The sequence below is a fragment of the Schistocerca cancellata genome, chromosome 5, assembly GCF_023864275.1.
Source record: "Schistocerca cancellata isolate TAMUIC-IGC-003103 chromosome 5, iqSchCanc2.1, whole genome shotgun sequence".
Classification (NCBI taxonomy): domain Eukaryota; kingdom Metazoa; phylum Arthropoda; class Insecta; order Orthoptera; family Acrididae; genus Schistocerca; species Schistocerca cancellata.
In genome coordinates this window covers 250,897,379-251,041,557 of record NC_064630.1, presented here as the reverse complement: position 1 = coordinate 251,041,557, position 144,179 = coordinate 250,897,379, and the positions used below count along the sequence as shown (strand labels likewise).

At 43.0% G+C, this 144,179-nt stretch overlaps 1 protein-coding gene across 1 annotated transcript; it reads left to right on the top strand.

Annotated features, from left to right (window-relative positions):
- The first annotated feature begins 76,395 nt into the window (after positions 1-76,395).
- On the top strand, positions 76,396-127,234 carry LOC126188470 (synaptic vesicle membrane protein VAT-1 homolog). Its single transcript, XM_049930074.1, has 8 exons — positions 76,396-76,434; positions 78,895-78,957; positions 91,501-91,575; positions 106,475-106,666; positions 106,746-106,956; positions 118,250-118,507; positions 120,643-120,887; positions 126,709-127,234. Exons 2-8 carry the CDS (start codon positions 78,919-78,921, stop codon positions 127,096-127,098), a joined length of 1,410 nt encoding a protein of 469 aa, XP_049786031.1. The 5' UTR covers positions 76,396-76,434; positions 78,895-78,918; the 3' UTR covers positions 127,099-127,234.
- Positions 127,235-144,179: the final 16,945 nt, after the last annotated feature.

The following is a 144,179-nucleotide window of genomic DNA, read 5'->3' as shown; positions in this document are numbered from 1 at the left end:
CGCGAAATGCAAAGGTCCCGGGTTCGAGTCTCGGTCCGGCACACAGTTTTAATCTGCCAGGAAGTTTCATCTGAGATCCATTTTGCACTTTGGCCTTTTTTTGGTAGGTTCGTATTGATAAGAGCAAGTCTCATTAACTGAGAAGATTTTTCCAAAAACGAATTGTCTGCATTTTTTATATCAGTCAAATGACGCCAAGCGTCAGTAATATATCTAAGGTAACTTTGATACACATTTGAAGCGATTATCACTAATCAGTATTGCAGCTACTCAAATCCGACATGATGGCGGCGAAAAATTAACAAATCCAGGTAGGTGGCGTTGGGAAATTTAGAAATGTAGCATGGGACTGGCGGGAAATTTAAAAAAAGCAAGATAGTAGTGTTGGAAATTGAAAAATGCAAGATGGCGAAACTAGATCAGTTGTACTTTGTAACCACTCTCTCCACTCATAGCATTTCCCCCCTCCCCTTTCACCGCAAGCAATACATAGAATAATATTACAGTCGGTACTAAAGTGAGGCAGCCAATCACTTGAATTGCGTAAAAATGGCTTCATATTCTAAGACATACAGTATTTACGTATTAAAATATATGTGAGTTTGAAGCACACACACATTCATTATGTATATATACGTATCTGCACAAAAAATGCTGCCAAAAACATGTCAACTCTCAGATGAAGTGCCCCAAAGATATTCTCATACCTAAATATTTACAAAATACATATGGGTAAAAAATGATGTGCTAAAGAGGCAGTTGACATGCTTAGGTGCAAATGCGGCAAAGCATAGAAACATACCATATGAAGCTTACAGCTGTCCAAAACACATGTTTGCTTAGGTACTACGCTAAACAGCCAAGGACACGTACCAATAGGCAGTCTGAATTACTTCCAGCTACTGGAAGAAACTAATAAATTTCACTTTGGGGTCTACACTGGGCGTAATGCAAAGGGACCGCAAAAATTAGATACGTTCTGTCTGGCTTGTCAGGTGTGACAATGTTAATTTAATTACTAAAATATCTGCAATGTTTGTGTCAATGTTCTTTCCTGATGACGTAAAAAGGAAAAAAAAAATGTTAGCAATCAACAACTTTCATGTCAAATGTTGCGGTTTTAAAGGTTTTCAGTAATGTTTCAAATTTGGAAGCAACATTTTAGGGGGAAAGAATTTAATACATCATGTTCTGCACTTGAAAAATAAAATCGATGATATTAATACTTTAATATGCTTTTTATTTGCGTTTGTTCTAGATCTACATAATGTTGTGTGCAAAACGAACTTTTGAGGAAGGCTACAATGTTTGCCAACCAAGAACTATTGTTCAAAGGTTATCTAGAACTTCTACAGTCTGTATTTCTCAAAATAAACTATTAAAAAACACTGAAAATTTAATCACCAAAATAAACTATGTTATTCCCACAGTAATCACAAAAATCTGTTTAATCTATTTTACAATTTATTCGTACATATTTACATATTTGGAGTGTATTTACAGCAGCATTGCAATATGATCATGTTGCCTAAAAATTGCCAATGATTTTGTTGATATGCCATGTCAATTATCCACACCTCTGTGAAAGTGGTGAGTTGAAACAAGTTTCCCAGTAACATGATTTTACGCAGTCTTGGTTCAATAGGAAACTTAACAATGATCTGGCTGAATTATTTATGGAAGCACATCAATTTTCTAATTAGCACTTTAGTGATATAGCATAGGTAACGGTAGTAATACACACCCTTTTAGGTAAAAAACGGGGGTTGCTGTAGTTCCAAAGTCAGCCAAGCATTATAGCGACTCCATACTAGAGTATTAACGTTATTTTGAAAAAAAAAGTTTGCCATCTTCTGCTGATAATACCAGACATTACAGGAACCGAAATAAAATAATAGTTGGATCCTTTTACCGACCTCCCAATTCAGATGACACGACAGTTGAAAGTTTCAAAGAAAACTTGAGTTTAATTTCGAACACGTATCCTACTCATACAATTATAGTTGGTGGTGACCTTAATTTACCCTCGATACTTTGTTGAAAATACGTCTTTAAATCCGGATGTATGCATAAATCATCATCCGCAATTGTACTAAACGTATTCTCTGAAAATAATTTCGAGCATTCCGTTCATGAGCCGATGCGAATAGTAAACGATTGTGAAAACACACTTCATCTCTAAGCAACAGATAATCCTCCAAAAATAAACAAAAAATATACCTATTCAAAAAAGCAGATACAATTTTACTTGATGCCTTAAGAGACAATCTCCACTCCTTCGAAACTAACAATGTAGACCAAATTGAGTTGAATTTATAAAAATAAAATCGACAGCAATTGAGAGATTTATACCAAATAAAGCTGATCGCCCTTGGTACTCAAAACGGGTCAGAGTAATTTCGCAGAAACAACGAAAAAAGTATGCCAAATTTAAACGAACGCAAAATCTCCAAAACTGACGATGTTTTGCACAAGCTCGAAATTTAGCGCGGACTTCAATGCGAGATGCTTGTAATAGTTTCTACAGAGAAACTTGTCCTCGAAATCTGGCAGAAAATCGAAAGAGATTCTAGTAGTATGTAAAGTATGCTAGTGGCAAGACACAATAGACAAATTCTCTAGTCGACAGAAGTGGAAATACTATTGACGACAGTGCTGTTAAGCACAGTTACTAAAAACAGACTTCCGAAATTCCTTCACCACATAAGACGAAGTAAATATTCCAGAATTCGAATCAAGAACAGCTGCCACCATGATTGATTTAAAAGTAGATGTCATCGGAGTAGTGAAACAACTTTAAATCACTTACTAAAAGCAAACCTTCCGGTTCAGACTGTATACCAATTAGGTTCCTTTCAGAGTATGCTGACACAATAGATCCATATTTAATCGTAAAATAGTGCTTGTTACACGAAATATTCATACCCAAAGACTGGAAAGTTGTTCAGATCACACTAAGAGTCAAGAAAGGTAGTAAGGGTAATCCGCTAAATTACTGACCCATATCATTAACGTCAATATGCAGCAGGATTTTGGAACGTATATTGTTTTCCAACATTTTGTGTTAATTCGAAGAGAACCGTCTGTTGACACACAGTCGAAATGTATTTACAAAACATCGTTCTTGTGAAACACAGCTAACTCTTTCCTGAGACGAAGTGTTCAGTGCTATTGTCAAGGGATTTCAAATTGATTCTGTATTTCTAGATTTCCAGAAAGCTTATGACACTGTACAACACAAGCGTCCTGTAGGGAAATTGCATGCTTATGAAATATTGTCTCAGTTATTCGATATCAGAAAGGTCATAATTGGCAGAAATTGACGGAAAGTAATTAAGTAAACCACTAGTGACTTCTGGCGTACCCCAAGGTAGTGTTATAGGCTCTATGCTGTTTCTTATCTATATAAACGATTTAGGAGACGAACTGAGCAGCCGTCTTAGATTATTTGCGGATGATGCTGTCGTTTCTCGTCTCGTAAAGTTCAAAAATTGCAAACCGATTTAGAAAAGATACAGTATCTGTATGGTGCGAAACTTCGGTTACACGATAAATCATTCAAATCTAAAGGCCGTAAATTTAACTAACTACCTAGGGAAGAGCAGTAAGCTTTGTATTATCGCGAAGTAGGGGAGTGACTGCCACGGACACAATACAGGTTTTGGTGTGGAAATCATTAAAAGAAAGGCGTTTTTCGTTGCGGCAGAATCTCCTCACGAAATTTTAATCACCGACCTTCTCCTCCGAAAGCGAAAATATTTTTTTGACGCCGACTTACGAAGGGAGAAACGATCATCATAATAAAATAATGTGTTAGTTTTTTCTGCGCGCTGTTCGAGGTTGAGACAGAGAATTATTGTGAAAGTGGTTCAATGAACCCTCTGGCATTGGCTCATTCTTGGCATTCTGGCACGCTTTGACTTTGAATTCCGTCATTGACCTTCTCAAGGACATCACATGATCATAAAGTTAATACCTGACGTCAATTATGAACCTCTATGAGTGATATCATCCTAATCAGTTGAATGCCACCCCCCTTTCTTTGTCTCCACCCAGTTATAGCGCAATACTAAAACTAGAAGAGCCAGTGGAAAACCCAAGATGGCTAAAATGGCCCAATTGTGTTAATAGAAAGTTGAAAGCCTCTCCCTTCCCTATCTCCAGTCAGTTACAGTGCTGCATCCTTCATTTCCAGCAAATCATACTGACAAAAACAACCCAATTGTGTTAGTGAAAAATTTAAAATCCTTTCCCGTTTCCCTTCCCTCCTAATCTCCAACTAGTCACAGTACAGGGTTAGAAGTCCTCGCTGATGGAAAGATATTAAATGTGTGCTTTATACTCCTTGCCCTCTCCCCTCTATCCCCAAATAATCAGACTTTAGTATAAGAAAATAGCCCAATCGCGTAAATTGGAAACTAAAAACCCTTTCCCCCTCCCACTACTTACAGAAAATCATAGTACAGTATAAAATAACCAAGATGGCGGAGATAGCCCAGTTGTCTTACTGTTGAATTTAAAACACCAACCAATCACAACATAGTATTAAAATTATACGTAAAATGGTGAACATTACATAATTTCAAAGCTGCACATCAATTATGCCCTCTCCTCCTCTCCTCTTTTTTTGCCTCCAGCCAATAAAAATTGTGGAAATAGGTCAATTGTGTGCTTTATGTCTCCCTCCTGCCGATCAGAGCATAGTATTAAAATGATATGCTAGATATGCAGTAAGAAGTAACATAACCCTTAATATAAAGTCAAAGTTGTTCACTACTTCTGTGAATGTTACATACCTCTGGCTGAACACTGAAGTGAAGCCAAGATCAAGTTATGCATTATATAGATACACGTATGTATATCTGCATTTCATAAATAAAAAAAATCTGTGCTCCTTAAATACGTCTGTCATAAAATAATAATTTTTCTCTGTTATCTCTGACTAAATACTAAAATTGCCCAGATCAAGGCAATGCATTATCCACGTACACATACATACTTCTGGCATAACACTAAAATAGTTCCAATGCCGAAAGATATGCATTATACACAAAAAATGCTGCACACACACACACACACACACACACACACACACACACACACACACACCTCTGTATTTATTAAGTCAAATTCTGTACTCCTTATAAACATATGATCTCTCCATATTTTATACCTCAGATTATATATTCCTGACAAACATATGATCTGTCTCATGCAAAGGAGGCATTCTCCCTCTTTCACACCCTCCTAAAAAAATGTGACCTCTCACACAAAAGTAAACATTTCTTCTCCCACACAAACATATCTCTGCATTTCATTTACCAAACACTGTAATCTGGAAACCCAAGTGTGATTCCAACTCTCAGCGCATTAAAAAAATACTTCATCAAATGGTTCAAATGGCTTTGAGCACTATGGGACTTAACATCTGAGGTCGTCAGTCCCCTAGAACTTAGAACTACTTAAACCTAACTAACCTAAGGACATCACACACATCCATGCCCGAGGCAGGATTCGAACCTGCGACCGTAGCGATCGCGTGGTTCCAGACTGAAGCAGCTAGAGCCACTCAGCCACAACGGCCGGCAATACTTCATCTTATCTGTGTCATGTTTGAAATGTCAGTGGACGCCTCAGGATAAAGGAACAACTAAGCCGGAATGGGAATTTGAGCGGCCGTAGTGGCCGAGCGGTTCTAGGCGTTTCATTCCGGAACAGCGCTGCTACTACGGTCACCGGTTCGAATCCTGCCTCGGGCATGGATGTGTGTGATGTCCTTAGGTTAGTAAGGTTTAAGTAGTTCTAAGTTCTAGGGGACTGATGACCTCAGATGTTGAGTCCCGTAGTGTTCAGAGCCATTTAAACCATATTAGGCAAAACACGCTTCTTGTTCCATTTTATTACCATAAATATAGATCATTTCTCAAAAATAAATTGAAAAATGCAAACTGCTCAATTCAGATTTACACACAAAAGGTTCAGTATTAATAAATAAGAAGCAAAATTTCTTACAACCCTGGCCAAAGTGAATTTAAGAACATTCAATGAATCAAGGAAGGCTCCTTGGCATATCCAACCTACTGGCGTGGAATAATAATAAAATACTATATAACAACTGAGTATTACATCAATATTATACTTGTTATGTTAAAAACACCAAATTTCACACAGGGGAACCGTGGAAGGGGCAGATGCGGCATGCCTGGTCTGAATGAGATAAAAAAAAAGGCACAACTGTGTAAATTAACACCCGATTGCTGCTAAAGAGAAACTCAACTTATAAAGGATGCAGCAAACAAGGAGGCCCTTACATCTCAGAGGCTACCATGAAACGGGAAGCGACACGCCGGCCGCACGCACGCGCACAGTCAATGCGGACAGCTATGCCCGGTGGAGCGGCAGTAATAAACTAGACCTCGGAGCAGCGCCTCCAAACGCTACGAACAGTTGGGAAGGCAGAGAGAAAACAAGCAAACATATAAATCATGCACAATTATAATGGAACATATGGAAATGCTCGGACCAAGACCAAAGCTCAACGTGAGCGTGGCCCGAAGCCCCGACCAAACCTTCGCTGGCCGAAGTGGTCGAGCGGTTCTAGGCGCTTCAGTCGCAGGTTCGAATCCTGCCTCGGGCATGGATGTGTGTGATGTCCTTAGGTTAGTTAGGTTTAAGTAGTTTTAAGTTCTAGGGGACTGATGACCTCAGATGTTAAGTCCCATAGTGCTCAGAGCCATTTGAACCATTTGAACCGACCAAACCTTACGTGTAACAACCAGAATTTCACGAAAGAATTATTTATGATGAACCGGTTAATCTTACAATAATATATAATTGTTTCATATCATAATCACACACAACCCTCAGTCATATTAACTTAAGTGGCTTAGAAGGTAAAGGCAAATAATGACTGCTAGCACTCAAACAGCTACAATCGTAATCATACTTAAAACAAATTTTAATTTTTGTGAAAGGGTAAATCCGACCAGAATAAAGGAAACCAATTACGCAAAGGGCCAAGACTCACTGGCCACTAGCGTTAATTTACCACAACTGTAGGCAATTTTATAATCACCACATCAGTCAAGGAAGCAACAACTTACATTACAAATCAAACTCAATTTCGACCTCAGCGGTCATTAACACACGTGACGGCCTAGAACATATGACAACGTCAGACACAGATGACAAATAAGCAGACATTGAAAAAATTGTAATTAAAGGAAATTTGAAAACAGAAATGTGGAACTCAAATGATGTTAAACAGAGGTACCAAAAGCTAAATTCAGTTGTTGAAACAGAGTGATGGAGAAACAAAGGCAATCCAGCGTAGTGGGAAAAACTTCAACACGGGAGCGCATGCGGCAATCAAGCAACGAGTACCTTATCTGCAAGGGCAGAATAGACACCATTAGAAAATGAACAGCTCTCCAACACCCATATCAGCAACTATGCCTCCTTAATGCATTAGGCGCTAGTATAGCCGACCAACACGACTTTAGCGACCACCGGCCGCTTAGACACTCGTGCGCCCGTAGCCTGAGGCGACTAGATAGGAGCGGATCGCGCCAGTAGACAAGGATGTAAAAAATACAACGAGCCAACACGGATCAATGTTCAGAAAAAACTATAAATATTCCGACCTCCCAAGGTTTTTCGTCATAGACGCGTACGGAATACATAAGTCAGTACAGTGTACTCTCGCTGTTGTGAGGCTGAGGAAGGCCCAGTTCTTTGAGGCGTCATGTCACGGACTGCGCGGCCCCTCCCGCCAGAGGTTCGAGTCCTCCCTCGGGCATGAGTGTGTGTGTTGTTCCTAGCATAAGTTAGTTTAAATTAGTTTAAGTGGTGTTTAAGTCTAGGGACCGATGACCTAAGCAGTTTGGTCCCTTAGGAATTCACGCGCATTTGAACATTTTTGAAGGCTCAGTTCACGAGTCTCAACTAGCTGGATAAGACACAACTCATCTAAGAGACAGATAGATATTCACTAACGTTTTGTGTCAGCTGCTTGTCACAAACCATAAAGTGAGTAGTAAAGACAACAAACTGAAACACGAAATATGATACACATAAAATGTATTAAAATTTTTTTCGTACAATTTTGTGTGTACAATGTAATGACGAAAGTCATGGGATAGCGATATGCGCTAGTACAGATCGTGGTAGTGTCTCGTACACAAGGTATAAAAGGGCAGTGAATTGATGGAGCTGTTATTTGTATTCAGGTGATTCATGTGAAAAGATTTCCGACGTGATTAGTGGAACACGATGGAAATTAACAGACTTTGAACGTGGAATGGTAGTTGGAGCTAGAACAATGGGACATACTCATTTGGAAATCGTTATGGAATTAAATGTTCCACGATACACAGCGCCAAGAGTGTGGCGAGAATATCCAGTTCCAGGCATTACCATTCACCATAGATAATGCAGTGACCGACGGCATTAAATTGACGACTGAGTGCAGCAGTGGATGCGTTGAGTTATCAGTTCTAACTGACAGGCAGACTACGTGAAATAAACGCAGAAATCAATGTGGGACGTACAACACACCACCCTTCAGGACAACTGGCAAAATTAGGTGCTAATGGGCTTCGGCAGAAGACGAGAGACGGAGTGTCTTTGGTAACAACACGACATCGCCTTCAGCGCATCTTTTGGGCTCGTGACCATATCGGCTGGACCGTAGACGTCTGGGAAACCGTGGCCTGCAGATGAGTCCCGATTTAAGTTGCTAGGAGAGCAGACTCACGAAGCCATGGACACAAGTTGTCAATTACGCACTGTGTAGGCTGGTGGTTCCTCATAATGCAGTGGGCTGTGTTCACATGGAACGGACGGGGTCCTCTGGTCCAACTGAATCATTGACTGGAAGTGGATTAGAAGGGTTATGTTCGGCTACCTGGGGACCATTTTCAATTGTTCATGGACTTTATATTCTCAAACAACAATGGAATTCTTATGGATGACAATACGGTATTTCACAGGACCCCCCACCCCCACCCCAATTGTTCTCGATTGGTTTGAAGAATAGTCTGAACATTTTGAGGGAATGAATTGGTCATTCATCGGAAATACACACATCAAAAAAAGTTTTGCATCAACTTGGTACCGAGAGTTCCCGAACCTGTACCGAAAATTGGAATAGAGATCAACTTAAACATCATTTCCGCCTGTTTTAGTCCTCATGAAAACCACACATTTCATGTTGTTCCACCATACAGCCAGACCTTCAGATGTGGTGGTCTAGATTGCTATACACACCGGTACCTATAATACCCAGAAGCACGTCCTGTTGCATTGTTGTATGCCTGTATTCGTCGTCGCTACTATCCACAAGTTCGTCAAGGCACTGTTGGTCCAGATTGTCCCACTCCTCGATGGCGATTCGGCATAGATCCCTCAGAGTGTTTGGTGGGTCACGTCGTCCATTAACAGCCCTTTTCGATCTATGCCAGGCATATTGGATTGGGTTCATGTCTGAAGAACATGCTGGCCACTGTAGCCGATCGATGTCGTTACCCTTAAGGAAGTCATTCACAAGGCGTGGACGATGGGGCGCGAATTGACGTCCTTGGAGACGAATGTCTCGCCAATATGCTGTCGATATGGTTGCACTATCGGTCATAGGATGGCATTCACGTATCGCACAGCCGTTACGGCGCCTTCCATGACCACCAGTGGCGCACGTTCGACCCACATAATGCCACAGCAGGCAACCTCTACCTTGCTGCACCCACTGGACAGTGTGTCTAAGGCGTTCAGCCTGACCGGGTTGCCTCCAAACACGTCTCTGGTTGAAGACATATGCGACACTCATCGGTGAAGAGAACGTGATGCCAATCCTGAGCGGTCCATTCGGCATGTTGTTGCGCCCATCTGTACCGCACTGCATAGTGTCGTGTTTGCAAAGATGGACCTCGCCATGGACAAGTCTGGTGTGAATTTGCGAATCATGCAGCCTATTGTGCACAGTTTGAGTCGTATCACGAAGTACTATGTCTGCACGAAAAGAAAACATGGTGGCGTTGTTGCCAGGGTTCCACCAAGCCATAATCCGTAGGTAGCGGTCATCCGCTGCAGTAGTAGCCCCTCGGCGGCCTGAGCGAGGCGTGTCATCGACAGTTCCTGTCTCTCTGGATCTCCTCCGTGTGCGAACAACATCGCTTTGGTTCACTCCGAGACGCCTGGACTCTTCCCTTGTTGAGAGCACTTCCAGCCACAAAGTAACAACGTTCAAGTATCGAACCGCGGTATTGACCATCTAGGCATGGTTGAACTACAGACAACAGGAATCGTGTACCTCCTTCCTGGTGGAATGACTGGAACTGATCGGCTGTCGGATCCCCTCCGTCTAATAGACGCTGCTCATGGTGGTTGTTTATATCTTTGGGCTGGTTTAGTGACATCTCTGAACAGTCAAAGGGACAGTGTCTGTGATACAATATCGACAGTCAACGTCTATCTTCAGGAGTTCTGGGAATCGGGGTGACGCAAAACTTTTTTTAATGTGTGTATGTGGGACATAATCGAGAGGTCAGTTCGTCCATAGAATCCTCCACTGGCAAACTTTCGCAATTACGCACGGCTATAAAGACAGCATGCCTCAATATTTTTGCAGAGGACTTCTAACGGCTTGTTGAGTGCATGCCACGTCGCGTTGCTGCACTATGCCTTGCAAAAGGAGGTCCGACATGATATCAGGAGGCATCCCATAACTTTCGTCAACTCAGTGTACAGTGTGTTCACATTCAATGTTTTTATATTAAGTTAGTAGTGACCTCAATTCAGAATCTAAAATATACATTTTTCAGCGAGATTTTTTCTCGACTAATTGTGCATCTAAATTTCTTTGGAAAAAAAGTAACGTAGGCAGTATTGCACATACTGATGAGTAGAAGCAATGACACTCCATGTACATTCGGCAGTTGTATGTGTAACAGAAATGACATGTATTTGTATTATCAGTACCCTCCAAGATTAACACATTCAGGTGACTATGGTGTTTTGTAATATACAATGGAACATTTAATAGCTCTTTGTCTCTCCTCTTATCTTCTACAGTCATACATTCACAATTTGAACACAGGATGCTATAGATGTTTGTGGAAACGTCTTCGTTCTGGTTTTCGAAAACATGAACATATTCGAGCTTTGAGAGAATGGCATGTTGAAAACGTTCAATCTGTCTGCATATAGAATATATTTAGAAACACACTACTTTCAGGATATTATCCCGCTAAAATAGGCCTCTTGAAACGCGCTTTATCCTTTTCCCGGATGTTTACTATCACGCTTTTATTTGCTGTTACCTTAGGCAGTTTGTACTCCAACATAAAATCCGTCCTGTTCAGTAACTTCAACGCAAAGTAGAATTATCCCTTCAGTGTCCACCAAAAACCAGGACTTTGGGAAGTTTCCATTTCCTTCAAACGTAGCTCTGTGCCACTGGTTGAGTACGAGTCACTGATGTCATCGCAGGGTGACAGAAGCGTACTCTTTGTGTTCATTCAGTCTTTGGCAGAAGATATCTATAGAGGAGACATTTATCTTAACTGATCGGTTCATGTCTCGCACTCTGTTGGTGAAAGCTGGGATACATGTAGCAAGAAACGGTTTGGGATCTGTGGACCTATCGTAATTGTCAATTACGCTAGTACATACTCACTTTTTAAAAGCTGAATCCACAGAAACACTTCCTAATCTTGTAATTGATTTTAACATGCTTTGTAGATGGCTCTCACATCGTTTATAGTTCTAGATAAAGTACTACTTTACTTGCTCTAAAGTTGAGGACGACACTGGTAATAATGTGGAGGATGAGATGTCCACAGTGTTCTGGTGGTTTTTTCTTCATCTACAGCTGTTGCTTCTTCTTGCAGATTTTTCCCCAGCTGCTCAATTAGAGCGCTGATTGTTTGCTGCTCGATCAGTAGGACCGCAGATTCTGTAACATTCAAGGGATAAAGAAACATGTATTCACAGGCGTGAGAAACAAATTATTTAAATGACAAAGTGGATAAACCAAAGACGAATATTAATATATTTTCTTTTTTGTCGGGATTCCCACTCTGCTCTCTCAGCTCACAACTGATTCCACAATGTTGACAGTTGGACTGACAAAACATAAATGATTTTAGCGAGTTTGAAGACCTCTCTTTTACACCCTTGCCTCAATGCTGAGTCAGCAGAGGTTTCTTATCTCGTGTGCTGAGTCAGAGATTGCACTCTCACAACCTCATAAATGCCAGTTTCCCACAAAGACCAACCTCGAGGAAACAGACATGTTTTCTCTGACACAAGCGAGTTGATGCTTGCTCCAATACGTTTTATAAGCCTTACTGTACTTACATTCTTCTCCCAACTGCAGTGCTTCAGACAAACATAGGTGACATTCTGCGTCAGAAACAAAAGAAGTGCCATGAACCAGTTCTAAAAGAAGAATATTTATTTTTATCACTGAAAGAGGAATCCCATTAATACACACATAACAATTCAACGCAGCAGCTTGTGTCTGAGCAGCGAAAGTGAACCCTGCAGGCCGCCCTCTACCACACTCTTTTTTGCCTCACCCCTCACTCTTGGAGTATTACTAATACTTTTAATCGTTGTGTGGAAACCAGTAATACAGTGTTTGCTGTTCTGTCAGAATCAGTCGTCAGGTGGACTGCTTCTGAATATACTCTTTCACTCTAGTATTTTCGCCAGCCATCATAAAGTTTTAGGCAATAATCAAAGCTTTATTAAATTCTTTTTCAATAGAGAATATATCATTTCTGTGAATTTTTGCCCATTGCATTCAAAGCTAGCAAGAATACTAATCGCTCAACAAATTTATTCGGATTCAAATGTGCTGTTGATTTGTTGGATGGCAATCATCCCGCAGTAGTCAATTTCGTCATCCTCTTCTTCTTCTTCTTTTCTTCTTCAACGTGATGTTCATCTTCCTTGTAATAACCCTTTTCTTCTTCTTCTTCTTCTCTTCTTCGATGTACTCTTCACCTTCCTTGTCAAAATAATATTCTTCTTCTTCTTATTCGTCTACTTCTTCACCTTCCCACTTCGTAAATCTACATAGATACTCTGCAAACCATATTTAAGTGCCTGGCAGAGGGTTCGTCGAACCACGTTCACAATTCTCTATTATTCCAATCTCATCTTGTGCCCGGAAGGAACGAACACCTATATCTTTCCGTACAAGCTCTGATTTCCTTTATTTTATCGTGGTGATTGTTTCTCCATGTGTAGGTCACAGTCAACAAAATATTTTCGGAGGAATAAAGTTGGTGATTGGAATTCCGTGAGAAGATTCCGTCGCTACGACTAACGCCTTTGTTTTAATGATGTCCAGGCAAAACCCTGTATCATTTCAATGACACTATCTCCCATATTTTGCGATAATACAAAACGTGCTGCCCTTCTTTGAACTTTTTCAGTGTACTCCATCAGTACTATCTGGTAAGGATCCCACAATGCGCAGAAGTATTCTAAAAGAGGACGGACAAGCGTAGTGTAGGCAGTGTCCTTAGTCAATCTGTTACATTTTCTAAGTGTCCTGTCAGTAAAACGCAGTCTTTGGTTAGCCTTCCTCACAACATTTTCTATGTGCTGCTTCCAATTTAAGTTGTTCGTAATTTTATTTCCTAGGTATTTGACTGATTTATCATGTAACCGAAGTTTCACGAATTCCTTTTACCACTCATGTGGTTGACCTCACACTTTTCGTTATATCTACATCTACGTCCATACTCCGCAAGCCACCTGACGGTGTGTGGCGGAGGGTACCTTCAGTACCTCTATCGGTTCTCCCTTCTATTCCAGTCTCGTATTGTTCGTGGAAAGAAGGATTGTCGGTATGCCTCTGTGTGGGCTCTAATCTCTCTGATTTTATCCTCATGGTCTCTTCGCGAGATATACGTAGGAGGGAGCAATATACTGCTTGACTCTTCGGTGAAGGTATGTTCTCGAAACTTCAATAAAAGCCCGTACCGAGCAACTGAGCGTCTCTCCTGCAGAGTCTTCCACTGGAGTTTATCTATCATCTCCGTAACGCTTTCGCGATTACTAAATGATCCTGTAACGAAGCGCGCTGCTCTCCGTTGGATCTTCTCTATCTCTTCTATCAACCCTATCTGGTACGGATCCCACACTGCTGAGCAGTATTCAAGCAGTGGGCGAACAAGCGTACTGTAACCTACTTCCTTTGTTTTCGGATTGCATTTCCTTAGGATTCTTCCAATGAATCTCAGTCTGGCATCTGCTTTACCGACGATCAACATTATATGATCATTCCATTTTAAATCACTCCTAATGCGTACTCCCAGATAATTTATGGTATTAACTGCTTCCAGTTGCTGACCTGCTATTTTGTAGCTAAATGATAAAGGATCTATCTTTCTGTATATTCGCAGCACATTACACTTGTCTACATTGAGATTCAATTGCCATTCCCTGCACCATGCGTCAATTCGCTGCAGATCCTCCTGCATTTCAATACAATTTTCCATTGTGACAACCTCTCGGTACACCACAGCATCATCTGCAAAAAGCCTCAGTGAACTTCCGATGTCATCCACCAGGTCATTTATGTATATTATGAATAGCAACGGTCCTATGACACTCCCCTGCGGCACACCTGAAATCACTCTTACTTCGGAAGACTTCTCTCCATTGAGAATAACATGCTGCGTCCTGTTATCTAGGAACTCCTCAATCCAATCACACAATTGGTCTGATAGTCCATATGCTCTTACTTTGTTCATTAAACGACTGTGGGGAACTGTATCGAACGCCTTGCGGAAGTCAAGAAACACGGCATCTACCTGTGAACCCGTGTCTATGGCCCTCTGAGTCTCGTGGACGAATAGCGCGAGCTGGGTTTCACATGACCGTCTTTTTCGAAACCCATGCTGATTCCTACAGAGTAGATTTCTAGTCTCCAGAAAAGTCATTATACTCGAACACAATACATGTTCCAAAATTCTGCAACTGATCGACGTTAGAGATATAGGTCTATAGTTCTGCACATCTGTTCGACGTCCCTTCTTGAAAACGGGGATGACCTGTGCCCTTTTCCAATCCTTTGGAACGCTACGCTCTTCTAGAGACCTACGGTACACCGCTGCAAGAAGGGGGGCAAGTTCCTTCGCGTACTCTGTGTAAAATTGAACTGGTATCCCATCAGGTCCAGAGGCCTTTCCTCTTTTGACCGATTTTAATTGTTTCTCTATCCCTCTGTCGTCTATTTCGATATCTACCATTTTGTCATCTGTGCGACAATCTAGAGAAGGAACTACAATGCAATCTTCCTCTGTGAAACAACTTTGGAAAAAGACATTTAGTAATTCGGCCTTTAGTCTGTCATCCTCTGTTTCAGTACCATTTTGGTCACAGAGTGTCTGGACATTTTGTTTTGATCCACCTACCGCTTTGACATAAGACCAAAATTTCTTAGGATTTTCTGCCAAGTCAGTACATAGAACTTTACTTTCGAATTCATTGAACGCCTCTCGCATAGCCCTCCTCACACTACATTTCGCTTCGCGTAATTTTTGTTTGTCTGCAAGGCTTTGGCTATGTTTATGTTTGCTGTGAAGTTCCCTTTGCTTCCGCAGCAGTTTTCTAACTCGGTTGTTGTACCACGGTGGCTCTTTTCCATCTAGGGTAAACTACCCATTTAGGGTAAACTGCCAATTTTCGCACCATTCAGATATCTTTTCTAAATCGTTTTGCAATTTGTTTTGATCTTCTTATGACTTTATTACTCGACAAACGGGAACGTCATCTGCAAAAAACCTAAGACGGCTGCTCAGATTGTCTCCCAAATCGATTATATACCTTGCGGAACGCCAGAAATTACTTCTGTTTTACTCTATGGCTATTCGTCAATTACTACGAACTGTGACCTCTCTGACAGGAAATCACAAATCCAGTCACATAACTGCGACGATATTACACAAGCACGCAATTTCACTACAAGTCGCTTGTGTGGTACAGTGTCAAAAGCCTTCTGGAAATCTAGAAATACGGAATCAATCTTAAATCTCTTGTCAATAGCACTCAATATTTCATGCGAATAAAGAGCTAGTGGTGTTTCACAACAACGATGTTTTCTAAATCCTTGTTGACTGTGTGGCAATAGACCGTTTTCTTTGAGGTAACTCATAATGTTCTAACCCAATATATGTTCCAAAATCCTGCTGAATATCGACATTGATGATATGGGCCTACTACCTTTCTTGAATATTGGTGTGATCTGCCTTTGGGCATGGATCTTTTGTCGAGCGAACGGTTGCATATGATTGTTAATTATGGAGCTAATACATCAGCATACTCTGAAAGGAACCTAACTGGTATACAGTCTGGACAAGAAGACTTGTTTTTGCTAAGTGATTAAAGTTGCTTCATTACTCCGAGGATATTTACTTCTACGTTACTCATGTTGGCAGCTGTTCTCGATTCGAATTCTAGCATATTTACTTGTGACTGCTTTCAGCATAAGCGTCCCAATCTCTCAGAAGTGGATCTGATGTGAAGTTGAAGTGTATGCTTGTTGATTTGCGTCTTCTTCTTCTTCATCTTCTCCTCTGACAAAACATGCTGATGTTTTATAGGCACTACCGTATTAGGGTCTGGAATTGCGTTCTCTTCCATGCTGATACGTGTGTCATGACCTCTCGATAATGATCCACCGATAATGTCTAATGTAGCCTCAATGATATGTGCGAATTTATAACATGTGTTGGAATTGACTTGTGTGTAAGTGAGATAGCTTTCCTTATGAGTGTTGGTAGCCTTGTGAATTCTACCAAAATTTAGGAGATCTTGTGCCGTGCAACTTTTTTCAGTACATTTAATTCCTTGATATCTTACAATGTGAAGTATGAAATCATCTACATTGACAGCTAACGGTGAATCGCCAATGATATTCGATTTTCCTGTTGGTTAAAATCTAATGATGTATACAGTATTACATGTTTTGTCTTTTGGTCCAGAAAAAAAATACTGCCAGTTAACCCTTTGTCTCTTCTTCCACCCTATCAGCATCTTCCACATCATGTTCATCTTCTTTCTCTTATTTTATAAAGATATTGTTTTCTTTGCCTTCATCTTGGTCTTTCCTCTTTCGGGAGAAACATTCCCATCTCTGTAGCAGTTAAAAGAGAAACAGGTTTAAATATATTTTCCAGTACAGACTCAGAAGCCTTGGCTTGTCTTACTTGAAGCAATTTCAGTTTTCTGCGGATATTTCCTAGTGATTTCAACACCTGTTTCTTAAGACTAAGCTTCCGTCCAATCAAATTGTGAGACATTTTGAAAATCGCAGTTCTCAATCACAGCTTAAATGATTATAAACAAACATTTCAACTCATACCACCTCTTACCAAGTTAGACGTTAGGTGTTACTAGATCTTGATGTTATTCTAACACCAAATGGATGTCAGCTAATGGAAGGTATACTTGTACCCTTCTATAATGCATTATAATGTTTTTGCCTGGAGGCATTATGTGTTGAGCTGTACTCCCTCTGTAATATAGTAGAATGTTGTCACCTGGAGACATAATGTCTTCTGTATTAAGTGTTAGGTATTAGGTGTTATGTATAAGGTGTTAGTAAATCTTAGTAAGTATTTTAACATAAGATAGATGTCAGTTATGGAAGGAGGAGAAACTGTATTCCTTCTAAAGTATTTTATAATTTTGTTGCCTGCTTATGTGTTAGTCATTAAGCATTAGGTGTTACTGGTTCTTACAAACACTGGATGGATTTCAGTTACTGAAGGGGGGAGAGAATACTGTGTGTTATAATGTTGTGGCCTGGAGAAATTACGCATTATGCATTACCCATTAAGCATCAGGTATTACTGGCTCTTAAATACCATTGTAACATGAGATATATGTCAGTTACTGGTGTGGAAGACTTCAGTCCGTCTATAATATATTAGAATGCTGTTACCTTGAGGCATTATACATTAGTCATTAGGTATAGGCATCAAGCAATAGATATTAGATGCAGGTATCATAATGCTCTTTGTGTGTGTTTGTGTTCATGTTCCATTAAAAAAACTTCTAATTGCATTAGACGTTTTCACACACACACACACACACACACAAATATATACCTATATATATGTGTGTGTGTGTGTGTGTGTGTGTGAAAACGTCTATTGCACTTATGTTTAAAAAGGTATGGTTTTTATGCTACAGACCATTTACTCAATCATACGATGTAACACCCCCTCCCCCCCCCCCCATGAACCATGGACCTTGCCGTTGGTGGGGAGGCTTGCTTTCCTCAGCGATACAGATAGCCGTACCGTAGGTACAACCACAACGGAGGGGTATCTGTTGAGAGGACAGACAAACGTGTGGTTCCTGAACAGGGGCAGCAGCATTTTCAGTAGTTGCAAGGGCAACAGTCTGGATGATTGACTGATCTAGCCTTGTAACAATAACCAAAACGGCCTTGCTGTGCTGGTACTGCGAACGGTCGTAATTTTTCCCGAGGGCATGCAGCTTTACTGTATGATTAAATGATGATGGCGTCTTCTTGGGTAAAATATTCCGGAGGTAAAATAGTCCCCCATTCGGATCTCCGGGCGGGGACTACTCAAGAGGATGTCGTTATCTGGAGAAAGAAAACTGCCGTTCTACGAATCGGAGCGTGGAATGTCAGATCCCTTAATCGGGCAGGTAGGTTAGAAAATTTAAAAAGGGAAATGGATAGGTTAAGTTTAGGCATAGTGAGAATTAGTGAAGTTCGGTGGCAGGAGGAACAAGACTTCTGGTCAGGCGAATACAGGGTTATAAATACAAAGTCAAATAGGGGTAATGCAGGAGTAGGTTTAATAATGAATAGGAAAATAGGATTGCGGGTAAGCTACTACAAACAGCATAGTGAACGCATTATTGTGGCCAAGATAGATACGAAGCCCACACCTACTACAGTAGTACAAGTTTATATGCCAACTAGCTTTGCAGATGACGAAGAAATTGAAGAAATGTATGATGAAATAAAAGAAATTATTCAGATAGTGAAGGGAGACGAAAATTTAATAGTCATGGGTGACTGGAATTCGAGTGTAGGAAAAGGGAGAGAAGGAAACGTAGTAGGTGAATATGGATTGGGGCTAAGAAATGAAAGAGGAAGCCGCCTGGTAGAATTTTGCACAGAGCACAACTTCATAATAGCTAACACTTGGTTTAAGAATCACGATAGAAGGTTGTATACATGGAAGAACCCTGAGATACTAAAAGGTATCAGATAGATTATATAATGGTAAGACGGAGATTTAGGAACCAGGTTTTAAATTGTAAGACATTTCCAGGGGCAGATGTGGACTCTGACCACAATCTATTGGTTATGAGCTGTAGATTAAAACTGAAGAAACTGCAAAAAGGTGGGAATTTAAGGAGATGGGACCTGGATAAACTGAAAGAACCAGAGGTTGTACAGAGTTTCAGGGAGAGCATAAGGGAACAATTGACAGGAATGGGGGAAAGAAATACAGTAGAAGAGGAATGGGTAGCTTTGAGGGATGAAGTAGTGAAGGCAGCAGAGGATCAAGTAGGTAGAAAGACGAGGGCTAGTAGAAATCCTTGGGTAACAGAAGAAATATTGAATTTAATTGATGAAAGGAGAAAATATAAAAATGCAGTAAATGAAGCAGGCGAAAAGGAATACAAACGTCTCAAAAATGAGATCGACAGGAAGTGCAAAATGGCTAAGCAGGGATGGCTAGAGGACAAATGTAAGGATGTAGAGGCTTATCTCACTAGGGGTAAAATAGATACTGCCTACAGGAAAATTTAAGAGACCTTTGGAGATAAGAGAACCACTTGTATGAACATCAAAAGCTCAGATGGAAACCGAGTTCTAAGCAAAGAAGGGAAAGCGGAAAGGTGGAAGGAGTATATAGAGGGTCTATACAAGGGCGATGTACTTGAGGACAATATTATGGAAATGGAAGAGGATGTAGATGAAGATGAAATGGGAGATACGATACTGCGTGAAGAGTTTGACAGAGCACTGAAAGACCTGAGTCGAAACAAGGCCCCCGGAGTAGACAACATTCCATTGGAACTACTGACGGCCTTGGGAGAGCCAGTCCTGACCAAACTCTACCATCTGGTGAGCAAGATGTATGAAACAGGTGAAATACCCTCAGACTTCAAGAAGAATATAATAATTCCAATCCCAAAGAAAGCAGGTGTTGATAGATGTGAATATTACCGAACAATCAGTTTAATAAGCCACAGCTGCAAATTACTAACACGAATTTTTTACAGACGAATGGAAAAACTAGTAGAAGCCGACGTCGGGGAAGATCAGTTTGGATTCCGTAGAAATACTGGAACACGTGAGGCAATACAGACCTTACGACTTATCTTAGAAGAAAGATTAAGGAAAGGCAAACCTACGTTTCTAGCATTTGTAGACTTGGAGAAAGCTTTTGACAATGTTGACTGGAATACTCTCTTTCAAATTCTAAAGGTGGCAGGGGTAAAATACAGGGAGCGAAAGGCTATTTAAAATTTGTACAGAAACCAGATAGCAGTTATAAGGGTCGAAGAGTATGAAAGGGAAGCAGTGGTTGGGAAGGGAGTAAGACAGGGTTGTAGCCTCTCCCCGATGTTATTCAATCTGTATATTGAGCAGGCAGTAAAGGAAACAAAAGAAAAATTCGGAGTAGGTATTAAAATCCATGGAGAAGAAATAAAAACTTTGAGGTTCGCCGATGACATTGTAATTCTGTCAGAGACAGCAAAGGACTTGGAAGAGCAGTTGAACGGAATGGATGGTGTCTTGAAGGGAGGATATAAGATGAACATCAACAAAAGCAAAACGAGGATAATGGAATGTAGTCGAATTAAGTCGGGTGAGGTTGAGGGTATTACATTAGGAAATGAGACACTTAAAGTAGTAAAGGAGTTTTGCTATTTGGGGAGCAAAATAACTGATGATGATCGAAGTAGAGAGGATATAAAATGTAGACTGGCAATGGCAAGGAAAGCGTTTCTGAAGAAGAGAAATTTGTTAACATCGAGTATAGATTTAAGTGTCAGGAAGTCATTTCTGAAAGTATTTGTATGGAGTGTAGCCATGTATGGAAGTGAAACATGGACGGTAAATAGTTTGGACAAGAAGAGAATAGAAGCTTTCGAAATGTGGTGCTACAGAAGAATGCTGAAGATTAGATGGGTAGATCACATAACTAATGAGGAAGTATTGAATAGGATTGGGGAGAAGAGAAGTTTGTGGCACAACTTGACCAGAAGAAGGGATCGGTTGGTAGGACATGTTCTGAGGCATCAAGGGATCACCAATTTAGTATTGGAGGGCCGCGCGGAGGGTAAAAATCGTAGGGGGAGACCAAGAGATGAATACACTAAGCAGATTCAGAAGGATGTAGGTTGCATTAGGTACTGGGAGATGAAGAAGCTAGCACAGGATAGAGTAGCATGGAGAGCTGCATCAAACCAGTCTCAGGACTGAAGACCACAACAACAACATGGAATTCAATGTTCCACGATACACAGCGCCAAGAGTGTGGCGAGAATATCCAGTTCCAGGCATTACCATTCACCATAGATAATGCAGTGACCGACGGCATTAAATTGACGACTGAGTGCAGCAGTGGATGCGTTGAGTTATCAGTTCTAACTGGCAAGCAGACTACGTGAAATAAACGCAGAAATCAATGTGGGACGTACAACACACCACCCTTCAGGACAACTGGCAAAATTAGGTGCTAATGGGCTTCGGCAGAAGACGAGAGACGGAGTGTCTTGTAACAACACGACATCGCCTTCAGCGCATCTTTTGGGCTCGTGACCATATCGGCTGGACCGTAGACGTCTGGGAAACCGTGGCCTGCAGATGAGTCCCGATTTAAGTTGCTAGGAGAGCAGACTCACGAAGCCATGGACACAAGTTGTCAATTACGCACTGTGTAGGCTGGTGGGTCCTCCATAATGCAGTGGGCTGTGTTCACATGGAACGGACGGGGTCCTCTGGTCCAACTGAATCATTGACTGGAAGTGGATTAGAAGGGTTATGTTCGACTACCTGGAGACCATTTCCAACTGTTCATGGACTTTATATTCTCAAACAACAATGGAATTCTTATGGATGACAATACGGTATTTCACAGGACCCCCCCCCCCTCCCAATTGTTCTCGATTGGTTTGAAGAATAGTCTGAACATTTTGAGGGAATGAATTGGCCATTCATCGGAAATTCACACATCAAAAAAAGTTTTGCATCAATTTGGTACCGAGAGTTCCGGAACCTGTACCGAAAATTGGAATAGAGATCAACTTAAACATCATTTCCGCCTGTTTTAGTCCTCATGAAAACCACACATTTCATGTTGTTCCACCATACAGCCAGACCTTCAGATGTGGTGGTCTAGATTGCTATACACACCGGTACCTATAATACCCAGAAGCACGTCCTGTTGCATTGTTGTATGCCTGTATTCGTCGTCGCTACTATCCACAAGTTCGTCAAGGCACTGTTGGTCCAGATTGTCCCACTCCTCGATGGCGATTCGGCATAGATCCCTCAGAGTGTTTGGTGGGTCACGTCGTCCATTAACAGCCCTTTTCGATCTATGCCAGGCATATTGGATTGGGTTCATGTCTGAAGAACATGCTGGCCACTGTAGCCGATCGATGTCGTTACCCTTAAGGAAGACATTCACAAGGCGTGGACGATGGGGCCCGAATTGACGTCCTTGGAGACGAATGCCTCGCCAATATGCTGTCGATATGGTTGCACTATCGGTCATAGGATGGCATTCACGTATCGCACAGCCGTTACGGCGCCTTCCATGACCACCAGTGGCGTACGTTCGACCCACATAATGCCACAGCAGGCAACCTCTACCTTGCTGCACCCACTGGACAGTGTGTCTAAGGCGTTCAGCCTGACCGGGTTGCCTCCAAACACGTCCCCGACGACTGTCTGGTTGAAGACATATGCAACACTCATCGGTGAAGAGAACGTGATAACGTGATGCCAATCCTGAGCGGTCCATTCGGCATGTTGTTGCGCCCATCTGTACCGCACTGCATAGTGTCGTGTTTGCAAAGATGGACCTCGCCATGGACAAGTCTGGTGTGAATTTGCGAATCATGCAGCCTATTGTGCACAGTTTGAGTCGTACCACGAAGTACTATGTCTGCACGAAAAGAAAACATGGTGGCGTTGTTGCCAGGGTTCCACCAAGCCATAATCCGTAGGTAGCGGTCATCCGCTGCAGTAGTAGCCCCTCGGCGGCCTGAGCGAGGCGTGTCATCGACGGTTCCTGTCTCTCTGTATCTCCTCCGTGTGCGAACAACATCGCTTTGGTTCACTCCGAGACCCCTGGACTCTTCCCTTGTTGAGAGCACTTCCAGCCACAAAGTAACAACGTTCAAGTATCGAACCGCGGTGTTGACCATCTAGGCATGGTTGAACTACAGACAACAGGAATCGTGTACCTCCTTCCTGGTGGAGTGACTGGAACTGATCGGCTGTCGGATCCCCTCCGTCTAATAGACGCTGCTTATGGTGGTTGTTTATATCTTTGGGCTGGTTTAGTGACATCTCTGAACAGTCAAAGGAACAGTGTCTGTGTTACAATATCGACAGTCGACGTCTATCTTCAGGAGTTCAGGGAATCGGGGTGACGCAAAACCTTTTTTAATGTGTGTATGTGGGACATAATCGAGAGGTCAGTTCGTCCATAGAATCCTCCACTGGCAAACTTTCGCAATTACGCACGGCTATAAAGACAGCATGCCTCAATATTTTTGCAGAGGACTTCTAACGGCTTGTTGAGTGCATGCCACGTCGCGTTGCTGCACTATGCCTTGCAAATGGAGGTCCGACATGATATTAGGAGGCATCCCATAACTTTCGTCAACTCAGTGTACATTGTGGTCACATTCACTGTTTTTATATTAAGTTAGTAGTGACCTCAATTCAGAATCTAAAATATACATTTTTCAGCGAGATTTTTTCTCGACTAATTGCGCATCTAAATTTCTTTGGAAAAAAAGTAACGTAGGCTGTATTGCACATACTGATGAGTAGAAGCAATGACATTCCATGTACATTCGACAGTTGTATGTGTAATAGAAATGACATGTATTTGTATTATCAGTACCCTACAAGATTAACACATTCAGGTGACTATGGTGTTTTGTAATATACAATGGAACATTTAATAGCTCTTTGTCTCTCCTCTTATCTTCTGCAGTCATACATTCACAATTTGAACACAGGATGCTATAGATGTTTATGGAAACGTCTTCGTTCTGGTTTTCGAAAACATGAACATGTTCGAGCTTTGAGAGAATGGCATGTTGAAAACGTTTAATCTGTCTGCATGTAGAATATATTTAGAAACACACTACTTTCAGGATATTATCCCGCTAAAATAGGCCTCTTGAAACGCGCTTTATCCTTTTCCCGGATGTTTACTATCACGCTTTTATTTGCTGTTACCTTAGGCAGTTTGTACTCCAACATAAAATCCGTCCTGTTCAGTAACTTCAACGCAAAGTAGAATTATCCCTTCAGTGTCCACCAAAAACCAGGACTTTGGGAAGTTTCCATTTCCTTCAAACGTAGCTCTGTGCCACTGGTTGAGTACGAGTCACTGATGTCATCGCAGGGTGACAGAAGCGTACTCTTTGTGTTCATTCAGTCTTTGGCAGAAGATATCTATAGAGGAGACATTTATCTTAACTGATCGATTCATATCTCGCACTCTGTTGGTGAAAGCTGGGATACATGTAGCAAGAAACGGTTTGGGATCTGTGGACCTATCGTAATTGTCAATTACGCTAGTACATACTCACTTTTTAAAAGCTGAATCCACAGAAACACTTCCTAATCTTGTAATTGATTTTAACATGCTTTGTAGATGGCTCTCACATCGTTTATAGTTCTAGATAAAGTACTACTTTACTTGCTCTAAAGTTGAGGACGACACTGGTAATAATGTGGAGGATGAGATGTCCACAGTGTTCTGGTGGTTTTTTCTTCATCTACAGCTGTTGCTTCTTCTTGCAGATTTTTCCCCAGCTGCTCAATTAGAGCGCTGATTGTTTGCTGCTCGATCAGTAGGACCGCAGATTCTGTAACATTCAAGGGAAAAAGAAACATGTATTCACAGATGTGAGAAACAAATTATTTAAATGACAAAGTGGATAAACCAAAGACGAATATTACTATATTTTCTTTTTTGTCGGGCTTCCAACTCTGCTCTCTCAGCTCACAACTGATTCCACAATGTTGACAGTTGGACTGACAAAACATAAATGATTTTAGCGAGTTTGAAGACCTCTCTTTTACACCCTTGCCTCAATGCTGAGTCAGCAGACGTTTCTTATCTCGTGTGCTGAGTCAGAGATTGCACTCTCACAACCTCATAAATGCCAGTTTCCCACAAAGACCAACCTCGAGGAAACAGACATGTTTTCTCTGACACAAGCGAGTTGATGCTTGCTCCAATACGTTTTATAAGCCTTACTGTACTTACATTCTTCTCCCAACTGCAGTGCTTCAGACAAACATAGGTGACATTCTGCGTCAGAAACAAAAAAAGTGCCATGAACCAGTTTTAAAAGAAGAATATTTATTTTTATCACTGAAAGAGGAATCCCATTAATACACACATAATAATTCAACGCAGCAGCTTGTGTCTGAGCAGCGAAAGTGCCCTCTACAACACTCTTTTTTGCCTCACACCTCACTCTTGGAGAATTACTAATACTTTTAATCGTTGTGTGGAAACCAATAATATAGTGTTTGCTGTTCTGTCAGAATCAGTAGTTAGGTGGACTGCTTCTGAATATACTCTTTCACTCTAGTATTTTCGCCAGCCACCATAAAGTTTTAGGCAATAATCAAAGCTTTATTAAATTCTTTTTCAATAGAAAATATATCATTTCTGTGAATTTTTGCCCATTGCTTACAAAGCTAGCAAGAATACTAATCGCTCAACAAATTTATTCGGATTCAAATGTGCTGTTGATTTGTTGGACGGGAATCATCCCGAAGTAGTCAATTTCGTCATCCTCTTCTTCTTCTTCTTTTCTTCTTCAACGTGATGTTCATCTTCCTTGTAATAACCCTTTTCTTCTTCTTCTTCTCTTCTTCGATGTACTCTTCACCTTCCTTGTCAAAATAATATTCTTCTTCTTCTTATTCGTCTCCTTCTTCACCTTCCCACTTCATAAATCTACATAGATACTCTGCAAACCATATTCAAGTGCCTGGCAGAGGGTTCGTCGAACCACGTTCACAATTCTCTATTATTCCAATCTCATCTTGTGCCCGGAAGGAACGAACACCTATATCTTTCCGTACAAGCTCTGATTTCCTTTATTTTATCGTGGTGATTGTTTCTCCATGTGTAGGTCACAGTCAACAAAATATTTTCGGAGGAATAAAGTTGGTGATTGGAATTCCGTGAGAAGATTCCGTCGCTACGACTAACGCCTTTGTTTTAATGATGTCCAGGCAAAACCCTGTATCATTTCAATGACACTATCTCCCATATTTTGCGATAATACAAAACGTGCTGCCCTTCTTTGAACTTTTTCAGTGTACTCCATCAGTACTATCTGGTAAGGATCCCACAATGCGCAGAAGTATTCTAAAAGAGGACGGACAAGCGTAGTGTAGGCAGTGTCCTTAGTCAATCTGTTACATTTTCTAAGTGTCCTGTCAGTAAAACGCAGTCTTTGGTTAGCCTTCCTCACAACATTTTCTATGTGCTGCTTCCAATTTAAGTTGTTCGTAATTTTATTTCCTAGGTATTTGACTGATTTATCATGTAACCGAAGTTTCACGAATTCCTTTTAGCACTCATGTGGATGACCTCACACTTTTCGTTATTTAGGGTAAACTGCCAATTTTCGCACCATTCAGATATCTTTTCTAAATCGTTTTGCAATTTGTTTTGATCTTTTTATGACTTTATTACTCGACAAACGGGAACGTTATCTGCAAAAACCTAAGACGGCTGCTCAGATTGTCTCCCAAATCGATTATATACCTTGCGGAACGCCAGAAATTACTTCTGTTTTACTCTCTGGCTTTTCGTCAATTACTACGAACTGTGACCTCTCTGACAGGAAATCACAAATCCAGTCACATAACTGAGACAATATTACACAAGCACGCAATTTCACTTCAAGCCGCTTGTGTGGTATAGTGTCAAAAGCCTTCTGGAAATCTAGAAATACGGAATCAATCGTAAATCTCTTGTCAATAGCACTCAATATTTCATGCGAATAAAGAGCTAGTGGTGTTTCACAACAACGATGTTTTCTAAATCCTTGTTGACTGTGTGTCAATAGACCGTTTTCTTCGAGGTAACTCATAATGTTCTAACCCAATATATGTTCCAAAATTCTGCTGAATATCGACATTGATGATATGGGCCTACTACCTTTCTTGAATATTGGTGTGATCTGCCTTTGGGCATGGATCTTTTGTCGAGCGAACGGTTGCATATGATTGTTAATTATGGAGCTAATACATCAGCATACTCTGAAAGGAACCTAACTGGTATACAGTCTGGACAAGAAGACTTGTTTTTACTAAGTGATTAAAGTTGCTTCATTACTCCGAGGATATTTACTTCTACGTTACTCATGTTGGCAGCTGTTCTCGATTCGAATTCTAGAATATTTACTTGTGACTGCTTTCAGCATAAGCGTCCCAATCTCTTAGAAGTGGATCTGATGCGAAGTTGAAGTATATGCTTGTTGATTTGCGTCTTCTTCTTCTTCATCTTCTCCTCTGACAAAACATGCTGATGTTTTATAGGCACTACCGTATTAGGGTCTGGAATTGCGTTCTCTTCCATGCTGATACGTGTGTCATGACCTCTCGATAATGATCCACCGATAATGTCTAATGTAGCCTCAATGATATGTGCGAATTTATAACATGTGTTGGAATTGACTTGTGTGTAGGTGAGATAGCTTTCCTTATGAGTGTTGGTAGCCTTGTGAATTCTACCAAAATTTTGGAGATCTTGTGCTGTGCAACATTTTTCAGTACATTTAATTCCTTGATATCTTACAATGTGAAGTATGAAATCATCTACATTGACAGCTAACGGTGAATCGCCAATGATATTCGATTTTCCTGTTGGTTAAAATCTAATGATGTATACAGTATTACATGTTTTGTCTTTTGGTCCAGAAAAAAAAAACTGCCAGTTAACCCTTTGTCTCTTCTTCCACTCTATCAGCATCTTCCACATCATGTTCATCTTCTTTCTCTGATTTTATAAAGATATTGTTTTCTTTGGCTTCATCTTGGTCTTTCCTCTTTTGTGAGAAACATTCCCATCTCTGTAGCAGTTAAAAGAGAAACAGGTTTAAATATATTTTCCAGTACAGACTCAGAAGCCTTGGCTTGTCTTCCTTGAAGCAATTCCAGTTTTCTGCGGATATTTCCTAGTGATTTCAACACCAATTTCTTAAAACTAAGATTCCGTCCAATCAAATTGTGAGACATTTTGAAAACTGCAGTTCTCAATCACAGCTTAAATGATTATAAACAAACATTTCAACTCATACCACCTCTTACCAAGTTAGACGTTAGGTGTTACTAGATCTTGATGTTATTCTAACACCAAATGGATGTCAGCTAATGGAAGGTATACTTGTACCCTTCTATAATGCATTATAATGTTTTTGCCTGGAGGCATTATGTGTTGAGCTGTACTCCCTCTGTAATATAGTAGAATGTTGTCACCTGGAGACATAATGTCTTCTGTATTAAGTGTTAGGTATTAGGTGTTATGTATAAGGTGTTAGTAAATCTTAGTAAGTATTCTAACGTAAGATAGATGTCAGTTATGGAAGGAGGAGAAACTGTATTCCTTCTAAAGTATTTTATAATTTTGTTGCCTGCTTATGTGTTAGTCATTAAGCATTAGGTGTTACTGGTTCTTACAAACACTGGATGGATTTCAGTTACTGAAGGGGGGAGAGAATACTGTGAGTTATAATGTTGTTGCCTGGAGAAATTAAGCATTATGCATTACCCATTAAGCATCAGGTATTACTGGCTCTTAAATACTATTGTAACATGAGATATATGTCTGTTACTGGAGGGAAGACTTCAGTCCGTCTGTAATATATGAGAATGCTATTACCTTGAGGCATTATACACTCCTGGAAATTGAAATAAGAACACCGTGAATTCATTGTCCCAGGAAGGGGAAACTTTATTGACACATTCCTGGGGTCAGATACATCACATCATCACACTGACAGAACCACAGGCACATAGACACAGGCAACAGAGCATGCACAATGTCAGCACTAGTACAGTGTATATCCACCTTTCGCAGCAATGCAGGCTGCTATTCTCCCATGGAGACGATCGTAGAGATGCTGGATGTAGTCCTGTGGAACGGCTTGCCATGCCATTTCCACCCGGCGCCTCAGTTGGACCAGCGTTCGTGCTGGACGTGCAGACCGCGTGAGACGACGCTTCATCCAGTCCCAAACATGCTCAATGGGGGACAGATCCGGAGATCTTGCTGGCCAGGGTAGTTGACTTACACCTTCTAGAGCACGTTGGGTGGCACGGGATACATGCGGACGTGCATTGTCCTGTTGGAACAGCAAGTTCCCTTGCCGGTCTAGGAATGGTAGAACGATGGGTTCGATGACGGTTTGGATGTACCGTGCACTATTCAGTGTCCCCTCGACGATCACCAGTGGTGTACGGCCAGTGTAGGAGATCGCTCCCCACACCATGATGCCGGGTGTTGGCCCTGTGTGCCTCGGTCGTACGCAGTCCTGATTGTGGCGCTCACCTGCACGGCGCCAAACACGCATACGATCATCATTGGCACCAAGGCAGAAGCGACTCTCATCGCTGAAGACGACACGTCTCCATTCGTCCCTCCATTCACGCCTGTCGCGACACCACTGGAGGCGGGCTGCACGATGTTGGGGCGTGAGCGGAAGACGGCCTAACGGTGTGCGGGACCGTAGCCCAGCTTCATGGAGACGGTTGCGAATGGTCCTCGCCGATACCCCAGGAGCAACAGTGTCCCTAATTTGCTGGGAAGTGGCGGTGCGGTCCCCTACGGCACTGCGTAGGATCCTGCAGTCTTGGCGTGCATCCGTGCGTCGCTGCGGTCCGGTCCCAGGTCGACGGGCACGTGCACCTTCCGCCGACCACTGGCGACAACATCGATGTACTGTGGAGACCTCACGCCCCACGTGTTGAGCAATTCGGCGGTACGTCCACCCGGCCTCCCGCATGCCCACTATACGCCCTCGCTCAAAGTCCGTCAACTGCACATACGGTTCACGTCCACGCTGTCGCGGCATGCTACCAGTGTTAAAGACTGCGATGGAGCTCCGTATGCCACGGCAAACTGGCTGACACTGACGGCGGCGGTGCACAAATGCTGCGCAGCTAGCGCCATTCGACGGCCAACACCGCGGTTCCTGGTGTGTCCGCTGTGCCGTGCGTGTGATCATTGCTTGTACAGCCCTCTCGCAGTGTCCGGAGCAAGTATGGTGGGTCTGACACACCGGTGTCAATGTGTTCTTTTTTCCATTTCCAGGAGTGTACATTAGTCATTAGGTATAGGCATTAGACAATAGATATTAGATGCAGGTATCATAATGCTCTTTGTGTGTGTTTGTGTTCATGTTCCATTAAAAAAACTTCTAATTGCATCATACACACCCATCTAAGATAAGCATATATATATATATATATATATATATATATATATATATATATGTGTGTGTGTGTGTGTGTGTGTGTGTGTGTGTGTGTGTGTGTGTGTGTGTGTGAAAACGTCTAATGCATTTATGTTTAAAAAGGTATGGTTTCCATGCTACAGACCATTTATTCAATCATACATTGTAACAGAGATTGCGGTCTAATAAGTGCAGTGTGACGCAGGGATGGTCACAGTATGTTTTGAAAATGGTTTCCATGTGCCTCAATGCATGCATGTACATACCATAGAATGTTCTGTCTCACACATTCACACTGGCTAGGCTGCATACGAACAGTGTCAAAGGCAGCTTGAATATGCTGCACAAGTGTCGCCACATCTGGAATCCATTTTCACACAGCGTGGGTCGTGAAAGTTACCAATCCAGCCCCCAGATCAAATTGAGGCTTAACTCCCATAACTGCACAGCTTTTACCAACACACTAAAAGCAAAACTACGTTAATATCAGTGCCTCCAGTGTGTAAAAGGGAGAGTTTTCACACTGCCTTATTCCCCATGCTCTCTATCTCCGTTTAGAGATTATTTCCGTTTTATTAGAGCTTGTTATATACACCATACAATCATCAGAACAGTACACATGCAGTACATTCAACGTCTGAATCAGATATGTATATATAAATGTGTACTGTAACATAAAATCCATGCGTATCAGAGTTTGGAAATGCTGTCTTATTACGGTTGCACACACGGCTTCCATAAGCTCCGAAATTCTGCGGACCAAGATTTGCTTTGTGTTTCTCAAGTACAATTGACCCTCACCTATATAACTTGACCTCTCTGTCCTGCCGTACAAAATATACATCCAATATGCAGCGTGTGCAGTAACATGAGCAGAAACTCATAAAAACACCCAGGTTGTCACAGGGTTTCCAACCTGGAATAAACAAGGGTAAATCTGGGTAAATATGTTTTTATTAGAACTGTAACATCTCACGACAATATATTTAGATTAACATATCGTAAAAATTATGTATCGTTGATGCTAATTATATGCACTAAAACGGCTAGACCAAGAAATGCTTCTGGATAGAAAAATCCAATGACAACATCATCACTAAACTTGTCTACCAGCTCATGACTGTAGAGGACAAAGTCTTGCTCATCGGCAGCTCTTAAGTGCCCAGGATGTTGTACCTTCTTCGAGGAGTACTGTTTCCAGAGCAATTCGCGCAATGAATGTTTGTACCAGCTAATGAAGCCCTGGTACCTTCTTCCAACCTACTACACATTTTAATCTCGCTTTATATTTTTTGCGGCTTTAAAGGAATAATTAGTATTTCCAGATGATTTGGTTGGAAACATTCCTTTTGCCTATAAGTCTTGAATTCTAAAAGCAGTTTTCATCAATAAAAACTTTTTGGTTTACAAGCTCCACCATTTCGAATAAAACACTCCACCTTTCGATAACTGTCTCCGCCATCGTCTTTAGGAGTTCACTAACTACCTGTGCTGTCACGATGTTCTGCTTATGTAGATGCTATGGCAGCGTCTGGAGCCTTCCAGAGAGGGCTGGAACGGCGCATGCGCGGAAGGCAATTTGGTCATGAACTAGGGACTCCCTCACGGACCCAATGACGTCACATGAAAGGAGCGGGTACCACCAAGCTTGAAACTGTTGCTTCGCGTCCCTAAAAGAGTCAAGCCTACGTATTTACTTTCTTTTCAATGTCCAAGCGTGGCGCCTGCCGATAGTGCTATGTGACTTCACTAGGTACCGCGGCGGGACGGAGCCGCTAGGAACTTCCCAAATTGTCTTCTGTGCGTGCGCCACTCCGGCCCCCTTTGGAAGGTTCCAGACGCTGACATTACGTCTTCATAAGGAGAGCACTGTGACAGCCCCTCGGCTGTCAGGAACTTCAACTCCTGATGACGATGGCGGAGACAGCTATCCCAAGCTCCAGTATCTTTTTCGAAATAACGCGGCTTGTGAACCGAGAAATTTTTATTGAAGATGCTATCGCGGAAGACTCCAAGAAAGCAGATTACATATTAAATAACATGTATTCAATTTAAATACAAGGATGTGATTCGTTGGTTCAGTTTTTGGCCGACACTGGTAATTGGTTTGGGTGCTCTGGCCTGGCTGGACTGGTGATTGCCTTCAAGACCGATCGACGTTTTATTCTGTTCCTGGCCCGACGGTAACATACACTGGGCAACGTTCCACCTCCACTTTCACAAAGAGCTGTTGTGTCCCTTGAAACACCCGGCCAACCTGTCTGCTCGACTCTCCACTTCTGCATCCACCTTCGGACTATATCTAAGCGTAACTATACGCTATAATCTCGTTATTTCCTTAGACATATGCTACGTTCCTTTCGTGTTCAGAGCAAATAACAGCTGATAAAAGATCATAGTAACACACCAATATAACGGGCAACAAATATCGTACTTATACTCAATTAAGGCCAAAAGTAAAGAGCAATACAAGTAACTAATTTGTTCTGGTGTGAAATTGCGACATTATGTTATAGTTGTACTGTGGTTTACGCAAGATGAAGAAACTAGGACTATAGAATATACAGCACTCAGCCACAAGCTTTTTTTAAAAATAATTTCATTGTACAATTACTAGTTTCCAGGCTGAGTCCATCGTCAGATGGTAGCGTTGACTTCTTTGCAGGTTTTACGTTTGTGTCCTAAAATATAACAAAGTTTTTGTGATCCATAGTTTTTAAAAGGATTTACATTTGCGTCCTAACCTTTTGTAAAATATGCACACCAAAAACTTTGTTATATTTTAGGACACAAAGTAAAACTTGTACAAAAGTCAACGCTCAACGCTACCATCTGACGATAGACTCAAGCCCGAAATTAATATTGGTACAATAAAATCATTTTAAAAACGCTTGTGATACGGTACAGTATTTCCTACAGCGAAATTTACGAAAACAACTGCGGTGTTCTTCAACAGAAAAGGATAAAATAATGAAGAAACTTGCTTTAAACGAGAATTTTTATTTAGGCATTGCTGTTAATAGTTACAGTAAACTTGTTGTTTTATTGGAAGGAATTTTCGTTTCTTTCTGTCACCACCAAGTGATCTGTAAATGAATAGATAAAAATAGATCAGAGGGTACTTCTTTGACTAGATGTAAATAACTGAACATTTAGGCAGGAGAAACTACTTACTGGAAGTACTATTGTATTTACGAAAAAATCAGCTGGTATCGAATCAATAACTGTCGCACGGAAAAACTGTATTGTTCCACATTACGTCCGATGAAGAAGCCTTTAATATAAAAAGTGAAATGCGTCAGGAAAATAAATAAATATTAGGTTGCAGCTAGTACAAAGCATTTAGATTCATAAAAAAATTGGCATGGTGCGAGATGACTTACGCTCTGTGGGTTCCATACAAACTTAATTATGTATATAGGTTGTTCATCCATCCTGGGAACCTAGAATCTTGACGATTTTTGCCTGTTATCGACGTTGATACCGGCAAGATACCGGTTTCGGAATACCAAGACTTTCGAAAATGTTTTAATTATAAGTTTGGAGTCGGATAACAAATGACAGAATACATTTATTTTTCTTGCGATACAGTCACAAATTAACAGTTTCGGAGTTTTCTCTTTGCTTGTACTATGAAACATTTCTTCCTGGCAAATATCATGATTCTAGGCCAATGGGAAATACCCTAAAACTTTGGATCAGTCAGATTCCCGAGTACAAAAATATGTGATGTAAATGGCACTATCTTTCTATCGCTCTGACTTAGAAGCTGAAATTTACTACACCGCTGAGGAACTACAGACATAAGTATGTGACATAAATTTCAATCTGACGTGTCCACTCATATCTGAGAAAAGGAGGTCTTGACAGACGGTCGGACACACATACAGTCGGTTCCCAAATGATCAAAAAATTTTGCTTCGTGTGATATAGTTAGAAATTCGCAATTTTCGGATTTTTTTCCTTTCACTGTACTGCGAAACCTCGCTTCTTGCCAAAAATGTCATAATTCTATGTCAACGGGAAGTACCCCATGGGTTCTAATGAGTGAGTTTGCGAGTATCAAAAGATGTGACAGAAACAGTCACAATCTAAATGCAGTAGCCCATTACAAACAGTATTGTAAGGTGCTTAAAAAAGTTGTTAGGAAGGCAAAAAGTATGTGGTATGCAGATAGAATAGCTAAGTCTCAGGATAAAATTAAAACCATGTGGTCAGTCGTAAAGGAAGTGGCTGGTCTGCAGAGACAGGTCGAGGATATAGAATCAGTGCGTAGTGGGAATGTCCGTGTTACTGATAAGTCGCATATATGTACAGTATGTAATAATCACTTTCTGAATATAGCAGGTGAACTAAATAGAAACCTAGTCCACACAGAGAATCATATAGCGCTCGTAGAAAAAAGTGTTCCGAGACTGTTACCTGAAATGCTTCTCCATGATACTGACAAGACAGAGATTGAGTTAATAATTAAATCACTAAAGACCAAGAACTCTCATGGATATGACGGGGTATCTAGCAGAATACTGAAGTATTGTTCCATGTATGTTAGCCCAGTACTTAGCCATATCTGTAACTTTTCCTTTAGGAGTGGTCGGTTTCCTGACCGATTAAAGTACACGGTAGTGAAGCCACTTTATAAAAAGGGAGACAGGGATAATGTTGATAATTATAGACCTATTTCTATGCCATCGGTGTTTGCTAAAGTTATCGAGAGGGTTGTATATACAAGGTTACTGCAGCATTTAAATTCACATAATTTGCTGTCAAATGTACAGTTAGGTTTTAGAAATGGCTTAACAACTGAAAATGCTATAGTCTCTTTTCTCTGTGAGGTTTTGGACGGATTAAATAAAAGGTTGCGAACGTTAGGTGTTTTCTTTGATTTAACGAAGACTTTTGACTGTGTTGACCACAAAACATTACTGCAGAAGTTGGAACATTATGGAGTAAGGGGAGTAGCTTACAATTGGATCGCCTCTTACTTTAAGAACAGAAAGCAGAAGGTAATTCTCCGCAATATTGAGAGTGGTAATGATATTCAGTCCCAATGGGGCACTGTTAAATGGGGCGTTCCCCAAGGATCGGTGCTGGGGCCACTGCTGTTTCTTATTTATATAAATGATATGCCTTCTAGTATTACAGGTGATTCAAAAATATTTCTGTTTGCTGATGACACCAGCTTGGTAGTGAAGGATCTTGTGTGTAATATTGAAACATTATCAAATAATGTAGTTCATGAAATAAGTTCGTGGCTTGTGGAAAATAATTTGATGCTAAATCACAGTAAGACTCAGACTCAGTTTTTACAGTTTCTAACTCACAATTCAACAAGAACTGATATTTTAATCAGGCAGAATGGGCATGTTATAAGCGAGACGGAGCAGTTCAAGTTGCTAGGCGTACGGATAGATAGTAAGCTGTTGTGGAAAGCCCATGTTCAGGATCTTGTTCAGAAACTAAATGCCGCTTTATTTACCATTAGAACAGTATCTGAAATAAGTGACATTTCAACACGAAATGTAGTCTACTTCGTATATTTTCATACGCTTATGTCATACGGTATTATTTTTTGGGGTAATTCTTCTGATTCAAAAAGGGTATTTTTGGCTCAAAAACCGGCTGTTCGAGCTATGTGTGGTGTAAGATCGAGAACCTCTTGTCGACCCTTATTCAATAGTCTGGGAATTCTGACAGTATATACTTTCTTTAATGTCGTTTGCTGTTAGCAATATTAGCTTATCCCCAAGAGTTAGCAGCTTTCACTCAGTTAATACTAGGCAGAAATCAAATCTGCATGTGGAATGCACTTCCTTGACTCTTGTACAGAAAGGAGTGCAGTATTCTGCTGCATCCATTTTCAATAAGCTACCTCAAGAACTCAAAATTCTTAGCAGTAGCCCAAACGCTTTGAAGTCTAAACTGAAGAGTTTCCTCATGGCTCACTCCTTCTATTCTGTCGAGGAGCTCCTGGAAGAGCCAAAAAATTAAGCAAATTCCAGTGTTACATTCTTGATTTTCTTTATTTAATCTAACGACGTGTCGCCTGAATATGTTTCTTATATTTCATTTTATCTGTTTCTACAATCGTGTTATAATTTCATGTATTGACTCGTTCCATGACCATGGAGACTTCTCCTTAATGTGGTCCCACGGAACAATAAATAAATAAATAAATAAATGGCCGTATCTTTTCATTGCCGTTGACCCGTTGCTGAAAGAAAGCGTTTTTGAGAGTCAAACAGAGAGAAGAACAAGAAAGTAATCCTTTCAGGGTTCCTTTCTTACCGAGTGACGTGCAGAACCCTAAGAGCGAATATTTATACTTGCTTTCTAATGTAGTCGCATCAGTCGACCTGCTATATGAAAGAGAATTTCCCGATGCTGAAATATATGGTGGGTGGCGATGTAACCTACTAAAAAAATAAAGTAATGCATTTAAGACGGAGAAACAGTAACTGACATATTTGGTTTGGTCAATGACTTATCCGTCACGTTGTTGTGTTATGAAAGGACTTCTGTATTCGCTGTGTCGTTATCCTCCTGACGCAAACACGTATTTCCGGTGCCCGCAGTGCTACTGCAGTGCGTATATCTCGGGGGATGTCGGGCGAAACCACACCTTTATCCATTCTGCAGACGGTCTGCGTTTGTAGGACCCTGTGCATCGCCACTGAAATATTGCAGCAGCGCGCTGGTGGCAGCGCAAACTAGTTTGGTAACTTGATTAATGAAATGTGCTTTGTTCCATCTGATCCCCGTGGCGTAATTTCTTGCGCCAAACGAACTGATTTCTGTCCCAACAATTCTAGTATATAGAAATACGTAGTTTTCTTCTAGATAAGAACAAATTTTATTCTACTTTCGCAAATGAAGTTTTGGCATCGTTTATACTCAGACATGTTTCAACTTTACTGATAAGCTTCTTCACTGGTCTACAAATAAATAAAAGAGGCAACTGGTTGCTAAAATGTAAAACTTTTGTTTTCATGTTCGTAGTGTTTTGCAATATCACTTATATGTTTACAGCACGATTAAGAATAAGATTATGGTTAAGCACTCACTTGTTGCTTTATGTGTGACCACAATATCTAGCCAATATCTCTGCACCTACTATCCTCTGCAGACCCCATGAATCCACAGCTAATCTAGCAGCAAGGTCAAGTACAGTGTACAGAAAGACCATAGCAGAGACGTTATATGCTGGGAAGTGGTAAATAGTGAGGTATAGGTGAATCTAAAAATTGTACACAGAAATTAACGAACTCACAAATGAAGCAATCGGACATAAAAAGTGCTAATAGTAATCCTGTAGTTGATGATAAAATATATATCAAGATATATGGTATAAATATGATGCCATGTGAACACTATCTGAAAAAAAGTATTTGTAGCTTAGGGATGCGCTTATCTCTTTTACTTCTTTGTAGACCACCTAAGATGTCTAACACATTTAGATAAAGCATGTCACAATAAGAGAAATATTACGAAGGCATGCTGAAAAGTAATACCCCCGAATTTTTTATTCTATTAACAATATCGGTTGAGGTATTAACGTCTCACGCATCTTACTCGGTGGCCTTCCCCGCTCCGCTAACGCCAGTTGAAACCTTTTGCCGCTAGAGGGCTCCAAATTGCAGTGTATAACATAGCTGTGTGTAACGTAACTACGTTGGCTAGTGAGATACGGCTCAGAAAAGTGAAAGCGCTAGTTCTAAGTGTTCGTCTACACTTCAAACAATGCGAGACCACAAACAAGCACTGCGACATCTGTAACAAAAGACGTCTGGTTCACTGTCATCGATCATCCTCCATACAATGCCGACTTGGCCCCATCCCATTTTTATCTGTTTCCAAATCTTCAAGAACACATTCGACGAATTCAATTTAACAATGATGAAGCGATGAAAGTAGAGGTGAGATTGTGGTTTCGTCAAAAAAGTCAAAAATTTTACAGGGACGGTAACAACAAATTGGTCTTTTGTTGGGAGAAATCTGTTCGTCGCCAGAGTGACTACGTAGGGAAATAATTATGTAGAGATGAAGACTGAAGATGCAGAATTTTAATAATTTTTTTTAAAAAAATAGCTTCAAGAATTTTCACATAAACAACTCTGGTTCATTTCTTTCACCAAGTCCTCGAAGTAACTAAGACGCAGAAGACAAGTAAAGATTACTATTTCTTACCATAAAAATAGCATTAAGTAGCAGCTGAGGAAGTCTGTCTGTCAGTATTAACACTATACATAGTTGAACGTAAGCAAATCTGAAAGAAAAAAATTGATCGCTATCGGCTATCCGTTGAAATTAAAAATTCGGTTGCATTATATACTGCCGAAAATTGTAAGTATCCCTTACGGTATGAAGTAACAATCCGACGTCTGACAAACTTTACTGAACTGTTCAGCACACAACGTATATGAAATGATTAAACTTTCACTCCATTATGAACTGATGACCGTCATCAACGTCAGTATGAGATGTGACCCCAATTAGACCCGAATACACTCAGATATTTTTTATGGTGTGTAGAAAACGATTATCTGAAAGCCATTGTGAGGAATTTCGCGCCATTCCTTAAACACGTACGGTGCCCATTCACGCTACTTGTTGATGGAGACTGTTTTGGAAGGGTACGTATTTCAGCGGAATGGCAGACATTTTCTATGGAGGACAGATCAGGTGACCGATCGGGCCAGTGAAGAATCGATGTGTTCGTCTAGCCGCTTTTGCATTATCCTGTTGGAATATGCCATTTAGCCGCCATGTTGTGAAGGGTATGACAACAAGAGTTCCCCTTCTTATCACATACTGACGAATGTACAGACTCCACCCAAACATATTACCAAATCAGTGCTTTGGCCACATCAAATTGCTGCCTGCACCATTATTCCAGGAGTTGCTTATGACCTTTCATTAGGTCGTCTTTGGACACGCTGGCGCCTATCTGAGCTCCAAAAACCATAGCAAGACCCGTCGCTGAACAACGCGGTGTATCATTTCAATTGAAGGAGGAGGAGCTAGAAAAGAGAGGAAACGGAAGGGACTATTGATGTCAGCTGCATCGGGACTTTACACATAATCAGCGGCGAGGGGCGAAAATGTTTGCGAGACTGGCATTCGAAGATGGGATATCCTGCTTACAGTTGTGTTAACCACTGCACCACCCGTACACAGTGTTTATTATACACTCCTGGAAATGGAAAAAAGAACACATTGACACCGGTGTGTCAGACCCACCATACTTGCTCCGGACACTGCGAGAGGGCTGTACAAGCAATGATAACACGCACGGCACAGCGGACACACCAGGAACCGCGGTGTTGGCCGTCGAATGGCGCTAGCTGCGCAGCATTTGTGCACCGCCGCCGTCAGTGTCAGCCAGTTTGCCGTGGCATACGGAGCTCCATCGCAGTCTTTAACACTGGTAGCATGCCGCGACAGCGTGGACGTGAACCGTATGTGCAGTTGACGGTCTTTGAGCGAGGGCGTATAGTGGGCATGCGGGAGGCCGGGTGGACGTACCGCCGAATTGCTCAACACGTGGGGCGTGAGGTCTCCACAGTACATCGATGTTGTCGCCAGTGGTCGGCGGAAGGTGCACGTGCCCGTCGACCTGGCACCGGACCGCAGCGACGCACGGATGCACGCCAAGACCGTAGGATCCTACGCAGTGCCGTAGGGGACCGCACCGCCACTTCCCAGCAAATTAGGGACACTGTTGCTCCTGGGGTATCGGCGAGGACCATTCGCAACCGTCTCCATGAAGCTGGGCTACGGTCCCGCACACCGTTAGGCCGTCTTCCGCTCACGCCCCAACATCGTGCAGCCCGCCTCCAGTGGTGTCGCGAAAGGCGTGAATGGAGGGACGAATGGAGACGTGTCGTCTTCAGCGATGAGAGTCGCTTCTGCCTTGGTGCCAATGATGGTCGTATGCGTGTTTGGCGCCGTGCAGGTGAGCGCCACAATCAGGACTGCATACGACCCAGGCACACAGGGCCAACACCCGGCATCATGGTGTGGGGAGCGATCTCCTACACTGGCCGTACACCACTGGTGATCGTCGAGGGGACACTGAATAGTGCACGGTACATCCAAACCGTCATCGAACTCATCGTTCTACCATTCCTAGACCGGCAAGGGAACTTGCTGTTCCAACAGGACAATGCACGTCCGCATGTATCCCGTGCCACCCAACGTGCTCTAGAAGGTGTAAGTCAACAACCCTGGCCAGCAAGATCTCCGGATCTGTCCCCCATTGAGCATGTTTGGGACTGGATGAAGCGTCGTCTCACGCGGTCTGCACGTCCAGCACGAACGCTGGTCCAACTGAGGCGCCAGGTGGAAATGGCATGGCAAGCCGTTCCACAGGACTACATCCAGCATCTCTACGATCGTCTCCATGGGAGAATAGCAGCCTGCATTGCTGCGAAAGGTGGATATACACTGTACTAGTGCCGACATTGTGCATGCTCTGTTGCCTGTGTCTATGTGCCTGTGGTTCTGTCAGTGTGATCATGTGATGTATCTGACCCCAGGAATGTGTCAATAAAGTTTCCCCTTCCTGGGACAATGAATTCACGGTGTTCTTATTTCAATTTCCAGGAGTGTATGAATGTGGTATCTGTTCGTTTGGAATGCGAGTCGGCCGCGAGGCGCGCTGGGATAGTCCACGCATTTGCTGTAATCATTAGGTCCAGGTGGCGGAGTGGTTAGCACAACTGCTTAGTAGGCGAGAGATCTCTGGTTTGAATCCCGGTCTGGCGTCGTCACTGATTCCGAATGAAGTCCTGATGCATTTGAAATAAATAATCCTTTCCCCTTCCTTTCCTTTCTCCTTCCTCCTCCTCCAATTTACATAATGTGTCTCACATTTACGGATTCCGCGTGGTGTCTGTTTTTTGGACGTGTCCGAAAGAATGGAGCCACGCATTCATCTAACGCAAGATATCACTTAATGTCCCTCTAAACCGTGAAGGACTTTGTCGTTTATGGTGTGGTCTAAACAGTAAACGACGCATAAGAACTCGAAATCGAAACCGAGATTCAGTACTTCATTCCCAACAATCCGTAGTGACTGTCTCTGACCTCCAACCGCATTTCAGCTGTCGTCATCATTACATTCAACAGATCCAGCGCAACAGTCCTACGATATTCTTGTGGTGTGGTCCTTTTGGAAAGACCGGTACCTACTGTTCTTGCCACACACTTGTCCTGAGCCCGCCCCGGCACCAGACGTTCCCCAGTCATCGACTACAGCCAACTGTCCGTGCCATCTGTCGCTATAGTGCTTCCGTATATGTCATGACAAAATTCGACCTTCTCAAGCTCCTATAGATAGCAATAAGCTGAACGTGATGTCATCTGGGCGTGTTGTTTTGCCACCTGCATTTGATAAGTACCAGCAATATTAGACACACCAAATAGCCATCGAATACTCACGCCATTATTCAGCCGTAGGAAAGATTTTTTTCTGTCCTACAGATCCTGAAAATAAGCTCGCATTAGCCATGGAATACTGCAGCGTCAGTTTCGTAACCTTCTTTCATGCTGTTGATAGTGTATCTTCCCTACTTTGTTTTTAATCAGTTACTTTTGTGACCAAATTGCAAAACTCATATATCACTTTTATTGTCACATTTCCTCGGCAAAATCCCTTGGCATTGCCTGATTTATTTCGACAACATGCCATAACCCTTTGGTTGATATTCATCTCATAATATCTTTTCAAGATGCTATTTATTCTTTCAACTGCTCCTCAAAGTCTGTTTGCAATGCCTGACAGAATTACAATGATACTGGCAAACCTCAGAGTTTATAAAGTTTTTATTTCCTTTCTACAGTTTTTATTTCCTCTTCCTTAACTTTAATTCCCTTTCCCAACTTCTCCTTTGTTTCCTTCACAGCTTCCTCGATATACGGACTGAATTTCTTAGAGGACAACAACTCTCTTTCTTTTCATGTACGATTTCTCTTTCATGTCCTTCGATTCTTAGAATTACGGTCTGGGTCTGTGAATAACATTTAGAACCTTGTATTTTATCGCTGCTATCTTCAAAATTTCATAGTCTTCATTGTCAAAAGCTTTCTCTGAATTTGCAAATGCCTTAAACGTAGGGTCGTCTTTCTTCAACTTGTCTTCTAGGATAACTCGTAGGGGTCAGTCTGTACAGCCTTGCGTGTTCCTAACTTTCTCCCGACACCAAACTGATCTTCCCCGAGGTTGGGTTCTACCACTTTTTCCACTCTTCTGTAAATAATTAGCATCAATTTTTGTAATCGTGAGTTATTAAGCTGATAGGTTTATAGTATTCACAATCTTCCTGAAGTCTTGTATCTTTCGCAGCAGTTGGAATAACTTTTCCATGACAGACCCTCACTAGGATCTCAAAAATTCTGAGGGAACGTCGTCTCCTCAGGGCGCCTTGTTCCCACTCAGATCTTTCGACGTCTGTCAAATTCTTCTCGTACTACCATCTTTTCCATATCATGTACACCTACTTCCTCGTTCTCCTCGAGTTGATTTCCCTAGACCCTCAATATATGCTTTCCACATTTCAGCTCTTTCATCTTTAATTATTACTGGCGTTTCATCTAATCTTTTGATAATCATACAGCTGCTTCTCTTTTCTCTTTAATTTTGCTAAGACGACTTCTATCTTTTCCCTCCTTGTGCTTGCTGCATTTGTCCTCTAGCTCTTCGCAATTAGCTGTTTTGCAATTTTGTCAATCGATTTCTTTAGATATCTCTAACTTCTTTCATGTGTTTCATTTGCTGCTCTGTATTTCTGCTTTTGTCTGTTAAACTCAATATCTTCTGCGTCATCCAAAGATTTCTAAACGGCGTTTTCCTTACGTGTGTGATCCTCCGATACCTCCGATATTACATATTTAAAAGCTACCAAATCGTCTTTTATTGTATTCCTTTCCCCTATTTAAGTCCAATGTCATCTAATGCTCCCTTTCAAAAATGTCTGGTTCTTTCAGATTATTTAGTTCCCATTTTCTTATATTCATAGCTTTCTGAAGTTCCTTCAGTTTTCATCTTCAGTTCATAACCAATAAATTATAAGCATAGTCCACTCCTGATCCTGGAAATTTTCTTATGTCTCAACTCCATATATTTCATAAGGTATCTAAAATGTGGAAGCAATGTTTTACAATTCAAGCAATAATACATTTTCCAAGACGATCATGTTGCAATAAAAAGTAAATGTATAATGTTATTTCACTGTTTATTGACACGGGATGCCCCCGTCTTTCCCAAGGAGTGTTCTGTCAGACATACTGCTCAGCTTTCCGCCTCTCTGCTTGTGACCTCCAGAAAAAGGTACTGGCATCATAAACTCTCTTTCAAATCACCAGCTTGTTCCTTCGTTCACTCAGACTGCTCGTCCATATTGAACAATGACATTTGGTCAGTTAATACGTGAATCAACAGCCATCCGTTCGCCTACTATAATGGTTTTCTTAGTGGTATACTAATCAAAATTTCAATAGGCCTAGCACTTCAATAATCTATCTAGAAGTTGAGTGTACTCAGAGTTTCATAAAAATATGGATGTGAAAAATAACTGGAGGACTGTCACAGTATGTTGGAACAAAATACAACAGCGATGAGTGACACCAATTAGTGAAATTTATAACCTTAGCGATATGTTGTCAAATGTATAATTATGGGTTAAAGTCTTACAGCTTCAATTGAAATACTGTACTTATAACTTTTATACAATATGTTCAGAACGTTTGTTAAACTTGTTATTGTTACTGCATACAGGGCGTCCATAAATATTCTATACAACTCGATTCTTTAACAGTAAAATTGTACTACATAATAACAACCGCTTTTGGATATGCAACAAAGTAATTCATACAGTTTGTTTATTTCCTAGGTGCAGTGGATTTGCTTAAAAATGCAAAAAATGAAGGTGCCACCGGAGGAAGCTCACTGGTTCAAGGAAACAGAATTCGGTAAGTGAAACAAAATTTCTGGGCTCAATATGCAAGTGAACCACCGACTCGAACAATTATTCAGGCTTTCATACTCATTTTAAAATTTCAAAGATGTTATCATTCTTCACTGTTTGAGTTGTCTTTTCGACTCTATAAACTGTCCTTTATCGTCATTCGAAAACAAAGTTTACATTTTATTTCTGGTTATTCTGCCAGGAAGATACTGTTCCAACACCAAATTCAGCAGCAAAGCTTTTCAATAATTCTCCTTTGCCCATCATATGCATTGTATCAAAAGTTTTATTCATTCACAATGGGAGTAATGTAGTACGTGTAGTTCAAAACAATGTTAATTTTTCAAAGTACACTTTTGTTGGCTGTATTACAATCGGATGATCGTTATCAGCGATTGCTACAACTACCGTTTCCTGAGTATCAAATGCTGTATTGTTACTGTACTAAAAACAGTAAGTAAATAAATATGGTTGTATCAAAGGTACAGATTAATGAGTGCCGCATAAAAGAAGTTCCACTGTATTAAAATGTAAGGCAATGGAGAAAATTATAGACACCTTATATTTAATGTAAAATCTATCTGAGAAACCTGGCGTTGCCCAGGTATTTACTTACAGCTGTGCTCGAGACTTTGTACGTGTGTAATTTATTTTTGACTTATACACTGATGAGCCAGAACATTATGACCACCTGCTTAGTAGCTTGTCTGTCCGTCTCTGGAACGAAATACATAACTGATTCTGCGTGTCAGGTATCCGACAGTTTATTGGTAGGTTTGTGGAAGTAATTAGATGCCTACACACAGATTATGTAATTCACATAATAACAGGCCCCTAATTTTCGTACGCGTTGATGAAGCCCATAGCAACCAACATGGGTTCCATAGCATTCAGATTAGTGCGAATTTCGCCACCGAGAGATCATCATGCATTTACTATAATTCCTCTCAACCACTGTAGCACGCTTCTGGCTCCGAGATACGGACAATTACACTGCGGAAGATGACATCGCCTTCTGGGAGGACATCAAGCATGAAGGGTTCTCCCGAAGATCTGACACGTTTCCATTGATCGGCTGTCGAATCCCGATGGTCCCGTGCGCACTGCAGTCGTAACTGACAATTTCGTTGGGTCAACGAATAGACACGTAGGGGTGGCCTGCTACGGATCTCCATGTTCAACAATGTTCTATAAACGGTGTGCTCCGAAGTACTTGTGCGTCCACCAGCATTGTGCTCTTTCGGCAGACATTCCAGAGATCACCATCTATCCTACTTTACAGAGCAGACAAACCTCAGAACCCACGTTTTGTGAAGAGTCGTGGATGTCCAACCATTTAGCACCTAGTGCTAGTTGCTCTGTGCTTCTACCTCCCACAACAGCAGCAAATGAACATTCGACCTGCTTTGGCGTTTACAAGATAATCGGTCACAGGGTCTGCGTAATAATAATCTGCCCCTTGTCAAAATCGCTTATCTCAGTAGATTTCCCAATTTGTAGCCCATATCTTTGATTGGGTGATCCCTCGTCTGTGTCTGCTCCCCTTACATACTCGTATTTCTGTTACCGTGTCACCCTGCCCTCAACTCCACCACGTGGCATCCAACGTCACGGTGGACGGTGGTCATAATATGGTGGCATATCAGCGTAAAGCTTCTTTGTATACGTTCGAAGTGTTACATTTAGGGACACAAACGACACAGGACACTGTAAAGCTGGCCGTGGGAAAAGCAACTGATACGAAGATCCATGCCCATTACACGCAGCATCTGCTCTTCTTTCCAAATAGCGAATTAGTGCCTGATGTTCTCGACCAGTAGTAAGACACGCCTCACAAACTCTGTTGGATTCTTCAGATCGCATAGTCCTCAGTCTCTTAGACATTCTGGTGTAGTAGGAGAGACTCGACCGTATCCAACACATTTTTATTTCTAAACAAAACTAAATCAAAGTGTAATGAGTATACACCTAGGTCGCAAATCATACCCAATAAATTCAATTTTCCTGGCCAAGAATACAAATAAGACCTATCGAAAGAAGCAAAGCAATGGAATTAACTTTTTTTTTTAACACACAACCTGAAATCAGTAAATTTTTAACACACAACCTGAAATCAGTAAAGGCGCATTCATAACAAGTAAATTTGCTGTTTGTATTCGTAAAGATAAGACTGCAGTGCTTAATTTTGTTACCGACGTAGACTTCCAGCAATACATCTGTGAATGAGATAAAAAAAACGGCGCCATCTATTGGTTCTTTGATGTATTGCTAAACTAAGTGTAGCTTCTTTGGTGTATTACGAAACTAACAGCTCCATTTATTGGTTCTCTAGTTTACTGCGCTGTGAAGATTAAACAACCGATCTGCTATAGTGAGCGTTGATATTAAATAAAACTTTAAATTACGGTGTGTTTTGTTCGTGTTGCGGTTTTTATAAAATAAAGCCAAAATTTTGGGCCAAGTACGCTCAGGCTAGCTCTGAAAACCCTGTGAAAATTAGTCTAGCAGTTTTGCAGATCATCCAACTTCCCATCTCGGATGATGCTCTATCTCGTTCCATTTATCACTGCTATCAACTCTGATCCTCACCTCCCCCTCTCACCCTCTGTCCTTTTCCGGGCTCTATCTCCTCCCCTCCTTTCTATCCTGTTTTTCTTCGCCTACCCTGTCTTTGACTCCCTTCTCCCCCCCCCTGGTCCTTTTGCTTTCCCCTTCTCTGCCTTCCCCACTTATTTTCTCTCATCTGCCCTGCCTCCCCCCCTTTTATGTGTCCTACCCCTCCATTGGTTCCCCCCTTTTGCTTTCCCTCTCTCCCCCCTTTTTCCCCTCATCAGGACGGATCCTGCCCGCCCCCTCCCATCTGCCTTCCTGTCTACCCTATAGTGCAAAGTGAGCATTCAGTGTTGTGCGCTCCCATTTTTAATCGTTGCAAACAGACACCATACTATCGCTAGGTGTGTGTTTTAACTCTTGCAAACAGACCCCAGACTGTCGCCATGTTTTTTAATTGTGCTTGGCTAATTACGATGTATTTTAATCAGCATCACCAACGCTTTGGTTTTCTATTTCCACTTCCGCAACGTTTCGCCATGCTACAGTTTCAAACAGTCTCTGTTTTATTGCCTGTTTTCGTTGTTTGTTATCTACTCATTTTGTTTTTAACTCTTCTGTAGGCTGCTGGCAGCCTCCCCACTCCCCCCCTCCCTCTGGCAGGTAGGGGGGGGGGGGGAATCGAAGTTCAATAAAGAAAAAAACATTGCAGATTATCATTGTCAAATGGACAAACAGACACTCATTTTCTGCCACACCTTTACCAACAAATCCCACCAAGCCTCCACTTACACACGCTCCACATGCTCTCCCAGAAAAACTTCGACCATCTCCCCCTTCCAGATCATGAACTCTGCCCTGACATTTACCCATCCTACCAGCTATAGGTCTACCCCACCCAATCAACCTTATCAAGGCTTTCTCTCCCTTTCCTCCTCACATTTTCTTAGCACCTTTCTTCTCCATCTTCCTCTCTTTCCCCACTCCTGTTTTCCAAAATTTTTGCTAGCGTCACACCTTCCCCTCTCTATTCCACCCTCTCTTTCGTCGCAACAGCCACTCAATCCATCGCTATTATGCACCAGTCCTTCATACTTATATGACCACATTCCTACTCTCCTCACCAGCCAACCTTTTCCCTTTCTCCAACTAATTCCCTATCCTATGGCTGGTCCCTCCAGTTTCTAGTGACAAAAAAGTGCTTCTTTTAAATATCACTCTTTCAGCAATATGTTCTAAATGTGTACTTATTCTGCTTCATTTTACCTTTTATTATTACTGTTTTTAACTACCATATATCTAAAAATTTCCTTACATTTTTCAGTTTCAAAAACTTTAAATTTCAGTTTAAGGATCTCCAATATATGTTCCTTGTTTTTCTTTTCATTTAGTCCTATATTGTCAGCTGCTCTTACCACTGATAGTCCAGTTTCCTGCCCATATGGGGTGTGAGGGAACGAAATAACAATAAAGAAAAATACATTTCCTTATCCTCAGTTCCTTGTCATCCGTTTACTTTCCCCACAAGGATCCTTTACCAACTCATCAAATTCCCACCTCTCCTCACACACAATGAACACCTCCAAATAACCCTCACCAACTGTAAACCCAACTATCCTACTGTGTTCCCTCTCCCTTAAAATACTAGTGTGCTGCCATACCTGTACATCCCTTCCACGTTCTCTCTCAAAGAAATTTCAATTATCTTACTTTCCTGAACACCTCCCCTGTGTACACCCATCCTAACAAATCTGTATCAACCCTACGCTATCCACCACCCCAATGGCCCCCCTTTTTCTCTCCCCGTATCACACCTTCAAATTTTCCCTTCTCTGTCGACGCCTCACTCCCTTTACCTATCCTATCCATAGATCCCAGTACCAGCTACCCTCCTGCCACCTCATGCTTCCTCCTCCCAATTTTCGACTTTCAGCTGCTTTTTTGGTGGCATTGTCAGAGTGAAAAAATTCGGAGCTCTACAGCTACTGTAGTGTTCGTCACTTTTCTGAAACATTGGGTGAGCTTAGTTTATATTTGCTGCTGGAGTCAGAGATGTTAAGGCATTAATTTTTATTTTCTTCACTTTTCGAAGAACAGTTCTACAATGGAATACCCTTATTGGTTTCTAAGCACAGACAGGAAAATCAGAACAATTACAAACCTAATAGTTCATGACATACTTCCAAACCCACAACAAATCGTGAAAAGAACACAGACACACAGCAGACCAGATGTCTAAAAGATTCTCCTAGAATTACAAACTACGTTCTATACCTGAGAAAAATGGCTAGAATTCTCGGTGAGTTTTCGATGTCCACAATTTTGGTCTGGAGACACTCTAAAGAAACAATGGCGGGTTGGGGAGTGCATGCCACATGTCCAGACCAGATGAGGTTGGTCTGCCTGGACTTGTCTCCGAACATTCGAACGATAAAGACATCACGTCAATCTCTGGCATCACAGAACTTTCAGTAGATACCTTCTTCTACCCCTGTCTTAAAGATTTCTACGCCCCCAACAAAGGATTCTTTATGACACTCTGACGTTGTGGCACTTCCTGTGAATGGAGCATGCTGATTGGTTCTTACCGAATTTACTCGCCAATATGTTGCTTGCAGTGTGGGACAAATGTCTGCCACTTTCTACCCATAGACCAATTACGAGAATGTCAGAGGAAAATTATGTACACCTGAAAAAGCGGTTTACAGATCATGAAATACAGAAACTATTGTCAAAGACACTTAGTCAGTTACACTGCTCTGCTACTGTCGAGGAAATTCTTCGACGTAAAATCGATCTATAATCGTGTTATATCACTACAAATTATTGTACCACCATACCATATCACTACTTTGGTGTAGTAAACATAATCCATATCCTGCACCATACAAAATCATCACCTGTGCGTCCTGATATAGTTGCCAACCGCCAGACACTCCTACATATACCGTGAAGACAAACAGAACCAAAAACAGAAGCATGTGTGCCATATATAATCGCAGAGCTAGATATGCCTGATTGGTCATCCATTGTGGGCAACAGTCACGTGGCAACCCCGCCCCCCTCCCCCTCTCCAAAACGTTCAGGACTGTTGCGTGATTTGGGCACACTACAGAGACAGTGGCCACTCTCCAAACACCTGTACAAAGGCTATGATGGTTTCTCTGGCTCAAAGGCGTCCTCCAATGCTATTGTTTTCTATCTGGGCCTGCTTGCTGCCGTGATTTCAGCAACAAGCCGCATCCGTCTCCAAACTCTCGGATTGCAAGATTATTTACTTTCTGAGCTACATCGATGAGATATGCTTCATAATATCGAATTAATAAAACTATCTGAAACCAAAATCAGCTGTAAAATCCCATTTTACACGCCAAAAAACGACGATATTTGTGACACTTTTATGCTGAAATCTTCGAGTAGAATACGAAAATTTCCAGAATTAGATTTATTTTTACTTGTTTTGCCGAAATATCGTATCATTTACCCAACTATTCTCGATATCAATCACATAGCAGTATATAACGATCGCGTAAACAGTATAATTCTGAAGATAAGGATTGGAAATTATACCTTTAGAGAGCCTAAACTTTAAAGAGGTGATTACGTAGGGACGAGCTGCAAACCACTGAGTAACTACAAACTTATCTCGTCCGCGAAGATTTTTACGTGAAAACTCGAAAATAGAGGAAAGTGGCAATCCAATTCATATATCTTTTACGAGTACAGATGTGAATGGTATAACACTTCCAGATCATCTTTGTACTTTACAAAGTCAATTAAAGTTTTGATACTCATAATCATTTGTGTTTCTCACGTCTAGAGAATTAGAAAATGTTTATTCTGCTGGTGTTTCACCATCTCGATGCAAACAAGACACGACAATCTATGTCCTCTCAACCAAATGAAGATGGGAAATGTGCAGAATGCATTATACCTCACAGTCGAAAAAGAGGCTTCTGGAAATTTCGGAGCAGCCATACCGACGACACACGATGATAGAGGCTTCTAACAATTTGTCCCACTACAGCCCCGACAGAGAAGTGTGACGTCACCCATCACATCTCCTCACAGTCGAACAAGAGGCTTCTGTTTCCAGTCTGCAGAAATCAGTCTCAGGTGAAAAAAAGACTCAAGAACAGGACGCCCCCTACAAGCCATTAAATTTGTCTCTCGGGAAGACCGCACCCGGCCTCTAGGAATAATAGCGAAATACCTGACTATTCGTCACAGATGAAGAACTGGATGGTCAACAGTGGAATACTTTCAAACGTTCTGAATGTTCGGGCACTGTCTGAAAGCGGCCCTCGGCTGAGTAAAATCAGGCTCTTGTAGGAATAACATTAGGCTCGTCAAAGCTATTCTTTGATACATCTCGCTGCTGATACCTTCATACTTAAAGTCGCTGGAAACTTGTAGCACTGAAATGTGGTCTCCTGTGTGTTGACTGTTATTCCATCATAAGTTTTTTCTGAACCTTGACATCCCTTTAGTTAGCGTGTTAGATTGTTCAAAGCTACTCTTTGACGCTTCTCATAGCTGACACCTATATCCAATGGGTGTTCTCCAATGACAGCTATCAAAAACCTCGGCTATGTACTGAAATTGTCACAATAAAATACCTAGAAAACTCCGCTCATCTATTCCACTAAACACTCTATAGTCCTGGTTCCTCAAATGATGTTCTCTTGCGACTTCGTCCTGTTCCACTGACCCGGAGGGCTCGTGGAGAGTTAGTTTACAATACAGTCTTCGAAAACCTCATCCACAAGGAAGAGCTCTAAAATTACGTGCCTTATAACTGAACTGGCAAGCAACTTTAGAGCTAGAAACATACAGATCACGGTGCCAGAACTGACGGAAAACGCACCATGAAGATCTTCTAAAACAATCACCTCTCTAAATTGTAGTGAGAAACCATTCAGATCATTATACACGCGGCTAATACCCGAAGTCGACAAAAAATATGAAAAGCAATGAAAAATCACTGTAATAAAAAACAAACTTCAGCCAGAACAGTCTCGGCGGCTGTGAGTATTTACCTAGGCGTTAGATGACCAACTAAGTAAGTTCACAATTGGACCTGTAGAGAGCGCTGGGAGAAACAACCTCCCATCCTCCTTTGTCCCTCCGCTCCACTAACCCTCGTGCTGGTTTCTCTGGTGACGTGGTCCATTCAGTAGGATCCGAAGACATATATGCTCTTAACCTCCCGTATATAGATGGACGAAAGCAAACAGTAGCTGGCGCTGCTCGGGAACAGTAGCGTATTTCTACCTGAGTGTAAGGTATGTAGCCTATGGTACCAAACAGGTCTTTGTGGAGAAAATTGCTACCTAGAATATCCTAAAAAACCTATAAGCGTTCTGGCTTCAAAGACATTCGTCTGAGTTAAAGGGAAATGCTTTCTGTAAACGGAAACCTGCGTGCCTTGTGAACAATAGCAAAATATCTGTCTCCTGACCACCCATTCCCAAACAAAAGTCTTCACATCGCTATAATATCGTGAAAATCACATCTAAATTTGTATTCCACAAACCACGGCTCGGTGTGGACTACCTCGTAGCAGTATTATCGATTTCTTCGTTTCTTTTCCAGTAACATATGTAATGATCGAGTAGAAATCAATGTCTGTATGCCTCAGCAGAAATATTAAATCTCGTCTCAATCACCATGCCAGATAGAGGGTTTTTAATGACCAATAAAGCCTTACTGTTGCACCTTTGGGGCACGAAGACTCCATAAAGAAAATCTGATACATTTCCAATCATCGATATCGATTGATTACTACTCTAGAAATACAACAGTGTAATGGCGTCAGAGACTTACCAAACGTCTGCAGGGTATTTAAGGTATGTGTTGTACACGTTTTCGGAGAGTAGCCACTGGCTGTGGAGGGTGCGCCAATCATGCATCAGTCCTGAGCGTCGCGGAGGGCGGGGGGCGGGGGGAGCACAATGGATGCCTGACCGGGGATATTTAGCATTGCGACCATATACGGCACATAGCTTCTGGTTTTCGATCTGTGTGTCTTCACGGTATATGCAGGAGTGTCTGGCGGTCGATAGCTACATGCAGGATCTGGAAGTGATGATTTTGTACCGTGCAGGATATAGATTGAGTTTACTACAAAGACGTAGTGATATGGCATGACGGTACAATAGTTTGTGGTGATATAGTCTGTTTGGAGATCGATTTCACGTCGAAAAATTCGAGCTTTCCTCGACAGTAGCAGAGCAGTGTTACTGACTAAGTGTCTTTGACAATAGTTTCCCTATTTCATGGTCTGTAGACTACTTTTTCAGGGTTCAACTGTCAGTGCAACTTCACTGCTATGTGTGTTTTTCTCTCGATCAGTACAAATATATAGTTTTTCGCTGAAATTCTCGTGATTTGCCCATGTGTAGAAAGTGACAGTGTTCCGACCCAGAAGCAGCATTATGGTGAATTAATTCAGTAAGAACCAATCAGGATGCTCCATTCACAGAAACTGCCATGGTGGCAGAGAGTCACAAGACAACCTTTGTGAGGGAAGTCTCTAAGAGAGGCAGAAGAAGGCATCTACTGTGACGTCAGAGAGTCACATGATGTCTTCTTCGTTCGAGGGTTCGGAGACAAGTTCAGGCAGGCCAGCTTCAACTGGTTTGTACAACTGGGATGGACTCCCCCATCCGCCATTGTAGCTTTAGAGCATCTCCAGACCAGCAGCTGTAGGACACAGAAAATTCACCGAAAATTCCAGACATATTTTCTTTTCTGTAGGGAACTCGTTCGAATTCTAGAAGAATCTTTTAGACACCCGACCTGCCGTGTGTCTGTGTTTCTTTCACGATCTGTTGTGGGTCCTGAAATATGTCATTAACTTTGAGATACACATAGTTTCTGCCTAGCCCATCTGTACTTAGACACCTATATGGGTCTTCCATCCCAGAACTGTGCTTCAAAAAGTGAAGAAAATAAAAAAGAAATACCGTATCATCTCTGGATCCAGCAGCAAATGTAAAATAAGCTCACTCAGTGATTCAGAAATGTGATAAGCACCACACTAACTATATAACTGAAGTTTTTCCCCTCTCTCATAGTATCCCAAAACCAGCAGCTGAAACTCGAAACCTGTGTGTCGTGTGTCTGTGTGTGTGTGTGTGGGGGGGGGGAGATTGGTAGCGGAACGAGGGGAGTGTCTGCAGGATTGTTTCTAGCACTCTCTGGTGGCGGTATTGTCGACTAGGGCAGTTCTAGCTTCGAGGCAAACATACAGACGTGCCAATGGGAAAAGTGGAGGTGAAGAGTGGCGGAAAGTTGGGACGAGTTCAGCAGGATAACACCACCCAGAACACGTTTCTCTCGACAAAAAAAATGAATTACTCTCACCTAACCTCCTTGTCCAGCAGCTGGACAGAGACTGAACATTTCCTGCCATTTCCAGAGGCAGGCTGGTGTTGAAGGGTGGGTGACATCATAGGAGTCAGAGGAGGGTTGGGAGGATTAAGTTTAGTTTACATATCTCAATAGCCCTATTTTCTGCCAAAATTTGATTTTCCCACCATGACATCAGTACAGCGTTACCGCATCTACGGCTGCCATATTCGACCCGACATCTGGTATAAATTTGGCAACAGTGCAAGCTGTGCCAGAACCCACCCAGCTCCACTGTTCTCGCCTGTCGCCCTCCACTCTTCTTTCCACCTACATCTTTCCTTGTTTTAGTGAGAGTGCACAGTATTCCATCTTTTCTGTCGTGTTCAGAAATTTTCAGATGTTTTTAACTGTGCTGTCTGTTCAACATTTTTATCATTGTTTTTAAACATTTCATGAGGAAGCCATTATATTATTCATATTTCTCCCAATTTATGTCACCTTTTAACATCATTTTAAATTCATAGTACATATGTCTCTTTCTTTTGTTTTAACATCTGAGGTACAGGAAAGTTCTACTGGCTGAAAAGCGGTTTTTTTTTTACCACTGTTATCCCAAACCTCCACCAATAAGGGTTAAGAGGGCACGAAATATTAAAACCCCATGAAAATTAGTCTTGTAGACACACACAACTGTTTTATAGTGCTGTCTTTAACATAGATATAGATGTGCGCAGAAAGATATTTAAATGTTCAAATGACCTAATAGCAATGAAGAAAGAATCAATCAGTAATGAAACAGTGCTTTAACAAACACAGCAGTAGCTGTGCATAACGTCGGAATTAGCAATTTCAAACAGTACTGAAGTCTCAAGCTATTAGTTAAGCCAGCACAACCTGGAAAACCACTCAGATCTGTTGGGGCCCTGTAGCGTAATGGGTCGGGCAGCTTCCGTCCTCCGGGGACACTTGTGTCGAACCTCCAGTTCCAGCACTCCTGCTATCCTGGCCGGTAAACTTCGCCAGTTAGTCTGTTGCTAGGTTCGCCTAGCTGCCCTTAGGCACCAACAGGGGTCACTGCGAGTGCTTGACTTGAAACGCGACTCGGGAATATCGTCCAGACTGTCCTGAACTTGTGCGTTGTGGCATGTGGCCGAATGACTGTACGGAGGTGTGTGAAAAATTGGTGCTTTATGTACAGTATTTACGGAGGACATACTAGGGCTATAACAAGCTCTGTTCCATCTAACAAGATGTTTTCCACTTTTACTCGTACACTACACCCATTACGACACATATGTCACCATCACTAATCGTCGTCAGCTGTATCGCTTGCGATTGGCAAAGACGTGCGTGCGCTGTACATGCCCAGCAAGTTATTGACCTTACAGTATATACACATAGATAAACACACTTTCAGCTCCACTACGGTCTTTGCGTTTAGTCGGGGACATATTATTCCAGAAATAATTTATAAACAGTTCCTTTGTGCCAGCTATGCTCACGGATTACGAAAGGCTCCCCTTGGTTGTTAAGCAAATAGAGGACTGGAAATCTCTTCCCAAATAATCTCAGTTACGCCTCTTTCTGGCACACTACCAGCCACCATCGTTACTGACTGAAAATATCCTGACTCCACAATGAATGAGAACGTGAATAGAGTATTCTGTCTTTAGAAAAGTATAAAAACATTTCATGAATTTGATGAGTGGTGTTACATTTAGCAGGAAATCCAATGCTTGGGAGATGGCACAGACTAAAAACAGTAACGCTCCAGAAAAATCCTACTTTTCTTCGTGAATAGTGGCATACGCGGTAGTAGTAGTAATTTTTAAAAGTACAATCGACATGCCAGTTATGACAGTTCCAGAACAACAAAAATAATGTAATTCATATGTACAGGCATTTCCATACTTAAAGGTCTAATTTCGCAAGAATGGGCTCTAAAGCAGGAACTATCCCGGTATTTGCACGGAAAACCTTATTGGTGACGAACTGCTGGAAACAGTAACCACGGTAAAAAATCTAGAAGTACCTATCCGGTCACACCTTAAGTGGAATGACCACATACACTATCTGATCAAAAGCATCAGGACACCCCCCAGAAAATTACGTTTTTCATATCAGGTTTATTGTGATGCCACCTACTGACAGATACTCCATATCAGCGACCTCAGTAGTCATTAGACATCGTGAGAGAGCACAATGGGGCGCTCTGCGAAACACACAGATTTCGAATCGAACGTGGTCAGGTGTCTGCGTGTCACTTGTGTCTTAAGCCTGTACGCGAGATTTCCACACTCCTAAACATCCCTAGGTCCACTGTTTCCGATGTGATAGTGAAGTGGAAACGTGAAGGGACGCGTACAGCACAAAAGCGTACAGGCCGACCTCGTCTTTTGACTGACAGAGACCCCCGAGAGTTGAAGAGGGTCGATATGTGTAATAGGCAGACTTCTATCTAGACCGTCACACAGGAATTCCAAATTGCTTCAGTCTCCACTGAAAGTACTATGACAGTTATTCGGGAGGTGAGAAAACTACTCATAAGCCACACATCAGGCCGGTAAATGCTAACGACGCCTCGCTTGGTGTAAAGAGCGTAAACATTGGACGATTGAACAGTGGAAAACGTTGTGTGGAGTGACGAGTCACGGTACACAATGTGGCGATCCGATGGCATGGTGTGGATATGGCGATTGCCCAGTGAGGGTCGTCTGCCAGCGTGCGTAGTGCCAACAGTAAAAATTGGAGGTGGTGGTGTTATGGTGTGGTCATGTTTTTCATGGAGGGGGCTTGCACCCCTTGTTGTTTTGCGTGGCACTATCACAGCACAAGCGTACATTGATGTCTTAACCACCTTCTTGCTTCCCACTGTTGAAGAGCAATTCGGGTATGGCGATTGCATTTTTCAACACGATCGAGCACCTGTTGATAATGCACGGCCTATGGCGGAGTGGTTACACGACGATAACATCCCTGTAATGGACTTGCCTGAACTGAGTCATGACCTGAATCCTATAGAACACCTTTGGGATGTTTTGGAACGCCGAATTCGTGCCAGGCCTCACCGACCGACATCGATACATCTCTTCAGTGCAGCACTGCGTGAAGAATGGACTGCCATTCCCCAAGAAACCTTCCAGCACTGATTGAACGTATGCCTGTGAGAGTGGAAGCTGTCATCAAGGCTATGGGTGGGCCAGTGCCATTTAAATTCCTGCATTACCGATGGAGGGCGCCATGAACTTGTGTCATTTTCAGCCAGGTGGCCGGATACTTTTGATCAGATAGTAAATAACTAATAGTAGTAAAAGCAGACACCAGACTGTGGTCCACACGAAGAATATTAAGGAAATGTAATTTATCCACTAAAAAATGGCTTACAATCCGCTTATTCGACCGATCTTTGAGTACTGTTCGTCCATCTGTGACCCTTACACGTAGACGTGACAGGCGAGATAGAAAAGGTCCAACGAACAGCTGCGCGTTTCGTCACGGTATCCTTTAGTCGGCGCTTGTACTTTTCAGGGATGCTCAACAATCTCTAATGGCAAGCGCTACAAAGGAAGTGTTGGGCATCATAGAGGTATTTACTACTGACGTTTCGAGAGAGTACTTTCAGGGAGGAGTCGGACAACATATTACTTCCTCCGACGTATGCCTCGTGATACGACCACAATAATAAAATTCGAGAAATTAGAACTAATACAGCCTTTTACCGACAATCATACTTCCCACGTGCCATTTGTGTGTGGAAGAGGGAAGAGGAGATAAGTTAGTGGTACCAGAAGAACCCTCCGCCACTCCCCGTCAGGTAGCTTGCAGCATAATGGTGTAGATATAGACGTAAAAAGCGCAAATCAGAATGGGCGGATGAAGACTGGAGCGTCCACCCTCTCAAACTCAAGGGCAGTCTATTTAAAACAGTTCTATCTCATTCGTTTATCCCTGGTATACAATAGTGTTCTACCAAGAAGTTACTTATTAACGTAAATGGCATCTATTTTGGAATTTTGTTTGTAGTTTTTCGTTTCACTTATTTTATTTATTTCTTTATTTAAGACAAGGATGGTCTGACAATGATATAGGAGTTCTCAAGGTAATACAATGAAAATTAGTAACTCAAAATACAGAGACCACTGGTATGGGCCCGATTGGCCGCATATTCTCCAGACCTGAAAACATGCGACTCCTTTTTTTTTTGGGGGGGGGGGCTATTTTAAAGACAATGAGTACAGCAATAGCCCCAAAACCATAGCCGAGCTGAAAAAAGTCATTCAGGAGGTCATCGTCGGCATCGATATTCCGACACTTCAGCAGGGCATGCAGAATTTCGGTATTCGTCTGCGCCACATCATCGCTAATGATGGTAGGCATATCGAACATGTCATAACCTAAATCCGAATATCTGTAGCGACGTTTACGTGTTGAATAAAGTGTGTGCACGCTGTAGTCTGTAACTAATTTATGTGTCTTTTTTTGTTTTTCTTAAGGTTCAATAATTGTCATCTCGTACATACTGCAATGCAGTTGAAAGTCAACCTGTCGCCCCATACTAACAAATGGTTCATCTGTGAAGATGGAATCGGGACCCTTCCACATTCAGAATGTTAACTTTTGTGTTTGAGTGTGTAGATGAATATAGTGGATATGTATGTCTCTCTCTCTCTCTCTCTCTCTCTCTCTCTCTCTCTCTCTCTCTGTGTGTGTGTGTGTGTGTGTGTGTGTTGAGTAAGTATATAAGTATATGTGAAATAGATGGATTTACTGTTTGCCCCAAGTACCTGTGTGTACCTGTGTCTGAGTTCATTGATTACACAATAATTATGCATGCCAGTTGTCTATACTATTATGAGTACAAATCAAAGTTTCTCACTATATAGTGTGCAAGGTTTCTTATGTTGACCTACACAATAGATTTTCGCGGCACCTATTAATATGAAGTATATATATATATATATATATATATATATATATATATATATATATATATATATATATGGTGTTATAGTGAATGTGTTCGCTTGTGTAACTTACAAAGAATAGGTGACGCGAAAATTTATTTTGGTAGGTCAACATAAGAAACCTTATACATACTGCACATCTATGAACATAGTTCACTGTATTATTTTACAAAGAGATACAATTTTTTAAATGGAGAAATAGTTGTTTCAATTAAGCGATGAAATTATTTAAACCTATTGTCTACAAATCATTTTAGATCAAATTCTTATTACGTCTAGTTTCAGGAGAGGAGCGGATAGGTTGGTTGGTTTGGGGAAGGAGACCAGACAGCGTGGTCATCGGTCTCATCGGATTAGGGAAGGATTGGGAAGGAAGTCGGCCGTGCCCTTTCAGAGGAACCATCCCGGCATTTGCCTGCAGTGATTTAGGGAAAGCACGGAAAACCTAAATCAGGATGGCTGGACGCGGGATTGAACCGTCGTCCTCCCGAATGCGAGTCCAGTGTCTAACCACTGCGCCACCCCGCTCGGTGGGGAGCGGATACCACCCGCTGTGCATAAAGCAGTGCTCCCTCTAAAGTGGTGCGAACGAGATGTAACGTTCTCGGTGTCACGAAGCGACAAGCTCCTTGATGCTCTGATGGACTGCGACTGTCACCGTACACGGCCATATATGCGACAGGTTGAACCACACAAACAAACGGTTCAGTATGCCCCAGTTACTGACAGATGACCTGAAAGGAGTGTGGAGACGGAGGTGTTTGTTTTAGCTGCAATACACCACGATATCCATGTCAGTTTACGAGACGTTGCTGCAGTAGCTGGTATCAGCCTTACATCTGTGCGACATATAGTAAAGGATCACACGTTTCACCCAGGAGCTACATGACAACGATTGTAATTGGAGAGTTACTTTCTGCGAATGGGCCATGCGTAATTTCGCACTGGCCTTCTTACAGAGTGTTACGTTCTCTGATGTGTCCACGTTAACAATTTATGGTACAGTGAAACGTCATAACATACACTACTGGTTCGCAGGCAGTCCCAGTGGGTAAGACCTGTCGAACATCTATGTCTGTAAATGTACGATGTGCAGTCCTTGGGGCTGAAATCACCAGTCCACACTACAATCACAGGTGCACTGTCAGGTGAGATGCATCGGGCGTCTATAGCCGACAGCTTGGGCGCTCTCCTTCCACGTGTGTGTCCACATGTGGATGCAGAACGATGGTCACCCAGCGCATTATGCAGATGCTGTTGTGGAATAACTGAACAATAGGTTCCCTGGAAGATGGTTGGGGCGCTGTGGTCCTCACGAATGGTCTGCACAGTCTCTCCATTTAACACCAGTAGATTTATTTTTTTGCAGATATCTATAGAACCGTGTTTATGTCACTGAGCCCCTGATGACCTAAATGGCGCGTCAAAGAAACATGTCGCTATGTGACACTGGCGCAGTTACATCCAGTCAGATGCTTTGGAAGGCGCATTGCATTATGCATTGAGGAACACGGACGCACATTTGAACGCCACATTTAAATCAATATCCCGTCGCCAGGATAACCATCACCACACATAATGTACAGCACGTGGTATCCACCCCTGAAACTTTGAAGTGTTGTAGCTCCCAAACTAAACGTGACAGGAATGTGATTTGAACAGATTTGTACACAGCTGGTTTAAATGATTCCATTGCGCGATAGGGACAACTACTGTTCCTTTTAAAAATTGTAATTCTTTGGAAAATAACACAATGAACTATTTTCATAGCTCCATAGAAAGTATAACGTTTCTTATGTTGACCTACTGCAATATATTTTACCATCACCTACTACTTTGTAAATTAAAAGCAAACGCATTTACAGAAACGCCCTGCTGCTACTGCTAATCCCTCTGTCCTATGCATTGTAAATACAGTATGATAGAGTGAGGCCTGGACATAGAAAGGAAAACTGAACTGCATAATAAACAATCAGAAAGTAATGATTATACTTAAATATTGCATAAAAATGAGCAAAAACCATGTAAAAAACGAAATTTGAATTGCATAAAAAATAAGAAAGGACTGATTGAATGGGAAACACAGTATACAGTTTCTTCTTCGTCTTCTTTACTAGTTTTAGTTTAAATAAGTAGCATTTCTGTATATATATCTGCGCCTGACAGCATTTGTTCAAAAATTTTATCAGAATGTTATAATGAAATGTAAATACTGTATGAAAAAAAATTAAAACTGAGTATAGAAACAATTTGAATTGTACAGAAAAAGGAAAATAATGATTAAGTGGGAAACTAGGAACTTCAATCATCTCCAATCTTTCTCTTTGACTGTGTGAAGCAATTACATGTGGCACAGAAGAATAACTCTCACTGCACTGGAGGGTGGCAGTGTGAATGGAATAACGAGATTTCCGATGTGAGGAAACAGCACACCTGTTTGGTAAAAAGCAATTTTTAACGCACCTAGTGTGCTATTTCTTCTTCTTCGTATTATTTACTAGTTTTAGATTAAATAAATAGTATCTCTTTATATATCTATCTTGTACCTGATAATATTAGCTTTAAACACGTAAAAATATGAAAACATTACAGTCCGAAGAACTTATTGTAAAAGAACCTTACAAGTGTTAGTAAACAAACCATGAGTTTAAAAAAGTTATTGTTGCGAAATATATAAAAAATTGTTAACGAAAAGAAAAAAAATGGCAATAAACCATAAATTGTTTTGTTACATCAGTGCTATTGGTTATGACAGAATCTGATCCTTTCACTATAATGTACAAAAGTGACTAGCCTTATACAATTGAACTACAGATAGAGAAGGTTGAAAATTATTGTTAATAATCCAGAAATTAATTTGTTGTTTTTTATAAAAAAACTGACATCTTTCATTGTGGTGAACAGACCTCCAATGGCAAGGTTCCTATAACTAAACTAGAGGGAAAAGTGGGTCCTGAGAGGGATGGGGAGACAGAGGGTGACCTTTCTTTTACCGTCAGTTCTATGTCACACTCTTGCCTAAGATGTATTGGCGGGTTATCAGGTTACATACTGATCCTGTCTACATCACACACAGGAGTTCTGTATTCGGGGGCGATCAAGTAATCAGTATCAGGTTATATCCTGACCTCCAACGTACCAAATACAAATGCCTCGCGTGTGTGGGCAGGGCATAGGGTCCCCAGGGGAAGGGGGTGACCTGAAATACACTGACCTGAAATATACCTCATATAAGTGAATGAGGTGCGTGGGCAGGGTTCCCGGAAGCGTTATCGTGGATTCGTTCCGTGCTATAAGAAACAATTTTGCCTTTCATACACTCGAATAAACGTTTCCGGAAATTTGCGACAGATTTGATTCATATAGCTCGAAGTAGCGCCGCTGTGAAGCTTGCCTCATAACTTACATTTGCTCGAACAAGCCTGCTCACTGTCGATGCACACTTTGGCATCCTGGCACCAACTTACATAGCTGAAAATCTAGGAAGCTTCAAGCATCTAGAACGGTCAGAATCCCTGTGCAGAATTACTCTACAGACGATTAAGCATATCTGCACAAAGTCTTTGCACATGTATGCTTGTCAAGCTTGCCGTACAGGCAGCCACACATCTAAATGCAAGACTGATACGCATGCATGATAAAGCGCTTTATGCAAGCGTGTTGGATCGATCTTAGCGTAATTTTGTGCGAGCATTAGATCTGTTTAAACCCCTTGACAACTGATCGATTTTCAATGACGCATGCTTGTGCATACATACTAAATTACAAAGGATCCGTCCGCTAAGAGGCATCTTCGTAGCACTCTTACGTAGAGCGATATGAAGCAAATCTATAGGAACTTGCTGGAGCTTATATACACTGACGGAAAAAAATCACAACACCAAAAAATAATTCGTGAAGAGTGACGAAATTTCGGGAGTACATTTGTCCAGGTAATATATTAACACGTTACGTGATTAACATGTTAAGATTGTTGACTGCAAGAATGCAAGCGTGCCTTGGTGAATGCAAGCATCCAAATGTGCATTTCACCGAAAAGGTGCCGGATGACAGTTTATGGGATGGAATTCCATGTCTGTTGCACTTGGTCATTCAATATAGGGACAGATAATGCTGTTTTGGGATGACGCTAGAGTTGCCATCCTATGATGTCTGATGTATCCTCTGTTGGAGACAGATCTGGTGATCGAGCAAGCCAACGCAAAATGTCGAGAAAGCAACAGCGGTACTTGGGCGAGCGTTATCCTATTGGAAAACACCTTCTAGAATGCTGTTCATGAATGGCAGCACAACAGATCGAATCACCAGACCGACGCACAAATTTGCTGCGAAGGAAAATAACAACTCAGACCATAACTCCAGGTGTAGCTCCAGTGTGTCTAGCACGCAGACAGATTGGTTACCGGCCCTCAATTGGCCTCCTTTCAATCAACCACGGGGACGACGCAGAAACAGCTCTCATCATAAAACACAACAGCCCTCCAACTTTCCCTCCAATGAGTTCTCCCTTGACACCACTGAAATCTCAAATGGTGGTGGTCTGGGGTAAGTGGAACGCACGCTACACGGTGTCTGGCTTGGAGCTGTCCTTTAAGTAACCAATCTGCAATAGTGCGTTGTGTCACTGTTGTGCCAACTGCCGTTCAACCTGCTGCTGCAGATGCAGTACGATGCGCCAGAGCCATACGCCGAACATGATGGTCTTCCCTCTCGGTAGTGCCACATCTCCGTCCAGAGACCGGTCTTGTTGCGATCGTACATTCACCCGACCACCGCTGCCAGCAATCATGTACAGTGGCCATGTTCCTGCCCACTCTTTCTACAGTGGGAACATCCAGCTTCTCGTAGCCGTATTACACGACGACGTTCTAACTCAGTGAGCTCTTTTCCGTGATTTATTTAGATCGCTTAAGGGGCTCCGGAAAGGCTCAAAATCATGAAAAGTTCAATTTTTACTTTTTTTGCGTTTTCTGAATCTGCAGACTATTACCTTTTAATAGATATATAATTTACTCAATTCCGAAGACTACAACTATTTTTAAATTTTTTTTGAAATGTGTTCTACATGGGCGTGACCCACTGTGGCGCTGTTAAACTGCTGTCAAATGGTGTTATTATTAACGTCCGTGTTCATCAGGTACATTTTAGTGATGTGAGATAAAGTATGTGTTGTGGCTAACCTATTTTCAGAGACTTAGCAGCACCTGAACTGTTGAAAAAGTGTATTCACAGAAAAACTCAAAACCCCAATGAAAGTGTAAATAGTGTTATATGGTCGAGAATCCCCAAGACTGTATTTGTTGGAATAGAAACACTTCACTTTGGTGTGTATGATGCTGTTACGACTTTCAATGATGGCAACATTGTAAGGTGCAAGGTATTTAGAAATATGGGAATGAAGATAGGTTCTAACATGGTACGAGCGATGCTTGCTTTAGACAAGGAACGCCTTCGGGCTGCAGACAGGGCTGTAAAGAGTCTAGAAATACAAGCAAGAGTAAACAGGAGGAGGAACAAGAGGAAGCTGGAGGAGGAGTTTGCAGAGGATGAAGATAATCCATCCTATGGACCTGTAATGCACTAAAAAGTTAATCCAATCTTTGTCGCTCGATTCCCAAAACTTTTATTTTCTCATACTAATTACACGTTTTCTAAGGATCTTCCAAACATATTTGTTTCAAACTTTCAGTAAATGTTACACAGTACCTTGTGCATAATTTAACACAGCCTTTTTTCCAAAAAACTGTATATTTTTGAATATATAAATAAAAAATTGCAAAAAAATGTTGTGAATTTTCATTACAATTGAAAAAAATCATCTTTAATAACTGAACTAAAATTTTGTAAAATCCCTGTGTTAAGTTGTAGCCCATATTCCAATAAATAATCTGTAAAAAGTTCAACTTCCTACCTCAAATACTTTGTGAGGAAAGATGTAATTTATAAGCGTTATTTTAACATTGCAAGTGTAGGGCGTTCCGGAGCCCCTTAAGGCAAATGCCGGGATGGCTCCTTCGAAAGGGCACGATCTTCCCTAATCCGAGCGTGTGCTCCGACACTAATGAAGTTATTGTCGACGGGACGTTAAACAATGATCTCCTCCTCGTCCTTCTCCTCCTCGTCGAGTGAGGTCTTGATACTGACGTCTTTGTCGCCTTAATGCATTCTTGACTGACATCAACTCACCACGTCCTGTCTCAAAGGTAACTAACGCTCTCGACCATTCCAGCGTGTTTTTAAAGCAAACCTGATTTGCATCCTCATAGTGGCGCTACTGACGCCCTTCCTATGCGACTGACGTCAAATCTGAAAAAAAATATCATTACAGACGTGTATACATGCGTATTTTAAATTACCATAGTCCATTCAGAGCGAGGGAAATCGTGATACTGCTGTCAGCCGTTCATGTGGAGTTACGGTTTCTCTCACAGTTGTATCGAACTTTTTAATCAAAGATGTCGCGAGTAATAGGAGTATCAAATACGTCCCTCTGTTTATCGTGAAATAATTATACCTATCACGTGAATACATCTACAGCTCAGAGTAACCTATCGTTAGAATACGCTTTACGTTTCGTTAACCTGCCTTTATCCAAAACATCGCGTTTTCTCATGCATTTTTTTTTTGCATCATTACATTAAATTACATTACATGTAACGCATCTTAAAGACAAAGCTGCCACAAGCAGCAAATCGTCTTCATTCGATTCCACATAGGCAAAACACGAACTGGTGCTTGTACAAGTATGGTTACACTGTTTGAGGGCGATGAGTGTATGTACATGCTTGCACAAACCGCTTGATCATTGATCATACTTGCTTGTCGGCCTATGTGCCCCCCTTAGTGCAGCATCGTAAGAGGCTTATGCTAGACAACTCTGTGATGTAAAGACGATCCGATTTGTTCCCACGACCGGGCAGATTTGCTCGGGTCAGGCTCAGTGGCGAGTCTTGTCGTATAGTTGCGCCATCCGACCGCCCGATCAGATACGTTCGTCTGTGTCGCTGTCGGGTCGGAAAGCTCGTCAGTCGTGTTGTGGAAGTCCTACCGCAGAACATCACCAACTACTATCGTTGCAGACTGTGAACGTATGGTTGAGATCTTGGAACTTTAGAAATTTCTCACCTCTTTGTGAGATCCAAACGATAACTAATACTGTAATAAGAATGCGCAAAATGTGCTAGGAAGACTAGCAGCGAAGTTGGAGCAGTGAAACCTACTGCCAATGCACCAACAGAGATAAAGAAAATAGAAAATTTGAGGGTTGCATACAAGAGAGAATGGAGAAATATAATTAAAATTGAAATTGATTGATGTTGGTGTTTATTATCAGCAATAATGCTCCTTACAGTAGATATAAATGCTACAAAAGATTTTTCTATTCATGGCAGTTATAACAAAGTAAACTTTATGGAGCCGGAACCAATAAAACATGGGTGTCATCCATATGGTACAATGAGTATTTGACTTTCTTATGTTGGAAGGATAGAATCGTCAGAGGTAGTGAAGACACATGTGGTGGTGATGACGACGATGAGGTAAGAGAAATTTTATGCTCATATAACACCCAACTACTTACCAGTACCCAACAAATTCATCATCTTTTCTTGGAAAGGTTTATTATGTTGCTTAAAATCCGTCTTGATTGCAAAAAGGTTTATTTCCAATGTCACTGAAGTATTCAGTAAATATATTTTTAACATAATAGTCTGGTTTGCTTGCCGCCTATGTCCGTCCCGGAATGTTCTATTATCAATATCTTTGTAGTCTACACAATGACTTGTAATGTACACTATGTAATCAAAAGTGTCCAGACACCCCTCAAAAACATACGTTTTTCATATTGGGTGCATTGTGCTGCCACCTACTTACAGGTACTCCATAACAGCGACCTCAGTAGTCATTATACATCGCGAGAGAGAGGAAGCTATTGACTCCGAACGTGGTCAGGTGATGGTCAGGTGACTGGGTGTCACTTGTGTCATACGTCTGTAGGTGAGATTTCCACACTCCTAAACATCCCTAGGTCCACTGTTTCCGATGTGATAGTCAAATGGAAACGTGAAGGGACACGTACAACACAAAAGCATACAGGCCGAGCTGGTCTGTTGGCTGACAGAGACCGCCAACAGTTGAAGAGGGTCGTAATGTGTAATAGGCAGACATCTATTCAGATCATCATACAGGAATTCCAAATTGCTTACGTAAACTATTATGTAAAATCACATGTATGCAAGCATTTGAATTCCTTACTGTATTTTTATATATTAGGTTATTGAAGGGTCAGTGCAAAGCCAAAATTTGTTTAGTTATGTAATATTTACTTATTAATATCATCTTTTATTTTTGTCTGTGTTTTTTGGACGAATTTGGTGGTATTTTCACCTCCAATGCTGGCAAAAATACCACCAAATTCTAGCCCGTGGAGGAGGGGCATATGAAAGGTGGCTACACTGAGTCACAGCGCCAGAGATTGCGCCAAAGTTTATTATTCGACCGCCTCCACTGGCGCAGTGGTAGTTCAGAGGTTGCCGTGGGCGGTACTTGTTGAGAGGATGTCGAGGCCAGTACTAGTTCAGAGGATGTCGAGTGCAGTTGTTCTGTTGGGCGAGATTAAAATGGTTCAAATGGCTCTGGGCATTATGGGACTCAACTACTGAGGTCATTAGTGCCCTAGAACTTAGAACTAGTTAAACCTAACTAACCTAAGGACATCACAAACATCCATGCCCGAGGCAGGATTCGAACCTGCGACCGTAGCGGTCTTGCGGTTCCAGACTGCAGCGCCTTTAACCGCACGGCCACTTCGGCCGGTGTTGGGCGAGAGGGTAGATGCTGTTCGGTTGGTGTAATGTATAGATGGAATATGTTGCAATGATCACAGTGTATTTTTCGTCAATATATATTGAGGCAAAAAAAAATATTTCACATTTCTTTAATGACAATGCCTCTTGGTCACAGGTTCAGTCAACAAAGCATCTGGCTCCTGTTCATGTATTAGACTTTTAATTCTGGTTTCTATGTGGAATTATAGTATTTCTGGTTTTTCAATTAGTTCATTGTAAATGCTGTTGAAAATATCTTGTATTGAGGGAGAACCGTGCCAGATACATGTACGTTGAATCACACTACCGCACACAGAACAGTTACACTTGTGCTTTGTTGTTTCGTAGCTTTTATAGTTGCAGGGGATTTAATTAATCAATTGTGCTAACGAAAATTTCTTGTCTTTCTTTATTGTTATTTTATGCAGTCAGATTGCGTACTAATACTACTCAGGGCCAACCGGTTACGAGACTTCGTAACCGGACACACAGCTACTAAAATTATTCCATTTTAATTAAGCCCCCATGCAACAGTATAACATGATTCTGAAACACTCGTAAACGTGCAGACAAAATTTGGAACTTATTTTCCTCTACTGATTCTGCTCGTGACAAGCTGAAATTACAAATATTCTTTTCGTGTTTTAACTTCGTCTGTGAAAATGGTTTCAATAGATGGTCACTCATTGCAGGCGCACTGTCGTGTAGGAAAATATTACGGGCTGTGACGTTTGTATCAGGCAATAACGATGGACTAGCAAAATTTAATGTTCCGGGCTGTAGTTTCGCATATAACGCTATTTCTTAGAACCCCACCACCAGAAATACTTCCTACCGCAAGTGTGTGAACGTACACGGATGCGTAATTAATAATAAGCATTGAAAATAAAACTACCCTAAACGTCACTTTATAACTACAATAAGAAACTCCTATTCCTGGTGGTTTCTTTATTAATTCACGTTTACCATCCAGAGCGATGGTGTCATTGTTGAGATGCCACAATGCTTCGGAATGCTTTACTGTTTCTAGCCATTCATTCTCTGTTGCATGAATCTTAAACACAGAGACAGACACCTGTCGTACGTGGCAGAAAGAGGTGAGCCGGAATTAATGAGGAAACGGGAGGAACTTATAGACGCAGCACACGGATTCCTCTCCATGGAAGAGAAGCCTACTGCAGTCGTCAGTTACTAACATAACTAGTGAAACTTCACAGAGCATTAGTTCACCAGTTCCTCTTATTATCAGTGCTTCCTTACAACGAGAAGATCAAGAAAATTAATAGGGAAGACACATACATATTCAGTGGAAGAATAAAAATGTATAGCAACGTATTTTGAGATTTAATAAAATATTTTGGTTGCTGCATCACTTTTAATTGAAACATATGTCTAAATATCTAACCAAACTATTCTTACGTGGTTCTTCGGGACTTCACACATAGATTCACCCATATTTGTAATTATTTGGGAAAGTAACTGTGGTAAATCTACAGTCGAATGTATTATATCTACATAGTTACATCCAATAGCCAAAATTCTATTTTTTTTTTAATTTCACTTTTTCTTCTTAAGCGAGGAGTATCTCGCAATGCTACCACAACAATGTCGATTGTCATATGTTTCCATATATCATGAGCCATGGCGCTCGAGCTCATGTTTTTTCCACAGCAACCAGGGGCCGACTGACAAAAGCGATTGTTACGTCAGTTATTGCGGATGCCGCACGAGACTACATCGGATCCTCTGTCGAACCGACAAATCCGATCGTCTGGAGGCGCCTTACGCCCCTACACACCCATCAATTCATCGACCAATTTTGTGGGAGCCTGTACACGTCCCGACCGACTGCACTCAGTGATTACAGCGCAGACCTGTTGTTGGGATTTGCTTCAGTTAATTAAGTTTACTATCACACCACGATATTATTGCACTCGGCCTCTTGTGGCCGTTATCGGAAACACGCAGTGACTTAACAGTAAAGAAGCATAGTAGTGGTGGCTGGGGAAAACGCATTGCATTATGGATGATTTCAAGGCAGTTGTGCAGGTACTATCACGTGTTTCAGCGAATCTTCGTTAAATATCGCCTTAAAAACCCGCGATAAGCCGACAGAAGCGCCCTTACTCTCAGGTGCAATAATATCGTGGTCGATTAATACACTCCTGGAAATGGAAAAAAGAACACATTGACACCGGTGTGTCAGACCCACCATACTTGCTCCGGACACTGCGAGAGGGCTGTACAAGCAATGATCACACGCACGGCACAGCGGACACACCAGGAACCGCGGTGTTGGCCGTCGAATGGCGCTAGCTGCGCAGCATTTGTGCACCGCCGCCGTCAGTGTCAGCCAGTTTGCCGTGGCATACGGAGCTCCATTGCAGTCTTTAACACTGGTAGCATGCCGCGACAGCGTGGACGTGAACCGTATGTGCAGTTGACGGACTTTGAGCGAGGGCGTATAGTGGGCATGCGGGAGGCCGGGTGGACGTACCGCCGAATTGCTCAACACGTGGGGCGTGAGGTCTCCACAGTACATCGATGTTGTCGCCAGTGGTCGGCGGAAGGTGCACGTGCCCGTCGACCTGGGACCGGACCGCAGCAACGCACGGATGCACGCCAAGACCGTAGGATCCTACGCAGTGCCGTAGGGGACCGCACCGCCACTTCCCAGCAAATTAGGGACACTGTTGCTCCTGGGGTAGCGGCGAGGACCATTCGCAACCGTCTCCATGAAGCTGGGCTACGGTCCCGCACACCGTTAGGCCGTCTTCCGCTCACGCCCCAACATCGTGCAGCCCGCCTCCAGTGGTGTCGCGACAGGCGTGAATGGAGGGACGAATGGAGACGTGTCGTCTTCAGCGATGAGAGTCGCTTCTGCCTTGGTGCCAATGATGGTCGTATGCGTGTTTGGCGCCGTGCAGGTGAGCGCCACAATCAGGACTGCATACGACCGAGGCACACAGGGCCAACACCCGGCATCATGGTGTGGGGAGCGATCTCCTACACTGGCCGTACACCACTGGTGATCGTCGAGGGGACACTGAATAGTGCACGGTACATCCAAACCGTCATCGAACCCATCGTTCTACCATTCCTAGACCGGCAAGGGAACTTGCTGTTCCAACAGGACAATGCACGTCCGCATGTATCCCGTGCCACCCAACGTGCTCTAGAAGGTGTAAGTCAACTACCCTGGCCAGCAAGATCTCCGGATCTGTCCCCCATTGAGCATGTTTGGGACTGGATGAAGCGTCGTCTCACGCGGTCTGCACGTCCAGCACGAACGCTGGTCCAACTGAGGCGCCAGGTGGAAATGGCATGGCAAGCCGTTCCACAGGACTACATCCAGCATCTCTACGATCGTCTCCATGGGAGAATAGCAGCCTGCATTGCTGCGAAAGGTGGATATACACTGTACTAGTGCCGACATTGTGCATGCTCTGTTGCCTGTGTCTATGTGCCTGTGGTTCTGTCAGTGTGATCATGTGATGTATCTGACCCCAGGAATGTGTCAATAAAGTTTCCCCTTCCTGGGACAATGAATTCACGGTGTTCTTATTTCAATTTCCAGGAGTGTATGTTCTCTGAGATCCTGCATGGGTTTACATAGAAACAAAAACTGGGCTTTGCGTTGGCTGTTTCTGACATAACAAAGTCAAAAAAAAAATTCGAGAGAAAGCTGTGGGCAAAGAAATGGCTCTGTTACTTAAGGAGATGGGAGCCGATGATTTTCGTAATAACCTAAGAAGAGGTGAATCATGCATTTCAGAGCTTCTGTACATTATCAAACCATTTTTAAGAAAAAAGAATACTCTTAAGACAGTGGCTGTAGGCTGCAAGCAGAGGCTGTTAGTTACGCTACGGTTTCTAGACACTGGCAGAAATTCAGTGCTGTTGTATCATCACAATTATTACCTAAAATAATTCTTGAAGCCTATAACGTGAGTTATAGTATCTGAGAAAATTTATCACAGTGAAACAAAATAAATAAAACAAAACACCTTCATCTAAACTTTATTAATTTATTCATTTATGAAGGGTAAAAGATTCCTCTGGAAGTTTAGGAAACTCATTTCTTGCCGAAGACCTTGCAGTTGGGGCAGCTGCAGCCTGGATACTAGATCATGAAGATCAAACCGCTTCAGGTGTAAGTACTTTAGCCTGCCGGTGTGGCCTTGCGGTTCTAGGTGCTTCAGTCTGCAACCGCGTGACCGCTACGATCGCAGGTTCGAATCCTGCCTCGGGCATGGATGTGTGTGATGTCCCTAGGTTAGTTAGGTTTAAGTAGTTCTAAGTTCTAGGGGACTGATGACCACAGATGTTAAGTCCCATAGTGCTCAGAGCCATTTGAACCATGTTTTTTGTAAGTACTTTATTCATAAGCACTTTCGCAGCATTCCAGCTGCATCTTCAGCTACAGTAAAATCAAGTCATATTCTGATCGAGAAAAGAAAATGGGACGACCAAGTGTTTATAGTCAGTAATTTCACGGTAAGTAGCGGAAACCAATTACAAAACAGCATAAAACAACATAGAACGCTCCCATGATACCATGTGTACCATTCAGATGAGAAGAAGAAAGAGCGCAAACGGTGGTGGCGCACATCATCTAATAAATATGATAGATACGTAATAAATAAAACGTTCAGCAACCAGAAAAAAATAAAAAATAATAAAACACCCACACTTTGCTCTTCATAGCAGAAAGCTTGGGTATGGGCTGGACTTTTTTAATACTTATAACAATGAAACAATTATATTTTATGAAAAAAAAAACATCCACTGATGTCTGTATTTCGGTTTTTAGGTTTTACATCCGATGTATACTGGAAAATAAATCTAAGATCTAGTTTGTCGGTATTTTAGATTTTAGATTTCATTTCCGATAAGTATCAAAAGTAAAACCTAATATACGAAATACAGAAAGTCGACGGAGTTTTATATACAGGGTGAGTCACCTAACGTTACCGCTGGATATATTTCGTAAACCACATCAAATACTGACGAACCGATTCCACAGACCGAACGTGAGGAGAGGGACTAGTGTAATTGTGAAATACAAATCACACCAAAATGCACGGAAGTATGTTTTTTAACACAAACCTACGTTTTTTTAAATGGAACCCTGTTAGTTTTGTTAGCACATCTGAACATATAAACAAATACGTAATCAGTGCCATTTGTTGCATTGTAAAATGTTAATTACATCCGGAGACACTGTAACCTAAAGTTGACGCTTGAGTACCACTCCTCCGCTGTTCGATCGTGTGTATCGGAGAGCACCGAATTACGTAGGGATCCAAAGGGAACGGTGATGGACCTTAGGTACAGAAGAGACTGGAACAGCACATTACGTCCACATGCTAACACCTTTTTATTGGTCTTTTTCACTGACGCACATGTACATTACCATGACGTGGAGGACGCATAAATTGGCCAGCCCGTTCTCCTGATCTTACACCTCTGGACCTCTTTCTGTGGGTACGTTAAAGGAGAATGTGTACCGTGATGTGCCTACAACCCCAGAGGATATGAAACAACGTATTGTGGCAGCTTGCGGCGACATTACACCAGATGTACTGCGGCGTGTACGACATTCATTACGCCAGAGATTGCAATTGTGTGCAGCAAATGATGGCCACCACATTGAACATCTATTGACCTGACATGTCGGGACACACTCTATTCCACTCCAAAATTGAAAACGGAAACCACGTGTGTACGTGTACCTCACCCCTCATGGTAATGTATATGTGCATCAGTGAAAAAGACCAATAAAAAGGTGTTAGCATGTGGACGTAATGTGCTGTTCCAGTCTCTTCTGTACCTAAGGTGCATCAACGTTCCCTTTGGATCCCTACGTAATTCGGTGCTCTCCGATACACACGATCGAACAGCGGAGGAGTGGTACTCAAGCGTTAACTTTAGGTTACAATATCTCCGGATGTAATTAACATTTTACAGTGCAACAAACGGCACTGATTACGTATTTGTTTATATGTTCAGATGTGCTAACAAAACTAACGGGGTTTCATTTAAAAAAAAAAACGTAGGTCTGTGTTAAAAACATACTTCCGTGCATTTTTCTATGGTTTGTATTAACCAATTACACTAGCCCCTCTCCTCACGTTCGGTCTGTGGAATCGATTCGTCAGTATTTGATGTGGTTTACGAAATATATCCAGCGGTAATGTTAGGTAACTCACCCTGTATATTACACTCTCTATGAGCCACATGAAACCATTACGGATTTGTTAAAAATGAAAGAAGTGCTTCATTTCTTGCATCTCTGTTGCTCTACTTCTCACATGACGTGTTCACTATCATTTTCAGCATAAATTTCCCCACAAACACTCTCAAGTAAATTTCTCCACTCTCGGTCATGTTTTCTTAGAACAGCAGCTCATCCCGTGCATAGTGATAAAAGGCGAACTTCTGTTGGTCGTTTGGCACAACGCTTCACACTACACGTACAAGTTGTTGGGTGGAGTGGTGAAGTGATGTGTTGGCTGTCAGGTGGTCCTACCCTAGTGACATTCCGACAAGGAAAATTGGTTGGTCTATTGGACACATCCAATATGTCGGTCGGTCGTTTGGTCGGTCGATCGTTATGAACGTAGGGGCATTTAGGCCAGGTACCTCCCTCGTTCTCAGCCTATGGTGAGCGATCGATTGACCGACAAACTGGACCGGTGTAGGCGTTTTGGCCGACAGACCGACGAACTTTCCTTGTCGGGCGGGTAGGACCACACAAAACTTTGCCTTCTATCACTGCGCGAGAACTTAAATGCTGTTCTAATGTAACATGATAGACTTCTGCAGATGTCTGTACGATACATCATGCGAGGAGTATGATTATACTGATGTGAGAAATGACACACTTTTTAAAGAATTCGTAATGGTTTCGCGTGGCACATAAAGATAGCGAAAGTCCGTCGACCTTCTGTATTTCCGCTTTTATGTTTCATTTCCAATACTTATCCGAAATTCAATCTAAAAACTGACAAATCGACCGGTAGTTAACGTTCATTCGTAAAATATACTTTCTTCATTGTTATAAGTGTTAAAAAAAGTGCAGCCTATATCCAAGCACTCTGATATGAAAAGTGTGTGATTCCTGTTTACAGTTCTGACAGCTGCTAAATGCTTCGTTTCTTATATATTTGATGTGTTTGTTAGGTGATGTGCACCACGACAATGTATAGTCTTTCTTCTTCGAATATGAAATGAGTTTCTTAAACTTATGGATCAATATTTGTGCTACGTACATAAATTGATAACATTTATTTATACGTCTTTTGTTTTATTTATTTTGTTTTACAGTGATGTATTTCTTCAGTCAACTATAAATCACGTTTCAGATTTCAGGGATATTTTAGTTAATAAATGTGGGGATACAGCAGCACTGAATTTACGGTCCTCTTAACGGCTAGAAATCATAATATAGCTAACAACATCTCGCAGCTACAGCTTCTCTCATCACCGTATTCTCTTCCACTAAGAATTATTTGATGATATTCAGCAGCTCCGAAATGCATGATTCATCAGCTCTTAGATAATTACGAAAATCATCGGATACCAGCTGCTGAAGTAACAGAACGTTAGTCAATTCCTTTCCCTACATTAACCACTTCCTTACCCACACTTTCTCTCGGCTTATTCGCCTTGTTACCTTTAAAACAGCCAAGATAAATCCTCGTTTTTGTTGCTATGTAAAACCAAGCGGGATTTCGTAGAACATAATGAACTTAAGATAAACACATCACAGCCGGAGCTGCAAGTGTGTAGGCTACCACGAAATTGGTCGGTCGGCCGATAAATTGGTACGTGCGTAGTGGCCTGTAGAGTGATGGAAGAACTGAGGTTCCGCATCACGTGACGTGTCCGTAGGCCAACCGCTTGTGCACCTACGCCACGCCCTCTTCTCTGCCCACTTGCTGTTAGCCAGGCCAGGCCAGGCCAGACCAGAGCAGAACATCCGCTCTACAGTGCTGTGGCCGAGTCCTCGCCGTCTGGGTACGTAGAGATCGTCTGGAGCTCATTAACTGTTTCCCACTCACAGATAAAGAATTTACTGCTAGATCATTAATAGTGTTTCAGCTGGATCTGTATACATCATGCCGAAAATTTCTTCTGAGCGGACGTTGACACCGAAGCGTAATGAGCAAGTAGTAGCGAAAAAAGTCGCATTCGTTAAATTTGTGTAGATTTCACGCTTTCGCGATATAAGAGCAAGAAAATGTTTTTCAGGAGGCGATAGGCGCCTATCCGCAGTAAATACATTGGCTGCTGGCAACTTTGCTCCACTCAAGGTTACACGCAAACTTTTTCATTCTTTCCCGTTCCTACTGTAGTTAATAAGCTTATAACCTGTCTACTTATTAAGGAAATTGTTAAAGAATGCCTGATTAACTATGTTATGACATTGTCGCATAGTATCATAAATAATTCCAAATCCTTGAACCATGTCGAGTTTTCTGACTTATGGTTAATCAGTTCTATGTAGTTCATAAAGCGAAATGTTGGCTAGGTTACCGACATCAGACAGTTTGACTGCTGCTGTAATGATACTACGTGACAATATTTTACTTGTATAGTTTCCGGATTATAGGTTGTGATGAGGCAAATGTATAGCCTAGACAGCGGTCTAGATTAGGTTGGGAGGCGAGTCTGATTGTGATTTATCGAATCTAATGCCACGAGAATAATCATTAGTGTTACAGCGCGTATTTTGAAGTTATTGGATTTAGAGAGATGGTACGTAGATTTTGACGAGATGAGATAAAGCAGACGAATCGATCGGTAGGCTCAATGCGTGGCAATGGTTTTTTTAATAGGAAACAAACTTTCGAAGATAAAATTTTGCGAGCTGAATTTAGTCTTCCGCTATCAAAGGTACTTCCACAAGGTGACAGTGGATCTAGGAATGAGTTATTAAATTTAATCTTTTGTTAAGGAATCTTTGGTTATGTGGACGTCTTTAAGTATTGCGTTACAGAACATTTCTGTTACTTCCCTGCTTAACTCAGTGAATAAGGCCCAAATCGGAAATAAATAAATACACATGGAACACAGACGGAAATTTCTCAGCGGGCGTTGTAGACCGGAAACTGAAGGCATACTGAAATCTGTTTAGTAACCAGAATTCTTAGAGATAGTGCAGATTTCACTGTTTTCCTTACTTTCAATTTCCCGCCGATTATACTGTGAATCTCATTTCCTACCAGCCTACTTTGTCAGTTTTTTGCGTATCGTCTCAAATACGTAGATTACCTTTACCGGTTTTCCCACAGTTCATGATTCACTTGCATGCAGTTGTGCTCCAGACAATTAGTATCAGATAGTTATTTCGCAAGTAAAGGTCAATGTTCTATATTAATAAGCTGCTTTTGACGAGAAATGCTTTGTTCCCTCTGCCTATCGGCAAATTTTTTTTTTAAAACAAGTATTTACAAAAATGTATCTTAAAGTTCTCTGCCGTCAAATAGTTTATAAAACTGCTTTGATTTAGTTTTCATCGCAAAAAAGCTGTTGTAGTACCACCGATAGTCGTTAACATAAAATTACGTAAGTACCGATAAGACGAATTAAAATTTTTTGAGACGTAATTCCTAGTTTTCCTAAATAATTTACTGTTATGTGGTTTACACATCTGCCTCTTATATTCGTAGATTTTAATTTAATATTTCTAATTCCTTTTTCTGCTCCATCTTAATGTGCAATGACGCTCTTGAGGTACCGGTCACCATCTTCAAAGATACGAAATAAGTCTTTCAAAATGGTGTTGGGACGTCCCATTTCAACAAAATTTGTGTCCGGAAGAAAATTTAGATTTAAAATTTGATTGTGGCCCATTAATTCTTCAGCGTTCCAAGGGCTGTCATTTTATACAATTTCTACTTTATAAGAATAGAGGGTACATTTGCTAGTCTTGCCATACATAATGGCATCTGCGGAAAGTCTAGAATTAGTAGCTAACAGCATCCGCTAACTTACGTGATCAGCAATAGTTCTACTAAACTTACCTGGGGTGATAGTATAATATTGGTGTTAGTTTCCTCATCGTGTTGCACAGAATTATTTGCTCGCCATACTACTTCAGTGTCACGTAATCAACTTTCTGACAAGTCGTATCATCAATTTGGGACTGTGACGGTTGTTCTGTGGAGGGCTAAGTCTGTGACGCTAATGTATCGTTCCCATTCACATTAGCATAGATTACCGCTTATACACAGAAGTTTCCTTTCATCTTCGACAGTTTCATTAAAATCAATGTATTATCTTCTGGCACTGTAGAGCAATTTGAAACACAATGAAAATCCCAATAAGAGATCTTGTCCTTGACACAATAGTCTAAAATTCGCATCTTGGTAAATGAAAGTCCTGAGAGACGAAATAGAGTATAAAAATTTAGTTAAATTTTCTAAGTGTGAAGCGTATTTTGAGATTTTTAAAGCGGTTTAATTACCTTTCCAGAAAGCACCCAGTCAGCGACCAATCATGGACGCCTCTCCTCTCCAGCCTCAGGTTCCGAGGGCGGTAAGATACAGAGCGCTCGTACCGGCTCTAATGTTTGTGTACTAAGTCAATTGGTAGAAAAGTATTAACTCTGATTTCATAGTGCGATGTGCCGCGTGCTGGCGGATATAGTATTTCCATAAGTTCTAACATTATTAAAGTTACTTAAAATAAAGTTCCTATGAAATGAATGGTGATGAAGTAACAAATGGCATGGCATCAGCACAAAACCATTTAAATCTGAAGTTGTTAGCCTCTTGACTCAGAGTGCTTTGGGATAAGTTTCTGGTTAAGGTCAGTATAGCCTTGCACTGCAGTTGTGGAATGAATTATTTCGCATCCAAGAAGAGGTATTAAAATTGCCAGTCGTAATACGGCAAATGTGAACAGGTTTAAAGCATGCTAGTGGACACGAAGATAAACTGATAGGTAGACCCACCATCACGATCAGCAGGCTCAACTTATCGTAAACTAACGGAAATTTAACGATTTTTAACGTTTCTAATTTTGACCCGCTAAGTAAAATAATCGTCAGACTTTACCGGTACAATTTAAAAACCTTACGTAACAATTAACTTAAAATGCGAATATTTTGGGTTACTTTACCGTGATTGTTTGATACGGCATGAAAAACGTTCTGTTACCAGTCAGATTCTTATCCACAACGCATTTCGAAGGTTTCAACCTCCACCAGGTAATGGAGGCTTAAATCTTCGAAATGTTGTGGATCTCAGCGTCTGGTAACAATAAACATACTGTTTCATTAGTTTCTGTAACAAGTTAAAGAACGAAAAAGACGCATCCTCCGTGTTACAAGGATCTACAAGCAAAGGTTGCTCTTAAGTTTTCCTGGAGCAAACCATTTGACTCAGTATAAAACAATAAATCTGTGAGAAATCTAGTAACTTTTGTCCTATTCCTAAACAACTACGTAAAACTAAAGTTATTAGTAACATTTACACATCATGGCTAAGAGCCTAAATTCTTACATTCAAATGCAAGCAAATTCACATGAAAACGTACTATTTAATGTTTCTTAGTAACATTTAGAAAATTAAGGTTCAGCTTTTGTTCCAAGCTTATCTCGTGTAAACAAAATTAAACTATCGACCAGTCAGCGACATAGTAGGAATCCTCTCAGCAATTGTTTGCTCTTAAGCCAACTACATACTACGTGTTTCTCTTTCTTAAAGGGCAGTTTTATTTTATTGCAAATTAACGATACAATTCTAGTAGTGGTTAATATAAATCTGACTAGCGTGAACGACAAATGCCCCACTTTCAGGTCGACATGAGTTTCCTCGTCCAGATCAAAGCAAAAGTTCATCTAGCAAACGCAGATCTGGTGCATTTTGAACACAAGTATGAAAAAGAGGAGCTGGTAACACTCATATCCCGCTGGGCACCAGCCATCGTAGTTCACTAAATAGACGGCAGGGGCATAAAACTGTTAAGTCCTGGACCGGGCGCTCAATGACCATAGCAGTTTTGCGCCCTAAAACCACAACAAAAAAAAGGGGGGCATAAACCCTACATCCACTGTGGAGCTATGGCTCCCAATCTCGTCAGGGCCATTTCTTATTCTTTAGACATCAGTTTCCTAGCTCTCGCTGTTTATAATCAGGACATTTTGTTGCATGACTATAACCTATAACATGACAGTGGATCCTTTGAACTACATGCTTGTCTACTAAACTTCCCCCACAAGGAGGTCCACAACTCTTTTGTGGATACGTGTGTGGCGAGCACAGGGCCCTGAGCTATTGCAGCCTTCCTTCTTTCCAGGGCTGCATTTCCTTCCCCTTCCCCTCCTGCCCCTCCTTGAACCTTTCCCCTCGCCCTCTCCTCTCCCCCTCTTGATGTCCTTGCTTATGTTGGCCCCCACTATCCTCCTGGTTCTGTTGGTTTTACAATATGGCTTTGTTGCGTAATCACCTCCTCCTTTTGGCACTCCCTGGTCCCCCTCTGGGGTTTGACCTCCATTACTAAATTTCTCTTCCGTAGTGTGAGCCATCTGGGAAGAGCACCTTACCTAGTGTCTGACATGTGCCCTCCTAGTACATTCCACCTTTTCTTTCACATCGTTGTCTGATGCTAGGGTGCATAACCATCACGGTAGCCAGTAGCAGTCCCCCAGCTCCCCCAGGGGGTCCACAACTCTTTTGTGGATACATGCGTAGCGAGCACGGGACCCCGAGCTAATGTCGCCCTCCTTCCTTTCCGGGCTGCATACCTTCCCTTTCCTCATCCTTCCCCCTCCATCTTCGCCCCCCTCACCTCTGGCTCTTTCCTTCCCTTTCTCCCCCTCTGGGAGTATGGTTTGTGCCTATGTCCAGAGACGGACGCTCTAAACTGTTACAAATTCCTTGCTTTCTATACTTGCAAGTCTTCGTCCTTCCTCTGTCCTTCCTCTGTCCTTTTCCTTCCCGCTTCTCTCTGCACTTTGCTCCGCTGCGGCGTTTGAGACCCCTTCTTTCCTTTCCCTTTCTCTTTTTTCCTCCCTGTGCGTGTCTGAAGGCCGACCCACGCACTTCCATGCGTAGCCGGTGACGGGGTAACGCGTAATTCCCCGCCCCGGGTAGACAGGTAGGACACGTACGTACCCCCTGGTAACGGCCAGGCCCAGGGAGGGGTGATTACCTGCGCTGATACCTTCCGAAAGTGCCGATTGGTCCCTCCGTCCGTTTGTCGGGAGGTGTGACCTGAGGTGTGAACAATCACCTAAGGCGGGAATGCCCTCAGTGAGGGCCCCCACAAGGGAGGAGCGCGCCATCGGAGACGCTGGTAATCATGGGGGATTCTTCCGCAATGGTTTCCTCACCTTCCACTATGTCTGCTCACAAACGTAAGTTCACTGAGTCTCAGCCACAGACAGTTCTTCCATCGTTGCCACAGTTCCTTGTTGTTTCTCGGTCTGACGAAGGTCACGACTTCTCCACGGTCAACCCTTCCATTATTCAGAAAGGTGTCGACGCAATTGCAGGTCCTGTAAAGTCTTGTTCCAGATTACGGAATGGCACCCTGTTGTTAGAAACAGTCAGTGCCCTCCAGGCCAAAAATTGCTGCATACTTCTCTGCTCAACACCTTCCCTGTCCGGGTGGAACCGCACCGTACCTTAAATTCCTCGCGCGGAGTCGTTTATACACGCTCCCTCGATGGATTGTCTGACGAAGAAATTCAGCACTACCTGTCTGACCAGGGCGTAATGGCTGTTCATAGAGTTATGAAAAGGGTTGACACGAACATCATTCCAACCTGCACTGTCTTCTTGACATTTGACAAAGTTCAACTCCCATCGAAAATCAAAGCAGGCTATGAGATAATATCCGTTCGCCCTTATGTCCCAAACCCTACGCGTTGCTATCGGTGTCAGCGGTTCAATCACACCAGCCAGTCCTGTTCCAATCCGGCCAAATGTGTTACGTGTGGCATGAGGGTGCTTGTCCACCTCCATCCCCTCGCTGCATCAACTGTATGGGTGACCACGCTGCTTCCTCTCGAGATTGCCCCGTTTTTAAGGACGAAAAGCTCATCCAGGAAATAAGAGCGAAGGAAAAGGTGTCGACCTTTGCTGCTCGAAGATTATTCGCCAGTCGCCAGCCCACCGTGCCTCAGACAGGAAAATACAGCACTGTCCTTGCTTCTCCTTGGCCAACAAAGGAGGCGGCCACGCAGACTTGCGACCTCACCTTTAGTGCCACGGTCGTCAGATCGGCCAGTGCAAAGATCGCCCGTTCAACCTCACCACTTTCGCCTGCCCACTCTATGGCTCACCCTTCATCGGGTTCTGCTAAATCTCGAGCCCAAAAGTCAGACACCAAGCCTTCCAAAAAAGAGCATACTCGTGAATAGTTTTTACGTACTGCAACTTCCCAACCATCGGTTCCTCCTTCATCTAAACATCATACTTCTAAGAAACCCAGTTCCTCTCCTTCTCCGCCAAGGCGTGTCCCATCTACAGCACCACCTGGCGGAAATCGCCCTCGGCCGTCTTCTGTGTCGCCGAGGCGCACTGCTGGTGGCCGGTCAACCGGCCGATCGCTGGTGGCAGGAGCTGCTCCTGACCAACCTATGGATCAGGATCTTCTGCCTTCGGCATGAAATCCATTCCATGCTGTCGGTAGCTAGCTCCGAGCAGTCTTTGAGTTGAAAGCAACTTTGGTCACATTCCTCCATTTTCTGTTCACCCCATGTCCATTATCCACTGGAATATCCGCGGCATTCGAGCCAATAGGGATGAATTGTCGATCCTCTTACGATCCTACTCGCCAGTCATCTTCTGTCATCAGGAAACAAAGCTGCGTCCCCATGACCGCTTTGTTCTCCCTCATTTTCAGTCCGTCCGATATGATCTCCCCTCTGTTGAAGGCTCTCCAGCCCATGGAGGACTCAAGATTCTTCTCCATGATACTCTCCATTATCACCCAATCCCCTTGAACACTTCCTTCCAAGCTGTCGCCGTCCGTCTTTCCCTTTCCAGATACACGTTCTCTCTTTGTACTGTATACATTCCATCGTCCACACCAATGGCACGAGCTGATCTCCTTCAAATTCTTGGTCAGCTTCCACCCCCCTATTTGCTGGTTGGGGACTTCAATGCCCACCACCCGCTTTGGGGATCTCCACATCCTTGTCCACGTGGCTCACTATTGCTAGACGTCTTCCACCAAGCGGATCTAGTTTGCCTCAACACTGGGATCCCTACATTTTTATCTGCCTTCACGACAAATTTATCTCATTTGGACCTTGTGGTCGGTACTGTTCCGCTAGCTCGGCGCTTTGAATGGTTCGCCCTTGATGATACACACTCGAGTGACCACTTTCCATGTGTCCTTAGACTGCAGCCTCATCTGCCATAAATGCGCCCGCGACGATGGAAGTTTGCCCAAGCTGATTGGACACTTTTTTCGTCTCTAGCGACATTCGATGACCGTCACTTTCCCAGCGTCGACGATGAGGTCACACATATTACCGACGTTATTCTTACGGCTGCGGAACATTCAATACCACGCACCTCCGAATTGCCCCGGCGCCCCCCAGTTCCTTGGTGGAACGAGGCATGCCGTGATGCAATATGTGAGCGGCGACGTGCTCTCCGCGTTTTCCGTCACCATCCTACTTTGGTCAACTGTATCCGCTATAAGCAGTTCCGTGCGCGATGCCGTCGCGTCATCCGCGATAGCAAGAAGGCAAGCTGGAAATTCTTTATTAGCTCATTTAACACCTTCACTCCCTCCTCGGAAGTTTGGAGTCGGCTTCGACGGTTCTCAGGCGCGACTAGTTTCTCCCCGGTCTCTGGGCTCACTGTCGCGCATGATACATTCGTGGACCCCGTCGCAATTTCTAACTCGTTGGGTCAGCACTTTGCTGAGATTTCGAGCTCTTCCAATTACCCGCCAGCGTTTCTCCCGAAGAAACGTGCAGCGGAAGTGCGACCTCTTGCTTTCTCCTCAAAATCGCGAAAGCTATAATACTGTTTACTCCATGCGGGAACTCCAACATGCACTCTCTTCTTCTCGCTCCTCCGCCCCAGGACCGGATGGTATCCACGTCCAAATCTTGCTGCATTTATCAACCCATAGTCTGCGTTACCTCCTTCGCTTTTATAATCGAATTTGGACCGACAGTACTTTCCCCAGACGATGGCGGGAAGCTATCGTCGTTCCCGTTCCGAAACCTGGAAAGGACAAACATCTCCCCTCTAGCTATCGCCCCATTTCTCTCATGAGTAGTGTCTGTAAGGTTTTGGAGCGTATGGTGAATTACCGTCTAGCGTGGTGGCTGGAGTCCCGCAGTCTTTTAACACCTGCCCAATGCGGATTCCGAAAGCATCGTTCTGCCGTTGACCATCTTGTTGCTCTCTCCACTTATATCATGAACAATTTTCTCCGGAAACGCCAAACGGTAGCAATATTTTTTGATCTGGAGAGAGCACACGATACCTGTTGGAGGACAGGCATCCTCCGCACACTGTTCTCTTGGGGCTTTCGAGGTCGGCTGCCCCTTTTTCTTCGCGAATTTATGGCAGAGCGCACATTTAGGGTGCGGGTGAACACTACTCTCTCCTGTACTTTCTCCCAAGAAAACGGGGTACCCCAGGGCTCCGTGCTGAGTGTTGTACTGTTTGCCATTGCCATCAATCCAATTATGGATTGTCTCCTTCCTGATGTCTCGGGCTCCCTCTTTGTGGACGATTTTGCGAACTACTACAGCTCTCAACGGACCAGCCTTCTTGAACGGTGTCTTCAAGGATGTCTCGATCGCCTCCACTCTTGGAACATCGAAACCGGCTTCGGTTTCTCTCCCAGTAAGACCGTTTGTGTTAATTTTTGGCGACGTAAGGAGTTTCTTCCACCCTCCTTACATCTAGGACCTGTCACCCTTCCGTTTTCAGACGTCGCTAAATTCTTGGGTCTTACTTTTGACAGAAAACTATGCTGGTCCTCCCACATTTCGTATCTTTCGGCTCGCTGTCTGCGATCCCTCAACACCCTCCGTGTCCTGATCGGTACCTCCTGGGGAGCAGACCGAGTGGTCCTTCTCCGCCTCTATCGCGCCTTAGTGCGCTCGAAATTGGACTATGGCAGCATAGTCTACTCCTCTGCTCGGCCGTCTATTCTTCGGCGTCTCGACTCTATCCACCACCGTGGATTACGTTTAGTGTCTGGAGCTTTTTACACCAGCCCTGTGGAAAGCCTGTATGCTGAGACTGCTGAACCTCCGCTGTCCAATCGGCGAGCAGTCCTCCTGAGTCGTTATGCTAGCCATCTGTCTTCCATGCCTGCTAATCCAGCCCATGAAGTATTTTTCGACGCCTCCTTTGATGTAGGGTATGCAGGCCGCCCCTCCTCCCTACTACCACCGGGAGTCCGCTTCCGTCACCTGCTCCATTCTCTTTCCTTCCGCTTTCCTAAAACCTTAACTTGGGATACAACACCGCCTTGGCTCCGTCCCCAGATATGCCTGCTCTGTGACCTTCGTCGATTTCCCAAGGATGGTACCCCTTCACTTGTTTATCGACGGTCATTTGCTGCTCTGTGCACAAATGACGGAAGCCATATTTATTTACACCGATGGCTCGAAAACATCGTTAGGTGTAGGGAGTGCCTATGTTGTTGGCGACACCCCAAATCACTTTCGGCTTCCCGACCAGTGTTCGGTCTATACTGCGGAGCTTTACGCTGTTCTCTGGGCTGTCCACTACATCCGCCGCCATCAGCGGATACAGTACGTTATCTGCTCCGATTCACTCAGCTCTCTCCTCAGTCTCCAAGCTCTTTACCCTGTGCACCCTCTGGTCCACCGGATTCAGGACTGCCTGCGCTTGCTCCACCTGGGGGGCGTCTTTCTGGCGTTAATCTGGCTCCCGGGACACGTTGGTATCTGCGGAAATGAGGCGGCCGATATTGCAGCCAAGGCTGCAGTCTCTCTTCTTCGGCCAGCTATTCCATCGATTCCCGTCGCCGATCTACGGCGCGTTTTATGTCGTCGTGTTGTTCATTTATGGCACGCGCACTGGTCAACACTTCCCCAAAATAAATTGCGGGACGTGAAAACTCTTCCTTGTACTTCGACCTCTTCCTACCGAACGCGTCGTCGGGAGGAGGTAATTTTAACTAGACTCCGGATAGGGCACTGTCTTTTTAGCCATAGACATATTTTAAGCGGCGATCCTCCCCCACTCTGTCCCCACTGCTCTCAGTTGTGGACGGTAAGACACCTTTTGAGTGCCCCTATTTTACTCCGTTACGCGCCCGTCTACAGCTGTCGCCTGATATATCGTCAATTTTAGCAGATGACACGCGATCGGCCGATCGCGTTCTAGAGTTCATTCGTGCCAGTGAAATGACGTCAGGCATTAGATTTTTTTGGGATACCCAACCCCTTTCTGTAGTGGATTTTTAAGACTTCCTTCTGCTTTTAGTTTCTCCACTTTTATGACTTTCGTTCCCACTGCTGCTGGTTTCTTTCTTAGATTTTTACTGTTTCTTAAGTCCTGGACCGGGCGCTAATGACCAAAGCAGTTTTTGGCCTAAAACCACAAAAAAAATCCCACAGGGTTCTGTCTTGAGTGTCCTTTTCCTCATTGCTATCGATGGACTTGTGGCCTCTGTCGGTCCTTTGGTCGCCCCTGCCCTGTATGTGGATGATTTCTGCATTTGGGTTAGTTCCTCCTCGATGGCATCTGCAGAACGGCAGCTCCAGGTGGCTATACGGCGTGCCCCTGCATGGACCCTCTCACACGGGTTTCAATTCTCTCCTCTAAAATCGCGGGTGGTCCACTTCTGTCGCCGTACTACGATCCACCCTGATCCAGAGCTCTACTCGATGCACAAAGATTGCCTGTGGTCCCACAGTTTAGTTTCTTGCGTCTTCTTTTCGACAACAAGCTCACTTGGCTGCCCCATATCAGATTTCTGAAGGTAGGATGTTTCCGTAACCTCAATCTCCTTCGCTTCCTTGCCCACTCTTCTTGGGGTGTGGACCGTTCCCTCCTTCTCCGTCTTCATTGTGCTCTAGTTCTGTCTCGCTTGGACTACGGTTGTCAAATTTATGGTTCATCTGCTCTTCTCACACTGCACGTGCTGGATTCAGTCCACCATTGTGGTATCCGTTTGGCCACCGGTGCCTTCCATACTAGTCCTGTTGAGTCTCCTTGTTGAAGCTGGGATCCCCCCCTTTTCTGTTCGGCGACCCCAGCTTCTCGCTATCCGTTCCGCTCCCACTCATCCTTCCTATTCTCTCCTGTTCCCAGACTATGGACGTCGCCCACCCGTTTCCCGCCCTCAGGTGGGTTTACTGGTTGGGCTCCGCCTTGCGTCTCTTTGCTGTGATTTTCAACTTCCTTCTTTGTCCTGTCTTCTTCGCTCCCTCCCCTCCACCGCCCCCATTGGTTAGTTCCTCGGCCACGAATTCGGATGGATCGCTGCCGAGGTCGGAAAGAATCCATCCCCCTGATGGTGCTCCGTTCCTTTTTCCGCCAAATTTTATGGTAGTTTAGGGATTCTGTTTTTTCACTCATGGCTCTAAATCTGCTGATCATGTGGGGTATGCCTTCACGTTCGCTGTTGGAATGGAAAATCGTGTGCTGCCACCTACATGTGGGGTGTTTACTGCGGAATTGATGGCAATTTTCGAGGCCCTTACCTATATTAAACAGTCTCAACATAACCGTGATTTGTTATGTGCGGACTCAATGAGTGGCCTTCTCGCTATTGACAGGTATTTTTCACGCCATCCCTTGGTCTCTGCCATCCATGACCATCTCGCTGATATTCACCGTGCTGCTTGTTCCATTGACTTCCTTTGGGTCCCTGGCCATGTGGGTATCCCGGGTAATGAGATAGCTTATCGTTTGGCTGGGGAGCAGTCACTTACCCCCGTTTTCTGTAACCCATCCTGCAGCGGATTTACGGCTTCACATCAAATCCCACTTCGCACAGTCATGGGCCAACTCTTGGGAGGCTACTCCCCTGTCTAATAAACTTTGTGCGATTAAGGTGACACCAGGCCCGTGGTGTTCTTCCTTTCGCCTCTCCCAAAAGGACTCGACCACACTGTCGTCTCTGTATTGGTCATACCAGACTGACTCATGGTTTTCTTTTGCGTGATAAGCCACCCCCACTTTGTGGTTGTGGAGCCTTCCAGTCAGTAGCCCACATTTTGGTTGAATGCCCCCTTCTTTTGGCTCTGTGTGCTAAGTACAGACTCCCCCACACTTTACCTTTGATGTTGGCTGACGATTCGCAGATGGTCTCTCTGGTTCTCGGTTTCCTTCGGGAAAGTGGTTTTTATTCTCAGTTTTAAGGTTTTTAATCTCTCTGGTGTTGGGGCAGGGTGATGAGTGTTTGGGTATCTCCCACTGTAAGCCGTGTTGGGAGTTTCCCGACTCACCTCCCTGACTGAGATCCTCTTTTCTTTCCCTTTTACTCTGCTTTTACCCTCTTTTAAGGATGGTTAGTCTCCTTTTGTCATACATACTTCTACATTCTAGCGGTTGCACCTTTTAAGTCGCAGGTGGTCTTGCCTCTCCTGCTTCAGCATAGTGTTGGGTTCGTTCTCTTGCCGACTTCCCTCATTTTGTTTTTTACCGTTAACATGACTGCCCTTTTACATTTTTAGCGTTTTCCCTTTTATTGTTCTGACTTTCCTGAGAAGTCACACTAGCGGAATGGACCACATTTGAAAAAAGGGACTGACGACCTTGCTGTTTGGTCCCTTAAACCCCAAACAACCAACCATCTACTAACCTTCGCATTGCACAACCACCATTGGTCCTGTCAAGTTAATGTAGGGCGGCTACCCGATGGAGTGCACGATGAGTACATATACGGTTGTGGTGCTGGGTACATTCGGCAACAAAGTTTCTGCAGTTTCTCGTGCGTATGCTGCACGGTACCCTCGAAGGTGCCATTCTTATAAGAAAAGCAAAGTCTTTGGGCAACGGGAAATATTCGTCCCCAAGTAGTGAACAGACAGCGTCCAAGGACTACATATACTCCAGAGAACGCGATTCTTGGTAGGAGGGACCACGCACTTCGGCGAAGCACAACTGATATTGCAAGGCAGTTGCAAGTACCTGAAAGACAAATTTTTGAAGTTTTGCACGATGAACAGCAACAGTAGCATTTCATTGTAATCCATCAACTGCCAGAAGATGGCATTCCACAAGAACAGTTTCGTGAATGGTTCTTGCACCAAGTGGAAGATCAGTTACGTTTTATTAGTAACGTGACATGGACTGCCGGATCTAGCTTCACTCGTGAAGCTATTTTCGACATTAATAATATCCATTATTGGTCGGAACAGAACTATCACGTCGCCTTTTAATGTCGCTTTCAGGCACGCTCTAGCATAAAACTGTGTTGGAGTCGTGGGAGGAGTGCCTTTGACTCTTTACCCACTATCGGATAACTTGAAAGTACCCTTGTATCGTAGGTTTCTAGTACCTTGCCAAAATCATTAGAAAATGTTTCACGTGATCGGTGACAGCTATGGTTTCAGAACGATGGTTCACCACCATACACGGGAGTGATTGTGCTTGTCCCAGGGAAACTGGTTGATCATGTAGGTCGTGTTCGGCCTGCACGTTCCCTGGACCTTAAGCAACAAATTTCTTGTTGGGACACTCAGAGGAACCAGTTTATAATACTATGCACATGGGTGTACATTACCTAATAGCTCGTATGGATACCTCTTCAGCAATCGTGGATGCACGTTGTAGCGTAGGGTTCAGCATAGTATAAACCAGCGAGTGGCGAAGTGTTCGCTTATGCAAGGTGGTCGCTTTGAACATATTCCCTAATATGAACGTTGCTCGTACGTCAAACAGACCGGAATTATTGTGAATAGCACATATGAAATCTAGGGTAGCCTGCCTATTGTTTCTGTACCTCATTGGATAAAGATGTTGCTTCATCCACAGTTTTACCCTATCACGGACGAAACTGTGATGGACTTAAATTTCATGTTATATCTTAATGTTTAAATAACGGTAACAGTAACAAAGAAATACGCAAGATACCGCGCTGTAGAGATGTAAACTGGTTATATTTTGATGCTTTAAGTGAAAAAAGTTTGGCACGACGGCGACTCGAGCTTCAGCGAGTCCGCATATCCGCTCCTCCCTAGCATTGCTTTCTCTCACTGAGTTGATGGGACAGCTCCGGCACAGTGCAGAGTTCATGCTACCTGTCCATGATCACGTTGCACGCACTGACAGCGTTGCCAGAATAGTTTTATATAATATCTGTTGGCAGAATAAGGTTTTGAGAAACATTTGTGTCTTTAATTTGGAGGAGTCACATACTGATCGAAAATTACGGCACTTTCTCTTAACCCTCTTTGCTTGTAATTATGTTTGAATGCTATTTTGCCACACTCCAAAAGCGATCAAATTCGTAAATACCTAAGTATTTGGCTAATATTTTTTTCTTTTTATTTCTGGTACATAATGTAATTTTGCGGAACTGCTGTAAATGAGACAGAACTCCAGTTATTCTTTTCAAATATCCACGTAAAACGGTTTATTTGTAAAAACCCACAGACAAATAATGCATCGCTGCGTAAGAGTGCTCGTGTTTCCGTAAACCTTACTTCGCTGGCCTATTTATCAAGAAAAAATACTAATTTTCACTGTCACTTTGATCCTAAATTAAACAGAATACGTTAAAACTGAGCCTCATCAGGCGTTGGCGCCTACTTTTCCACAGTTACGTTTATATGGACACTCGCGGCAGATACTTCGTGATTACTAAAACTGTGCGTTAGGTAGTGGTTCAAATTACTCAAACAGGCTTACATGTTTGCTTGTGGGCAGACAATGCGGTACCACGGAGCCAAATTCCAGCGCTACTTACCTAGTGCCTGCCTAACCAATTTTACAGTTGTCATCCGGTCTCACGTCTACCATACACCATTATACTGAAGTAGCTAACGTAAAGTGCTGGTATAAAAAATTGCAAACTAGTAGGAAATGTTTTTACAATGACCATATGTGGTACTGCCACTAAACAAAGCTTTTTATTCAATTGTACAGCAGATAACTTGTTTGAATTCTTCAGATCGAGGCGACGGAAGACTACAGATTGGTGCCGTCTGTGGTGCTGACTGGACACGGGAGGATGAAGAGAATAAAGGTACGACAGCGACAAGCCGCTGAATTAAGTTTCCTTAATACTTAAAGGATAAACCATTTATCGGTAGTTGACTAACCAAAACAGTAAAAGTTACTGTAATGCCACATACTTAATAAGAACCAGGTATACGGTAAATACCATACCCTCTTTACAGAAAAAACTGTCGAAATGAAGACCCATAACTGTAATTACCATACACTATTGCTATCTTCTCCCACACGTAACTAAGATATTGAAATGTCTAGTTTCCAGTAATTTCATGTTAGCTCTGAAAAATGTAAGAGATCCTTGCAATAAGACAATTTTTTTTTGTCATCATTCTACTGACTGGTTTGATGCGGCCCGCCACGAATTGCTTTCCTGTGCTAACCTCTTCATCTCAGAGTAGCACTTGCAACCTACGTCCTCAATTATTTGCTTGACGTATTCCAATCTCTGTCTTCCTCTACAGTTTTTGACCTCTACAGCTCCCTCTAGTACCATGGAAGTCATTCCCTCATGTCTTAGCAGATGTCCTATCATCCTTTCCTTCCTCCTTATCAGTGTTTTCCACATATTCCTTTCCTCTCCGATTCTGCGTAGAACCTCCTCATTCCTTACCTTATCAGTCTACCTAATTTTCAACATTCGTCTATAGCACCACATCTCAAATGCTTCGATTCTCTTCTGTTCCGGTTTTCCCACAGTCCATGTTTTACTACCATACAATGCTGTACTCCAGACGTACATCCTCAGAAGATTCTTCCTAAAATTAAGGCCGGTAATTGACATTAGTTGACTTCTCTTGACCAGAAATGGCTTTTTTCCCATAGCGAGTTTGCTTTTGATGTCCTCCTTGCTCCGCCCGTCATTGGTTATTTTACTGCCTGGGTAGCAGAATTCCTTAACTTCATTGACTTCGTGACCATCAATCCTGATAAGTTTCTCGCTGTTCTCATTTCTACTACTTCTCATTACCTGCGTCTTTCTCCGATTTACTCTCAAACCATACTGTGTACTCATTAGACTGTTCATTCCGTTCAGCAGATCATTTAATTCTTCACTTTCACTCAGGATAGCAATGTCATCAGCGAATCATATCATTGATATCCTTTCACCTTGTAGTTTAGTTTCACTCCTGAACCTTTGTTTTATTACCATCATTGCTTCCTCGATGTACAGATTGAAGAGTAGGGGCGAAAGGCTACAGCCTTGTCTTACACCCTTCTTAATACGAGCACTTCGTTCTTGATCTTCCACTCTTATTATTCCTTCTTGGTTGTTGTACGTATTGTATATGACCCGTCTCTCCCTACAGCTTACCCCTACTTTTTCAGAATCTCGAACAGCTTGCACCATTTTATTGTCGAACGCTTTTTCCAGGTCGACAAATCCTATGAAACTGGATTGTAAGGCGTACCCAGGAGCAGATATAGACTCAGATCACAATATAGTGTCCTGATTTTTCTTTAGCCTTGCTTCCATTATTAGCCGTAATGTCAGAATTGCCTCTCTCGTCCCTTTACTTTTTCTAAAGCCAAACTGATCGTCACCTGGCGCATTCTCAATTTTCTTTTCCATTCTTCTGTGTATTATTCTTGAAGCAGCTTCGATGCATTAGCTGTTATTCTGATTGTGCGATAATTCTCGCACTTGTCAGCTCTTGCCGTCTTCGGAATTGTGTGGATGATGCTTTTCCGAAAGTCAGATGCTATATCGCCAGACTCATATTCTACACACCAACGTGAATAGTCGTTTTGTTGCCACTTCCCCCACTGATTTTAGAAATTCTGATGGAATTTTATCTATTCCTTCTGCCTTATTTGACCGTAAGTCCTCCAAAGCTCTTTCAAATTCCGATTCTTATACTGGATCCCCCTATCTCTTCTAAATCGACTCCTGTTTCTTCTTCTATCACATTAGACAAATCTTCACCCTCATAGAGGCTTTCGATGTATTCTTTCCACCTATCTGCTCTCTCCTCAGCAATTAACTGTGGAATTCCCGTTGCACTCTTAATGTTACCACCGTTGCTTTTAATGTCACCAAAGGTTGTTTAGACTTTCCTGTATGCTGAGTCTGTCCTTCCGACAATCATACCTTTTTCGATGTCTTCACATTTTTCCTGCAGCCATTCCGTCTTAGCTTCCCTGCACTTCCTATTTATTTCATTCCTCAGCGACTTGTATTTCTGTATTCCTGATTTTCCCGGAACATGTTTGTACTTCCTCCTTTTATCAATCAACTGAAGTATTTCTTCTGTTACTCATCGTTTCTTCGCAGCTACCTTCTTTGTACCTATGTTTTCCTTCCCAAATTCTGTGATGGCCCTTTTTAGAGATGTCCATTCCTCTTCAACTGTACTGCCTACTGCGCTATTCCTTATTACTGTATCTATAGCGTTAGAGAACTTCAAACGTATCTCGTCATTCCTTAGTACTTCCGTATCCCACTTCTTTGCGTATTGATTCTTCCTGACTGTCAGGAACTTCAGCCTACTCTTAATCACTACTATATTGTGATCTGAGTCTATATCTGCTCCTGGGTACGCCTTACAATCCAGTATCTGATTTGGGAATCTCTGTCTGACCATGATGTAATCTAATTGAAATCTTCCCGTATCTCCCGGCCTTTTCCAAGTATACCTCCTCCTCTTGCGATTCTTGAACAGGGTATTAGCTATTACTAGCTGAAACTTGTTACAGAACTCAATTAGTCTTTCTCCTCTTTCATTCCTTGTCCCAAGCCCATAGCGATGTCAAAATCTTTCTCTCAGAAAGCAATAACAATCTGATGTTGGAAAATAAAATACACACCCCATATAAAAACGAATAGTTTTTGTAGTTACCATCTTGGCTAAGACTCTTCGAAAATATTTCGGACGCAGTTTAATAATTGTCTGCTTGGATGGTTGTTTATATTAGTAAATTAGTAATTTATAACCTATTAAATCTAGAGTAATGTGCATTCAGTCTCTTCTCTTCGCCACTATAGCTTTTTCATATCCAGCTTTCTACAGATTAGAATCGTTAAACTTGACATAACAGACCAGTTCCCGCCTTCTGAGAATGTTTTCGATTAATGCATATACATTTAAGAGCGTGTGCGTCAAGACAATTCCGTCCGTGCACGGACTTGAAATTTGCCAAACCTGTAATTCCACTAAATAATCGTAGTTATTCAACTAAGGTACTGTAAAATACATTACCCCCCAGGGGGTCCACAACTCTTTTGTGGATACGTGCGTGGCGAGCACGGGGCCCCGAGCCATTGCAGCCTTCTTTCTCTCCCGGGCTGCATTTCCTTTCCCTTCCCCTCCTTTCCCCTCCATACCCCTTTCCCCTCGCCCTCTCCTCTCCCTCTATTGGTGTCTTTGCTTATGTTGGCCCCCGCTATCCTCCTGGTTCTGTTGGTTTTACACTCCGGCTTTGTTGCGTAATCATCTCCTTTTGGCATTCCTTGGTCCCCCTCTGGGGTTTGACATCCATTCCAAAATTTCTCCTCCGTAGTGTGAGCCATTTGGGGAGGAGCACCTTACCTAGTGTCCCCGACGTGCGCCCTCCTAGTACATTCCACCTTTTCTTTTACGTCGTCTGATGCTAGGGTGCATAGCCAGCACGGTAGCCAGCCCGTGTGGTGGGGTCGCTATGTACCCTTTTGGTTGAGCCCCCTGAACACACAGGGATCACACTTCTGATACCTGAGCTGTGACCTCCTCATGCATGCCTTGGAGTGGTTGCTCGTCATCCTGGAGCATCGGAACTCCCGGCAATGGCCGCCGTGCCAGACGGCCCTTGCTGTGGCTGGGTGGCGCCCGTGAGGAGAGCCCCTGATCGGAGTGGGTGGTATCAGGGCGGACGCTATGCAGATGAAACGCATACGGGTCCAAAACTCTGGCCGCTCTTCTGCGGCCGTCTCTCTGCGTGGTACTGATTCCTCAAGTGCTGCTTCTCTTGCCCCTTCGGCCTTCCCTTCCGTGGCTACCCCCTGGGAGGAGGGTCAGGCCCGTCGTCTAGGGGCAAAATGTTTCCCCCGTTATCTAGTTTGCACCAGGACTGATGGAGATACTTTCACTAGTGTCAAACCTTTATTCTTTGTGGAACACATTGAAGAAAAGTTTGGCGAAGTGGACTCCCTGAGCAAGATGCGGTCGGGTTCGTTGCTGATAAAAACTGCTTCGGCTGCCCAATCTGCGGCCCTTCGTGCCTGTACCCATCTTGGCACAATTCCCGTGTCCATTACCCCTCACCAGTCTCTAAATATGGTACAAGGTGTGATTTTTCACAGAGACCTCATCCTTCAAACTGATGAACTTCGGGACAATCTCGGACGGCGGGGTGTTCACTTTGTTCGGCGTGTTCAGAAGGGTCCTAAAGATAATCGTATTGATACTGGTGCCTTTATCCTGGCCTTTGAAGGGGATACCCTTCCTGAGAAAGTTAAGATTATGGTCTATCGCTGTGATGTGAAGCCGTACATCCCACCTCCTATGCGGTGTTTTAAGTGCTTGCGTTTTGGCCACATGTCTTCCCGCTGTTCCCAGGACCCTCTCTGTGGTGACTGGACGTTCACTCCATGAGGGGAGTCCCTGTGTTCCCCCTCCTGTATGTGTAAATTGTCATGGTAGTCATTCTCCACGTTCAGCAGATTGCCCAGTCTATAAGAAAGAAAAAAATATACAGGAGTATAAGTCCCTTGATCGTTTAAGCTACACAGGCCTGTAAGAAATATGCACGATTGCACCCTGTGTCCATGACATCTAGTTACGCCTTGGTTACATCTTCATCCCTTCCTCCCCCTTCCTTACCCCATCCCGGACCCCTCTCCTTCCCCCCTCCCCTGCGGCTCCCACACCTTCCCCTCTGGGCGCTGCTCCCCCTCCCCAGCCGGAGAAGTGTCCCACTCCTTCCGCGTCTGCCGGTCAAGGGCGCCTCTCCCGGGATGCCACTTCCCGGCACCTTCCAGGTCAAAGGTCTGCTGCAGCGCGGCGACCGCGAGTGCCGCGGTCTATCGGCCCCCAGGTCGCCCGGTCTCTTTCTGTTCCTGATCTTGCTGCAGCTGGCTCCATTATGCCACACAGCCCTCCTCGATCTCACCCTGAAAAAAAGAAGAAACATAAGTCCCGGGACAAAGAGCCTCTGGTGTCACCGGAGGTCCCTTCCCCGACTTCACAACCGGATTCTGACCTGTCGTTTATGGATGTCGCCCCCTCCTTGTCGGTGACGGGTGGGGACCCGGCGGTATGACTGGATTTAGCGTGTTCAGCCCTCATTTAAACCATCGTTCTGTGGATCTACAATGGAATTGTAATGGCTATTATCGTCACCTTCCGGAATTGAAATCCCTTCTTTCGTCCTACTCAGCAGCTTGTGTGGTTCTCCAGGAATCTCATTTTACTGATGCTCACTCACCGACCCTCCGTGGGTTCCGTGTTTTCTGTCGAAATCGGGTCGGACCCTTGCGGGCTTCTGGTGGCGTTTGTACGTTGGTCTGTACAGACATTGCTAGCACGTGGATTCCTCTCCAAACTACATTGGAAGCGGTTGCTGTTAGGGTCCACTTAGACTCTGCAGTCACAGTATGCAATCTTTATCTCCCTCCTGACAGGACTCTTACACCTGCTGCCTTAACCACCCTTCTTCAGCAACTTCCTCCTCCCTTCCTCCTCCTTGGGGATTTTAATGCTCATCATCCTTTGTGGGGCAGTGCCTTTCCATCTAGTCGAGGTCTTCTTATAGACCAATTTATTGCAGACCACGACTTGTGCCTTCTTAATGATGGCTTCCCTACTCATTTCAGTGCTGGTCATGGTACCTTTTCTGCCATTGATCTTTCTCTCTCTTCTCCCTCTCTCCTCCCTTCATTACACTGGTCACCACACGACGACCTTTGTGATAGTGACCATTTCCCGTTGATTATCTCGCTCCCTTCCCGCTCCCCGATGGACAGGTTAACTCGTTGGTCTTTCCAACGCGCCGATTGGGCTCTATACACTGCACAGGTCGCGTTTTCTCCCTGTTTGTCGGGTTGTATTCATTACGTCCTACGTGACGTGTCTGACGCGATTGTTCGCGCTGCTAGCATTGCTGTCCGGCGCTCATCTGGACAATTTCGTCGTCGGCAAGTCCCGTGGTGGAGTACGGCTATTGCCATTGCCATCCGTGATCGCCGTCGACCTTTGCAACACTTTAAGAGGCACCCATCCGTAGCCAGCCTTACTACCTTTAAACGCCTTCGTGCTAAAGCCCGTTATTTAATCAAACAGAGCAAGCGGATATGTTAGAAACGATTCGTTTCTTCCCTTGGTTCTACTGTCCCTCTGTCACGGATATGGGCTACACTTCGCTCTCTCCAAGGTTGCCATCGGCAGTCTACCCTCGCAGGCCTTCACCTCCCAGATGGCATTTGTATGGAGCCATTAGTTCTTGCAGAACATCCAGCGACCCATTTTGCAGTGGCATCAGCGTCAGCCTCCTATCCAGCTGCTTTCCTTCATCAAAAACAGCGGGCTGAAGCTTCCACCTTATGTTTCACCCCTTGTGAGTCAGAATCTTTTACTGAATGGGAATTTCTTTCTGCTATATCTTCTTCTCATGATATGGCCCCTGGCCCACATTCCTTTCATAACCAATTGCTTCAACATCTCAGTGCTCCACAACGGCAACATCTTCTTCGGGTGTTTAACCGTATCTGGCTCCAGGGTGACTTCCCTTCTCAGTGGAGGGATAACATTGTGGTTCCTGTCCTTAAGCCTGGTAAGAACCCCCTATCTGTTGACAGCTATCGGCCAATTAGTTTGACCAATGTTGTTTGTAAGTTACTTGAACGGATGGTAGCCCGTTGGCTCAATTGGGTCCTCGAATCTCGGGATCTATTGTCCCCTTACCAGTGTGGCTTTCGAGAGGGACGGTCTCCAATCGATCACTTACTCCGCTTGGAATCCGCAATCCGGCAGGCTTTTTCCCAGCGCCGCCATTTGGTTGCAGTGTTTTTTGACCTTCGCAAAGCCTATGACACGGCCTGGCGCCATCACATCTTAATTACCCTTCATCAGTGGGGTCTTCGGGGCCCACTCCCGATTTTTATCCGCCAGTTCCTGATCCATCGGTCGTTCAGAGTCGGAGTTGGTACTGCTTTTAGTTCTCCACGGACCCAGGAGACGGGCATCCCACAGGGTTCTGTCTTGAGTGTGCTTCTTTTCCTCATTGCTATCGATGGACTTGTGGCCTCTGTCGGTCCCTTGGTCGCCCCTATCCTGTATGTGGATGATTTCTGCATTTGGGTTAGTTCCTCCTCGATGGCATCTGCAGAACGGCAGCTCCAGGTGGCTATACGGCGTGCCCCTGCATGGACCCTCTCACACGGGTTTCAATTCTCTCCTTTAAAATCGCGAGTTGTCCACTTCCGTCGCCGTACTACGATCCACCCTGATCCAGAGCTCTATCTCGCTGCACGAAGATTGCCTGTGGTCCCACAGTTTCGTTTCCTGGGTCTTCTTTTAGACAACAAGCTCACTTGGCTGCCCCATATCAGACTTCTGAAGGTAGGATGTTTCTGTAACCTCAATCTCCTTCGCTTCCTTGCCCACTCTTCTTGGGGTGCGGACCATTCCCTCCTCCTCCGTCTTTATCGTGCTCTAGTTCTGTCTCGCTTGGACTATGGTTGTCAAGTTTATGGTTCAGCTGCTCCTTCCACACTGCATGTGCTGGATCCAGTCCACCATTGTGGTATCAGTTTGGCCACCGGTGCCTTCCCTACTAGCCCTGTTGATAGTCTCCTGGTTGAAGCTGGGATCCCCCCCCCCTTTCTGTTCGGTGGTCCCTGCTTCTGGTGTCTTATGCACTCAGTATCCGTTCCTCTCCCACTCATCCTTCCTATTCTATCCTGTTCCCAGACCATGGACGTCGCCCACCCGACTCCCGCCCTCGGGCGGGTTTACCAGTTGGGCTGCGCCTTGCGTCTCTTTGCAGTGATTTTCAGCTTCCTTCTTTGTTTTGTCTTCCTCGCTCCGTCCCCTCTACCCCTCCTTGGTTAGTTCCTCGGCCTCGAATTCGGATGGATCTCCGGCGAGGTCCGAAAGATTCCATCCCCCGGTGGTGTTCCGTTCCTTTTTCCGCCAAATTTTATGGGAGTTTCGGGATGCTGTTGTTTTCTACACTGATGGCTCTAAATCTGCTGATCATGTGGGGTATGACTTGACGTCCTCTGTCGGAACGGAAAATCATCTGCTGCCACCTACATGTGGGGTGTTTACTGCGGAATTGATGGCAATTTCCCAGGCCCTTACCTTTATTAAACAGTCCCAACACAACCACGTTTTGTTATGTACGGGCTCGATGAGTGGCCTTCTTGCTATTGACCGGTGTTTTTCGCGCCATCCCTTGGTCTCTGCCATCCATGACCATCTCATTGATATTCACCGTGCTGCTTGTTCCATTGACTTCCTTTGGGTCCCTGGCCATGTGGGTATTCCGGGTAATGAGCTCGCTGATCGTTTGGCTGTGGGAGCAGTCACTTACCCCCCGTTTTATGTAACCCCTCCTGCAGCGGATTTACGGCTTCACATCAAATCCCACTTCGCAGTCATGGGCAATTCTTGGGAGGCTACTCCCCTGTCTAATAAAATTCGTGCAATTAAGGCGACACCAGTCCCGTGTAGTTCTTCCTTTCGCCTCTCCCGAAAGGACTCGACCACACTGTGTGGTCTCTGCATTGGCCATAGCAGGCTGACCCATGGTTTTCTTTTGCGTGATGAGTCACTCCCACTTTGTGGTTGTGGAGCCATCCAGTCGGTAGCCCACATTTTGGTTGAATGCCCCTTCTTTTGGCTCTACGTGCTAAGTACAGACTCCCCCGCACTTTACCTTTGAAGTTGGCTGACGATTCCTGGATGGTCTCTCTGGTTCTCGGTTTCCTCCGGGAAAGTGGTTTTTATTCTCAGTTTTAAGGTTTTTAATCTCTCTCTGGTGTTGGGGCAAGGCGGTGAGTGTTCAGGCATCTCCCCCACTGTAAGCAGTGTTGGGAGATTCCCGATTCCCCTCCCTGACCGAAATCCTCTTTTCTTCCCCTTTTACTCTGTTTTTACCATTTTTTAAGGCTTGGTTAGTCTTTCTATTCCCATACGTACTTTTTACATTCTAGCAGTTGTACCTTTTACGTCACAGGTGGTCTTGTCTATGCTGCTTCAGCATAGTATTGGGTTCGTTCTCTTGCCGACTTCCCTCATTTTGTATTTTACCAATGACAACATGACTGCCCTTTTACGTTTTTACGATTTTCCGTTTTATTTTTCTGTGTTTACTGAGATGTCCCATTAGCGGAATGGAGCCTACTTGAAACAAGGGACTGATGACCTTGCTGTTTGGTCCCTTAAACCTCAAACAACCAACCAACTAACCCTTCCCTTGTTTATCGTTGGGCATTTGCTGCTGTATGTGCACAAATGAAGGAACCCACGTTTATTTACACCGATGGCTCGAAAACATCGTTAGGTGTAGGAAGTGCCTATATTGTTGGTGACACCCCAAATAGATTTCGGTTTCCCGACCAGTGTTCGGTTTATACTGTGGAGTTTCACGCTGTCCTCCAGGCTGTCCAATAAATCCGTCGCCGTCAGCGGATACAGTATGTTATCTGTTCAGATTCTCTCAGCTCTCTCCTCAATCTCCAAGCTCTGTACCCTGTCCACCCTCTGGTCCACCGGATTCAGGACTGCCTGCGCTTGCTCCATTTAGGGGGCGTCTCTGTGGCGTTCCTCTGGCTCCCAGGACACGTTGGTATCTGTGGCAATGAGGCGGCCGATATAGCGGCCAAGGCTGCAGTCTCTTCTTCGGCCAGCTATTCGATCGATTCCCTTCGCCGATCTACGGAGCGTTTTATGTCGTTGTGTTCTTTTATGGCACGCACATTGGTCGACACTTCCCCATAATAAATTGCGGGACATGAAAGCTCTTCCCTGTGCTTGGACCTCTTCCTCCCGAACGCGTCGTCGGGAGGAGGTAATTTTAAGTAGACTCCGGATAGGGCACTGTCTTTTTAGCCATCGACATCTTTTAAGCGGCGATCCTCCCCCACTCTGTCCCCACTGCTCTCAGCTGTGGACGGTAAGACACCTTTTAATTGAGTGCCCCTATTTTACTCCGTTACGCTCCCGTCTACAGCTGTCGCCTGATATATCGTCCATTTTAGCAGATGACACGCGCTCGGCCGATCGCGTTCTAGAGTTCATTAGTGCCAGTGAGATGACGTCAGTCATTTGAAGCTCTTTTTGGGGACAACCAACCCCTTTCTGTAGTGAATTTTTAAGCTTTCCTTCTGCTTTGTTTCTCCAATTTTTTGTTTCGTTCCCATTTCTGCTGGTTTCCAGTTTCCTTTTTTACCTTCTCCTCAGTCACAGACCGGGCGCTAATGACCGTAGCAGTTTTGCGCCCTAAAACCATAACAAAAAAGAAAGTATTCAATTACAATCTTACAGATTAGTTTTGGACATGTTCCCTGAAGTGATGTCCTTCCTAAACAACCGTCTTACTTTCGCCCAAACCATTTCTATCGCACTAAAATCAGAAATACTTGATGGCAAATGAACAACTATATGGCATTTTTCTTTCCCCATTTCGTAGATCTCATACTTCTTAGGTCCGTGTTCTTGCATTACAGGGAGGAGACTACTTACTCACGCTCTCATTACAGGCAACACGCCTGTTGGAGCCATTCCAACATCCTCGCTTTGGTACACATGTGGATGTTACCTCCCCATCTGTCATGGTGCCCATCGCAGCGACTTACTTTGGAGGAAGAATTTTGAAGAACTGTATTTGGAAACTATTTTCAAAAGTTTACAGAACTCATTTCACCATGGTAATCGCTTTTTGTGGATCTAGACCAGAATTTATGGACCTCCCTGACGAACAACTACACCGATCCGACACTTCTTATTGGAAGCTCTTGAGAGGAGAGTCCTCCACAACGCTGACATCTTGCATCTAACATTTACCAACCGTTGTATTACTGCCTATCCAAGTTAAATTTAGATACAATATTTCTGTGGCTACTTCCCGAATATTTCACTTCAGCCATGGAAGGCGGCCTTAATTCTGTTGCAGTAAGCACCTCTTATTCTGCACTTTTTCCGTGTAAACGCCAGGGATAAGAAAACATTCCGTAGAGGTGTAATAACCAGAGTCCACCCAATTTTGCGAAAACTTCGTTTACTCTACAACTAAGAGAAATCTTCAGCACCATGTAGAAGTCTCAGCTTTTGTTTAAAGACAATTGTATCGAAGTTATTTAACTAGAATTTCTCAGATCTTGACCTAAGTAAAAGAGAATTTTAAAGAATAAAGTAAAATTAAATTTTATGCAGAATGTTACGCCAAAAGTATCAAGGGCAGGACCCAACGGAAAGGAATGATTTTTTAACCCCGTGCACAGTAGTGTAGGTTACGGTTCATGTGATCATGTCACAATTAACAATAGTAGCAGTCCTTTGTTAGAATAGATCAGATCAAATAGGGCGATCACAACCGTGAATCTGCATCTTGGAAAATAGAAAACCACTTCAGTTGAGCGAATCCTTTTTCACTGGACTCATATACTCCACTGGGCAGTCACACATCTGCTAAGTCATAACCGATTAATCATTTGATGATATCGAAATACTTAGTTACTGTGAACACAAATGCAGTTGTTCATAAGTACCTACAGGGTTTCAGAAGGCTATGGAAACTGAGACGTACAGAAAATACCGCAAGTGGACAGTGTCCCTCCAGTCCTTCAACACAACACAGGTGCACAGTACTGACGCCACTTCTGACACGCAATGCAGACCACTAATATGCAGTTCACAATTAAGTGCCCGGCAGAGGGTTCACTCAACCACATTCAACCTACTTCTCTACCGTTCCACTCGCGAACAGCTCGCGAGAGAAAAGAACACTTCAATCTTTCCGTGTGAGCTCTGATTTCTCTTTATCATTTCTCTATGTACGTGGACGCCACTGAAATGTTTTCGCATACGGAGGAGAAAGTAGGTGACTGAAATTTCGGGAGAAGATTCTGTCGCAACGAAAAACGCCTGTTTTAATGATTGCCGTCCCAACTCCCATATCACTTACGTGATATTCTCCTGTGTTTCGAGATAGTAATAAACAAGCTGCCTTTGAACGTTTTCGATGTTCCCAGTTAACCACATCTTATGCGGATCCCACACCACACTGCAGTGTTCCAGTAGAGAGCGAACAAACGTATTGTAAGCAGTCCCTTTAGTAGGCCTGTTGCATTTTCCAAGTGTTCTGCCAATAAAACTGTCTTCGATTTGCTTTCCGCCACACATTGAGAGATAGTTACAAATTAACTCGTAATCCTAATCCCTAAGTATTTAGTTGAATTTACAGCAGTGAGATTGGTGATTCGTGTAACCGAAACTTAACGAATTCCTCTCAGAACTCCTGCGAATGACCTCACGCTTTACACTATTTAAACTGCCACTTTAGCTGAATCATTTTGCAACTGATTTGATCTGAAGTCTTAAGAAGACGGCAGATGAGGCTTATCTGCAAGCAGTCTGAGAGCTGCTCACTTCCTCCCTTAAATCGTTTATATAGCTTACGAATACCAGAAGACCAGTAGCATTTCCTTGAGGACTTTCCCTCAGTTACTACGAACATTTAACTTCGACAGAAAATCACGAATCCAATCGTACAGCTGAGACGATAGTCCATCACGTAATTTTATCAGGCGTCGCACGCCAAATATGAAATTGCCCAGGAAGGCATGATAATAGTAAGATTTTGAAACGTTCGCCTATGTGGAGCCGTGAACTAATTGCACAGTATGGAACGGCTGATATGTCTAAATGTTATGGCATGCCTGTCCTAGTGCAACTACACCGCGCAGTGTTAGAAATAGGTTTGAGATGTTCTGTCATCTGATGGGTCTGTTACCGGTATGTCTTAGTTCTCGCGCAGTTTGCATTCACTCGTAACCCTTTACATTTAACATGTTTCATAAATTCCATTTGCACTCCTGTGTATTAAGATTCGTGGAAATTTATGTACAGGTTATATCATGGGTTTTCCGCTTTTGGTATGTAGTATGAGACGTCCCTTCAGAGAAATTTATGAATGAGCAGATAAACGCCTTACGTCATTTGATTTTCAATAGCAACAATGCAAACCAGCCACAGACGGCACGCAGCACAGCCAGCGATTTTCATACAGAGCGCTACGTGGCGTTACGAACGTAACTTAAACAGCCTGTAACCTCTCCCTCACTTATCGACCTTAATGACAGTGAAAAATTAAGCCGCGTGTACCTAATGGAAATTTGGGAAAAGCAATCGTCACCGAAGTTAATTTGTCGGTAAAGAGGGAGGACAGGGTTACATCTAAATGAAAGAAAAATGCAAATGACACTGGTGGAAATTAATTTTGAAAAGGGGTAAAGTCAATAAAGAAAGTAAGTGTGCGGCCGTTACGTTAACAATTAACTAGCTGTAATTAGATTTTTGAGATTTCGGGGAAATTACAGTCGCCAGTCCTAAGGACAATTACTATAGTAACTGAAAAAGGTTATTACATATATAATTAGCACTAGAAGCGTGGCAAATGAAGGTTGACAGGTGTAGTGTGAAAACTGAAAGTTTGTCAGAAGTAATAAATTTCGCTACACTCTGACTTAATTTAGCAAAAGAATTAATAAAACCGGAAAATCGAAAGTTAATTTAGTGACTGAAGTTAATAGTGAGCTTTTTCTGAAGCACATCGAAATTCAGTAAAATACGGTTAGTCTTCGACTACCTCAACAATCATTTCAAAAGCTACTTGAATCTACGCAATTTAGAAATAAGAGATTTAACTTTGAACTTGAATTAAATGATTCTGAACAATTAACAATAGTAAAATTTAGTACGTACCAACCTGAGCTGCAGTCACAGGTAAGCTAAAATACGGTAACAAAACTCGCACTCATAATTTGTGCTTGTGTAATCTAAATATTGTAGCCAGCTATGAATACCTTAACTGGACTTTGAAATTAAACCAGTGAAATCGAATGATGCTGGCGTTTGAATTTCAACGACACTCGGGTTCATTCCGGAAAAGGAAGGGACCCTCCTTGGTAATGCAATTGGAACAATGAGCAACAAAGGTACATGGTAAGTTGCAGCAATTTTGTGATGCAACAATTTTAAAAGTTTGAAAATCTGAGGTCTGCCATACAGTTCTAAGACTTTACGTGCTTGATTGAAGGTTTGAAGCCGTCGATCGAGGAGGTGGCGACAGTCACTCATTGTCGGCCGTAGCTGTTGCAGAAGCTGGATGTTGGCGCGCCTTCTTCTCGACACGGTCACCAGACGAAACGGGCTCTTGATGTGCGCCAGCTAACGCTTCCCGTCCGCGACACCATGTCAGAAACTATCATCGCAAGTCGAGCGCAATTACATGCTGCCAAACCCCGAAAGCGCGGCAACTCGCGGGAGCTTCACAAAACACCTGCTCCACTGCACCACCCCAGCCAGACACTCTCTCTGTCCGCGCTCCACGCGACAGAGTTAACACTACCAAAGATCCTAAACACTTTGGTTCTCCACACGACCTATCGATGTATTCGTTCGATAGCATAGTTTTCCGGAGGCCAGACCCAGCGTATAAATACAAATGATATTCACAAAACAAACCAACATAAATGCATAAATATATATATATACAAACAGTAAAACTAAAATATATAGACAGAAATGTCATATCTTCAGGTGCCAAAATAAGAAAAATCTATAGTACAGTAGATGGAAATAGGATATGCATTTCCGGCGTTACAAGCCTACTTACCGTAGTCTCAAGACACTGGACGTTTGTACAGTGGAACTCACTATCTCAGGTCATCGTAGACATCAAAACGATTTCCCTGTAACTTGTCTATCCAGGTTGTGAATATGCCGCTGCCACACGCCCTGAAAGACGACCACGTCGAGGTGGAGGTTTTCTACTGCGGCCTTAATTTTACGGATAATTACCTGAGACTGGGCATCATCAGAAGCGAGGCCTTTCCAATCGTCATGGGAAGCGAGTGTTGCGGGGTAGTCAGGCGAGTGGGAGCTGGAGTGGACGATCTCGAGGTAAGAGGACTGTAACTTTAGGAGAATGTCGTGCTGCTTGTAAGCCCAGAGCACTGAGCTAGCGCGCTGGCCGCGGCAGGCGGGCCGCAAGGTGCTGTGCCTGTGGATGCAGGGCGGGCTGTTCCGGCGCGTGGTGCAGGTGCCGCGCGGCCGCTGCTTCGCGCTGCCCGCCAGCGCCACGCTCAGGCACGCCGCCGCGCTCGGCCTCGACTGCCTCGTCGCCTACCTCTGCCTGTTCGACCTGGGCAGGCTGCGCAAGGCGGGCGTCGTCTTCATGCAGTCTCTCGCAGGTACAGTACGGCAGCCGTAAATGCTAGCAGCAAGTTGCGATAAGTGCCTGTGGGTTGCACACCACAAACATCGATAAACTGGAAAAGCAGTACTACTAAACCCTACACCAGAACCACGTATCCGTTGCTGGTTGCCTCTATAACTGCTTCCAGGGAGATAAAAATCTGGTTTTCAGAGTTTCGTGTAACTATTGCTTCAATTAAAATTTTCGTAATTAAACCTTTCAGTATCAGGTGTGTCTGAAACTTTTCAAAATGATCAATGCCTTTAGAATGAAACCGATGCTATGGTAAGACAGTACACCGAGGGACCTTTACGAATCAACTGGACTGCAGCAGTTACTGCGTTCGAAGCAACAGTAGGCGTGAAGCTGTGCTCCGTGATTGTAAGAGACTGACAAGCCTTTTTGTGACCGTATTGAGATCATTGACAGTGAAAGCAAATCTATTGTTAATGTACAGTAAATCTATCACTGCTGTCAAGTGGCTTCGAAATGTAACCATTGGAGCAGTATGTACCTTTCGTATGAATTTATATTTTAGGCCCATTTTTGGGTCCTACGAGGGTGAGTCGAATGAAAACCTTAAATTTGTAATTCGTCGAAATCTCGCGCCGTTATCCTGTAAGTTCGTAAGCGTCCTGCAAACAGCGTGCAGAATGGCCTGTAGGTGGCAGCATAGTGCAGATGCACACGTACCGCCGCAGTATCAGTATAGACGGGGCCCCACTTGAGACTTTCACCAGGCAAATGCATGAAGTGCTCCAGTTTCACAAAGTGTCTGCAAGATGGGTGCCACGGCAGCTCACTCCTGAAATGAGAGAACGACGTGTCGATGCTTGTGAAAAACTTCTTCGGCGCTTTGAACGAGAAGGTGATGGCTTCCTTGCAAGAATCGTTACTGGGGACGAAATCTGGATTCACTTCCACCAACCGGAAACGGGGAGAGAGAGAGAGAGAGAGAGAGAGAGAGAGAGAGAGAGAGAGAGAGAGAGAGAGAGAGAGAGAGAGAGCACAAGGAATGGCGCCTTTCCTTATGACCAAAACCAAAGTAGTTTCGAACAGAACCATCAGCAGGGAAGGTTATACTGACTCATGAGACGAAAAAGGCGTCATTTTGGAGCATTACATGCCTAGAGGGACCACTGTCACCAGTGCATCATACACAGATATCTTAAAAAAAATCTGCGCCCTGCAATCAAATCAAAGCGACGTAGATTGCCGTCAGCAGGTGTCCTTCTGCATTATGACAATGCACGGCCCCACACTGCCTGTACAACAGTTGCAACAATCTCACACGTGCATTTTGAGTGTCTTCCTCATTCACCATACTCGCCAGACCTTGCCCCCAAGTGATTTCCATATGTTAGGACGGTTCAGAGACGCAATGGGGGAAAAAAGATCCATTCTGATAAAGAGGTACGCCACGCGGTGCACGAGTGGTTGCGCGCACTACCAAAAAATTGCTTTCTGAAGAAATTTTTTCATTTCGTAAGAGCTGGAGGACTTGCATTGAGCGTGGGGAGATCATGTTGAAAAATGATACAGCTTTATACCACTTCTGCACAATAAATATTAAAAAATTTTCATTTGACTCACTACAACAACCACTACACTACACTTTACCACTACAATTTAAGACCTCACGGAAGTTGATATACGAGATAAGGTATAGAGAAATTGCGAAATTTGTAAAATATATTTCACGAAAGATGACTGTTGGAAATTGTATGACCCTGTGGTTCCAAAGTGAAGCCGTGACTGTAAAAAGATGGATTCAATTTTTGCCAACTTCCTGTATTCGTTGCTTACTGCGATAAAGGTAAATTCTGTGAAAATTTGTAAAATGGTTTTATATTGTTGGGACTCAAAGGAATAAAATTTTCACACACTGACGCGTTTTACGGTCAGAAACAATTCTTCCCAAGTGGCGATGTGCAAATAACCGGATTACATTCGTCAAGTATTAGAAGATGGCACTTAGCGACTCCTAGAAAACTTCACACAGAATTTCACAACTGTACTGAACTTGTCTCACTGTCACCCTCCCAAATGATGAAAGCAAAAGAGTTATCGCTTACTACATTTCTGCTGTTACTGCAGGCATACTTAAACATCATGCATGACAGATAAGTTACTGCTTCACCTATTATTCTCAACACAACTGGCAGTCTCCAGATATCACTAACTCTACAAAATTCACTGTTCCATGTATAGTTAGGGAGATAGGACGTCACAATCGTTCAGATGCGTGAAAAACTAAAATTTCTTAAAATTGCACGCAAATTATCCAGACTACATTCATGAAATATTTCATTACAGCAATTAGTGACTTTCAAAAAATTTAAATCATTTCAAAACTTCTCTACACCTTTCATCGCTTACAGGCTTCGTCAAATATTTTAAAAACGTCGGTAATTAGATGTTGAAACTGCTTTATACATGGGAGGTAGATTCTTTAAGTAATCGGGGGTAAAACCTAAGTCAGCTTATCTTCAAATGAAAAACCTTCGCCTACACTAATAATAAAATTTTAAAGCTCGCGTGTCTGAACACACTAATCTCCAACACTGCTAGAGGACTTTCATGGGGTTTTCACAGGTAACAGCATCTCCTAGTAATATATGGGCTATTTTATGAAAATCGAAACACGTAAAAGCAAACGCCATAATGTAAAGTTGTATCTAAAATCGTTTCCTCGCCTTCGTAGTTCGGATGTTTAATCACAGCTTGGTATTCTAAAGAACCAGAGGGAGCTCTTTAGTAATGCGTCAAATAATTAACAGGTGGAGGTATTTCTTAGCCCAGTGACATATTTTCAGAAGTTTACACCAGTGAACAAAATATAGCACCACAAGCTTATCTTCATGAATGTTAAGAGCGAGTTTACCTGGCTAGTGTCTACGGATGTACTGATTCCGCCTTGAGTATTACAAATATGTTCTTTCGATAAATTTTATTTTTATTCTTTGCTAGGAAAACTATTTCATCAAGTTTGATTTAAAATTTGGGCGCCTACTGATTAAATTTTCGTTTCGTTTGCGAGTATAAATGCCTAGAAAACTGTCTGGTCCTTGTGAAAAAACCAGAATGGCTAAAAGTCTGAGGACTGGGGTCTCAGCAATCTATGAAGGTAACGAGGCAACTTACTGTGATCCCATCATCAGGCGTCCTCGCTCTTCAGCAAGTCCTCCCAAAAGCGAGGCGCAATATAGCTCCCAAGTGTCATACACTATCTCGCTCCTCAGAACCCTTCTCGGTTAATTCTCTCTAACTTCATAAAAGCGGAAATTGTGACGAGAGGTGGCAAAGGAGAGTTTTAATAGGCTGAACTCTAACAATTTACCATTTCGCTTTAAACTTGTAATATTTCCGGTGAAGTTATGACTACACGCACAGCACAATACCAGACGTTGTGTGCTATGTACGTGGATTATAGTATCAGCTGCTTTTCATACATCCAGTTCTACGTGGATCTCCCGCGTTAGTGAAGCAAATAACTCTTTCCGTCATGTCACCAATCACACTAGTAAAGCTTCAAATATTCCATGCGCATGAAGTGCTGGACAAAGCTAAAAATAACCGGACAACGCCGGTTTTCTCAGATTGTTGGAAATAAAACCACCAGATGCTGTAAAATTATATGTGGACAACAAATAACACCATAAGACAATTATCTTGAACTGATTGCAGATATTAAATATCGTGGAGTCTAAATCAACATGCGTCTGTCCCGATAGCTAACAAAAATTCGACACAGAATCAAGAATCGCAAGAATCGGCTAAAACACGTAACACTCTCCAAACAACGCAATATGAAACATCCAATATGAGACACTTAAAACTCACAGCACTTACTGGTAAAATCGAGCTGAAGACAACGTAGAAAATCCTTGACGGAACTACTACAGGATGAAAGAACTTTAAATTGTGCAAGACTTCGTAAGTCAGATACTATAGTCCAGTGCACAAAGGAACAGGCGAATAATGCAACGAAAGAGAATTGCAAGCCAGGAGTATCAATCACCTCTCACAAGAAACACGAACTAGCAAATGTCTATCAAATAGTTCCAGGTGAGGTGCCTTAGAGAGCTTTACTTTCTCTGGCAGATAAATGCCGGGGCTATAATTTTCACTTCTCCCCCCCTCCCCCCCCCCCCCACCACCACCACCACCAAAATCCAAACCAACCGGATCAAGAATAGAAGAGAGAATATCCCGTCCATTTTTCGGTAGTCTAAAACTATTGCCAAGACAGAAAAAATTAAGGCCTGAAAAGAACATAATCACTAGCCGCACATTCCGTATTCAGTAGAAATCAGACGAAAAAAGCCACCTAGCCTGCACCTTAGTATCGTGAAACGACACACACACACACACACACACACACACACACACACACACACACACACACACGCTTTCTGTTTCGTATGGTGCACTGAATGCTTTGTTCACTCTTCAGGAGGTACACATTGGCCATTTTACGGAAGTTTCCAGCTCTTCACACTATCACCCTGCCTTCCTCCATCGGAAACGAGCGGAGGCGGCTTGAGTAATTCTCTTCCTTATCCGAATGAGTAGAGCAAAGCCGCCTTTACTGTGGGGGTGCTGGATCATGCTCTCAGTTCATCCCAATCCTCAGCCAGAGGGCCAGATGCTGTCCACATTCTGATGTTGCAGCACCTTTCTCTTGTGGGTAAGCATTTTCCGCTTAACCGCATCTGGGCAGAATGCACATTTACTGAACGCTAGCGTGAAGCAACAGTCATACTTATCCCAAGCCCGATAAGGACAAAAGCCTTCCTTCTAGCTACCGCCCAATCTCTTACCAGCTGCGTTTGCAAGGTGGTAGAACGTATGATTCATGCCTGGCTGGTGTGGTGGCTCGAGTCTCGCCATTTACTCACGAAAGCACAGTGTAGATTTAGAGTGCGGCGTTCTGCAGTTGACCACCTCGTTACTTTGTCCACCCATGTCATGAATAGTTTTCTGCGGAAATACCAAATTGTAGCCGTGTTTTCCGATTTGCAGAAGCCATAAGACACCTGCTGGAGAACTGGTATCCTCCGTACTCCTTACACGTGGGGCTTCTATCGGCGCCTGTCCCGTTTTCTTTGGTCAGTTTTAAGAGTTTTCAAGGCGCGTGTGGCTTCTGCCTTGTCGGACGCCTTCATTCAGGAAAATGGTGTGCCTCAGCGTTCTGTCCTAAGCGTCATCAGTTCTGCTATCGCCATCAACCCTATAATGGCCTGTCCCACGCCGGGCATCTCCGGCTCACTTTCTCTCCACGGACTTGTCTCACTGGGTGGCGTCTTGGTCTTCACTCCTGGAGCATCGCTAATGACTTCAGCTTTTCCTCTGACAAAACTGTATGAATTTCTGGCTGCGCAAATAGTTTACTTCACCATCTCATCTTGGGCCTGTTACCCTTCCATTCGTTCACATTGCGAAATGCACGATAGGAAACACTCTTGATCCTCCTATGTCTCGTATCTGGCAGGCCACTGTATGCAGTCCCTCAGTGTCTTAGGTGTCCTCAATGGTACTTACTGGGGTGCCGATTGAAACACCCTCCTCCGTTTGTACCAGTCCCTTGTCAGTTCTAAACTCGACTACGGGTACTTCATTTATGCATCTGCACGCCCATCCCTTTTACGCCATCTCAACCCTATACATCATGGCATCCGTTTGGTCATGGGCGCCTTTTACACCAGTCTGGTTGAGTCTGTATGCTAAAGCAGCTGAACTACCACTATCCGACCAGTCACTTTCTCCTCAGCAGATATGCATGCCGTTTGTCTAAAATGCGTAGCCACCCCTCGTAAGCCGCCTTCTTTGGTGATTCCTTAGGTCGTCTCTCTTTGTTACCTCCTGGAGTCCACTTTCGCCACTTGATACGGCGGCTTAACTTCACGCTACCTGCAGCTTTCCGAGTGAGTGTGAACCCTTCACGACTTGGCTTCGTGAAGCGGCCCATGCTAACCTTGTCCTCTGTTCGCTTCCTAAGAACATTACTCCAGCCTCGGTCTATTACCTTCAGTTTCACGACCTTCGCATGGAACTTACGGATAGTACCTTCGTATTTACTGATGGCTCTGACTGTGGGATCGGGTGTGCATTAGTCATTGGCCCCCGTGTCTTTCAATACCGGTTTCAGGCACACTCCTTAGTCTTTACAGCCAAGGTTTCCGCCTTGTATCAGGCTAAGGAGTACATCCGGCGACACAGCCTTCCCAATTGTGTTCTCTGCTCAGACGCACTCAAGCGCCCTCCAAAGTATGTGCTGTACACTGTTCATCCCATAGTGCAGCGGGTCCAGGAAAACTGTCAGTTGCTCACTCTTCGTGGAGCCAATGTCATGGTTCTGTGGGGTCCCTGATTGTGTTGGTCTGAAAGGAAACGAGGCTGCTGACGCTGCTGTCAATGCAGCAGTCCTCGTACCTCTGCCCCTGAGTTCCTCTATTCCCTCCTATGATCTCTGCGTTGCGTCTATTAGCAGGTAGTGTCCCTTTGGCGTCGCCAATGGTTCCACCTTCACGGAAAGAAGCTTCGGCTTATTAAGCCTCTCCCGGCGCCTAGCAGGAACTCCTCTCGGCTCTCCCCGCTGGGAGGAGATTTTAACTCTGCTGGGTATTGGGCACTGCCTTGAAACGTCCCCTTTTGAACATTTATACAAGACTGTGCTTGAACTGACACACAATATTTTTTAGCGCAACGCAATCTGACTTTCAGAAATCCCTACAAAAGAATGGCCCTGACTAACATTAACCTATGCGTTTCACAAATCGCTTACCTCACAAAAATCTTCATTACTCGAACTACTGCAATACAGCGAGCTCCACTACTGCCAGCTAAATAAAAGATTCAAACTACGGGAGGCACTAACTACTGATAGGCATAGTTAGCAAATGAAAGATTTTAATAGAGAACAAACAATGTATTTACTTTAATAATCATAATATATATGCCATCCAGTCTTACAAATTTAAAGTCTCCGCCATTTCTCTCCCCACATCCACCACTGCTGGCGGCTCACCTCCAACTGCGCAACGCTACGCGCTGTTCACATCCAGCTGCCGCAGCCCAACACTACAGTGGCAGACAACAATGCAAACTAGCCACAGACTGCACACAGCACAGCCAGTGATTTTCATACCGAGCGCTACGTAACGTTGCCGATAAGAAAATATAAACAGCCTACTTACAGCCTTTTTAGCAATCATTTGCTCATTGGCGCTGCCCCACCACTTTGTACGCATTGCTCCCAAACTTTCACTGTTAGCAACTTCCTGCTGGAATGCCCTTTTACCAATTTACGTTCTAGCTTGCGATTTCCATATGATTTCAGACGTTTTAGCAAATGACGCGCGGGCTCTCCACCGCATTTTACTTTTTATCTGCCGAAGCGAAATGGAGAAGACCAATCAATGTTTAGTTTTGGGCCTCCATTTTCGTATGGTGTTTCTTACCTTTTTCCATGTGCCTTGTTTGGCTCTCCTATTCTGTCCATTGGGAATGACTCATAGTCGTTTCCCTCCCCCGTGTTCGTGTTCTCTAGTTTTGACTTGGGCGCGTATGATTCCAGTTGTTATCTGCGCCCTAAAACAAAACAAACTAAAGGCCTTTTTTGAGGGACCAAACGCGTGATAATAGGATTGACAGAGCTGCACAGTGGATGCTCGAGCGTCTCCCACTTGAACTGTGCAGCTTGCATATAACGTTTTCTACATGGGGATGTGCATTATCATGAAGCAGCGCACTTGCTGCAATTTTCTCGGAATTGCCGCCATAACTGCTAGCAGTGACGTATTCTGCGTTCCCCAGTAATGGCGACACCTGGTTCTTTGAAATTAATAAGCAATGGGCTCTGATGATCGAACAGGATGAGAATCACCTTAGCAGCGAGTGGCTTGCTCTTGAACTCGTTGGGATGAAGGGACGATGGACGACACCCCTACATCGTCATTGGATTAGGCTGATTCACAGTGGTGGCACCAGCTTTCACCGCCGGAAAAAATTCACTCAAGGACCTTGTTGCGTTCAAAAATTAAACACATCTGGTGCTTTAGTCACACAACTGTAAGGTTTGCTTTTTGTTGGATGTTGAACACCCCGGGTATCCAGTGGCTGCAGACCTGATAGCATCCTAACGTCTGTTGGCTACAGTATTGCACACTACCGACGCTGATGTAAAGATCCTCTGCTAGCGAACGAATGGTTACGCGTCGGTCAACCCTAATCGCTCTATCAACCGTCAGTGTTTTTCGTAATGGATGACGCTGACCACCCAGTTCGGCTGGCGTGTTGTCTGTGACCGCCGGCCGGGGTGGCCAAGCGGTTAAAGGAGCTACAGTCTGGAACCGCGTGACCGCTACGGTCGCAGGTTCGAATCCTGCCTCGGGCATTTATGTGTGTGATGTCCTTAGGTTTGTTAGGTTTAAGTAGTTCTAAGTTCTAGGGGACTGATGACCTTAGAAGTTTAGTCCCATAGTGCTCGGAGCCATTTGAACCATTTTTTTTGTCTGTGACCAGCATGGAACTTGGCACACCATTTCACAACAGTGGTTTCAGACACAGTGCACACAATCTTCATTCTCTGGTGTTTGTCCTTCGGCAGCCAAGAACAGAATAACAGTACGTTAATCCTGTTCCAAAGCATTTGGTAATAACGTCGCCATAGTTGATTTCCGCATTATGGTATCTGTACTGACATCGCAGTCGTAATACTTCGTATACACGCTGCAATGACGCTCTCAGACGGAAACTCATTGGTCGTCCCTTACCTCTAGTAAGCCACACTTTGAGCAACTCCATCTTTTACCTTTTCATGCTTACTGTTTTTGCTGTCGTTATTGCGCTGTCAAAACCCTTTCTACTAGCCAAGGTTTGCAACACGAATTTCATCGTTAATATCTGCACCAAAATTTGTCTTCGCCAATAATTCCAGAATAAAGCTTAATACCTTTGAGAATTCCTAGCAAATTAACTGTTGCACTGGGACTAGAATCTGGAGCTCACCATTCTATCACCGGTCTTACTGACTGCTCTATTCAGGCTAGACGAAGAGCTCACTCACAGCTCCAGCTGCTATATCATCTCCAAACTCGAGTACCTTCTGGTATGTTTTGCGAGACTAGCGCTTTCGAAAAAAATAGTCGCAGCCTATGGCATTCCAAACGCAATAAGTCACGCCTCCACTTCTTACTGGAGAGATTAATCCAACAACGTGTGGAAAAGAGCTTCACTGATATGCAGGAAGGAAGGGGAGGTATTGGCAACAGTGAAACTGAGAGGGTGGGTTGTCATTTATGCCTTCAGAACTCTCAGGCAAGGTTACCAGTCAGATCTGATCTAGCACAGTGTCAAATACTTTTTCACGATAATTACTACTTACCGAGAGCCTTGTAAGCCGAAAACGGGTTCAAAAGATAAGCAATGATGCCTGTCGTCCACCTTCCACTTCCTTACAGCGCTAAACTCAAAACAAAATCTTTAGTCATCCCTGTTCTTCAATTTGCTTCGTCCAGACGGGGGTGTACTCGTTCCTAACACCGCAATTAAGGGCATTTAGAGATTTTTGTGTACCAGGTTTGTGACACTCGAGCAGTTACCAAGTTTCGTCGGTATCCGATTTGTGTTCTAGATGTAGGACTGATATTTAATCGAATCAGCTCTCCTCGCGGTAAGCAGTGGAATTTGGGTACTTCTTACAACTGGGATTGATAGTCAAATCTCTAAAATTACCGGGAGCCCCTAGAAGATCCTTCCTATAGCTTGCACGGGTGTGCCTGTTGCTCCACGTGTAAGGGAGGTTACGTCAGGTGTCAGCACTGTTGGGCTCTTGTAACTGTTATCTGGTTTGTGTACGAGTTGTAAAAAAAAACCTCTTGGTTGCTGCGTTTTATCTCTAACATCAAAATGTCTCAAAGTCAACATTGTCAAGCCTTTCTCTAAATCTACAATTGACATAGACTTACAATCGCCTTTAATCAATCTATCTTCTAAGATAAGTCGGTGGATCAGTATTGCCTTGGATGTTAGTGTATTTTTACGAAACCCAAATTGATCTCAAAGGCAGTCCCTAAAGTTTTATTCTTCTATGAATTATTTTGGTCACAAAATAGTGACATATATAAAACTAATGGTTAGATAGTATTCACACAAGTCAGTATTTGCTTTAGTTTGAACTGGAATTACTACATCCTTTTACCTATCTCATATGTACTGTGCAGAACCTGGAATACACTTATCATACATGGCTTTCCCAAGGATTATAATTATTGCCCATGAAGTCTTAGAATGCTCGGTCAAATACTTCTCGCAGTATCATCTCATCTTCACCTTCTTCGATTCTTCTCATTTTATGATTCTGTCCTTAGTTTTCCCTTATAGCGACCCTTTATATTTCCTTCAACCTATTTTCCGCTTTGCTTAGTACTGGCTTACCATCTGAGCTTTTGATATTCATGAAGCTACTTGTTTCCATCAACGGGCTGTTTAATTTTCGTGTAAACGGAGTTTCTTTTCCCTAGTTATGCATGCTTTTGTGGCCTATCATTCGTCATCTATCCATTCCTCCTTAACTGTTTTGCACTGGATACCATTTTTGGGCGACCTAACAGGAACTGAATAATCGACTAAAATTTTTAGACAGGAAGAAATGGTCAGTGGTATAAAATCTGTTGAAAATGTGCTTAAGTGAAAAACACCATCTACCGTTACTATCATGTGTCTGGGTAGATCGCCTCCGTCAGAAGTTCTCATCCTGCCATCACTTTCTCCAGTTCATTTAAATGAAGATAGTTTTCTTCTGTTGTACACGTCTTCCCTACAATTTCTTTCAGCGGGTGTCATTCGTGCATCTGATTTTTCAGAAGATTTATGTCGATATTTACTGACCTTAGGCAATGATTCTCTATTAGCTTGCGTTGGAACTGAAGGTAAGCAGTACTTTACAAAAATTTCCACAGGCATTGCTCATTGAAGACCTCGTACTACCTGAGACATCAATCTCCCTTATCTCAAAGTTCCTTTATAGCCCTCATCCGTCTGTATCGTTTCGACCCTCAAGCCTTGGATCACCGTATGTAGTGCTAGAGACGCGCAGCCTGAAGACAACCAGGCACCAGTTAAATTCGCACGTCGAGGAGTTTTTTTGCCTGTTTCCCCTAGCGTGAGAGTTTCACGCAAACAGTAATTTACTCTTAATTGTACTTAGTCACTGAAATGTCTCTTAACATAGCAAGCAGTGAATTGTCATTCTCGAGACTGAGGGAGAGTGACACGCTTCGCAGGTGGCGTGGGCACGGCCGTGGCGCAGGTGGCTCGGACGGTGCCGCTGGTCACGGTGCTGGGGACGGCCTCGGAGTCCAAGCACGACAAGCTGTGGCGCCTGGGGGTGAACGGCGTGTACCGCCACGAGGAGGACTACGTGGAGCGCATCCTGAGCCTCTACCCTGAGGGCGTCGATGTCGCCATCGTCCGGAGTGGAGGGGCGGATACCGAAAAATTCCTGAGGCTGCTCAAGCCTTGCGGAAGACTGATCACTATCGGTGAGTACGCGAATTGCTGGTCTGTCACTAAATTGTTCTTAAGACAGTTCTAAGATGTTAATCCTCTCAATCGTTAACTCTGGCAAGATTTAAACACCATTTAAACAATGTTACTTCATTGCAAAACGGCAGTTCATGCCACACTGTTTCGTCTGTAAAGACGAACCATTTTTGCTACTTTTTGAACGAAATCTCAACAACTTAATTACTCTGGCGTCAGTATTAGGTTGGTGCGTAAGTTCCTAGCGTTTTTGTACTGAACGCTGGTATTCTGGTTACAATGTCTTATTTGTACTTTTTGTTTGCGCTTGCCCCCCCCCCCCTTCCCCCCGCCCCCTTCGCTCTTTGCCTGCGAGTTTATATTTTGGCATTTCCACTTAGAGGTATGGTGGAGGTGTGGACACTACAAAATGGAGTGCCAAGAAAAGAAATTGGAACATTTTACACATATTCTCCTGTTTGAGTTCAGTAGATAGATGATAGCAGTTGAGGTAGCCAGAAACATTTGTACTGTGTATGGGGATAATTCCATTGGACAGGGCACGGCGAGAAGATGGTTTTTCTCGTTTTGAGGAGGGTCCTTTCGATCTCCCTAGACGTTGAAGACTTTAAAGATATGAAGATCGATTAAACGCATTAATCTACAATGATCCACTCAGTCTATTCCAGAAGTAGCAAAAGGGATAAATAACGATCATTCCACTATCGTGCGATGCGTGCATGCTTTAGGGTCCATAAATCGGGCGTATGAATACCGCATGTTCTAAGCCAAAATCATAAAATTCACTGGATATGTGAAAATTGCTGCTCGTCATGGATTTGCTCTGAAGCCACATACGGTCCCTATCCTGAATAGTTCCTGGTGGCAAGAAATGTCTTCATGGTAACATTAGGAAAACGCAGAAATAATTGAGGCCAAAGCAGCAACTCCTCGTACAAAGAACTGCGCGTATCCTCAAAATATGTAATCAAGTGGAACAGGGACAATGTGGTTTACTAAGAGTTGCTTTCACAAGGTAGAGACGTCTTGCACACGCTGTCTGAGAACAGCCAGGACGACTGTGTTGAGTGGTGCTAACCGCCCGCAATTTGCTACACTGACCAGAAACTCTATAGAGGAGTTTGCTTGGGAAGTTATACCGCGCTCATCTATTCAATGATCTTGGAACCTCGGATTTTCACATTTTCGGCTTTCTATCGAACAGCCTTCCTTTCCGGATGGATATGCGCTCCGAACATGGCTCGACGAGTTCTTCATACCTAAAGCATGTGATACCTACAGTCGCAGAATAGGAAAATTATACCAGCGTTAGCAAACTATGTAAATAGTGAGAGTATGTTAAGAGTAACGTGTGTTGTCTATCTGTCAACTTACGGAAAAACGCTACGAATTTATGCACCAACCCAATACTTACGGCAGTGCAGAAGTTACGTTTCGACTGGATTAAAACTGTATAGATGGCAACAATATTTCGGTAGTGATCTGTTCAGACTTCACGTAGTGATCTTCAGGAAATGAGCGTCTGGCTGCTACTGCTGGCGGCTCCTCGGATGTTCAGGCGGCAACAAGATCGTAAGGATCGCTTCTACATGAAGTCTAAAACTGTTACTAATAAAATATTTTTGCTTCCTAGAACGTTTGTTTAACCCATCTGTCAACATATCGCTGTTACTCCTCCGGACCATTTTGACCAAAGTTAAATTAAGGTTCGACTAGCACACAAATGGTCGCAACTGATTACCTATATTAATGGGTTGAATTTCTTACATTGCCGTGATCCATTGATCCCTCTTTGGTCACTAAATTCGTTTCTCACGGATGGCCAAAACTATCTTCACACTAGACATGTGGATCAACGTGAAATCACACTTAAATTTAATTTCCGTTACTATGTATGGGTCTTCATCCTATGGCCGTTTCAAATTGCTGATTTAGATACACATCTCATTTGAAACCAAACTGTGATACAAGGTGGATGGAATTTGTGCACAAGTCAGATTTCCTCGTGCAATACTGGTGTTACCCCAAGTTGCAATGGGATCTTGAAATAATTCATAGAAAAACCCTGCTGTGGATACTGCTGCAACTGATGTCTAATTTACCTTCATATAGCAGAGATATGTATTGGTTTCAGGCTCGGACAGTACGGCTACATACCCAAGAACTATTACGATGACACTGCAGAGACCAACTTGGGACACAAAATACGTGTCTTCCGCTGAGTTAGTGAACAAGAATGTTATCGTCGCTGGTCTGAACGTTGGAGATATGATTAAGAATCATTCATACGATGTACAAATAATGCTGGACAATGTATTTGACCTATATTTCCAGGAGAAGATAAAACCTCAAATTCATTCCGTTTTACCATTTGAGAAGGTGAGTACCTTTCAAATGAAACAACCAATTTGCGTTGAACATTATTGCATGAAAAGCCCTAAAATAGATGTGGGAAGGCAGATACGTAATTTTAGGTGGGATAGAATAAAATGCGTTAATGTTAAGATATTTTACTATTGTTACTATTGTCACCGTTAAATTACTGGTAACATTTAAACATAACTTCAAAAATTGCAGCTAAGACAGTCAGCAGTTGCACACGCACACGCACACGCACATTTCCTTTTGAGGGTCGTAACGAACAGGTAATGACTGCAAGCGACATTATGTGTGCATTTGTTTGTTTCTTCCCCTTTACCTCTCCTTTCAGTGGGCAGAATATTATTCACTGGTTCTTTAACAGATGTCCTGTCATCCTGTTCTAAGCTTTATCCGCAAGTTTCTTCCTCCACAGATTCTGCTTAGAGCCACCTCATTCCTTACATTAGCAATCTACCTGATGTTCAAGAGTCTTCTGTAGGAATACATCTCAATACTTAGATTCTCTTCTGTTCCGGTTTTTCCAATTTCCGTGATCCCCTACCATACAATGCTGTGCTCAGAACGTATGTTCTCAGAAATTTCTTCCGCAAATTAAGTCCCATGTTTGATACTGATAGTCTTCTCTTGGCGGGAATGCCTCTTTGCCTGTGCTAGTCCGCCTTTTGTCCTTGCATTGTAATTCCTGAACTTTCACTTCATGACCCAGTTTCGTGTTCAGGTTTTGCTATTCTCATCACTTTAGCCTTTCATCAAATTATTCTCAACCCACGTTCTGTGTATCGATCAAACTTTCCATTCCTCAAACAGATCCTGCACTTTATCACCTTCTCTGAGGTTAGCAACACCGGGGACTATCACAATTATGCCTTTCATCCAAAATTTTAATCCCGCTCTTCAACCCTTCTATTTACATAATTACTGCTTCGATGTACGGAAGTAGGGGGCGAAAGACTGTGCCCAATTCCAATCCCAGCACTTTGTTTTTGGTCTTAGTCTCGTTATTACCTCTTGTTTCTTGTACATACTGGTACCCGTCTTTCCCCATAGCTTACTCCTATTCTCGGAATTTCGAGTATCTTGCGACATTTTACTCTGTAGAGCGCTTTTACCAGGCGACAAATGCAATGAACGTCTCGTGATTTTTTTTCTTCAGTATTGCTCCCATTATCAACCGCAACGTCACAACTGCCTCCCTTGCCTTTACCTTTCCTAAAACCAAACTGATCGTTTAAGAGATCATCAATTTTCTTTTTCCATTCTGTTTGTTGCTCTTCTCAGCAGCTTGGACGTTTGAGATGTTACGCTGATAGTGAGATAGTTTTCGCACTTACCTGCCCATGCTGCCTTCGGAACTTCATAGGTATTTTCCGAGAGTATGACGGTACATCGCGGGTCTCACAGATTTTACACACTAACTAGAATAGTGATGCGGTTGCCACTTCACTTAATGAGTTTAGAAATTCCAATAAAATGTTACCTAACACATTTGCTTGGAGCTGAAGTTGCCCCGAGCTCCTTCAAATTCTAACTCCGACACCCGATACCCTTGTCATCCACATAAACTCCAATTCTTCTTCTTCTTCTTATTCTGCTGTCACGACATCAAAGTCCCCATAGAGGATACTGAGGAGAAATTAAGAATTGGGGAATGTGTTCCACCCGGGAACAGCTCAGGTCCCACAGGGGAAAAGTTTCTGTGTATTTATGAGGCAGCTCCAAATAATTCTGCAGCTGTCTCGCAATGCAAATTTTGTAAAAAGTTACTTATTTTGGAACCCAGAGTATTAGATTAGTACTTGTTCCATAGACCATGAATAAGACACTTCGGAATGATGTGGAACGTGTCAGGTTAATAATAGGTGTCTATACAGTATATTACATTACACAAAATATTACATGACACTTGATATTTTTAATTTTTTGTAAGGTTTGGGGAAATTACCCACTTAATATACCCAAAAACCATCTAATGAGTAAGAGTTAACATCAGGAAATTCTTTCAGTTTCCTTCTAAATGCTATATGGCTCTCAGACTTTTGATGAAATTAGGTAAGTGACCAAAGACTTCTGTAGCAGCATAATTTACCCCTCTTCTGAGCCAAAGTTAGATTTAACCGTGAGAAGTGAAGATCATCCTTTCTCCTAGTGTTGTAACCATTTTAAGACGTGTTTGTAAATTGACCAGCAGTTCCCTCACTCCATAAGAATTCAAAAGAGGACGAAAACTTAGAGAGCAAAGTGTGTGGGAACTTGTGCTAAGGACATGAGGCCATTCAGTAGTATACAGGCTTTATGAATTCAGGGCAAATATTGAAACAGGAGAAAATATGGCTGTGGGTGTGAAAAACCACATTAGATAGTATTTAACGTAGTGCGAAGAAAGCTTATTGGAGAAGAAAGCTTATTCCAAACCTCTCCTTTTTAAATTAACATAATACGAAAAATTTACTTCATGTATAGTGCAATGTATTTAGAGAATACTTCGACCACTTAGAATGAACGCAGCGAACCCACTATACATGTTCTGGAAAAAGTAATCGCTTTGTGTAACTAGTGTTAAGAGGGTAATCCCAAAAGTAAGGTCTCCTATTTTTTTATAAGTGCAGAACTCTATGTGGCAGTTCGTCACACTGTTACAAAGAGTTCTTCACGCGCTGTGTGTAAACATGCACACGCCGCGCTGAGGCGCTCAGTCTTGGCTTGGCAGCCGTTGAGAATGGAGCCCCATTTGGATGTTACCGCGAAGTGCGCGCAATTATTCGGTTTTGGAACGCAAAGGGCACTGCGCAGATTTAAATCCATCGCCAATTGTCGGAAGTGTATGGAGAGTCGTGTATGGATGTCAAAAATGTTCGTAAATGGTGTAGTGTTTGCAGCTGGTCGGACCGAAATTCACGACGAACAAAGGAGCGGAAGACCGTCAATTTGTGAGGAGACAGTGTTGAAAGTTGAGCAAAGCATGCGTGAAGATCGGCGGATCACCCTGGATGATCTCTGCACGTTGGTTCCTGGTGTTTCCCCAAACACCGCTCACAGAATTTTAACGGAAACATTGAACCACCGGAAGGTGTGCGCAAGATGGGTGCCACACATGCTTGACTTTCTGAACAGCATGGCGGCGAGCGGGTATGACATGGGCATACAAATACTGCCACAGCGTCTACAAAAATGCTTAGACAGAAATGATTGTCGAAAAATAGCTAAATATTGAAGCTGTAAACTGATGTAAACCATTGTAGAAATAAACAGGTCTATGTACTTACAAAAAATAGACCCTACTTATGGGATTACCCTCGTATATTTGACTGAAACACTAAAATTTACAGATCCAGAATTCTAAGACCTTACTTTAGTTGCTGTTGCAGTGTAATAGTGGTCTTCAGGTTCTTACGAGCAAAGAATCTCGACTTTGAGATGATTATGGTTACTACAGAAAGCATATATTACAGATGATCTGATGACAGGTCGAAATGGGAATAGCGAGTATGTCGAAAGAGTTAAGTTGCAGAGAAAGCCGTTCATATCGAAATAAACTCCAAATAAGCGGAAAAGGAGACCAATAAAATCCACCATTTTACTACCTACAATGACCCAAAATTTTTTTCCATAAACGTGCGAATCCTACTCATGACACTAATGAAAACGTACAGGATAAACTGTCATGTAGTGAAGCGGTGCGGGAAGACAGGCAGGCCAGAAAGAGTCCCTTAGCCTGCTTTGGTTAGGACACAGCGTGGATTGGATGGGACTAAAACAGCCTGCCTGTTCTGCTTCTAATGTGCAGCAGCTTGCCTGCCTGGCTAACAAACACGGACAGGTTAAAAGCTGACTGCTGACTGACTGCGATTATAGCGCTGCCGTGGAAAGGAACTTTGTGTTACCTCGTATCATCTAATAATTTTTTAGCGTGTTCTGGCAATGAAAGTGGAAGACCATTTACGTACGAGGCGTGTTTTTAAGTACCGTTTTGAAATTAAATACAGACGTGCTAAGATCTCAATTTTATTTTTACATGAAAGTCTGTACCTTAATCTACGCACTGACGCCATTAGTCTGATTCTTCCTTATTTACGTTGTGTACTGAGTGTTACGAGGCCTCCGATAACCGTGAGTCCCGCCGACTGCTAAGTACGGCTGTTCTAAGATTTCTTAGTGCTAAAGGCCTAAAAGCAATCGATATTCATTGAGATCTGTGCAGTTTACGGAGAAAACATTGAGTGATGGAATGGTAAGAAAGTGGGTGAGAGCATTTACAGATGGCCGCGCAAATGTACATGACGAACAACGGAGTGGGCGTCCTTCGGTCGTTAATGAAAGTTTGGTGCAGGAAGTGGACAATAAGGTGAGAGAAAACAGACGCTTTATGATTTCCTCCTTGCGGGATGACTTCACTGATGTTTCTCGTAGTGTTCTGTATGGCATTGTGACCGAGCACTTAAAGTACTGAAAATTGTGCGCACGTTGGGTACCGAAAATGCTGACGGATGTGCACAATACCAAACGCTTAGGCAGTGCATTGACTTTCCTTTAGCGGTACCGCAACGACGGTGATTTCTTAAGCCAAATTGTTACGGGCGATGAAACATAGGTGGCCTAAGTCACACCAGAATCAGAGCAACAGCCCATGGAAGTTGAGCAAGGGCATCGTTTTGCTGCAAGACAATGTCCGTCCGCATGTGGCGAGTCAGACCAAAGATCCCATCACATCTTTTCGATGGGAAACTAGATCATCCTCCGTAAGGCCCCGATCTTTCGCCCAGTGACTACCATCTGTTCATTTGAAGAAACACCTGGGCGGTCAGCATCTTAAAGACGATGACGAAGTCAAAACAGTGATTATGCAGTGGTTAACAAGTCAGGCGGCAGACTTCTATGAGGGGAATATTCAAAAACTGGTACAACTTTGACAAGTGCCTCAGTATTGACGGAAATTATGTAGAAAAGTAGATTAAGGTACAGGCTTTGAAACACCCCCGTTTTGTGGGGTGTTGGGTTTTGTGTGATTTACGGAAGCCGCCAAACAGTTAATTATGATTATATGACCGTGTGCTTAATGGATGAAAGGCTATCTGTTTTTCTTCTGTAGTTTCGGGGGCATTTCAACCGAGTGCTGCTGTTCTGAGATGGAATAGTTAATGATTGAAAGTTTGTCTATTATTAAAGACCATAACGGTTACGATGTACAAACTGATAGGTATTTTCTACTAAAACAAATTCTGAGGCAGTTGCTACCTTCGCCTTAGTCTAATTACAGTTATCTTTTTATTGGTTGTTGATTTTAAGTACTTCTCACACGCAATGATGATGATTAAGTCACAACAATCTTCACTGCAATCCATAGTTGTTTCTGGCCGACGCGGTTGACGCGAAACACGTAATTCGGCACTTGTCACTTTTGTTTCATATCACTCGCGAATCTGTATTAGTGAGGGTCAACCCCACGACGATCAGGGGGACGCGCTCACTCGTCATACTCCGGTGAATGTACCCTTTACTACTCACTCGACCGCCATTCTTGCTCGTCTCTCCAGTACCATACTCACTAGACACTCGTCTCACTGCCTCCTGCAGAGCTCGACAAGCTACTCCTGTGCGCTATCGACCTGGATGTCGGATACTAATATCTGTGGGATCACAGATCTCTTACAGCTTTCATGTAAAAATAAAATTGATATCTTAGCACGTATTTTTTGATTTCAAAACGGTACTTATTTAAAAAACACGCCTCGTATATTAACAGAAGACCCAAAATAGAATCCAGTGGAGTAGAGCAGTAGTATTCGGTTCCGGCCACACATCACGATTGCTTTGTTGTCAGATGACGGACGGCCTCGAGCTGCTGTGCAGAAGGGAGAACTTCGGGAAGGTCCTGCTGGTCGTCCAGGACGAGTTGGACCACCCGGTGGCGTTCGGCTGGCGGGTGCCCAGTCCCCCGAAACCTATCCCCGGCGCCGTGACGTGGGACCGACTCCAGCGGAGGGTCGAGGCGAAAGTAATCTGCAAGAGGAAGCTGAAGTACTGGGCGAGGCAAGCGGAGACGGCAGCCGCTGGGGCGCTGGAGGAGACTGAGGAAGAGAATGCTGGCGATAAAGACGACGACGATGACGACGACGACGACTCTATGTTCACGGAGCTGGAGGCGAGTGTGGCCGCAGAAATGGTTAAAGCGATCAGCGAGTCTGAAGCTGAAGGGAACGCGAGTTTCTGAAATTTGTCTCTTCCAGTAGAGCCTTTCGCGAAATCGTCCAGAGATCTCCGGAATATTTTATTTTACGACATTAGTACGTCTTTTATTGTTGGATAAGGAGACAATACAAATGTACCTTAAGCATCTCTGCCAAATGTTACCATTCAGTATTTCGTTTTAAGTGTTACTTGTATGGTTTTTATGAGCATGCAACAAATAAAATATTTTGCATGCTGTATTGCATTCGTCCATTACTTTCATATTTTCTGGCTCCTTAAAAGTACTACTTAATACCTCACACAAGCAGCTTGTGGCTAGTATAGTATTTACAGCCACACTTTGAGCGTGCAGAGTGTATAGTGAGGCGACATTCTCTTCGCATGGTGCACGTAGCAAAAGCACGTTTTCGAGAAGCAAGTCTTACTCAGAAATGGATAATTAGGCCTGCTCACCGTAAGGTAGGTTCACAATTAATATGAAGCATTGTTCACACAGGCAACAGGTGATGTCACAGCGTGTGCCGTGACAGTTAATACGGAAGTGGCGCAGTGGCCCGCTGTTGACTCGCGTTCCTGCGGCAGTCCTCCAGTGGCAAAGCGTGTAAGACGGTTTCACTGTATTAATTCGCAGCTCAAATTGTAGCTCAAGAACTCAGTGCACCATTCACAAAACATGCTGTTCATTTTTGGAACACAACCTACAACCAGCTTAGAGACAGAAGTGATGACACTTTCTGCAGGACCTGACAATTTTGCAGGACAATGCTCAAGCACGTACAGTGCAACTTGTTACTGATTCGTTTGACTGGGGCTGCCAAGTGCTATACCACCTACTGCACATCCCCTGACTTAAGCCCTTGATTTCAGCTCAACTTCTAAACTGAAGAAAACACTTCACGGCATTCGCTTCATAACTGCTGCAAATTAGTCGGGCAATAGACCGCGTCGCTCGAACTGTCAACACAACTGGCACTGCTGAGAGTATGTTAAGACTTCGACATCGCTGGCAACGGGTTATACACAATGCTGGTGACTACTTTGAAGGTAAGGAAAACTTTGAAACATGTATCTATTTTGTACGAGCTGTAAATAAATAGTTGCCAGTATTAGTTACAACCCTCGTATATGTTAGGAAAAATGAAAATTATAAATTTGTTATAAATGTTCATTTTCCTCTAAGTATGACTTCATAATAATACATACAGGATGGTAAAATGTTAATATTTGGTGTTCACAACTGTGAAGCGAAATTTCTAACTATCCGAAAGTTCTTTAACAGTGAGATGGTTGTCTATATCCGATAAAATACAAACAAATATAGTTGGTGCCAGAGATACCTATTAACACGCTCACTTATAAGAGTTTCCACGATCAACAAGCCAGTGCGGGTAACGTTTACAAGCGGCGCGTTCGCTGGTTGAGTACTCAGTTTAGTTTGTTGCGCTGTGCACTCGTGTTAGTACAAGTAACCAACGAAATATCACGTAACGGTTTCCTGCCTGCAGCTGTATTTTTTTCTTTAGTCGTCTGTGTTGTGCACTGTTTGCAGCGGGGCGAATCAACCGACAGCGGGGCCTTCTAAATCGAAGAGAGTACGAAGAGCGAACAATGTCACGTACAAGAAGGTGTAATTAAATAGACGACGAACACTCACTTCACTTAACGAAGGTTTATTCAGCACTTGCACATAAAAGAGCGCGGAGCGAACTGCCTCCGGCCAGAACACACTGTGTGTGTGTGTGTGTGTGTGTGTGTGTGTGTGTGTGTGTGTGTGTGTGTGTGTGTGTCAGAACATTAGAGTGCCATGACTCTTGACGTCTTTGGATACTTCTAGAATGTTCTCGAACCTAATACACGAATTATAATTTTACAGTTCAGGTGAGTTTTGAACTCACGACCCCTCGCATCCGTCGGCCGTCGTAATTTAATGTTGTTGTTATTATTATGTTGACTGATGCCAACTTACATGGTGGGCCTTAATAAAAGTATTTCATTTTTTATTTACAATTAAATGCTTTTGTGAAGGTCTCCTTTTTAACAATATTAATCTTAAATTTGTTACGTTAATAAATGTTATTCGCTGAATCTTAAAACATAAGTATATAAGTTGAGCAATGGAATAAACTTTTCATATTTTCTCGGCTAGTCAGCTCACTTTAAAGCAAATATCTTTAGTTATTAATTAAAATTTCGGCCCACACGCGCGCGAGAGTATTTCCTCTTACATCTGTTAACCATTGCATTGTAGGAGGAGTCCTGGCTCGCTCTCGGCTGTTATACTGAAAATAAGAATTTTAAAGCTACGTATTTTCTGCAGCGTTAGGTGGCTGGGGAGAAAAATAAATATTACGTTAATAGCGGGCGAGTTTTTTCGCTTCCGCTAATTTTTTATAAGTTAATATCGCCACGTAATGGCGTCGTTGGCTGCGTCGGCCGCTGCGATTGTTGCACTGTAAACTCTTCGAATGCAGGTTAATTCAAGGAAGGCGGACATGAAATCGGGATCACTTCTTACAAATTAAGTGAACAATAACATTAAATCAATATATTATCCGCTTAATTAGTACAAATACAGGGCTATTACAAATGATTGAAGCGATTTCATAAATTCACTGTAGCTCCATTCATTGACATATGGTCACGACACACTACAGATAAGTAGAAAAACTCATGAAGTTTTTTTCGGCTGAAGCCGCACTTCAGGTTTCTGCCGCCAGAGCGCTCGAGAGCGCAGTGAGACAAAATGGCGACAGGAGCCGAGAAAGCGTATGTCGTGCTTGAAATGCACTCACATCAGTCAGTCATAACAGTGCAACGACACTTCAGGACGAAGTTCAACAAAGATCCACCAACTGCTAACTCCATTCGGCGATGGTATGCGCAGTTTTAAGCTTCTGGATGCCTCTGTAAGGGGAAATCAACGGGTCGGCCTGCAGTGAGCGAAGAAACGGTTGAACGCGTGCGGGCAAGTTTCACGCGTAGCCCGCGGAAGTCTACGAATAAAGCAAGCAAGGAGCTAAACGTACCACAGCCGATGGTTTGGAAAATCTTACGGAAAAAGCTAAAGGAGAAGCCTTACCGTTTGCAATTGCCACTAGCCCTGACACCCGATGACAAAGTCAAACGCTTTGAATCTTCGGCGCGGTTGCAACAGCTCATGGAAGAGGATGCGTTCAGTGCAAAACTTGTTTTCAGTGATGATGCAACATTTTTTCTTAATGGTGAAGTGAACAGACACAATGTGCAAATCTGGGCGGTAGAGAATCCTCACGCATTCGTGCAGCAAATTCGCAATTCACCAAAAGTTAACGTGTTTTGTGCAATCTCACGGTTTAAAGTTTACGGCCCCTTCTGCGAAAAAAAACTTTACAGGACACGTGTATCTGGACATGCTGGAAAATTGGCTCATGCCACAACTGGAGACGGACAGCGCCGATTTCATCTTTCAACAGGATGGTGCTCCACTGCACTTCCATCATGATGAAACTTCCTGGCAGATTAAAACTGTGTGCCCGACCGAGACTCGAACTCGGGACCTTTGCCTTTCGCGGGCAAGTGCTCTACCAACTGAGCTACCGAAGCACGACTCACGCCCGGTACTCACAGCTTTACTTCTGCCAGTACCTCGTCTCCTACCTTCCAAACTTTACAGAAGCTCTCCTGCGAACCTTGCAGAACTAGCACTCCTGAAAGAAAGGATATTGCGGAGACATGGCTTAGCCACAGCCTGGGGGATGTTTCCAGAATGGTTCCATCATGATGTTCGGCATTTCTTAAACAGGAGATTGGAAAACCGATGGATTGGTCGTGGTGGAGATCATGATCAGCAATTCATGTCATGGCCTCCACGCTCTCCAGACTTGACCCCATGCGAATTCTTTCTGTGGGGTTATGTGAAAGATTGTGTTTAAACCTCCTCTACCAAGAATCGTGCCAGAACTGCGAGCTCGCATCAATAATGCTTTCGAACTCATTGATGGGGACATGCTGCGCCGAGTGTGGGAGGAACTTGATTATCGGCTTCATGTCTGCCGAATCACTAAAGGGGCACATATCGATCATTTGTGAATGCCTAAAAAAACTTTTTGAGTTTTTGTATGTGTGTGCAAAGCATTGTGAAAATATCTCAAATAATAAAGTTATTGTAGAGCTGTGAAATCGCTTCAACCATTTGTAATAACCCTGTATGCTTACATTTGCCAGCACTCGCAAGATGTCCGTCTACACGCAACCAAGACAAGAGAAGTGAAGAAAACGAAAAAATTAACAAAAGTGCGTATCTTGTAGTCTCTTTAGATCATTGTTATATTTGTTTGCCCTCGAAACTTACAGAAATTACTATGTTACGGGTACATGATAAAAATGTATATTATTCAATTTTAAAATGTCTCTTCTTTATAAATACTGTTTTTAAGTCTCTTCTTCTTACTTCGCTGGGGACGCTATAGACCCTCCATGCAACAGTCCAGTATCATAACCACTTTTTTAATCCCATTTTGTTCGTTTTCGTTCGTTGCATCTGCTCGTGGCGGACGCCGCAAGATATCCGTTTCAGTTCGTCGTTGATCCATTAACTCGTGACCGAACACGCTGAGTTACTGTGCCGGTATGATTAAAACGTGGTGACAGTGCTGCTCGGCTTCTTGTGCGACAATATACTGACCATGAGTAATGCGTCTGTTAGACACTGATGAGTTCAGAGGGGACGAAGCAGAGGAGGGTGGCTGGAATTCGGGGACTTCAGAAACATACCATACTGATGACAGCGTAGAAGCAGAAATGTCGAATATGTTTCGCGACAGTTCGGAATCGGACGATACGGACGACGATGATGAGGAAATAGCAGACGACAAAGGAACACGCGCTCGCGGAAGTAAGCAAACCAGGTGCGACTTGGCTTGAAGAACCACATGGGATGCAGTATCATCCGTTTAACGAAGCAAAATTTTTTCAGATAAATCCTGCTGGTAATACACCAATGGGTTTTTCAGGCTACTGGTTGCAGATGACATACTGCAGCTCGTAGTTGATAAAACGAATGCTAACGTACGCAATATATTTGCGAGCGAAAATACGAAAGCGAGCTCTAGAATTAGTAATTGGAAAGTACAGGAGAAATACTAGTCTTTCTGGATATTTCATTACATATGAGTAATGTCAAATGTGCCAGATTACAAGACTACTGGAAGAAAGAAACGCTGTTGGAAAATAGGCCTAAGGTCGAGTATGGGCAGAGACAGGTATTTTCTCATCTTAGGTTCACAGCATTTTGCGAAAAATCTAGTCAGGAGACCAGAAACCAGATGATCGACTATACAGGGTACGACCTATATTGAATTCTTTTAATAACAGGATGTCAGGTGTATTATCCAGGTAGCGATTATCTTTGAATGAATGAATGAATGATTTTTTGGAGCGCACGAGTCATTTACACAATATATACAAAAGGAATAAATATGGCATCAAATTGCACATGCTAAATATCCAGACGGTTTCGTAAATAAATCCGCTGTGTACACGGGGATGCGTGGTATGTGGAAAGGGTACGCTGAAAAGGTTGTAGTACATTTGTTGGAAGAGAAGCTGCATGTTGGCAAATTCTTACAACAGTTTTGCTTTAGCTAAAACCCTGTTGAATGCAAAAACACATTGCACCAGGTCACTAAGGGTGAGAAGAGAAATACTCCGTAAGACGTGGTATGCGCAAAACTGGGGAAAGGAGACGCTATTGCATGATATTCAGACGGTGTAATGATAGGCAGATGGAAGGATAGACGAGAAGACTCCTACATTTCCGCAGAATGTCCTAATACAATGGGACGTGTGCCGAATGCACGCCAGCAAATAGCCTCGAAACCAGTGCCTATTATCAAATATAATAGTTATGTCTGGGACCGATGGGCAGGATCAGTTGTTTATTTATGTGAACGAAAAAATATCCGCTGGCCAAAGAAACTGTTCTTCCATGTAGTTGACATGCTAATGTTAAATTAACATTAACTATATAATACTCAGGGCATAAAATCACGTAAAATGATGTAGAAGACAATTAATAAAGTACTTCCACCAATGGATGTTACAAAAGGTGTGCGTGACAAATATCGTAAAGACCCACGCGTTGTGCAAAAGCGGGACGCAACTGAAGGTAAGAAGCAAGATACGAGGAAGCGATGAACGTGTGCGGAACGGGGCAAGGGTACGGCTACACCATACGTGTGCATAACGCGTCCAATCAAACCTGGATTCTGTTTGAACTGCTGAACAATTACGCATCTGTAATGTAATGGGATGTCGTACCTTCAGAGGAAGACCTGTTCGTGTTTGATTTGTAAAGTGTTTGTTTTATTTGATAACCAAGTAAAATCTTACATTGATTGTTCATAACATACGTTTTCTGTACAGTATGTAGACATATTTGTGGTTTGCTATATAAAAAAATCACATCTACACCTTGCAAACTTGTTGTATGGGATTTGGTTTCCATAGCACATTGCAGATGAGTCCTGTTCCTTTTTCTCAGTTTCATAAATCTGTCGGTGTTATCAGACTCCAATTCTTTCTCAGTGGGGCGGATTTTTTGCTTGTTTTCATTGTATTTTCTTTCCAGTTTGCAATAAAATCAATCAAATCAGAGGCGTTGTTAGAACTGTTTGCAATAAATGCATATAACGCTTAAAAGCATCAGAGCATGCAGTATTTATCACGTGATCGGCATGCAGCTAAAACGTACTTGTATCTCTATACTAGCACCACCTTTTGCGCAGACGTTATATTCCCTGTTAATATTACCTACGTGCACAGCATGAACTTACAGGTTTCGCAGGGTTATGATTTCAGCTCTCAGCTCACGTGCGCTTACAAGCGTCCGCTTAAAGCGGTAGCGGCCCGCACTGGTGACCGCAGCGAACGCGTTAAAGTACAATGCACAGTTAAAATCACTAGTTAATTGAGTTTGGTAAAGAGTGATCAGAAAGTAGACAATTAAAACAATTCCGTAAATTACAAAGTATAAAGCATTTTTACACTGGCTGACCAATTCATTTCATTAAATCGGATAACTCGTGTTCCTGCTTCAATTAAGCCCAACAATCGTGAAAATGTTTAACGAAGTCATGCTTGAATGTACAAAAAATAGATGGAGACGACCGCAGTTCAGTGTCAATTTGAATAGATCTTGCTGGTGGAGCGCGCGTTTATCTTTAGTCGGCGGCGGTAGTGGCGGCTGTCGTCGAGGGATGTGAACCTGAGAATCTAATTCTCTGTCGACTGTGGAACACCAGTCTGATACTTTTCCCACGTCTACGGTGAAGCCGATACTCCGCTACTCTCTAGCTACTTTTTTTTAGCTGGACTAGTGCGTACGTTGTTTCCCTCAAATCGCTAAAGTGTTAAATGTCAGTGCTGGGTGCAATTCTCAATACTAAAGTCTGCATCACTTTGGAAGGCGGCCCAATTTTCAGCCGTTCTGCGCATCCATCACCACTAGCCACTGGCAGCTAATAATATTCATTCTCTTTCCGAGCGGCTAGCAGAGAGTTACAGCGAGACAGCGAGAATCTCGCTCCTACATGCTGATGTTGTTGTGGTCTTCAGTCCTAAGACTGGTTTGATGCAGCTCTCCATGCTACTCTATCCTGTGCAAGCTTCATCTCCCAGTACCTACTGCAACCTACATCCTTCTGAATCTGCTTAGTGTATTCATCTCTTGGTCTCCCTCTACGATTTTTACCCTCCACGCTGCCCTCCAATACTAAATTTGTGATCCCTCGATGTCTCAAAACATGTCCTACCAACCGATCCCTTCTTCAAGTGAAGTTGGACAACAAAATTATCTTCTCCCCAATCTTATTAAATACCTCCTCATTAGTTACGTGATCTACCCATCTAATCTTCAGCATTCTTCTGTAGCACCACATTTCGAAAGCTTCTATCCGCTTCTTGTCCAAACTAGTTATCGTCCATGTTTCACTTCCATACATGGCTACGCTCCATACAAATACTTTCAGAAACGACTTCCTGACACTTAAATCTATACTCTTCTTCACAAACGCTTTCCTTGCCATTGCCAGTCTTCATTTTATATCCCCTCTACTTCGACAATCATCAATTATTTTGCTCCCCAAATAGCAAAACTCCTTCACTGCTTTAAGTGTCTCATTTCCTATTCTAATTCCCTCAGCATCACCCGACATAATTCGACTAAATTCCATTATCCTCGTTTTGCTTTTGTTGATGTTCGTCTTATACCCTCCTTTCAAGACACTGTCCTTTTCGTTCAACTGCTCTTCAAAGTCCATTGACGTCTTTGACAGAATTACAATGTCATCGGCGAACCTAAAAGTTTTTATTTCTTCTCCGTGGATTTTAATACCTACTCCGAACTTTTCTTTTGATTCCTTCACTGCTTGCTCAATATAGAGATTGAATAACATCGGGGAGAGGCTACAACCCTGTCTCACTCCCTTCCCAACCACTACTTCATTTTCATGACCCTCGACTCTTATAACTGCCATCTGGTTTATTTACAAATTGTAAATAGCCTTTCGCTCCCTGTATTTTACCCCTGCCACCTTCAGAATTTGAAAGAGCATTCCAATCAACATTGTCTAAAGCTTTCTCTAAGTCTACCAATGCTAGAAACATAGGTTTGCCTTTTCTTAATGTTTCTTCTAAGATAAGTCGTAGGGTCATTATTGCCTCACGTGTTCCCACATTTCTACGGAATCGAAACTGATCTTCCCCGAGGTCAACTTCTACCAGTTTTTCCATTCGCCTGTAAAGAATTCGCGTTAGTATTTTGCAGCTGTGACTTATTAAACTGATAGTTCGGTACTTTTCACATCTGTCAACACCTGCTTTCTTTGGGATTGGAATTATTATATTCTTCTTGAAGTCTGAGGGTATTTCACCTGTCTCGTACATCTTGCTCACCAGATTGTAGTTTTGTCAGGACTGGCTCTCCCAAGGCCGTCAGTAGTTCTAATGCAATGTTCGGGGGCCTTGTTTCGACTTAGGTCTTTCAGTGCTTTGTCAAACTCTTCACGCAGTATCGTATCTCTCATTTCATCTTCATCTACATCCTCTTCCATTTCCATAATATTGTCCTCAAGTACATCGCCCCTGTAGAGACCCTCTATATACTCCTTCCACCTTTCTGCTTTCCCTTCTTTGCTTAGAACTGGGTTTCCATCTGAGCTCTTGATATTCATACAAGTGGTTCTCTGTTCTCCAAAGGTCTCCTTAATTTTCCTGTAGGCAGTATCTATGTTACCCCTAGTGAGATAAGTCTCTACACCCTTACATTTGTCGTCTAGCCATCCCTGCGTAGCCATTTTGCACTTTCTGTCGATCTCATTTTTGAGACGTTTGTATTCCTTTATGCCTGCTTCATTCACATGCTGCACTGATGCCACACTTCATAACAACCGAATGATTCATTCAACTGTCACTTTTTTCTTGTAGCAGTAGAGGTGTAAATGAGGATCTGTATCTGTATATGTTTAAGTGTGATTAAAAAATCCAGGTGACACCAATAAATGTGCTTTACAACCATGCAAGAGGATTATTTACCGCATTTATAACTTTTTGAAAAATGAATTGGAAAGCAGGCCTCCTACTATTGACATTTGAAGACACAAGAACGGACTCTAGAACCATATGGTGTCGGCAAGAGATCTGTAAAGACAATTGTTAACGAGTGCTAGAGCTGTAGGGACAGTTTAAAAAGCTGGTTTCGTGTCGCCTGGAAAGTATAGAAATCGCAAGGAAGGTTTCAACGAAGATGATTTGGAGTGTCTCATGTGAATGATGAATGCCCAACATAAAAATAAAACATGTTAAAGTTATGCAGGAGAAATAGCTTCAATGGTAAGTGATTCGTCAATGTAAAGAATTAATTTTAAAACGTTGGTTCCTGAAATGTTAAGAGGAGAGATTTTAGTTCAAATAAGTGACATAGGTGTAGCACGAACTACATCCCATATAGATTCAAGACAGAAGAGGGTGTAGTTAAACCTCGATGAAACATGTCAATTAGAATCATTCCAGAAAGGTCTGCTGGAAAATTAGTGATGGTACGGTGGTTTTAAAGTTTTCATAGGAATCGGTTCATGGATAATTATTCTGCACGCTGACTATTCTTCTGGTTTTCCTTCTGAGAGTAAACTAGTATTAACGTGTAACAAAAATAGTGACTACCATTCGGAAACGAATGCTGTCAGTTTCGTGACGTGATTCACAGTTCGTCATATCTTGCTTCGAAATCGGTCATTGCCAGTTATAACTCAACTGTTACAGAGAAAACACAAAGTATAAACACCAGAGAAGTAGATATTTTTTTCCCTGGCTTAAAAATAAAAGTTAGGCACAGCATAAATCCGACTTGTGATCTCCAGCAGTTCGTTAATTTATACAAGTCACATGATAGAACTTACAAACTTGACTTCCTTTCATGTGAATGGGGTCACGCAGTTCTGCGTTTACTGACATGTCAGTCTAGCCCTACTGAATTAATTTGGGTAAAGGATAAGGCCACGTGGGAGAGGAAAAACATTCAAGACAACGTTCACTGAATCGCTTGTGCATCAGCCAGTAAGCAACAACCCACCTGTAGCGTGGGTACAGTCTGTGTGGCGTGCTCAAAAGCTTCAGAAAGAATAATTTGACAGGGAATGGTGGATATAATCCTTGAAACTACCATTGTAAATTTACAGTCAAGTTGTTCGGAAACACATTCAAGTAGAAGTGACGGTGGTATCGTGATGTAGACTTTGGAACAAAGTAATATTTCTTAGTTTTAAAGACTCGTGGTGTAAAAAAAAGTGGCCAGCCTGTGTCGCAGAGCGGTTCTAGGCGCTACAGTCTGGAACCGCACGACCGCCACGGTCCCAGGTTCGAATCGTGGCTCGGGCATGGATGTGTGTGATTTTCTTAGGTTAGTTAGGTTTAATTAGTTCTAAGATCTAGGGGACTGATGACCTCAGATATTAAGTCTCATAGTGCTCAGAGCCATTTGAACCATTTTTTTTTTGTAAAAAAGTGCCTGTCAACAAATCAGTTCCGCGCAGAGTAATGAGAACTTCCTAGCCTTTTTGATTAGGACTTTGAACTGTGCTGACAATGTTAAACGTATTGCCCAAGGAGAAGTTAAGTTTCTCCCAACATGTTGTATCTTCTAATAATACACGAGAATGTAGCGGGATAAATTCGTCAAAAGTCCTAATTTCCACATGTAAACCCTTGTCATTTTCAAGGTACGAAATAGATACGACCCTAAAATGACTGTAGCTGTTACTTGTCTAGATACCAGTGGTTTTCGATGGTATCGGTCATCATTCCCTGGAGTTAATCGCAGATGATGCTTAATTGTTTGCTTGTCCAATGGATTATGAGTGCGGTCCCTGACAGTAATGTCGAACGAGTTAGTTTACACTCGTAATGGCCGCTAACAGCGAAAAATGACAACTTACCGACGATAATCTTTCCATTAGTGTTTTCTACCACAAATCCCTTTTTTCTTTTTTTTTTTCAGTGATAATACAGAAATACATACTTTTACACTACTGGCCATTAAAATTGCTACACCACGAAGATGACGTGCAACAGACACGAAATTTAACCGACAGGAAGAAGATGCTGTGATATGCAAATGATTAGCTTTTCAGAGCATTCACACAAGGCTGACGTCGGTGGCGACATCTACAACGCGCTGACATGAGGAAAGTTTCCAACCGATTTCTCATACACAAACAGCAGCTGACCGGGGTTGCCTGGTGAAACGTTGTGATGCCTCGTGTAAGGAGATGATATGCGAACCATCACGTTTCCGACTTTTGATAAAGGTCGGATTGTAGCCTATCGCGATTGCGGTTTATCGTATCGCGACATTGCTGCTCGCGTTGGTTGTGATCCAATGACTGTTAGCGGAATATGGAATCGGTGGGTTGAGGAGAGTAATACGGAACGCCGTGCTGGATCCCAACGGCCTCGTGTCACTAGCACTCGGGATGACAGGCATGTTATCCGCATGGCTGTAACGGATCGTACAGCCACGTCTCGATCCCTGAGTCAAAATATGGGGACGTGTGCAAGACAACCATCTGCACGAACAGTTGGACGACATTTGCCGCAGCATGGACTATCAACTCGGATACCATGGCTGCAGGATAATATGCACGACCGCATGTTGCAGGTCCCGTACGGGCCTTTATGGATACAGGAAATGTTCGACTGCTGCCCTGGCCAGCACATTCTCCAGATCTGTCAACAATTAAAAACGTCTGGTCAATGGTGGCAGAGCAACTGGCTCGTCACAATACGCCAGTCACTACTCTTGATGAACTGTGGTATCGTGTTGAAGCTGCATGGGCAGCTGTACCTGTACACGCCATCCAAGCTCTGTTTGACTCAATGCCCAGGCGTATCAAGGCCGTTATTACGGCCAGAGGTGGTTGTTCTGGGTACTGATTTCTCAGGATCTATGCACCTAAATTGCGTGAAAATGTAATCACATGTCAGTTCTAGTGTAATATCTGTCCAATGAATACCCATTTATCATCTGCATTTCTTTTTGGTGTAGTAATTTCAATGGCCAGTAGTGTAATAGTTGTCGACTAGAAGCAGTTGTCAAGCAAATATGATTTCGGTTAGTGTTTGAAGTCAGTTTTGTAGTTCTGAACTTTTACTGATAATACGGTTCAAATTGCAGTAAGCGAAAATTATTGCAAGGAGTTCCAGTGATCTTACCGTTAGACAATTGTCATTTTGGGAAAAATTTTACTTCATGTCTTCACAAAGCTGTGTCAGCTGTTCGCCTCCCGACTTGACATAAGAGTAAATCTGTGAAGCAGTGGACACAACGTAGTGAAGACCAGATTTGATATTTCTCTCATGACGACTGATCGAAATGGGTTTTAATATTTACAATTCCCCTTACATATTTGAACGTGTAATACGACGTACCGTAAGCGAATGAGCCTGGCTGTTGTCCGCAGCAACGCAGTTCGGCAACGTGGACTTCATTTGCCCGCTCTCTGCTGCGGCGCATGCGCAGTTCTCATCCCTTCACAGCTCCGCCTCTATGCGTGGAAGCACCGTACTTCGAACATGGATACTAGTAGACTGGCCTTGCTGTGCAGAAGCTATAGGGCTGGTGTGGCTCCAACATAAACCACGTGACTGTTGGCAAAACGTGGCGGGGTTTCAAATCAGGGGTCTGCCATTCTATGTATGGTATTTTACCCACATTTCTCAGTTGACTGTCAAACGCTTCCCACAAAAATTACTTTTTTTATTTGCGAAAAATTGTCAGAACTACATTTGACCTTGATTTGTTCACAGTACCATTTATAAAATCTAACATACATCGAACGCCCCTCTGGTGGGCAGCGGGACGAAATTACTACAAACTATCAATTAAAGTAAAATGTCGTTAAAATTCTTGTAAACAGTAAGAGTGGGCTCGTGTCAAAACTTTCAACATTGGATTCGCCGCGTTTTGAGCTCTAGTCAATTATAAAAGAAAATTGGATATGGGAATTATGTCATCTATAGGTGCCAAAATTGTCGACTTCAGGAGCAGGTCCATTTCAGAGTATCAATTTTAGGTGCATTTCAAAGGTTCAGTTGCTACTATTTTTACAAAAGTTTAAACTATCAGTTTAAAAAAAATATTTTAGATGAAGGATGGGACTTTGAAGTTTCAGAAAATAATTTAGGAGCCTACATTTAATAGTATTAGAAGGTAGAAAAAAATCTCTTCATGTGTCGACTATAGGTGCTCTTACCTTATTATAATTTCACTTGTATATACAGAACGGCGCGTATGTGAAGATGGCTTAAAGTTTTTCCGTTTCAGGGCCTGTATCCAAAGCTGCCTTCGGTTTTCATCCTTGGGGAATCAATGAGTAGGAACGAGAAACAGTTATACTTACCTCTGTAACCGAATTATCACAGATACTCTCCAAAATGTAATATGAGTCTGACTTTACAGGCATCACTTTCAACACTATCATAGAAACACTTACACGTGAAATGTAATGCTATTTCCACCGACAAAACGCTGAGTACAGCCATAAGCGCAATACGAAACAACCATGTTTTGCCAACATTCACGTGACTTTAGCCCAGAGATGCTGGAGCCACGAAAATGACGTCAGGGCCAGTCTATTATATTTATGGTCGAAGGCACCGTATTACCTGAGGCAAGCTTTAGAAGACTCCTCACGAGTTAAGACTAGCCTGTGAAGAAGTCTTCACATAAGGACTCTCGCAATCGTCTCAGCACAGCACGAGTCGCTTTGCTCAAACACTCGACTGTTTGCTGCTAGAGAAAGAGAGAATTCTTCTCTCTACATTTGCCTATTGCAAAGCTGGTGGCCACGCCTTTTCTTTTGTGCCAATCGGAGCATTCGTACCTGTTAACGCCACTCAGTTTTTGTAGCCCATTACAGGGATCGTGTCTTTCGTGGGGCAGAGTTTGATTTCTGCTGTATAATACTGAGATAAACAGCTTTTCCTTTCGTGCGAGTTTAAACACAGGTGGCTATAGTGAATCACCAATGTTCTGAGTAGGGTTTCTCCAGACGTTTACCTGCCATCTCCAGCCATGTTACTGTGGAAAGGCTTTCCGAAGGTTCGTCGTTAAAAGCGTGGACAAGGGCGGCGTTTGCTGCCGGCTGTCTGTGCAGTGACTCCGGTGTAGGGTATCCTTTCTTACACAAGATACGTTGATGATATTCTAGTCATCTATAACGGACTCGCCGATAGCATTGATCATATACTTAAACTTTTTAACGACCTACATGAAAAAATTTCTTTCACTATTGAACTCGAAACGAAAACCGCCAATTACATTATTTAGACTTGACGCTTACAACAGAAGACAGTAACATCACTTTCAATATTTTTCGGAAAGAAACGTATACTGACCAAATCGTGCCTGCTTCCTCTTTTCATCCACAGTCTAAAAAAATGGCCTTTTTGCACTCTGCCATCCACCGAGCAACCTCTATACCACTTTCAACCTCTATACCACTTTCAACAGAAAAGTTTAATGAGGAGATTAATTTACTTAAAACCACATCTGTCAATAATGAATATATTCATAACACAGTGGACGATATCCTCAAAAAGAAAACTGCAAGAACTACTACGCTCAACACCTCACGCGCTGAAGTTAACCCAAAAAAGTTTTTCTATTCCTTTCGTAGGACCCATTTCCTATCAGATTCAGCGCATGCTTCGCAACAAATACAACTGCAATGTCGCATTCTCTACTGACAACAATCTGAAGAGAAACATCATTCATAATTTGAAATCTATTCGCTCCCCTGCAGAAAGTTCTGGCGTTTATAAGAGCATCTGCGATACCTACTCCTCCTATTATATAGGGCAAACTGGACATGATTTCATCAGATATAAAGAACATCTATTGAGAAAAATCGGCAACAGCCCCCTAAATTCATCCTTTGACTATCATCTCTTAATTATTGGACACGTGCCTAAAGCCATTGGCGATAGCAATATTCTGCATACCGAAACGAAGGAGCGTAGGTTAGATCTTTTAGAGGAATTGGAGATTTTCAAACATCTATCTCATGATGGCCTCATTCTCAACGAACAGCTGCAGCTGCGAAATAAAAACTTTTTCGACTGTATAAAGCCGTGGCTTGATTTTTGATTCAGACTTCCTCATGCGTTTCACCGAAATGTTATTTTCCTGTTACGTCTTTGCTGTTTTCTTGAATGTCATAACTATTTTTACGTCACAAAATTTATCTCTGTTTAATGCAGATAAATATGTAACTTCATATTATTATTAGTGCTTACGTTATGCCCGAATCAGCTTCATTACAATTTCATGTGTCTAATTTTGAATGTACAGTAGCCTAGATGTTTCTGCGGTTACTAGATGGCGCTCGTAGCAACACCATGTTTACTTGCCTACACTTTCTAACGTGGTCACTTCAGTTTTGTTGCAACCCGTGTTCACTCAGGTACGAGCAGCCCTTAGCGGCTCGCCATCTTATTTACAACTTTTCATGACGGCGCCTTTCCGGCTTAGATTTTTTTTAGAATGTGACTTTTAAGTACTGCATCTCTTTCCAGTCAGTACACACTTTAGTTTATTAATGTCTTATGTACCTATTATGTTTTAGAACAGTTAGTTTATTTCTGAAGACGACGTTCATAGTAGCGTCGAAACCTGGTCAATTTCTGACATAATATTTGTGACCGAGGGCTTATTTGTTCTAATATAGTATTTATTGAGATGATGGTGTATAATATGTTGTTCATCGCTTTGAACTTCTGTAGCTTTATACCACCGTGCAAAGATAAACCACACAAAAGGTGTTGCGTGCGTGCGCCCCGGCCTATCAGGAGTCAGCATGATAAAGCTAGCTCGTTTGTCCAACGCTTACTCTCACCTAAACACCATTTACTCCTTTATTCGTTGACTCTTTGTTCGATTTGACAGAAATGATAGAGTAATCTTTAAATAGGGCTGACTCAGTCTCCCAAGTTAAATTAGATGGAAGATGATAAAGGTGAAACAAGAACAGTGCACGTGATCGAACCCTGTCAGCTCCAATTGAAATTTCATACAGATACGTCGCCCAGGTTAATTTTCTACAATTTTTTTCTTAAATAAGAGGGAAGCTGGACATGTACTGAAGTAAATCTTCCACAACAATTTCACTTCTGTAATCACGTACTATTATTGACACAATCAAATGCCTTCGATGAGTCACATGATCCCATCTGGTGATATATAACTTAAAACACTTCTTACTCTCAGTAAATGTATAAATAGCTGATCCCATAGAATGGACCTTCTGAAATACTAGCTGTGATAGGCTAAGCATCCCTTTACCTTATAGGTAGGGGACACACCTCGAGTACAATTCCTTCCCAAAAGTTTCAGAAAATGATGTAAGGAGTGGCATCTGTGAAGTCACTAGTCTTTCAAAGAGACTTAACAGTGGCAGATTTCAGACTGTCTAGTAAAACATCTTGAATTAATGATGCATTACTTAAGTGAGTAAGAAAATTAAATGCTGTAGTTGTTGTGGTCTTCAGTCCAGAGACTGGTTTGATGCAGCT

What these genes read in the sequence shown, in the direction of transcription:
- LOC126188470 (XM_049930074.1), top strand. Translation starts at nt 78,919, where the DNA reads ATGGACGCCTCTCCTCTCCAGCCTCAGGTTCCGAGGGCG. An exon ending in AGCCTCAGGTTCCGAGGGCG is followed by an intron (nt 78,958 to 91,500) that starts GTAAGATACAGA and finishes TGAATTCTTCAG; the next exon opens with ATCGAGGCGACGGAAGACTA. An exon ending in CTGGAGTGGACGATCTCGAG is followed by an intron (nt 106,667 to 106,745) that starts GTAAGAGGACTG and finishes TGGCCGCGGCAG; the next exon opens with GCGGGCCGCAAGGTGCTGTG.